General features: G+C 38.4%; 2 protein-coding genes across 4 annotated transcripts; both read right to left on the bottom strand.

Moving 5' to 3' along the window:
- Nucleotides 1–42,317: 42,317 nt before the first annotated feature.
- ZDHHC21 (zDHHC palmitoyltransferase 21) lies at nt 42,318–110,302 on the bottom strand. 3 transcript variants are annotated; one of them, XR_005068790.1, is made up of 10 exons: nt 109,863–110,302; nt 102,866–102,996; nt 96,445–96,643; nt 88,478–88,576; nt 79,244–79,355; nt 75,877–76,015; nt 59,341–59,457; nt 48,653–48,696; nt 43,772–48,112; nt 42,318–43,561 (listed from the first exon to the last, which is right to left on the bottom strand). XR_005068790.1 is itself a non-coding variant. In XM_037061950.1 (10 exons), exons 4-10 carry the CDS (start codon nt 96,596–96,598, stop codon nt 47,980–47,982), a joined length of 798 nt encoding a protein of 265 aa, XP_036917845.1. In that variant the 5' UTR covers nt 96,599–96,643; nt 102,866–102,996; nt 107,205–107,354; nt 109,863–110,302; the 3' UTR covers nt 45,006–47,979. The 3 variants fall into 3 exon arrangements, 2 of the variants coding, with proteins under 2 accessions (XP_036917845.1, XP_036917846.1); XM_037061950.1 differs by lacking the exon at nt 42,318–43,561 and adding an exon at nt 107,205–107,354 and having other exon boundaries at nt 45,006–48,112; XM_037061951.1 differs by lacking the exons at nt 42,318–43,561; nt 102,866–102,996; nt 109,863–110,302 and adding an exon at nt 99,610–99,705 and having other exon boundaries at nt 45,006–48,112.
- Nucleotides 110,303–130,085: 19,783 nt separating this feature from the next.
- CER1 (cerberus 1, DAN family BMP antagonist) lies at nt 130,086–133,964 on the bottom strand. Its single transcript, XM_037061889.1, has 2 exons — nt 132,990–133,964; nt 130,086–131,222 (listed from the first exon to the last, which is right to left on the bottom strand). Exons 1-2 carry the CDS (start codon nt 133,497–133,499, stop codon nt 130,908–130,910), a joined length of 825 nt encoding a protein of 274 aa, XP_036917784.1. The 5' UTR covers nt 133,500–133,964; the 3' UTR covers nt 130,086–130,907.
- Between the last annotated feature and the right edge of the window lie 10,215 nt (nt 133,965–144,179).

Raw genomic sequence — 144,179 nt, 5'->3', positions numbered from 1 at the left:
ATCATCACCTTGTCCTAAGTTGTGTAAAAGGACTCAACATACTATATGCAAAACACCTGGCACACAGTAGGCATTTAATAAATGCTGGTTGCTATTATTATAACTTAAAATAGTGGTCGTTCTTGAACGCTTGCTGGCTTTTCCAGGTGTAATATACTATTTCTTGATTACGATGTGTTGGCAGTTCTTTTTCTGACAATCCTGAAAAGAATGTCCTTTAATGTGGCTGCCCATTGGGGATTATATCTTTTCATAATCTTTGGAACACCACTCTCAGTCACCCTTCCATTTAATATAATATCCCCTTTGTCCTTGTAGAGGAGATGTCAGAAGGGAGGTGGGGGTTTGGCCATTTGAATTTTGAGACAGCGTTTTAGTGTCAGGACCATATTTCTTTTCCAACTCTAAAATCTAATTTCCTCAGAACTGTGTTTAACAGTTCTCCGTTTACAGCTCGAGTTCCTGGCGTCCCATCCGCTCACATATACTACATCACTTAGGTAATGCTTGGGAAGTACGTTGAAGGAAATGGGCCCAGAAGTGCTAAGTAGAATTACATGATATGAGTCGACAGTGGGGAGCCACACGAACAGATAAAATCTCCTGTCTGCACTACATTTCATTTTCTCTGGTAGATTTTATGGACCCTTCATGTGTTACACTGGAAATAAAGCAGGAAGTCACATTTTTATGAGTAATATGTATGTTGAATATTGAAAAAATAACACAGTGATGGAATGGAATATTTGCCTGCAGTTGGGTATAATAAAAATAGTCAGAAATTAAGGGTAAGTCACTTTCCATTATGTAATATTTTTAATAAATGACAAAAGAAGAAGATAGGAGAAGGTAGCCATGGGTGAAAACAGTTTTAGAAAACTTTCTTATTCAGGGAAAGTGGTTCTGAAGAATTTTAAGGGTTCTTGGATGATAGAGAGAGTTTACTTACGAATATCCATTTATTTATTCATTTGTTCATTAATCAAATAAACTTTTACTAAATACCTTCAGGGAGGCAAATGCTGGTGTAAAGAGCCTGGGACATGCCATACAGGAGGCAAGATAAATTGTGTCCTTGCAGAACATGGACAAGAGAAGTTCATGGAAAGTGTCCCTCAAGGAGGTGCTGTCTAAACTGGCATAAGGGTGAGTAAGTGTTCTCTATATGGAATGGGAAGGGAGGGATTTATTTCACAGCAGTGGCACAGCATTAACAAAAGCACAGAGGTGCCAAAGACATGACAGGGTGAGGGAATGACAAGGTTTAATAACCTGGAAGACATATGTTAAGTCTAGAGGTGAGACCAGAGAACAAAAAGCTACCTCTGCTTTTGCAGAACCTTACAGGCATCGCTAAATACACGCATACTTTGTCCCTTCTTCATAGCAACAACATACACTAATATATATGTAAAAATGGTGTGCTCTACTCAATTAAATTCAGCAAATATACCCATGGCAATCCTGAGGACACTGAGAGGAATATTAAAGGACCTCAGTGGTCTAACACTCACAACATAGTTGGCACACTGTTCTTGCACACACCTTGGTATTCACTTCACTTATTGTTACTCTGTCAGTTGGTAGCATAACTTGTAAATCAACTGTAAGATGAGGGGCAGCACAGTACAGATTCAGGCATGGGGTTCTAGAGTCAGACATCCTGAGATCAATTACTGAGTCCCATAAATACTAATTATGCATCTTTGGGCAAGCCAACGAGGTTTTCTCCTCTGTAAAATGGCAGTCCTAATATTTCAGTCTCACAGGGCTGTTGTGTAGCCCTGTACAACTGGGAAGTTGTAAGCACTGGAGAAATGTTAGCTCTTCTCACAGGCACACCCAATGTGCATCGCTGTTCCACTGGAAATGTTCCGTGTGGCTCCTCAGAGCATCATAAGCAGCCCCACAGGAAAAAACCATCACTGCCCATTGTTCCTCTTTTATGACTGCTCTGTACCCTGAACGATGAAAATGTATACATAACTTGCACATGTGTGCTCATTATCTTCTGGAGTGTGCCACTGTTATCTTCATCACCCCCCATATCTTGATGGAGAAGGCTACAGTTTACAAGTGCCCTCCAGCTCTATGTAGTTGGACATGAACCAGTTAGAGAGCAAACCCCAGACCATACAGCCCAAGAGTACATGCAGTACCTTGACAGAGGAAAGAAATTAATTTTTAACATAAAGTAACTGGATATTACATCTGGGGAAAGTGTTTTCTCTTCCCTCCAAATGTATTTTGCTTCTGAGTGCCTTCCCCCAATTTCATCACTATTCTCCCAAAATTAAAAGATCAGATGAGAAGACAGAGTGATTTGGGAAGATGAAGATGAAGAATATAAACAAAAGAGATGGGAAAACACTGGTAGTGTTTGGCCTTGGCTGTACTACTGGGGGGAACCCAAGGGCCAGCAAATCCAGTGAAGAGCTACAGAGTTCATCAGAGCACATATACCTGCCTCTGCACAGCTCATCCTCCACAGGGCAAAGGTTGGTGATAAGTGGTCACAGCCAATCCTTGCAGCTGACTGGCCTGGGAAAATCCCTCCTACGGATCTACCAATAGCGACCAAGGCTCAACTACAAGAGGAGGGTGTACTATGCCCACACAGAATGCACACATCAAGTACCCCACTTAGGTCATAGGGGAGGCTGTGCCACTGGACCCTACAAGACACCTACTACATTAAGTCATCCTCCCAAGACACAGAGTCAAAGCAGCTCTACCTAATACATAGAAACAAACACAGGGAGGCTGCTAAAATGAGAAGGCAAAAAAACATTGCCCAAATGAAAGAGTAGATCAAAACGCCAGAAAAGGAGCTAAATGAAATGGAGATAAGTGATCTATCAGATGCAGAGTTCAAAACACTGGTTACACGTATGCTCGAGGAACTCAGTGAGGACCCTAGCAGCATAAAAAAGACACAGCCACAAATGAAGGCTTCACTAATAGAAATAAATAATTTACAGGGAAACAACAGTAGAGTGGATGAAGCCTAGATTCAAATCAATGATATGGAACATAAGGAAGCAAAAAACAAGAAGAAAAAAGAATTTAAAAAATGAGGAAAATATAAACAACCTCTGGGACAACTTCAAGGGGCTCAACATTTGCATGATAGGGGTGCCAAAACTAGAAGAGAAAGAGCCAGAAATTGGAAATCTATTTGAAAAAATAATGAAAGAAAACTTCCCTAATTTGGTAAAGGAAATAGGCATGCAAGTCCAGGAAGCACAGAGTCCCAAACAAGATGGATGCAAAGAGACTTACTTGAAGACACATCATGACTAAAATGCCAAAGGTTAAAGATAAAGAGAGAATCTTAAAAGCAGCAAGAGAAAAGCAGAGTGTTACCTACAAAGGAGTTCCCATAAGACTGTCAGCTGATTTCTCAGATGAAACTCTGCAGGCCAGAAGGGACTCGCAAGAAGCATTCAAAGTCATTAAAAGCAAGGACCTACAACCTAGATCATTTCACCCAACAAAGCTATCATTTAGAACGGAAGGGCAGATAAAGAGCTTCCCAGACAAGAAAAAACAAAAGGAGTTCATCATCACCAAACCACTATTATATAAAATGTTAAAAGGACTTATTTAAGAAAAATAAAATGAACACTATAAATAATAAAATGGCAAAAAAAATCTATCAGCATTTGAATCTAACAAAACAAACTAAGCAAACAAGAACAGAGACAGAATCATGGATACAGAAAACATTTTGTTGGTTGCCAGATCGAAGGGATGTATGGGAGAATGGGTGAAGAGGTGAGGGGATTAAGAAGTACAAATAAAGCCCCAGCTTGTGTGGCTCAATGGAATGAGTGCCAGACTGTGAAGCAAAGGGTCACTAGTTGGATTCCCAGTCAGGGCACATGCCTAGGTCACAGGCCAGGTCCCCAGTAGGGTGTGCATGAGAGGCAACCACACATTGATGTTTCTCTCCCTCTCTTCCTCCCTCCCTTCCCCTCTCTCTAAAAATAAATAAATAACATGCTTTTTAAAAAGAACAAATAGGTAGTTACAGAATAGCCAGGGGGATGTAAAGTATAGTATAGGAAATGAAGTAGCCAAAGAACTTAGTAATGAATGGCCCATGGACATGAAAAATGGTGGGGAAATTGCCTGAGAGAGTGGGGACAAAGGGGGAAATCAGGACAACCATAATAGCATAATCAATAAAATATAATTTGTATGGTTGTTCAACTAAAGTTGTCTCCATTTCCCCACCACCACTTTCCCCCACCCCACCCACACCCACCTCCTACCCTCAATCCTATCCCCTTTGTTTTTTATTTTATTTTTNAGGCAACCACACATTGATGTTTCTCTCCCTCTCTTCCTCCCTCCCTTCCCCTCTCTCTAAAAATAAATAAATAACATGCTTTTTAAAAAGAACAAATAGGTAGTTACAGAATAGCCAGGGGGATGTAAAGTATAGTATAGGAAATGAAGTAGCCAAAGAACTTAGTAATGAATGGCCCATGGACATGAAAAATGGTGGGGAAATTGCCTGAGAGAGTGGGGGCAAAGGGGGAAATCAGGACAACCGTAATAGCATAATCAATAAAATATAATTTGTATGGTTGTTCAACTAAAGTTGTCTCCATTTCCCCACCACCACTTTCCCCGACCCCACCCACACCCACCTCCTACCCTCAATCCTATCCCCTTTGTTTTTTATTTTATTTTTAAATATAATTTTAAAAAAACCAGACAGATCAATTGATGTATGTGACTGTAGCAAGAGCAAAATTTAATGGCTGGCAATGAGTTTAGGACTGAATCACTGACTCGTATATAGAAAAGTAAACAAAAAATCACGGCAATTGCTGTGGCTGGTGTGGCTCAGTGGATTGAGCACCAGCCTGCAAACCAAATGGTCACAGGTTCAATCCCCAGTGAAGGCATGGGCCTGGTCCACAGTAGGGTACACGTGAGAAGCAGCCACACATTTATGTTTCTCTCCCTCTCTTTCTCCTTCCCTTCCCCTCTTTCTAAAAATAAATGACAAAATCTTTTTTAAAAAATCATGGCAATTATTAACTCCAGAGCAAATAAGAAGTTGTTCAAGAAAGAAAATGTACTCATAATATATAATATGTCTCAGTGGTGGGAAACTATTTGCCTAGTTACATTAAAATCTGCATCAAACTTGTAACTATAATGAAAGGATACAGAATATGTACATTTTTCAGTCAAGAAGGAAGAAGAAGGTAAAGAATGTTTTCTTTAAAAAAGTCAAAATAGCCTGGCTGGTGTAGCTCAGTGGATTGAGCATGGGCCTGTGAACCAGATGATCGCGGTTCGATTCCCAGTCAGGGCACATGCCTGGGTTGCAGGACAATTCCCGGCAGGGGCCAGTTCCCAGCAGGGGATGCACGAGAAGCAACCATACATTGATGTCTCTCTTCCTCTCTCCTTCCCTTCCCCTCTAAAAATAAATAAATAAAATATTTTTAAAAATAAAAATAAAATAAAAAAGTCAAAATAGGACACTTAGTTATTTTAAAATATAGAGACAAACACTAAATAAACAGCTAACAGAGTTAAAAATGGCCACTGTAGGGAAAAGCATGGGCAGCAGTTACTGTTTTTCAAAACAAACCTTGTAAAGTAAGATTTTTTTTCACTAGACAAACTATAGGCAGGTATCAATTTGATATGAATAAATATTAAGTATATTGAAATGCATGAACAGAATTGTGTTCAGTTTGAAGTGTCTGAATCAACAGTTGCAAGGACTGGTGAATGTTGGCTGAGCCCACTGTGCAGGGCTTCAGAAGGCAAGGAAGACACAACTTTTTAAGCAAAGGAAGGGCATGATCAGGTTGTACTCTGGAAAAAACCACATTTTTAAATATAAATATATATATATATATATATAGGGCCTTTGCTGTTACAATGTGGAAAACAGATATAGACAGTATGTAAATGAATAGGTCAGGGTGGGGTTCCAATAAAGCTTCATTTCCACAGACCATTTCCACTGGCACAACCTGATTGAAAATGAGCAAAGGATCTGAATACACATTCCTGCAAAAAAGACATACAGATGGCCAATAAGCACACGAAAAGCCTAACATTAGGAAAATATAAATCAAAACCATCATGAGATACCACCTCACAAACAGATTAGGGTGGCTGCTAAAAAAAATACAGAAAATAATAAGTGTTGGCAAGGATGTAGAGAAAGTGGAATCCTTGTGCACTGTTGGCGGGGTTGTAAAATGGTGCAGCCACTGTAAGAAACAGTATGGAGGTTCCTCAAAAAAATTAAACATAGAATTAACCTACAGTATAATCCAGCACTCCCACTTATGGGTAGATAACACAAAAGAATTGAAAGCAGTGTCTCAAAGAAATACCTGTACACACAAGTTTAGAGCAGCACTATGCACAATAAAAAAGTGGAAGCAACCCAAGTGTCCACTGATGGATGGATAAACAAAATGTGGTATGTGTACCTACAATGGAATATTATTTAGCCTTCAACAAGGAAGGAAATTCTGACACGTGCTACAACATGGTTCAAACTTTGAGGACATTATGCTGAGTGAAATAAGCAGTCAGGAAAAGACAAACACTGTATTATTCCACTTACTTGAGGTACCTACTGTAGTGAAATTCACAGAAACAAGAAAGTAGAAGGTGGTTACCAGGAACTAGGGGTGGGAGGAACGAAGAGTTGTTGTACAATGCGTGTACGGTTCGAGCTATGCAGGACGAACAGAGCTCTGCGTATCGCAAACAATGTGAATACACAGGTCTGGCAGAGGTAAGGCCTGCTTGAGTGTGGTTGGTAGGCCAATAATATGGGTGTAGTAATTTGCAGTTTTAATTTGAATACTTCACCTAAAATGTCATATGGTGTGCTTCAGTGTGATATTGTTATGGCAGAGAATTACATGCTTATGATTTTGTAATAAAAGATTTTGTAATAAAAGGACCGTTATTTGTGCCAGACGAAGTTGTACACTTAGAAATGGGAAAGATAGTAGATTTTATGTTACATGTATTTTACCATAATTCTTCAGAAATAAATTTAAAAAACAAATAAACAGGTCAATGGACAAACTTGTCCTTCAGGCCTTAGTGTGCCACCCCTGGTCTAGAGGTTCAGGAGGCAATGCTTCTTAGAGTAGAAATACGACATTCGCCTTGAGATCCGGTGAAGGCAGGGTGTCTCCTGGGCCCTGCTGCCTCTCCAGCACTGAGTCATGGCTGCCCAGTCCATGTTCACTGCATCGAACTGCAGCTTCTCTGAGGCAAACCCCCGGGAAGGACTGAGTCTGGAGTGAATTAAATGGAGAGGGACAGAAGAGACGGAGTAACAGACTTCATTCCTGTCGGGGGAAAGCTGGTTTCAGTAACAGCAAGGCTCTTCTCCAAAGTGAAAGTCGCCGTCGCCCACATTAAAAGTATCCTGTGTCCGAGGACTCTGTACCAGGCCTCTGAAAAGCCATCTTGTCTGTATCCTCCACAGAGCTGCTTTGTTTTCAGCATTTTTTAAAAAGGTGAACCTAAGAAAAATCTTTTGATAGGATTTCCAACTGTCCTGCTGTGTGGCAAATGTAAGGTTTCTTGGTTTAAAATAAGAGGACAGAATTACCTGTGACTTGCAGGCCCACATTACACCCATCCTCTTGGGAGCAGGTCACCTAAGGTGGTGACAGTGAGGTGAGGGGCTGGCTCGATCTTCTAATGCACAAACACGGGCAGCGACCATCCTTTGGGTAGGCATTCACGGCCCTCCACCTACGCCCAGGCTTCTGGATTCCCTCTGAACTCCATAGCTGCCCCATTCTTTAAAGGCCATCTCCCCCTGCAGTTTGGGAAAGATTCTACTAAGAAAGAGGGGGTGACATGGAGTCACCAAATTATTAAGGGGCATCACAGAAAGGCATTTCTGGAGGCTTATTAGCCTTCAGTTCTCAGCCTTCCCCTCAGAAAGCCAAAGCCCAGGCAGGAGCTGGGAAACTCTCAAGTCCATTGCCAGAGTCCAAACCTGCTCATATTTTACAAGGTTTAATGTTGAAAGTGAAGGTTTGCTTGTTGGCTCTCTAAAAATGGGAAAGGAAGAACGGGGACAAAAAATGTGGCTTTTCAGGGTAAAGACTTTTATCGAAAGCAGGTACATTGTACAACTCCAAGCCCAGAAACAAAGGAAGCCTTGTCTAGCTCCCTCCTCAGGTCGTTTGCATGCTGCCGTGGAAGTAAGAGGAGTCAGGGAAATGGCTTTTGTGCGCCCTGGGAAAGAAAGGGCAATTCATGAGAGCTGCAAACAGGGGGCTGCTCTGAGGTGTGCCTGCAGGCCTGGCGTGGCCAGCGGTCATGTTTCACCGTAAGGAGAGGAGGCCTGCTGGGAGCTGGAACCTGAGGGAGGCTAAGGTCTCCCCATGGCCAATCGACCCTTGACAGGTGAGACGAAGCTGCCTCCTTGAAAACGGAATCAGCGCAGCAGTCCAGGGGGCCCCTGTCCAGGACTAGTCTCAGTGGCGTGCCCAGCAGGAAGGCACAGGTGAGGAAAGACTGGTCACATTGCTTAACAGCCTGGTCTCTGAGGCAAACCCAGTGGAGCACAGCCTCCCCCAGTTCAGCCACTACCAAGGGCGGCCACTGAGGCAGTGCCAATGGTTGGTCTGAAATGAGCCGTGCTGAAAATTTTAAAGACACACTGTAATCTGAAGAAAGGTGTCTACCAAAAAAAAAAAAAAAAGAATGGAAACTGTCTCAATTTTTAAAGTAATGCTGAATTTTTTAATTGATGTGATAGGCTAAAATTTTGGATATATGGAGTTAAATGAAACACATTGATGGTATCTGCTTCTTTCTACTTTTAAAAATGCGACTGCTAGAAAATTTTGAACTCCATTTACGGCTTGCATTATAGCTCCTTTGGACTGAGCTACCTTGGAGAACGCAGTCAGAATAGCTCTCACATTCTCAGCTGATTTTCGGGCTGGTGTTGGTTAAAGGAGAGACTGAGAAGGAGGAGAAAATTCAAGTGAAGAATGTATTTATGGTCCTACAGCCTGTAGCTCCTGATCAGAGGTCACTAGTTCCTACAGCCCTATCCATCCTATTCCCTTCCCTGCCATTGAACAGCTGTGTCTGGTGCACCCTGTGGTCCTGCCACGCAGCCTGCCATGGAGAGGAACCTGCATTTGTCTGAGGAAGGGGTGTTTTTTCAGGCGTTAACTAAGCTCCCTTATGTGTGTGGTCAGTTGCAGGTTAGCTAGATGGCTGCTTTTGGGGACTGGCTGGCTATCACCTGGAACAGTAGGGAAGACTGGGTCACACGATCCTCCTCCTCCAGAAGGCTAGCTGAGCTTGTTCCCATGGCACCTGGGCAGGTTCCAAAGCAGCGAGTGGAAAAGTCAAGGCCCCGGTGGCTCAGCCAGAACTGCACGCCACCACTTCTGCCACATTCTGTTGACCAGCACCATTACCAGGCTGGCCCAGCTTCCAGGGGCTGAAGAACAGACTCTGCCTCTGATGGAGGAAGCTGCAAAGCCCCATTGCAAGGCTTGTGCGAGGGAGGGAAATCGTTTGGGTCATTTTTACAACCAATCTATCACAGGGGCCTTGTCTACTTCCCTTAGTTATACTGTCCATTATACTCTATGCACCAGCCAGAGAGTAATCCCCCTTCCCAAACAGGACGCAAGACCCTTTCAGAAATGCACGTTTTTGGACTTGCTATTTCTTTGACCTAAAATGTCTTTTTCATGCCCTCTCTCCTTCGCCCATAAATTACCCTTTAAAATGTAACTTACAACTCCATGTTAAGGAGGCCAACTGACGATGTCTCCTCCTCTGCTTCCTCATGAAACCCAGTAAGGAAGAGTGTTCTTTATAAAGATGCATAAACCTACAAGGGCAAAAAGAGAAGAAGAGGACAGGTGAGAAAGTATTTCAACAAACTTCAGGGTACAGAAAGCAGACACACAGTGATCAACTTAGCAGACCAGAGAAGGATTGTGTCAGAAGGTGTTGGGGAGCTAAGCAACAAAGGGCATCTTATCGCAGAACCCAGCACTCGGGAACCAGGGGGCTGGATGCCTGGGAGGGAGCGTGGGAGGAGCTGAAAACAGGATTGGTTGAATGTACGAGAAGCCATTCATCCCTTGATTTTCTCACCCTCTCCACAGCCAGGTGAACACCCTTCTCAACCAGGAGCCTGGAGGTTGAATCGTGAAGAGTCTGAGCCCGAGGAACTCTGGAGTTGGAAGGCCCAGGCACAGCTCATGGCAGAGCACCATTCTGAGAAGGGGCATTCAAGGGAAGCCTACACACAAGAAGGTGAGAAACTCCCAGCTGCCTGCCTGACTGGGCTCTAAGAAAGCTGGCAGCCAGATGTGCGCATCCCAAGCAATAAACTGCAGGATTCCTCTTTGGGAAATTGACCAACTCAAAAGACATAAAAAATATTGACATTTGTGAGCTGCCCAGTAAAATGTCAAGCTATCTGCCTGTTTCTCCCACAGGGAAGCCTCCAGCCACAGGAACCATCTGCCAAGGTCAAGAGACCTTTGAACAAAACCTCCACTATGACAAACAGCAACACAACCAGCATCATATCAAAGAGATGAGCAGTGAAGGTGAGGCAGGAAGAAAGCCAAGTCCACATTTCCATAGACATGAGCCAATACTTAATACTTACCTTTGAAAAAATAAGTGGCTAGACAAGGATATTATTTAGAAATAGATTTGTGGCAAAACTAAAACTAAAAAGTGCTGGAAATCATTTGCTCTCAGCGTGGGGCTCTAGGGAGGAGAGAGCAAGGCTTGGCTAATTTACATACTAAACACATATGCATGTATTACTTCATTAGAATAGAAAATTATTTTTAAATAAATAAAACCTACTTAAAATGCCATCTCTTATTGAAACACTTCTCCATATCCCCAAGAAGTCTTGCTCTACTTTATATTTTCATATGACTGTTGGTAGGACTGGCTTATTGAGCCATTCATGAAATAATACATTGTTGAGAACACATTCATGCCATTGACCATATTTTATCTGTGATGTATCTGCGTGCTTGTCTATCTTCCTTCTGGGCCATGCTTTCTGAGGTCAGTGCTAAATATTAATTCGATGCCGGGCAGTCATAAGCCATGCCCCACCTGTGAGGGATGGCAGTTGTGATTAAATCATAGCCAATTCATAACACAAACATTTCTCCCTTTATTTACTGTATTTTACTTCATTTATTATTAATTTATGTATTCATAATTACCATTGTTTCCAAAAAAGATTTTAGGAACAAGGGTAATTCCCCAAATTTAAGTTGACTTATAAAAACACATCCAATTATAAAAAAAGTAAATGAGGATAAATGTCAGGGCAGATGGAAGCCTGTTTTTAAGAGTCACACCATCATATTATTTAAAACAAGAAAGACAGAAGGCAGGATGGAGAGATTAGGAAGGAAGGAAGGAAGGAATGGAAAGGAAAGGAAAAAAGGAAACTTAAATAACTCAAATGACCAAAAAAATTTGCCCAACACTTCCTCATTCCCAGGTCCACCCTCTACTCCTGAAATCTCATGGCCATGTCTTCACTCAGGCTGTCTCCTTGGCTCATGAGTGTCCTATAAGACAAGGCCACTCAAAATGAAGCCTGTGGTTTGTGCCAGTCTGTGAACTGTTCCATTTCCAACCATGTTGAGAAAAAGTATAGTATTTTCTTTTTCAAGGCTGCATAATATTCTATATGTTCACATTTTCTTCATCCATTGGTCTGAACAGTTGAGCTGTTTCCATATATTAGCCACTGTGAATAATGATGCAATGAACCTAAGAAGGCAGGTATCTCCTTGAGGATCTGATTTAAACTCTCTGGGACACAAACCCAGGAATGAGATTGCTGGATCTTAGGATAGTGCTGTGTTTAATGCTGGCGGGTAATTCTCACACCCTCTTTCCCAGGGGCCACACCATTTTACCCTTCCAACAAATGCACAAGAAATGTAATTTCTGCACATTCCCCCCAACACTTATCTTTAGTTTAGCTGTTTTTTGGTTTTGTTTTCCGTTTTTTTTTTTTAAGTAGTAGGCATCGTAACAGGTCTGAGGGGATATCTCACTCTGGTATTGGTTTTCGTGTCCCTGGTAAGAGACGGTGAGCATCTTTTTATACACCTGTTGGCCATTTGGGTGTCTTTGTTTTCCAGCACAAAAGTTTAAATCCCTTTTCTGTGTTTCATTTTGTGTTGATTTCACAGCTTACCCCTATAAGGTAATGTTACTTTCCTGATTTTTGAGTTTGGATGAGCACCTCACTTTTGCCCTCCTATACTAAGATATCCAATTCCTGGTATCACTATAAGGAATGTATCCTCCAACATATGCCGCACGCATGGCATACGGTAGGCTTTAAATATATACCTTGTTTAAGGGATGACAATATCAGGCTTGTGTGCTATAACTTCCTCCCTCCGAGTCTGAGGCAGACACTGCTAAACAAAACCTATACTTTCCTACTGATGGAAACACACCAGAGGCTTCTGTTCCACCACCACCATTGCTGAGAAATGGAAATACGCATCTTATTTTTCATCCTCAGTACAAACCCTGCAACCCCTCGCATGATTTAGGCTAATTGTGGAGTGATAACCACAGTTCCATGAGTGAGCCTAGTGAGCAGGCATTAGATGGTCTGGAAAAGTAAGGATGTACTTCTCTTCAGATTTTAGGTGAAAGAGCCGTCACATGACTGAAAGAGAGACGAGTAAGCTTTCCGGATGGTGATGTAGTCTCTTTGTCTTTAAGGCACTAGAAGACATGTAAATAGATCCAATCAACAAACACATTTCTCTCAAGAGGGAAGACTTGGTGAACACCAGTCTCCCAGCAGCTTTGCTTGACAAGGTAAGAAATCTTTGTGCTGGTCCTTGGGACGAGGCGTGAAGAGCCAGCGGGTGTTTCCGATGTAAGTTAAATGAAAAAATACAAAATTATATTAGGCCGTGAGTATAGTTATATAATAAATATGCATAGAAAAAAGAAGACTAGATGGTAATACATCAAAATAAAGAGCATGTTCTCTCACAGGAATAAAAAAATTCCAAGAGGATTTTCTTGGATACAATAAGAAAATTAAGAAATATGACCAAAAGATTCATTTGAATACAAAGTAATTTAAATATCTAAAAAGATCGGCATTCCAGTCTAAAATTTATCTTACTGGGAATAAAGATTCATTTAATCAGGAAAAAAATATTGTGGTCTCCCTTAGAACACAGTTATTTTTTTTCTTTATTTTTTGGATCTTCTATCATGTGATTTGGTTTAAAAAAAACATTAAAAATCAATGAAGTGACTGTTTCACAGTGCACAATTTTGTAACTAAAAGGGATATTTAGGAATAGGGCAAACAGGGGCTGCTCACCTTGCCAGGACCCAATGGAGGAAGGGTGGGCGGTGAACAGGGAGCACTTTGTTGACTTCCGGTTCTTGGCTCTATACAGAGATGCGAACCTGTCAACATCATAAAAAACTGAGACTTCCACATCTCCCAAGAAAGAGTGGTCGTGGTGCCTCCAGGAGAGAACCGCATGCGGACTGACTCCCTCTGGGTGCCACTCCAGGTCTGGCACATGCATGCCTGTAAGTGTGTGTGTCATTCGAGGTCCCAGGAAAGTATGGATCCTCTGGAATCAGTCTCTCTGCTTAACCTGCTTTCATTCCAGAAGCGGATGATAGAGATCCCACCTCCATACAGCTTACAAACTGTAAGTCTGTGTATCTTCTCCAGATATTCCACTGTGTGCTCTGAGTGTTTTTGAAAGGACCCGTTTTAATCTACCATCACTGTAATGTGTTACGGAGACAGCAGCTTGCAAAATATAAAAAGGGAAAACCTTTTGTTGTAATCTGTTGGAAGAGATGAGCTGAATGCTTTGAAATGAAGCATTCAATAAGAAAATATTGAATACTGTGTCACTGTAAGGAAGCTGTATTGTTTATCTACAAGATAAGGACTGTGTGTAACCAGGTGCACTATTAACTATTTCCAGAAACTTAGTGTCTGGGTTGGAAATGACTTCAGCATTTTTTCTCCCAGATGCTGTAGTTTTCCCTCTAATTATTTGTGGAATGTTGTATGAAAGCCAAAGCTGTGATCTTAAGTTGCAGGTTGATTCCCATCCCATGGTATTGAATTTTTCTTGCGACCTCTTTAAAATAATTGCCTTACACATCTCCCTCATGTTGATTCCTAACACTTTTTAAAAAAACTTTTCCTCCAAATCTCCTGAAAATGCAGATTAATGTATTAAAATGACTTCTATACCCTTTGGCTTGCATGCGCTATGCTATTTCACACTGAAAAAATAAGATTAAATTCATCTTGTCCTTTGAATTTAATGAAAGACTTGAAAGAGTCAGCAGCCAATTCAGTCTACCTGGTCGGGCTCATGCACCACCAAGCCCTCCCTACTCACCACCACTCCAGAACAAAGCTTGCTCTTAAGACCTTTTCTCTGATCTCAACCTCCTAGACTGTCCCATTTCCTAATGTTAGCCATTTCTCCCCTAGAAACTCTTCTTGGTTTTCCCTCTATCTTTCTACTTACTGACTGACCTCTTTTAAGATCACCTCATCGCCTGCCTGCCCTCTAAAGGGAGGAATTTCCAAAGGTTATGGCCTCTCTCCTCTTTCATGCCTGTGCCCTGGATGGCCCAACCCATTGTCACCCTCATTTGAATGCCTCCTCAAAGTATGTGTTCAATTGCATCACTTTTCACTCAACTTGACGTATTTCAGCTTTCATAACTTGTCTGCACCTCAAAGTCACCCCATTCCAAACTGAGGTTATTATCTCTCTTCCTAAATTAACTCTTCTTTCTTAATTCCCTCTCTTCATGTATGACAATGTAATTCTTTTAGGAAACTGAGCTCACACCCAGAACGGCATTTGACACCTCACTCTCTGAGGTCCTCACTATCTAGACAGTTGTGAGGTTCTGCCAGCTGTATGTTGTAATGGTCTTTTGAATTGTCCTCTTCTACACTGTTGACACTGGTTCCGATCCTCCTACTGTCTCAAGAACCACTGCAATGGCCGCCTCCTCATCTCCCTGTCCCTGCCACAATGATCTTCCTTAAAGGGTAGTTTGGGTCATGACACACTCCTTGCTCACACACACTCAGAGGCCCCCGTGCTCCAACAATGCAGGGGCAAACTTCAAACTTGCCTTCAAGCACACATCGCTTTCTAGCCCAGTCTCCCACAGCACTCCATGTTCTCCTCACACTGTGGTGAATTTACATGAGTGTGTACCTGTTGCTTTCAGAGCTCTCTGTCTCCTCCTTTTACTCATTCTCTTACATTCCTCTGAAATATCCTTACATTTCTGTTTCCAGAAATCTTATTCATCCTGTTAGGCCCAGTTTACTTCCATTTCTATTTCCTCTCCTAGTCTGCCTCTGAGTACAGTTGTCTGGATACTCGGTTACTAGGCTGGTCTTTATTAGACTGATTAGAAACACGTCATCAGCAGAGAGGGGCTGGACTCCCAGTTTATCTGTGATAGCAAGGGCAGGTCCACACCTTTTTGAGCCTGGGCTTCCTCATTTATAACGTGCAGACAAGGACAGCAGTGATTAAGACTTTGGGCTCTGGAGAAAGGCAGAGGTGAACTTTGACCCTAGCATTGCAATATAGGTTGCAGCAGCCTCATCTGTAAAATATGGGTCTGAACAGGACCTACCAGCTATTTGAAAGATTAAGTGAGACAACAGGAAAACCTCTTAGTATGATGCCTGACACACGATAAGTGCTTACTATACATTGCTTATANAGCAAGGGCAGGTCCACACCTTTTTGAGCCTGGGCTTCCTCATTTATAACGTGCAGACAAGGACAGCAGTGATTAAGACTTTGGGCTCTGGAGAAAGGCAGAGGTGAACTTTGACCCTAGCATTGCAATATAGGTTGCAGCAGCCTCATCTGTAAAATATGGGTCTGAACAGGACCTACCAGCTATTTGAAAGATTAAGTGAGACAATAGGAAAACCTCTTGGTATGATGCCTGGCACACGGTAAGTGCTTACTATATATTGCTTATATGATTGTTATTAATTCCTTCATAATATTGTTGTGATAATTACGTGCAAGATAAAAGTACCGTATGTTTCGGACTGTAAGACACACTTCCCCCCCCCCAAATTTGCAAGAAATAATGGTTGTTAATGCTGCTGTCAAGTTCTGTTTACATTTACATTGGTGAAATATTATGTTATTTATGTTATTAAGTATTTTACCACATTTTTTGCTTCGAAATTTTTTTCTATTTTCCTCCTCTAAAACCTAGGTGCATCTTATGGTCTGGAAAATACGGTACTTCCTTAGTTAGCATCAAGGTGCCCACAAACACAGGTTATTTGCAAGCTCTGTGAAAGCAACATAGGCTACAAGACAGAAAGGGACTCTGGAATCTATGCTGCCAGACAGAATATAGATGTACGTGTAATTACAAGTCACAACACACTACATAAATCAGGTCAGATCTTGGTCTCCCTTTGCCTTTGTGCCTTCTGAGGTGGTGTGGCAAGTGAAAAGAATAGAGCCTTGGATTCTATAAAATGCTAGGACAATGGATTCTAGGTGTCTCAGTTTTATATTGTAAAATACAGCTAACTGCATCAATCACAGAAATGAAAAAGGCAATTATAAAGTTTTTATTTCGGTATTTAGTATAAAGTAGCTACTGAATACATATCAGGTTTCTTTCTCTTACTTCCTCCTTTTCCCCCAAGTGCTTCACACTTAGTATAAACTTACCAAATATTTTTTAAAGCTAATGGAACTTAAAAAATACAAGAGTATGTGGATAGAATGTGTGTGTTTGTTACAGGGGCATCGGTGCCCTGGGTGGTTAACAGTCTGACTCCCACAGAAGCCAAAAGGCTTTAGAGCTTTTTGAAAAACAGAATTTCCTTCTCGTTAGAACTGGCTTCTGGAAGAACGTGTTTAAGAGCGATATACAGCACAGTGAGGCTGAAAGGAAGCAGCTGGCCCTGAGGAGGAGGAGAGCTCCCGGATCTTTCTGTGCCTAGATCTTGTGATGGCTAGTTGTAAACAAGGCAGCCTCCTGCTTTCCCACAGGATTCAACAAGACGAGCCCCACAGCAACACGGCCATTCTTTATTTCTTTTAAATAAGTCTAGACTTACAACGTTTGGTTGAGACTACTAAGTGTTTCTATGGACTATTCCATGTCATCCTCAAACTGCCATGACGTAGATCCTGTGATTGTCCAGCCCCACAGGAGAGATTCTGGAAGCAAGGCACAGAGCGGGGATGTGTCCAAGTCACACAGCTAGTAAGTGGCAGAGCCGGGATTGGCATCTTTGTCTAGGGACCTTTCTTGAAACTGTTAGATACAAAGAACGCACTTTTAGAAAGCACTAAGGAGTGGTTCTCAGCCCCAGCTGCACGTCCCCTGCAGACGGATACAGGGATGTCGATTCCCAAGCTTCCCTCAAGACCTACTGAATCAAACTCCCCAGCAGCGTGGAGATCTGGAGGCATCCCTGGGAAATTTTTAAGGGTGGTTCTAACACGTGGCTTGCTGAGTCTGGGAAAGAAAGAGTCTGGGGTTATAAGACAGCATCGAAGGTGGCTCTTTACAGCCTCGTTTCCTGTCACGGGCACCACCCAGGACTGGCAATACAACGGGAACCTGGACCAGCTGTCACATACCGTGTTCTCTGAGGTGCAACTGTCGGGGACTCTGGAACATGTGCAAGACGAGTTACTGCCCACAGCGTGAAAGGCCACACCGGGCACTCTCACTGTGCCCACGTAGCCTCCCATGAGTGCTTAGGCCAGACATAAGGCGATGCCAGGTCCCCGAGAAATTCCCAGAATTCAGACACTGGCACCTGCCGATGCTGTAAGATGTGCTGCTGGGGCGGGCTGCCGCCAGGCGAGCCTCCACCTCCTCAACTGTATTTTTAGCTTAATAGTTGTGAATGCTTTTCTGCTGGTTGTGTTACAGAAACACACACACAGGGCCGAGGCGGGTAAGACATACAGTTACCGAAAGGACCCCCACTAGGTTCATTTGTCTGAAGCCTTAGGAAAGACGTCTCTCAGTGCCAGAGATTTGTGAAAAGGAAAGGAAATGTTTATTGAATGTTATACGGACTTAAAGTAGTGACCTAAAGTCTTTATTAAAATATCAAAGTCCTTTTTGGATACCCACAGACACCCATTGTGCTTCCTTTTCCCCCTGCCCTAATTTGGGGTACCGTATCTCAGGAAAAGAAGTTCGTGTTCAGGCATCCGTGGTTCAGGTTGCCGGCACCATCAGCTGTGTCACCATCCAGGCAGGATCTCTAATTTATCCAAAGCCACGTGGCACTTTCTTATGGCCTACTTTCCCCCTTCTTCCAGGCAAAGTCTCCCCTGCTTCCCAGGCCACGTGGCCAGAGGGAGCACCCCAAACCACGTGCTCCTCTTCTACCAAAGATTCAGGGGTCCCCACTATGGCCAAAATTGAATGGCACTCCTCTTCTCTCCACCAAAGTTTCGGGGAGGGTGGGATGGCCACTCTGCCAAAGCCAAGTGGCGGTTCTCTGCTAAAGCCACATGGTGATTCTCTCTGCCCAAGCTGCGGGGGTCCCCACTCTGGCCAACAGCGCGTGTCTCTCTCACATGGCTGCGGGGGTCTGCACTCTGGCAAAACTGCATGGATTTTTCCCTCACAGGGCTGTGGGGGTCCTCACTGTTTCAGAATTGCGTGGCTCTCCCTTCAATGGCTGCCAAGTCCCGGTTTAAATCCCTGTGCCAGTCCTCCTCTGCAGCCCCATTTCCAACTCCTCCCACAATCGGCTACACCTGCCAGCACTCCTGTATTCTTCCAGCTTTCTGGGCTGCCATAGTGGGTCTGGGCAGGCGTGGTCCCATGGTGGGGAGCCAATCATCTCCAAGCTCTCACGGAGGCACTGTCACCTGGGGGATCTGCCCCCAGTTACATCTGGCTTCCATCCCCCTTCCATCCCCCTGGCTCAGAGCAGGGCAGCCACTATTTAACATATCTATGCAACCAGTTACAGATTATAGATATGTTAAATGACCACACCAGAGGTTAGCTGCAAAACTGTTGTTGTACAAAACAGCTCTCAATGGCCCTGCTCCATGTGTCCCTTCCCCCAACTCATACCTGTGTTGGGAGCAGGTGGGGAGGGGGATGGATGAGGACATCTTATATGTCTTTCTAATATTTCCTAGACACCTTGAGTCCTGGACGCCATTCCAAATCCCCCTTTTGGCCCCCCCTCTTGGCTGTACCATGTTACAGTAGGTTTTTTCTTTTCTTTTTGTTTTGAGGGGCTGAGGAGCAGGATGGGCAAGGGCACGGATTACTGTATTGCTGCTGCTACCAAGAGGCAAAGTTGACCCTAACTGCCCACAGCTTCTGCCTTTTCTTCTTTTTATTCGCTTGATCTGTCTGGACCAATGCACAAGGAAAAAAGACAGACTGCAGGGCCCTCCAGAGCTGCGCTCTGTTTTAAAGCTGATAAAGGATGTGTTTCCCACAGCTTAGGAGAAAAATATATTACAAAGTGCCTGAGCGGTTAAACAAATGGTATTTGCAAACATGTGCTGTCCAGCGCTGCTGCCTGTGTTCAAACAAAGCCTCACAGCGTCTTTGGCAAACCCGGGTGAGAAAAGCTGGGTGCCATTTGCTAAATGAACTCATCCAGATTACAATTCTGTGGCCTGAGGGAATTCATTCAAATCCACAAGAGGAAATTAATTCCCAAAGAGGTAGTTATTCCCTAAGAGAGCCAAAGAAACTAGGACCTAGAGTAAAGTTGGCAGTGAGTCAATCAGTGTTTTGTTAACCTCTACAAGATCATATTTATTATTTATGTCTGAATCACAGAATCCTAAAACTAAAAAGACTCCCAAGGGGAAAACAAGCCCTCGGCCTGAGAAGGGTTCCTAACAGCACGGCCGCTTCCCCTGCAATTTCTCCCGTTGATATCCATGAACCTACCCCTGAAGATGGAAAATACACAGCATCACTAAGACTGAGCCAAACGTACAATCGGGGAAAATATAGCACTAGTAGTTTAAAATGTGGGCTCTGGGTCTGAATTTGGCTTCACTATTTAGTAGCTGAGTAACCTTAGTAGTCTCACCTGTAAAGTGGGGACCACGGGACACTTTCACAGGCTCGTTCTGAGGATTACGGAGGCTAATGCACTGTGCGTGCACACAGAGGTAAAGGTCCCAGCACCGCGTGTGCACACAGCAAGTAGTCAGTAAATATTCACTATTAGTAGCATAGGTTCTTGGTTAATATTGTTGTCATTGCAAAACACTATTGTCCCCCTTCATGCAAAAAGTAATGGCGCAAAATGTTTGAGGTTTACTGAGAGATGCTGTTTCAGTCTTCCTGACCCTTAGCTTTACACCCCAACTAATAGAAAGAAATGGCAAAGTGTGGCCTCTGGGTAAATATTCGGAAAAAGGGACTATACTGGGAGGAAACCTGGTGTTTCTTCTCCCTAGACCTAAAGGAGGGAGATCTTCAGAGAAATTCTAGCTACGTTTGGGGGTTCCCAACACTCCGTTTTCATTAACCAATGAATTAGTGACCATCTTTCCTCAGAAGGTGTCTGATGAGGCGCCAGGCCAGCTGAGTATCTAACGTGTCCCTTGGGCTTAGAGAAACGCATGGGAAAGAGATCGTGCAGTTGAACAGTGGCAGAAACGCACTCACATTTCCACTGTCTTCATGGCAAGGCTGCAGGGAGTTTCCACAGTTAGGAAACTGGGCAGGGTGGACACCATCTAGAGGCAGCCGGACTTTTTTGATTTCATCTGTATCTCAGCGAGGAGCTCCATCAACCTTGCAAAGCATTCCAGCTACAAGAGGCTGCTGGGACCGTCTCAGTGAAGCCTGATCCCTCCAATCAAGGGCTCTATGGAGAAAAGTGTCCTTTGTCTTTCCCACAGTCCTCCAAAGAGACTCTTGGAGAGTAAGCAAGGGGCAGTGACCACATGGAAGAATGACTAGGCAGCCAGAGCCAGAGAGGCATGAACAGACCACAGCAGAAGGACCGGCCTGTGTCAGTCCCTAGTTGCCACTAGAATCTGTGAATGGGAAGCAGCTCTGGGGTCCAACTCCAGCTGGATTTGGGGTATGGGTGGGTATAGAAAGAAAAGGCAAACTGTCATTAAGGGAATAACTACTTAGTGGTGGAAATGACTGTTAAGAGAGCACAATTTTTTAGCAAAACTTTTAGGTGTTTTTTTGTTTGTTTGTTTGTTTTTTGCTTTGATGTGTTCTAGAGACTTCACAGCCAACTCTGGCTCGGTTTCATAAAACAGAAATAGGCTGAGTAAAGGGTTCCACACGGTTCTATCATGAGTCCACTCCACCCACTAGGAATTGCTCTAGGAACACAATTTTCCCTGCAGTCCTCATCAGCATCATCTTGCGACCAAGCAGGCAATGAATTAAAAAGAAAAAAAGCCTGGCTTAGAAACTAGAGGGCAAACTGTGGTGCTGTCTAACACCTGCAGCCCACAACCACAAAGCACTGGGAAGGGGGGTCGGGGAAAGAGCCTTGGCAGAAATGCACTCTCGTCCTTGCACTTGTCCGTGCCTCCTCCACCTCCTCTGGGCTCAGAGCACTGGAGCAACACGTGCGAAAAGGAGCAGGTTATGAGAGCAGAAGTTCCCTAGCTCATGTCTCCTGGCAAGGAAGAATTGGAATGGAAACAATATATACTAATTTGTCTTTTAACTAAAGAAGATCATGTCAGTGAGCCAAGTGAGGACTCTGAGCAGTCAAAATAGAGATACATCTAAAGAATGAATTGTATTAAAAATGGAAAACTTTAAATGACTAAAAAGCCACTCTACTCAAGCATGATTAGCATGTGAAAAGAGGCTCATATTTAATGTTCACAACTCAACAAGTTTGAGGATTAGGATAAACCATCTTGAAGGCCATACACAAAGACATTTTGCCACTTGTGACAACATGGATGGACCAGAAAGATGTTATGCTAAGTGAAACAAGTCAGATAAAGAAACACAAATATTGTATGATCTCACTTATGCATGCAATCTAAAACAAAGTCATAAAAGCAGAGTGGAATGGGCGTTGTCAGGGACTGGGGCTGGGGGAAAGAGAGAGGACACTAAAATAGTACAAAGTTTCAGATCTGCAAGATACATAAGTTCTGGAGGTGATTTGTTCCTATGTCTAATGATACCGTATCTAGAAGGGTAGATCTTATGTTAACTACTTTTACCGCAAACACGCAAAATAATAATTGGTGGATGTGTTCATGGCCTTATTGGGGAAGATTTTAAATCTCTAAAAGGTAACACGGGTCCTCATAACAACTAAAAAACTGGACAAAAATGTATGAAACAATGGTTCGCAGACACTGGCTAATAGGCAATATAGGACTATGACCCTTAAAAAAGGGAAAGCGGATGAGGCAAGGCCTAAAAAGTCCCCTGAGATCTCTGCTTGCAATTGTGTTACAGAGCGCAGTCTAAGGAGAACAACCCCAAGCAGCACGTGGCTGTCTCGCTACATCAAGGAGACAAGAGATTGGAATTTGGGGAGGCAGAGAAGGCTAGCATTTGCTGATCACAGTACCACAGGGAAAAGTATCACACAGAACAAAAACTCCAGAAAACTTCATGGGGATTTCTGAGACTGTTGCAGAATATTGAGCCACACCTGTGCAAGGGGAGGCCCTGAAAAGCTGAGCAAAAAAAAAAAAACAACTGGGAAATTGTGAGTGGAACAAATGTTCAGAGTTCACACAGGATTGGAGATGTTGAAGTGGAAAACCCAGGCATTAGTACTATGATCAAATTAGCCTTATTAAAAGGGTGAAAAACAGCCCTGGCTGGCATGGCTCAGTAGATTGAGCACTGGCCTGCGAACCAAAGTGTCACTAGTTCAATTCCCAGTCAGGGCACATGCTTGGGTTGTGGGCCAGATCCCCAATAAGGGGGCGCATGAGAGGCAATCACACATTGATATTTCTCTCCCTCTTTTTCTCTCCCTCTCTCTCCTCCCTCCCCATCTGTCTAAAGATCTTTAAAAAATAAAAAGGTTAAAAAGAAGCCTCAAGGATCAAGACGACCTGAAAGTTATATAATGGCAAAATTGTGCATTGTTCAAGAATGTCAAATTCAAAAAGTCCAGCATCCAACCAAACATAACCAAACATAGAAAGAAGCAACCTCATAAGATGAAGAAAGTTAGTCAATAAAAATAGATGTAAAAATGACAGAAATGATAGAATTAGCAGACACAAGGCTTAAAACATAGTTGCTATAATAGTGAATAAGTAATTAAAGGGAACAGCTAATTAAACATAACCTCTAGAAATGAAAATTATAGCATCTAAAATGAAAATCTCACTGTATGGGACTAACAGATTACTATTAATAACAGTAGAACCACTGTATAAGAAAAGATACTGAACCTAAAACATCAAATTAACTATTCCTTCAAGAGAACAGAGACATCATAAACAAAGCAACAAACAACAAATGTTGGAGAGGTTGTGGGGAAAAAAGGACCCTGGTTCACTGTTGGTGGGAATGCAGACTGGTACAACCACTATAGAAAACAGTATGGAATTTTCTAAGAAAACTAAAAATGAATATGCCTTTGAACCCAGCAATTCCACTGTTAGGAGTATATCCTAAGAACCCTGAAACACCAATCCAAAAGAACCTATGCACCCCAATGTTCATAGCAGCACAATTTACAATAGCCAAGTGTTGGAAGCAACCTGGGTGCCCATCAGTAAATGACTGGAACCAAAGACTATGGTACATATACACAATGGAATTCTATGCAGCAGAAAGAAAGAAGGAGCTCCTACCCTTTGCAACAGCATGGATGGAACTGAAAAGCATTATGCTGAGTGTAATAAGCCAGGCAGTGAAAGACAAATACCATATGATCTCACCTTTAACAGGAAGCTAAACAACAAAACAAACCAAAGACGCTGAAATAGAGAACAGGCTGACAGTGACCAGAGGAAAGAGGGGAGATAAGTTCAGGGGAAATAGGGGAAGGATTCACAGGAACAAGTAATAAAGGACACATGGACAACAACTAAGGGGGTGGAAATGGGAGGGAGGTGGGGAGCACTGGGGGGGGGGGCGCGTGGGCTGGGATGGGAGTAAAACACAGAAAACTGTACTTGAACAATAATTAAATTTAAAAAATGATTTTAAAAAAGAGAACAGAGACAAAGAAAATAAAAGATTAAAAATATCAACAGAATCTCAGTAACCTATGGAACAATACCAAATGGTATAGCAAGTTGAAAGTAACGAGGTGGACCAAATATGTAAAGACACAACAGCCAAAGTCTTCAAAATTTGAAGAAAAGAATAAACCCATAGTCAAATATGTTCAATAACCCCAAGCTGGTAAACAGAAAGAAAACTACACCAAGGTACATTATAAGTAAACTGCCAAAAACCACAAAGGGACCATTCTAACAAACATAAAAATGATACACTGGGTACAAGGGTAAAAATAAAGAATGATAACAGACTTCTCACCAGAAAATATGCATGCCAGGAAACAATGGAATAAAAAGGCCTGAATCCAAAGGGGAAAACACCCACCGCCCAAGAAGTCAATTCAATAAAAATACCTTTTAATAATGATGTCGAAATAAAACTTTTTGCCAGACAAACAAAACCTGACTGAATTCATTACCAGCAGGCTTGAATTCTGGTAATTCAAGGAAATTGAAGGAAAGGAAATTCTCAGACAGAAGGGGAAAAGTGTGTATGGAAAACAAGGTCTACATAAGGCATGAAAAGTACCAGAAATTATATACAGATGGATAAATTTTAAAAATATTTTTCCATTTTGTTTGCTAGCTTATTTTGTTCATTAGCTTCTGCATGAGTGAAATCATATGGTATTTGTCTAACTCTGACTGGTTTATTTCCCTTGGCTTAATGTTCTCCATGCTGTCACAAAGGGCATGATTTTCTTCATTTTATGGCTAAGTAGTATTCCATTGTATAAATGTACTACAAAATGTTGTATGATTTTTATATTATGCATGAAGTGGAATAATAATATTTAAAAGTAGAGTGATAAATGGAACTGGCATCTTATAATTCTGAGGAAAACTATTAAAAAGTAAAAGAAGTACCTGGCTGGTGTAGCTCAGTGGATTGAGCGCGGGCCTGTAAAGCAAAGGGTCACTGGTTCGATTCCCAGTCAGGGCACATGCCTGGGTTGCAGGCCGGGTCCCCAGTAGGGGACATGTGAGAGGCAACCACACATTGATGTTTTTCTTCCATTCTTTCTCCTTCCCTTCCCCTCTCTCTAAAAATAAATAAAGAAAATATTTTTTTAAAAAGTAAAAGAAGTATAGTTTTCTTCATTTTTATGAACTATTTTTCTTCTTTTTTATGGCTGAGCAGTATTCCATTGTATAAACAGCTGTCAGAGGGGTAGTTGTGGGGCTGAGTGAGAAAGGTAAAGAGATTAAGAAAAACAAACAGAAAAGCTCATAGACACATTAGCAGCATGGTGATTACCAGAGGGAAAGGGACGGGCAGAGTGATAAAAGAGGATGTAAGGGTGATGTTGATGATAAAAGAAGACTCGGTTTGGGGTGGTAAACACACAATATAATATACAGGTGATATATCATCAAATTGTACACCTAAAGCTTATATAATTTTATTAACCAATGTCACCCCCTGCTGTGGACCGCTCTACCTGGTTCTAGGAATTGTAACTCTACCCCCTATAGCTAAGGACCTCTGGAATTCAAGCCACAGGAGACAAAGCTTGTCTCTGGTAGCAAATGCTGCCTCAGTTTCCTCCCTGCCCCCAAAGCATGGTAAGACCATGCTGGATGGGTAAAACCCCTCAGAGGAGGGGCAACCTAGGCCAGACACGACCACTTGGGAGGCCATCATGAAAGGACTCGGGGGGCTGCAACAAAGAGCAATGGACTCTCACCCCCTGGCTTTGACATAGCCCAAGTCCCCATGTCCCCTGGGAGAAGCACTTCCTGGCTCTAATCCCCTTAAGCCTGAATACCTGATGGGAAGAGGTGCAGCTCCTTGCCTTGCTAGAGCGTGTCCTGGGGGAAAATCTGGCATCACAAAGACTTCCTGATAAAACTGTGAAATCTGCTCTGCTAAGAGTGCTTTCATTCATATGTTAAGGGTTAAGCAGGAAACTCTAAAACCCTCTGCCTGACAGACTCGGACTCATACTAAGCCCTCAGATTTCTTTGAAATGTCATCTACTGTTTGATCCTTGCCATCCTGTATTCCTGTGTATTACAACCCAATAAAAGCCCCTGGAGGAGGGGGCTCAACGCCTTTTTCCCCTGAGAAACTGGCCACTGCTCAAGGCCTGTTTCCTCTGGGATAAAGGCCATCTCTCCTCCCCAAGCAGATCACATCATATCTCTGTCTTGTTTACTTTCATCTGTTGCGGCTGGGGGGACTTGCAAGGAAAGTCACCCCCACAACCCCCAGTAAATTTAATTTAAATATCAGAAAAAATAAAAATAAAATATTTTTTCTACTTTTGAACTTCTTTAAAAGTAGTAACAATGCACCCTAGCTGAATGGCTCAGTTACTTGGAGCATTGTCCCATACACCAAAAAGTAGAGGGTTCAATTCCCACTCAGGGCACATACCGAGGTTGCAGGTTCAATCCCAGGTCAGGGCATGCACAGGAGGCAACTGATCCATGTTTCTCTCTCACACTGATGTCTCTCTATCTTTCTTCTTGCTTTCCTCTCTCTCTAAAATCAATGAGCATATCCTTGGGAGGGTTAAAAAAAAGTAATAACAACGCAGTGTGAGGTTTATAATATATACTATAATAGATACATGAGAAAAATATCCAAAGGGAAAGAAGAGAAAAATGAAAGCAAAATGTTCTGTGATTTTTATATTATACATGAAGTAGAATAATAATATTTGAAAAAAGAGTGATAAATGAAACTAGCATCGTGTAATTCTGAGGAAAACCATTAAAGAAGTACAGTTAAACCATTATAGGAGATGGAGTTGAGTAGTGAGGATATCCTAAATCAATTCCCCCAAAACAGAACAAAGACAGAACAAATAATAAGTGTAAAGACAATAGATTCAAAGACAAGCACCATAATAATTACATCAAGTGTAAATATCCTAAATCAGCAGTTCTAAAACTGGTCAAATCAACACAGAACATCAAACTGTACTAATAATCACTGCATATTATTCATCATTACTAAATGTGTAGGAAAAAAGGTCAGTTTTACTTAAGAAAATCCTTCATGAAGCAATAAAGACTATTGATATTATTAATTTATGATGCTTCAGTATACCTCTTTTTAAAAATATTCCTGTTTGTATATCCCTGTAGTATATTTCTTTACATAAAATCTATTTTGTCCAACATCATTATAGCTATTCTAGCTCTTTTATGATTATTTCTTACATGGTATATCTTTTGTAATCCTTTATTTTCAATCTATTGATGTTTTGAACATAAATTTTGTCTCTATAGATAGCTGCATCTTGCTTCTGGATCCAGTCTTATGATCTGTACCTTTCGATTGGAGTTGTTATTCCATTTAAAATGCTGTTGATGCAGCTAAATTTACATGTGCCTTTTCACTGTTTGTTTTCTATGACTCGTTCTTTTTCTCCTCTGGTCCTTCCGTACTGTTTTCTTTTGTTTTAAATATTTTTTTTTAGTTTACCACTTTAATTCCACTACTGATTTTAAACTATATTTTATAGAATTATATGCTTAGTGGTTATTCCAGTGATTACAATACCGACTGTAACTCAACACAATCTATTATGAATTAATGCTAACTTACTCCAGTAAAATACAGAAACTTTATTTTAATACAGGTCTATTTCCTTTCTTCCTTTGTGTTATTTTATTATATATTATATAATTATATATAATGCATATATAATTATATATAACACAAAGGAGATAAATGGTTTATATACATAAAAACTGTACATATTATTATATATGTGCATATATATAATTTTATATGCATATATATATATCCATATATATATAATCTAGACCAAACATCATGGTATATAATCAGAAAGAGAGAGTGACTCTAAATCCATACTAACAATACAGCCGTAAAATAAATGAAACAAAAACTGANAACTTTATTTTAATACAGGTCTATTTCCTTTCTTCCTTTGTGTTATTTTATTATATATTATATAATTATATATAATGCATATATAATTATATATAACACAAAGGAGATAAATGGTTTATATACATAAAAATGTACATATAATTATATATGTGCATATATATAATTTTATATGCATATATATATATCCATATATATATCCATATATATATAATCTAGACCAAACATCACGGTATATAATCAGAAAGAGAGAGTTACTCTAAATCCATACTAACAATACAGCCGTAAAATAAATGAAACAAAAACTGAAATGGTTAGAAGGAGACACACACAATTCAACAATATCTGGAGATCTCAATACCCTGATCTCAGTAACCGTAGGAGAACTAGACAGAGACCTAGGAATGATATAGAAGACTTGAGCAAACACATCAACGAACTTGCCACAACTGACCTATTTATAGAACACTGCATCCCAAACCAGCAGAATATACCGTCTTTTCAAACGCATTGGGAACACTCTTCAAGAAATATCTTCTGCTCGGCCACAAATAAATCTCCATGAAGTGAAAGGCTAGACATCATGCAAAGTGTGTTTTCTAACCACAGCAACATTAAATTAGAAATCAGCAGTAGAAACAGGTTTGGGAAATTTCTATATTCTTGCAAATTAAACAACACACTTCTTAATAATCTATGTTCAGGAAATAAATCTCAAGGAAAATTAAAATATGTTGAAATGAGTAAAAACAGAACACAGCGTATCAAACTCAGGGGCACGGCTAACGCGGCGCAGAGAGAGACTCACTGTTCCGAAAGTCTCTGTTGGAAAAAGGTCAAGGTTTCAAATCAGTAATTTAAGCTTTCACCTCAAGAATCCAGAAAAAAGATAAGCAAATAACTCAAAACAAGCAGAAGAAAAGAAATAGAGGAAATAAGATATTTTGGTACGAGTCAATGAAATAGAAAACAGAGAAAAATCAATGAAAACAAAACATGTCTTCTAAAATTATTACAAAGTTGGCACAGTTTTAAGTAGGCTAAGAAAACAACAACAAAAAGCAAGGCAGGTTACCAAAATTTGGAATTAGAGAGGGGCCATCACTACTGACACTACAAAAATTAAAAGGGTTCTAAGGAAATATGTAAACCAGGGGTCCCCAGCGCCAGGCCACAGACCCAAAGGGGCCCGGAGGGAAGCTCACCTGAGCTCAGCTGTCCAGCCAGCTCCCTGGGGAAGCTCAGCCCCGCCTCCCGTCTCCTCCCAGCCTCACCCACAGGGGGCGAGCTTGAGTTCCCTGCCGGTCTGTCTTCCACAAAGCAGGTCCCTGGTGTCAAAAAGGTTGGGAACCACTGCTGTAAATAACCTTACGCTAACAAGTTGCATAAATTGAATGAAATGGACTCCAAGAAAGACATAAATTCCCAAACTTAAGAAGAAATATAAAATCCGAAAAGTGCTAATTTTTAATGAAATTAGTAATTATAAATCTTCCAGCAAAGAAAAGCGCAGGTCCAGTTAGCTTCACTAGTGAAACCTACTAAATATTTTTTAAAATAATACAAATCCTTAATAAATTTTAGGAAGTAGGATAGATAAAAAGTAGAGCAATTCATACCAGAGAATACTACTCAACAACAAAAAGAAACAAATTGATACAATGTGAATGAATCTCAGAAACATGTTGAGCAGAAGCCTGTCAAAAAAAGAGGACACACTATATAATTCCATTTAAGTGGAGATCTGGAAAAGGCGCATCTAATCTATAGTGAGAGAAAGCTGATCAGTGTCTCCCATAGTAGGCAGTAAGCTGCCCCACAGAACTTTTGGGGGCAACCGAGTATTCTATATCACGATGGTTTTGGTAGGTACAGAGGTACATATATTTGTAAGAACTAATTAAAATATACCCTTAAAATAGGTACATTTTGTTGTATGTAAAGTATACATCGATAAAATTTATTTTAAATGGAAGACAGAAAATAACAATCTGACTATAAAATTTTAACATATATGCATAAAATAAGTGGGAATAGGGAATAAAAACATAAAAATATATTTCAAATGGCTGAAGGTATTTAAAAACACCATTTTTTACATGAAGGTTACAACTAGAAAAATAAGGTGAATGCTTCTGAAATTCTTACCTATAATTAGTAGAATTCAATACATATTATGTACCTTAAGAACATAATAACATTATAAATCAGATGTGAAAAAATTAACTATGCAGAAATGTGTTGGTGATATGTTGTACATCTAAAAAAATTTAGTTTCTCACTACACACTTCTTACAAAAGTAAAATTTTATAGAAATACACAAGATATTGGAGTTTAGTAAATTAAGGTTACATTGGGGTTTATAAAGATGAATTCCAAATGGATCCAGCAACAAACAAAAAAGAACAAAACTATCAAAAGATTTTTGAAAAAAAAAAGGAGAGAAACTACATAATCTGGATTTAGGAAAGGCCTTTTTTTAAAACAAGATAAATCCCAAAGTCTTAAATAATTAAAATTTTAAAAGTACATTTTATTGATTATGCTATTACACTTGCCCCAATTTTCCCCCTTGGTTCCCCTCTGGGCCATACCCCCATCCCCTCCACTATTTCCCCCACTTAGTTCATGTCTATGGGTCATGCATATAAGTTCTTGGCTTCTCCTTTTCCCACACTGTTCTTAACCTCCCCTTGTCTATTTTGTACCTACCAGTTATGCTCCTTAATCCCTGCACTTTTTCTCCCATTCTTCCCCTTCCCTGTCCCAGCTGATAACCCTCCAAATGATCTCCACATCTATGATTATGTTCTTTTCTGGTTGTTTGCTTAGCTGGGAGGGAGAGGTTTAGATTCAGTTGTTGATAGTTGTGAATTTGTTGTCATTTTAATGTTCACAGGGTTTTTTAAATATATTTTATTGATTATGCCATTACAGTTTTCCCATTCCCCCCTTCACTCCCCTCCACCCTGCACACCCCTCCCCCACCATTGCCCTTTTTGTTCATGTCCATGTGTCACAAGTTCTTTAGCTTCTACATTTCCCACACTACTCTTGCCCTCCCCCTGTCTATTTTCTACCTACTGTCTATGCTACTTATTCTCTGTACCTTCTCCCCCCTTCTCCTCCTCTCACTCCCATTGCTAACCCTCCATGTGATCTCCATTTTTATGGTTCCACTCCCAATCTAGTTGTCCTCTTAGTTTGCTTTTGTTTTAGGTGTGATGGTTAATAACTGTGAGTTTGCTGTCCTTCCACTGTTCATATTTTTTATCTCCTTTTTCTTAGATAAGTCCATTTAACATTTCATATAATAAGGGCTTGGTGATGATGAACTCCTTGAACTTGACCTTATCTGAGAAGCACTTTATCTGTCCTTCCATTCTAAATGAAAGTTTTGCTGGATAAAGCAATCTTGGCTGTAGGTCTTTGGATTTCATGACTTGGAATACTTCTTTCCAGCCCCTTCTTGCCTGTAAGGTCTCTTTTGAGAAATCCGCTGACAGTCTGATGGGTACTCCTTTGTAGGTGACTGTCCCCTTATCCCTTGCTGCTTCTAGGATTCTCTCCTTCATTTTGGTCTTGGCTAATGTAATTATGATGTGCCTTGGTGTGTTCCTTCTTGGGTCCAACTTCTTTGGGACTCTCTGAGCTTCCTGGATTTCCTGGAAGTCTATTTCCTTTGCCAGACTGGGGAAGTTCTCCTTTATTATTTGTTCAAATACATTTTCCACTCGTGGCTGTTTCCTTCCCCCTTCTGGTACCCCTATTATTCGGATGTTGGAACGTTTAAAGATGTCCTGGAGGTTCCTTAAGCCTCTCCTCATTTTTTTTTTTTTTTTTGAATTCTTGTTTCTTCCTTCTTTTCTGTTTGGTTGTTTCTTTCTTCCTTCTGGTCCACTCCCTTGATTTGAGTCCCAGATTCCTTTCTATCACTATTGGTTTCCTGTGCATTTCCCTTCATTTCAATCAGTTTAGCCTTCATATGTTCCTCTAATTTGTGGTTAAAATCAACCAAGTCTGTGAGCATCCTGATCACCAGTATTTTGAACTGTGCATCTGAAAGACTGGCTATCTCTTGGTCACTTAGAATTATAGGCTCTGGGGCTTCGAGCTGTTCTTGAGTCATAATGTTTGGTCTGTTCACACCTGTTATGTATGAGAGGTGGAGCCTTAAGTGTTCACCAGGGCCGGGTGACCCAGTTGCTGGGTTGCGACATAGTATGTGGGGACAGGGTCAGAGAGGGAAAAAAATGGCGCTTTGCTCCGCTACGCTCTCTCTCAGATTTCTGTCCCTTCTGCAGCTTCCCACAAGCAAATTGGGCCCCTCTGGTGCTGGTTCCCAGGTATGTGGGCCTGTGTACTCTCCAGGACCCTGTGGGTCTCTCCAATGAACTTCCTGTGGGCCTGGGAGCCTCTCCCGGCCCCTTGACCCCCAAAAGTTCTTCCAATTGGTGCTTTCAGGCTCTAATTCCCGTCACTGGGGCCCTGGCCTGAGCGGTCTGTCTCACTGTTCGCTCCTTCACTTGGTTTATCTGCATTCGAATGTGTGACCATAGTCAGCCAGCCGCCCTGCGCCCTCACTGGGTTCACCTGTGGCCACCCCACGCCTGGGATCCACCAACTGCCTCCGCCTCTGCTCCTGGGTCAGTGGGACCAAACAATCTTTCCAGCCCAACCCCGCTCCACCGCTGACTCCTCCCCTCTTACCAGTCTGGCTGAGTGGTTCATTGTTGTCGGACTTCCATACAGTTCAATTTTCACTGTTTTAGCTGCGTTTTTGTTTCTAAAACTTAGCTGTCTTTAAATTTAGTTGTGGGAGGGGGCACAGTGTTTCCACCTACACCTCCATCTTGGCCGGAAGTCTAATGTTCACAGTTTTTATCTTAAAGGAGTATGATGAACTCCTTTAGCTTTACCTTGTCAGAGAAGCACTTTATCTGACCTCCCATTCTAAATGAAAGCTTTGCTGGATAGAGCAATCTTGGCTGTAGGTCTTTGGATTTCATGACTTGGAATACTTCTTTCCAGCCTCTTCTTGCCTGTAAGGTCTCTTTTGAGAAATCCGCTGACAGTCTGATGGGAACTCCTTTGTAGGTAACTGTCTCCTTTTCTCTTGCTGTGTTTAAGATTTTTTCTTTATCTTTAACCTTTGGCATTTTAATTATGATATGTCTTGGTGTGGTCCTCTTTGGGTGCAACTTGTTTGGGACTCTATGTGCTTCCTGGACTTGCATATTTCCCTCAACAAATTAGAGAAGTTTTTCTTTCATTATTTTTTTCACCTAAGTTTTCAATGTCTTGCTCTTCTCTCCTCCTTCTGGCACCATATGATTCAGATGTCAGTATGTTTGGAGGTATCCCAGAGGCACCTTATACTATCCTTGTCTTTTTAAATTATGTTTCTTCTTGCTGTTCTGGTTGAATGTTTCTTTCTTTCTTATGTTCCAAAATCATTGATCTGAATCCTGGCTTCATTCCCTCCATTGTTGGTTCCCTGTAGATTTCCCTTTATTTCATTTGGTGTAACCTTCATTTCTTCCTGGGTCTTTTTATTTTGTTGCACTGCTCAATGAGTTCTATGAGCACCCTAATCACCAGTGTTTTGAACTCTGCATCTGCTAGGTTGGTCATCTCCATTTTGTTTAGTTCTTTTTCTGGAGTTTTGTTCCGTGCTTTCACTTAGGCCATATTTCTTCGTCTCCTCAATTTGGCCACCTCCCTGTGTTTGTTTCTGTGTATTAGATAGAGCTTCTTCGACTCCCTGTCTTAGTAGTGTGGCCTATGGTGGAAAAGGCATCCATCAGTTGCATGGGGCAGAGCTTTAGGTAATTTCCAGCCACTTTGTGGCTCTTTGTCGGGAGACACCTGAGAGGGGCCAGTGCTGTGGTCTGGCTTCTGGAGGTTTTCCCAGCATCCACCCTGCACAACAGGTGCCATTCCAGATGTCGCCCTGGTGCAGAATCCTAAAGGGGGTGATTTTGCATATATTCTAAGCCCATACAGGCCCTTTCAATGGAGACTCCTAAGTATCCAGTCGTTCCTTCTCCCATCTCCACTCCCATTTGCTTTTTACAGCCAGAAGTTAATGGGGATTTATCTTCCTGGTGCTACAACCCTTTGCTGTGCTGCCCAGACTGGGCCTGGAATCACTTGCTCCCTCCCACCACGATGTTTGCCTACCACGCACGAATGCAGCCCGCCCACTCTGCTGCTGCCACTCCCCCACGCCACACTGCGTCTTTGTGCCTTCCCGCCCACCTCTGCCCCTCCTGCGGGTCTGGGTGAATGCGGTTTCTTTAAATTCTTTGTTGTCAGACTTCCATAAAACTCAGTTTTCTGATAGTTCTGGGTGTTACTTGTTTTGAGATCTAGTTGTCATTCTTTTTGTGGTTGTGTGAGGTGGCCAAATTGTTTACCTACACCTCCATCTTGACCAGAAGTCCTTAAAGAATAACTAAATTTTAAGATAACTTAATTCTTCCTTAAACACAGTGGTTGTCGTGAATTTTATTTTACATGGACATCCTCCACAATATCTCCCTTGCTCCATGCTTTTTTCTTGAAGTTGCCCTTAACATTCACCTCAAGGAGTGGATTCTCCAGGCTCTTTCAGGGAATCTGGGCTGGCTCGCAATTACAGCAGGTTTGAGACTTCTGAGGCCGGGTCATAGAAAGTGATCAAGATTCTGCCCGGTTCTCTTGGGTCTTTCTTTCCTGGAATCCCAGACACCCACATGGGGAGGCCCATGTAGGCGTTCTTGCTGACAGCCCCAGCTGAGGTCCCAGCTGACAGCCAGCATCAGCCATCAGACACGTGAGTGAACAAGGCTTTGGCTACTGGCAGTCTCTAGTAATCCACTCCTTCAGCCTTGCAGTATTTCCAGCTGAGGCCTCAGACACCATGGAACAGACAACAACTGGTGTGCCCTTTCTGACTTCCTGATCCATAAAATCTGTGGCCATAAAAAGATAGGGTTGGTTGTTTTATGTCACTAAGGTTGGGGTTATTTGTTACACAGTGATATTTACAAAAAAATCACCATAAAGAAAAATAAAAAACCTGGGCTAAAATTTAGAAACATACTGAATTTAAAAAGCATAATATCCAGAAACTATAGAATTAGTAACATTGAACAAAGAGAAATGAATGACCCAAACAACGTGAACAAGAAATTTAGAGAAGACAAAAAAAATGAACAGATGCTCACCTCTATTAGACTGACACACAGTTTTAAAATTAATAGTATCGAGACTGTGTGCAAATTAAAGAATTTTGAGGACAGCGTGGCATTTCCTATCAAAATTAAAATGTACAGGTCCTTTATCAACTTCACCTCTAGAAATCGATCTACACAAATACTAGCAAGTGGCCACAAGGATTTTTGTACAAGCGTGTTTACTATAGCAATATTACTAATAGAAAAAAATAATAAATCTATTTAATGTGTTGTTGTAGTGGCATGGTTAAGTAAATCACAGGCCACTGATATGACAACATCTACACAAAGTTAAAAAAAAGAATGGGGTAGACTATTATGTCTTGATACGGATGATCACCAAAATATATTAAGTTAAAAATGCAAATCACAGAAAAGTTGGTCGTTTCCCTAGAAAACCAAATGACTACACATGTCATATATAGAATAGTAGACACCAAATGAACGCCAGCAACTACCTTTGGGAGGGACAGTGGGAGTGGGGATTTTTCACATTTTATTCAAGATGCTAAGTGCCACGGAGGGAGAAAAAAAATCAGGGATTACTGTGAGGAGGCTTGTATAAATTAACCAGAAGTGTTTTTTCATGTGTAGACACAACAGAGTATAAAAACACGAATGTGATGATAAATCCCAATTTTGGAATAGTGTCCGATCCAGGGAGGGAAAAGAAGAGGATGCTACCAGGGTACGAACCCCATGAGGTGGGCGTCACTGAAGGCCCACTTGGAGGTGGCCTACTGCAGTGATCACTAACCTTATTAAAATTGTTTTCAAAAACAAAAAAAATGAACATGGAAAGTGAATAGCAAAAATTAGAGCACTTAGGTAAGTTATTATTATCTGTATTTTGGGTACTTTCTCCATGTTGAAAATATTTGAGATACTTTGAAACATTCAAGAACTCTCTAAAAATAGCAAGTGTAGATCACCCGTAAAACTTTGATAGGTTACGTCTAAGTGCAATTAAAATATGAACCTGTTCAATGGAATGAGGGTATCTGGCTTGCAGCTATACAATTGATAAAATTTACAGAATAAATTTCATTAATCTGATGCTCATCACTTATTCATCAATAATTACTCATCCCATAGTTCAACTATAAAACCCCCACATCATATTAGATCCTCAATCATTTGAGGATCAAGTTACAGCTAGGGAACACTTACGTTACTCCAAGAGAAATAAGCCAGTCAGAGAAAGATAAATACCGTACACTCTCACTCATAGGTAGGATTTAATAAACAAAACAAACTGACCAACAGAAGGAACCACAGGCATGGGTACACGGCTCACACCGACAGATCTCAGAGGAGAGGGGTGTGGGGGGACTGGAAGAGATTAGCCAAAGAACATATATGCAGATATGCAGAGCCCGTGGGCACAGATGACAATATGGTGAAGGTGGGCAGGTTGCTGAAGGGGGGAAAAGGGGGATACCTGTAATAGTGGCAACAATAACACAAAAAAAATTTTAAAGGACCATATTAAGAATTGTGAGGGATTTACAAATGTGTGTGCGCAGCACAGTAAATTCCTGTATTAAGGATGTTGTCCAGAGCATGCCACAAGTAACCTGCTACCACTGACACACTTGAAGTGCGTGTGCAAGTAGCGTCTGAATGTTTGGAAATATGTATCCCAAGTTCTCTATTTCCTGAATCAGCTTGGCTTTTGTATGTGCAAAACATTGTTATTTGGGGGTTTGATCTTTAAGCAGAGGCGCTCTTTTGTTTGGAAAAGAGGGCTAATTTGAAAAATACTAGGCAAGCCAGAGGACATATAAAGAATGTGCTGTGACTGATACAAATATTTTTTTTAGTGAGCTTAGATGTATTTTTTTCCAAACTAACACATCCTCTACCCTTCCTCAGTCCTGTTTGCTCAGCTGGATGTCCACAGGGTCCAATTCTCCCTCCAACTGCCCTTGCATGCTAATATAACTGTAGCTCACAGGGGTAATTGGTCAGCCTCGAGCAGAATCTGTATGCATCTGCTTATCTACAGTATCTGGCAGCTTCTCCTGTCATTTTGCAGTATTACAATATTACCATGTATTTTTAGGTTTTGTCTCTTTATAACAAAGCTAAATAGATATGAATCTTTGAGGATGCCATATTTTAAGTGTTTCAAAAGCCAGAATATACAAATGCAAATAATATATTTAATACTATCCTTGATGAGTCAGTAAAAATAATTAACTTCATTAAACCTTGAATTGGGGGTTATTTTTAACATCGACAACACGGGCAGTACACAGAGCATTTCACCTGCATTCCAACATAGGATTGCTTATTTTTGAGGATAAGCACTGGTGCGACTGAATTGCAAGCTGAACTAGATGTTTTTCCTGGAACCCCATTTTTTACTTGAAAGAATAGCTGACAAACTATGCTTTTTTCACATGTGGGTGTATTTTCTCAAAAATGAGTGAAGTGAATGTGTCACTTAAAGGAAAACCACTGGCAATATGTGCTTACCGCTGATAATATTCAAGTCTTTCAGTGAAAAATTAGAATTCTGAAAAATGTAATGTCATTATGAGTTTAACAGCTCTCCAGTACTTACTTTTCTAGCAGGAAGTGGTAATATTAATTTTTAAAATTTAATTTAATCTAATTTATAGAATGAAATGTGTCAACACTGGGAAGACCTGGATTACTTCAGTATTTCCAAATGACCAATGAATGAAGTCACAAGGTCATGTATGGGTTAAGAGAAGTTTCCAAAGTAAAAAAGGGACTAATAGATTTTAATGTAACAGAGTATGAAACATTTCTTGGTATTGTTTCTGGTCCAAAATTGCAACCAAACTTTGAAAACACATCACATGTTGGGTCTTTGTGTTGTATCACAGAAGTGCAGTCACTTGAAAAGACTATTAAAACATTCCTTTTTGCCCTGGTTGGCATGGCTCACTTGGTTGGTAGCTCAATTGGTTGGAGCATCGTCCCATGAACTGAAAGGTCGCAGGTGTGATTCCTGATCAGGGCACATGCCTATGTTGCAGGTTTGGTGCCTGATCGCAGTGTGTACGAGGCGCAACGAATCTATGTTTCTCTCTCACATTGATGTTTCTGCCCCTCCCTCTCTTCCTCTTTCTAAAATCAGTAAGCATGCCCTTGTGTGAGGATATATATATATATATATATATATATATATATATATATATATATATAAAATTCCTTTTTTTCCAAGTGAAGATGATCCCCAACTTAAGATTTTGCATCTTTAAGATGCTGCAAAAATAAGACACATTCAGTAGAAACTAGCCAGACTAAACTATGATATTTGGTAGTTTACATGAATTACATGCATTTTCATTTACAGTATTTTCAACATATGATGGGTTTATTGGGACACAGCCCCATCATTAAGTCAAGGAGCTACTGTAGTGTATTTGCACAACACTGGATTTCTCCAGCGAGTTCAACCAGAAAAACAACACAATGGATTGAACGCAAAAGCAGTGTAAGAATGCAACTTTCTTTTATGAAGGCAGATATTAAAGATCTGCAAACAATGTAAAATCATGGGTCTCTAAATAAAACTACGGTGTCAACATGTGATGGGTTTATTATTATGTTCAAATAAACTAATCAATAAGCATTTACAATACATCTGTTTTAACTTAAAATAAAGTCAATATTGATGAAGACAGCCTACATAAACAAAAATTCTTTGGAGACTGAAATAATTTTTATGTGTAAAAAAGTCCTGAGACCAAAAACCATGAGAATCATAATTTATCATCACTAAGAAATCATAATTAGTGTAAATGCTGCTTAGAATCAAAGGAAACTGGAAAATGAACAAGTTTTAAAGTTTTTAAAGGGTTGAAATTTTGTCAGAAATGCAACCATATGCTTTGATTTACCAATGCAACAAAGTTTATACTTGTATATGCAACTCTACCAGGTCATTTAATTTTTGCATTAATCCAGAATACTTATCAACATTACTTTTATGGCAATAAAAACTTAAGAAAAAAGTTTGAAAACAGAGTCAAGCCCTATCTTTCATCCTCAGGGCAGTTTTGCTCTTTCATTGTTTCTCAACACAATGATTTCTCTTTTCAGATGACATTGCTGATGAATTAATACTAATTAATATGCACTTTGCGACAACTCTCATGTACAAGTTCCAACTCTGGAATGTGTCAGAAAAAGATGTCCAGAACCATTTAGAATATAACTCCATTACAGCAAAGGCTTTAAGTAATTCAGTATTTCTACATCTAAAATGATACCTAGACATATAATTAAACTCTATGCATTTTATTTTATGTACATTACTCCCCCCAAAACAAGTATTTCCATAAAATAGTGTCTGACACAATAAATGTTAAATAAATTGTGTACTAAATCTAGCCTTTTGGGTAACCTCTAAGACAAATACACCTCACTCAGAATATTGAGTTTGTCGACTTTAACCCAAGTACATAAACCTAATTCTTCCCGACAGAATAACATCCTAAGGCTATAATTCTGAATGCAACCAAATTGCATAAAACTAAAAAATATAAAAACTTGGCCTATTACACTGATAGTGCTAAAACCTAGAATTTTATTTTTAATAAAGAAAGGGGAAAAAGACAGTCCTTTGTTTTCAAAAAATATTTATTTAAAAATAAGATTTCTAAAAATACATTACATAATACATTTCAAGAGAAGTAAAAATTCCATGATTTAAATTAAAAACAATCTGCAAAGAAAAACAGAAATATTACATGAATAAAACGAAATCACTAAAATAAATTAAAAAACATTATCCTCAAGGTAGACACATAGCTTGTTTTTCATTTTAAGAACCAGTGTAGATACTTCAGTTAAACAAGTATTAGCTCAGATACGTGGCTCACACTTGTGCATTTTTCCCTCCCTCTTCTCAATCTAGTTTATTTCTCAATTACTATAACCCATATTACCATTAGCAGTACAAATGTTACTGAAGATTTTCTTTAAATGTTCTTAGGGGAATGAATAGACAAGGAAAAATAGACAGTGCAGTGGAACAGCACTCACATGTAAACATATGCACTGAATGAAATAATTAGCTAATTTAAAAATAAGATATATGGCACTTGGAACATACCACTATTAAAATAAAAGTCCTTTGTTTTAGGGATATATAATATTAGACAAAATCTGAGGTTGATACAAAATTTTAGGAGTCTGTAAATATCACAGACTTCGCCTATTCATTACACTCGTTAGTCAGATTTTTAAAGACTCATTGCAGGGACATGAAGCTCACACAGCACAATACCTGTGCTCAGTCGGCCCAAGGCCCAATCCTTCCCCCTCAGAATTGCAGCTCACTTGTCCAAGTATCTCTGTGGTGGAAATTCTTCCTACTATATCACTTACTTGCTTTATTCTACCAATGCTAAAGTAGAAATTTCTCTTCATTATTCATCTCTGGTAGACAGAGTAGTAGAGAACTCTACTATTCAGTAACTTGAACAAATATTGCATTCAGCCACATTAATTTAAATAATACATAAACAAGCCAAATAACTCAGAACTGATACTGTGGCAACAATATGCAGAGAATACATTGCTGATGATTAGAGACACAATGTTGCTTCTTCCCATTTTGTTTTCAAATTTTGCTTTTACCTCTAACATGTATATCTTTATTTCTGTGTATCATTTACATGATCCTAAGTCATATTTAACATAAGCTTTAGACTTGATTCCTTTTTTCCATTCAGAATTCAATGCAAAACCATGTATCATGTATACATTCAATGAGAGAATTTTTGAGTGAAAATGATGCAAAACACTCTGAAACAGGACTTTTCCTATACATATACACTGTTACCTTCTTGCCAGGATTTTAAAGCATTTCAGCCACAGTTTGAAGGACACTCAATGAGTGTTTTTAAAATTTATGAGAAAACCAGAATAGTAAACATAGCAATATTACATTTGGACAATTACAAGTACCTCTAAAGGGTTTTTTCTCCCATTTGTTTGTAAAGTGAATCACTAAACAGAAGTTTTTAAAATACTCAACTTTTTATATGAAGTGAGTAACAACATACAGACCTTTTTTGGTCGAGTTCAATTTTCTATTACAGTTTTGTTTAAATCAAGGTGCATTTGCATTTCTTCTTGGGAAATGTTTACATATGTATATGTATATTTTTAAAGTGTTCTTTATCTTTGTTTTCAAAACAATTATCATCCTTTAATGGCGTTAAGGATTATTCACACACAGAGACGCAGAACCCCTCACTTGTGAGCAGAAAGGGCCCTGACCTCTCCGTTTCAACATTCATGAAAAGGGCCCAATAAGCTATTCAGTTCATTTACAGAAATAAAAGCATACTTTTTACTAGCTCTCATGTATTCCTGCAGAAATAAAGCACAACCAAAATACCTTGTGGGAAGATTATCTTTTGCAACTTAATTTAAACTACTTTTTAAAGTAGCCAATCTATACAAAAATACCAAATGAAAAAACATACTAATCTGCCTAATTCAGAAAAAAAGTTCAAATGAGAGACATTTAAAACCAATTGAGGCAGTCGTGTGTAAAAACTAAGATTCAATCATCAAAATTGTTCTTAGTAATATTAAGTTCTATCTTATAAACATAAGGATGTGAGATGAAAACTCTCAGTCAACCAAAAAGAAAACGACCTCTTTGGTACAGGAAATAAAAACGTCACTCAAGGCTAATGAGTAGCACCAGGATGTTTTAGTTGTCGAGGCTGGAGGACACTGACTTCAGGCACCAGTAGGTTGAACTGTCACCCAATGAACACTGGCAAGAACGCAGAGCTTGTGACATGCAGCCAACCTCTCCCTGTAGTTAACAATCAATGCAACTAAACCCTGTATTTAGTGAAAAAGGCGAGCAAAGCCACAACAAGAAACACGACTTTTTATCCACACTACTGTTTACATACAAAACTATCAGTACTGAGAACAGACTGTTGAACAACTGTGGCAGGCACTGCATTCCACATCACAGGTATTCACAATACTAACTGGTATGGAGACGACCTTCGAGGTACCAAGAACTCCAAAACAGCACAATTTTAAAGTGAAAATCACCCCTTACATACAAACTTATCACAAGACTTGTGAAAAGGGCCCCGGTTTTTTAAAACTTTGGGCAACCTCTGCATTTCTCCTCAGCACTAACTAGCTGCACCTTTCTTGACAATTCCTGTTACCACACACTATGCAATTATAATATTTAACATTTAAAATAATTTCTCAAAGGCCTCTGACCAGCTGAAGAGAATCAGCAATATAAATTCCATAGATAACTCAAACTAAAATGCTCTCGTGCATTAAGAACTCTGAGTAAAATGTTATCAGCAAGAGACAAGGCTAATGATTGTAGCTGGGGATTTTCCTGACGTCACAGAAATTTTCTAGTCTACCCTGTTGCTGACATGCTGATTCCCCACGCTCTCTGTCTAGCCTTCTCACCGTCTTAGTAAGTTCCCCTAATTCCTTTCTGCAATTTTGGCTACTCACTGCTCACTTGTCCTGTATGTCCTCTATGGTGGACTAGGGGAAAAGGACATGATAGTAAAAAAATATAATGATAGTGAAAAATATCAGCAATACCCAGAACTTAAGAATTTTAAATACCATTGTTATTTCTATTTCAAATTAGCATTAGCAGTCATATTACAACATCTAATGAACAGACAAAAACACAGTAAATTTTGTTGTTAAAAATTGCACAATAATAATGAAAGGGGATGTGTGAAGAAAGTCACTTTCCTGAAGTCAAACCCTCATCATCCTGCAGGCGGCAGAAGTGCTAAATACACAGAATAACAACATTGGTTCAAAATATGTTAAGCAAACTGACTCTCACATTCTACTGTAGATTATTCTAGAATTCAATAGAGAATGGCTAAATTCAGAACATGACATTTGTTATTTAGATATAAATTCAGAGGGTGCTTCTTAAAATAGAAGGTAACAAGTGTGAACATTAAATAATAAACTAATTCATTTGTTAACTATAGGTTAACAATACTAGAAGGTAGAACATAGCAAATATGCATGACTTACTAACTACATTTGCCAATACTTACATTTTTGAAAGCCACAGTGGTAGAACTGGGTAAAAAAACTTCTATTTGTATCTGTTAGTAAACTAGGNGGGTGCTTCTTAAAATAGAAGGTAACAAGTGTGAACATTAAATAATAAACTAATTCATTTGTTAACTATAGGTTAACAATACTAGAAGGTAGAACATAGCAAATATGCATGACTTACTAACTACATTTGCCAATACTTACATTTTTGAAAGCCACAGTGGTAGAACTGGGTAAAAAAAACTTCTATTTGTATCTGTTAGTAAACTAGGTAATGTAAGTATAAATTTATCAAATAAATTCTCTATAGATCTATATATATTAGAGGTCATGTATAAAACTTATGTAATGAAGCAGCAATAGTAGAGGTGACTTGAGCTTGGCGATCTACTCCTCCATGAAGTGTAGGGGAAGTATAGAGACCGGAGAAGAATGTAGGGGAGGCTAGCAGCTTTGTTAGTATTAATGCCATTGTAAACCAGGGCTGAACACACTGATTTTACAGCAATTCATTTGAGAAACTCAAACTGCCCCATGACCTAGCACATAAAACACTGTGGCCGTACTCTAAATTACTGCACACTTCCTGACTAAAGTGTTGTCCTAACTTGTCTTCATGATTAGCACTCAGAATTATTAACCCCTTTCAAGTAAAACATATTTTCAACTAACTGTTCGTATGGAAGTGACTTGAAAACGCCTGATGACGAATAGTTATAATTAGCTACCATCCTTAGAAAAAAATACCTCTAAATATTAGCAAAAATTTACTAATGTTCATTCTCACAGAAGTTTTATCTCTACTTTTATACTGAATTTTATGTAGCTTGTGTTCTCTACTCCTATTTACTATTAAAAGTAAACTATGCTTTCTTCTGTTACAGACATTAATACATTAAAAATTTAAATATAGCTATCTCTTATGTTAACCACAAGTATTTTTAATACAACCCTTAAGCAAAATAGTATTTTTCTTATAATGGAACATTAGTTAACTTAATATTTTTAAACTGTTAGTCTTGGTTACATAGTACCAAAAGCATATTAGCTGAATGCCTACTGCCTGGGGGACTGTGAAGTCAGTCAATTTTTGCCTACACTCTTGAACCCTTCAAATTTTTTGTTTAAAGAAAAAAATAACAACAAATATAATTGTTCAAGAGGTGTAACATACAATGTCTAGGTAAAAATCATTTCCAGAGGCCAAATTAATAACTTTGCTGATGTAAAACGTCCCTTAAAATATATTTTGCTTATTAAAATGGAATAAAATGTTTATGAGAAACTACTTTATCCAACATACAGATTATATCAGTTACCTCATGACTCATAATTATTTTCTAACACTCAACACATTATTAGTTATTTTCATGGTTATACAGAATACATAATAAATTGGCAACTAAAGCTACAGCTATGACTCTAAGTAGGAAAATTTGAAAAGAATGGGAAATATAAAAAGAATCATTAATCTTCTATTATTTTAGTGTAATAGAATCAGCAAAAAAAAAATTATTCCGAAACTGAGGTTAAAAACACTAAATGTACTTTTTAGATAGTAAGACCCATTAGATACTTGCTTGCTGATGTAACTAAAATTATTCCTGTGTTTTCTAATAAATAGTAATTTTAAAGTACTGTCTTTGCTAATTCTAAGGACTTCATTTGCGAGAAGAACTCACGGGCACAGCAGTGTGGTGACTGCTAGGGGAGAGGGAGGGAGGCGGTGGAGGCGGAAGAAGGTGTAGCACGGACAAATGTTAACGAAAAAAACACAACAAAAATAAATAAAAATAAAGTAAAATTCATAAAATGGTTTACATTTGTTTACCCTAATCTGATCTTAATGTGTAAATGACAGTAAAAAATATAATATACATAAATAAAACAAAGTAGTCATCATTTGTATGAACTAGATGTGGTATCATAAACACGAACCATTAATTTTCATAAAATGTAACAGTTTTGTACATACACTCCCCCTAACAGAGAGCGCCCCTCTGACAGGTTCTGATTTTGGCTACACAATTTACTTGTGGGGCAGGAAGTCTCTAGAGCCACTATAATTACACCAACTGCCAAAAGAGGGCGCAGCGAGAACACTAGAGTTTATGCGCTCCCAGGGAAGAACTAACTGCCCCTTGGTTTTTTCTCGTCTAACAAGGATTAACAAAACCCAGTTAAGCATGCTAATTTGGGGATATATACATATATCCCTTAATATAGAGTCTTATATAAATATATTCATATATTGATATGTACCATTTTTGCCATTCAAACAAAATAAATATATGCCTTGCCTAGTGTAGGAGTGTGTATTGCAGTACCTGAGGAATCGGGCACAGAGGGATCAGGCTAGTGAGGGAACAGAGAAAAGAGGAAGGAGCATGTACTCTAGAAATGGTAAATCTAAGAAAAACAAAAACCTCGTAGGGTGAGAACAGGACACCTCTGGTTCTCATTACTGAGACAGAAGTTGGCTCTGAGCACCTCCCATGTACATTTCAAAGTCGCTCCTGCTACCACATGAAGTATAACTGTGCCTATAAAGTTATTTAAGGGATCTTCACTTCCTTTTCCTGTTTCCTCAAGGTCCTCATTTGAAAGGAATGTATACAGCTAGGCAGGGCATTCAATGGATATCTATCTGTATATCACCTATACATTACTTCCTTAGTTCTGCCACCAAGCCAAATTTGGTCAACATGTTATTAGCTTGCACAAAATCCAACCCATTTCCATGATGTGAACATACTAATGTGGTTCATTAAGCTCTATAAATACATTTCTCATATTAAATTTACTATGCATCTTATCAGCACCAATACATATTTTAATCTGCCATGTCTAAACTTTTAGGTAATAAAACAGTATAATCAGAAGATGTAAGACCTGGCACTTATATCTCTGAGAACAGCTTATTCCATTATTTTAGAAGACATTTACAATTTCTGAAAGAAGTAACCACAGTAGAGTTAACCCGCTGACAATGGTAGCTGTTGCTTAGTATCTATTCTCAGGTATGATTCCCTACTATTAAATTTAAGTAAAAAAAAAACAACCTACTGATATGCTGCAAGTAAGGAGACTCCTTCAATCTTCTCTTCAAGGGAAAGACTGAGTACACAAATTTTCAAAAAAGATACATGGACTTTGCAATATTCTAATGGAAAAAATGTTACAGCTGAATTTTTTTCAAAGCACACTAAAGGTCTTTTCAAACAAATGTCCTACACTTTCCAAGAGACCATCACTCCAAGCAGTTTAAATCTGTACAAGGCTAATAATAAATGTAGATTATTATTTTATTTTAGGGTCATTTCCTAACATTAGCTACAAAAAGGTCTTTCAATCCAAATTATAGTTAGCTAACTAAAATTTAATTTCATTTTGGGTAAGTTAGGTATACAAAAGTTATTTACTTATTTTTACTAGTAATTTCCTATAAATAGAATTTCAGGAATAATTGGCCAATATTTATCATATGGAAACCTTCAATGTGTAATTTTAGATCTCCTAGTAGGTACTGTTAAGTAAAAGTACAAAGTATATGCATTTTTCTAAAGAACAACATTCTTCTTTATACTGTACAGTACACACTATCTGGTTCCACCAGCATTTTAAGAACACACACTCTGGCATAACTGCACCACAAAAAGGTACCTGTGGGATTACTGCATATTCGCTGTCCTTTTGCTCTGCTTAGGGTAAAACAGGAATACATGCCCACTTAGTCAAAATTTTCTACTCGAAGCAAATCTATTAACAACAATGAAAATTACAACACTATAGGGGAAAGAAATAGGAAAACGAACATGAAAAAAATTAATTTTTCCTTTAAAATAAGGTAGGTAGTTGGTACTTTAGTGGAGTTTTGGTTTTTGGTGAAGAGAAGAAAACATCAGAAAGCTACTTTTAAGAAAACACTGCCGTTTTGCTGTTGTTCAATCCTACGCTGCACTTAATAAAATCTTGCAGCATATGTAAAAAAAAGTACTAACATGTTTTAAGCCGTATTTTGAAAAAGAAAATTTACATGTAAGGTGTAAAACCTTTTGTAAAACCTGAAGAATTAAATTCAGATTTGGTTAGTACTGTTTAAGAGTGAAAAATTTAAATGAACATCTGAAGATTCCCATAAATTAAAACTCTATAATATTGTTGGTTCTAAAAGAAATTATGTACAATTATTTCAATCCAATCACTGCCTTTTGAGCTTAATAACAAAAGCATTTTCAGAAATCCCTGTGGAAAGCTAATTTGAAAGTAAACATGCTTTAAAACTTAAATATAGACCTTGTATTAGTCCCACAACAGGATCAAGATCACTATTAAAATAAAGCCTGGGGCACATTATGATGCCTAAGATTGGTGGGTGGATTTTAATTGACTTGAAGACTGTCATCGTTCTATTATCAGGAAACCTGTAACGCATTTCCAGCGTGGAGGACCCATCTGTGCCCACCATCCATCTGTTTAGACGTGATTGGCAAAGTGGTAGGGAACTCGCAGTGGCTGTCTCTGCCTGAAAGGAATAAACCACAGGATCTTCCAACGAGTGCCAAAAACTTCTGAGAAGGTCTGCTGCCACGGCTTTCGGGGCCTCGATCTACAGAAGACAGCATTATTAGTGAAAGACAGCACTCCCATGGTGCACTTCAGTCAACTAAAACAATACACGTTGGCTGGGGATCCATTACTGGACTCTGATGAATTGGGCCCCAGCATCACAAACACAGCTTTTCTTTCATTACGGCATGCAGCTGAGTTTTAACTCTGGAGAGCAGACATTGTATCCGTGTCGTCAATCAACCTAGAGCAACTTCTGAAGCGGAGGAGAATCTCAGGATTAACAGAATGTGTGTCAACAACACAGTAGCAAATCTCTTTTGATGTACTTTCAGGACAAATAATTGAACTAACTTTAGTTAGACCAGAAACAAGAATGATCAGTCCTTATTTTCTATGAAAACTAACATAGCCAGAAGACCCCACTGTAAGAGAGGGTTATGACTGTCTAGCTCAGGCCTTAGACAAGGCAGGAAGAAACAGGCATCATTATCTTTCCACTACATGCACACGTTATTTTTCAAATGTGGCCAGTTATTTTCGTTTTTAAGAACACTACAAACTTTACTTTTATACTTACATTTCTTCACAACAGTTTGACATCTTTTCAATAGATGTTGTATCCTATTAAAAATTAAAAATATATACTCAGACATAAAGTTATTGAAGCTTTATTCTATAGTAATTTTATAATGTTTTAAAGTCATACCCAGAGAATATATTGAAGATTTAAACAGTTAATATACGAGTACTAAGATTTCTAAATTATCTATAGACACTGCCAAAATTCCAATGGAGAAAACAAAATCAACATCACATTGTACCCCCCAACATTATTCAATTATAAAACCTAATTAAAATTGTAGGAGTCTCACTTCATTCACGTTACTTTTCGTTATACTTGCTTCCTTGACAACTCTTTTAAAATACATAGTATCTACCACATTCTGCCATGTATAATGCACACACGAGTATAATGCACACCCACGTTTTTGGCCCAAACAAAAGACAACCTTTGTTTTAAGTTTTTAATTCAATCTTTTATTTACTTATATTCAGAAACAAAACAAATTATCATATTCCAGAGCATTATTTTGCATGTGAATATCATTACTGCTTTCTAGAGTTATGCTTTTATTGCATAAGCATAAATAAAAGAATTAAACACACTTATACAGATAGGGAATTAGCACAACCCATGTATAATACACATCCTTATTTTTCCCTCAAAAATTTGGGCAAAAAAGTGCACATTTTACATGGCAAAATACAGTGTTTTTAATTCAACTGTCAGTGAATATGGCTTAAAAAAATACCAAAAATGACAAATGAAAGATACTACTGAATAAAAACCTTCCAAGAGCTAAAAAGAGCTTCTAGCTCCGGATTTCTGTAAACAATCACTGTTTAACAAGCCAACCCATGCATTTGCCTACTACAACACCTAGTACTCTGAAAAGTCAACTGAACTTGACTTTTGTCAAGTTTGAAGAATACTAGAATTAGTATTCTTTGGTAAAAATACATGCACAAAAAACTGTTTCCTTCATTTCAACAGAAAAATCAGTCTCTTCGCAGTAATACAATTTCTAATGTCTTTTTCTATAAGGCTCGGACAAATGCATAAGAAAAATAATTCAACCAAAAAAGGTTGACTTGCCAGTTTAGTTCATGTTACCAGAACATCTATCATTAGACTGAGAAACTGTCATGATAAATAATATCTAAATAATCAAAATGAATGACATAATCTCAGGTTAGATATACAAGCTCGGTCCAGAAGGTATCCAGCCATGTAACACCAAAAACAGAAACATTTGCTGAACATACAAGAAACAGTGTACACAGGACAATGATGCCTCAGTCCCCTTCAAAGTAGGCACCTTAGGCCCCTACACAGTTCTCTCAGTTGCCATCAGCTACCCCCTTTTATTTTCCTGATTCTCATTGATGGTCTGAAATCTCTTCCCTTTCAAAGGTGATCTGAGTTTTGAGAAAAGCCAGAAGTCACAGGGCACCAAATGTGGGCTGCAGTGGGCTGAGTCACCTCAATGATCTGATGTTTCACCAAAAAACTCTGCATGAGACGTGATACATGAGTGGGTGCATCGTCGTAATGAAGCTGCCAGTCACAAGTCGCCCATAGCTGTGGCCTTCTGAATCATCCGATAGTTTCCATGGAGGAAGAGGCAAGCTTAGTGCAAAATGTGATGCAGATTCCCTGTTCTGCTCAGTCATTTTGAATGTGACAGCCACACAGTACACATGCTCACTCAATGGCATCTACTGCCCCTACTAACTAGTACAGTGAAGTTGTCATTGTTCACACATGTACATTCCAGTCCCCTCTCCTTGGCTGTGTGATTACACTGGTGTCATGCAAACCGTTGTCACTATATTAACAATGGCTGGACTTTTTCCAGGCAGACCTCATGTATTTATATTTTAAATACACTTTAGAGTGTATAAAATATCTTTTTAGTTATTTTTTAATCCTCAAGATATGTTTATTGATTTCAGAGAGAACAGGTGGGCGGGGAGAGAGAGAAACATCTATTTGCCCTGACCAGGGATTGAACCTGCAACCTTGGTGTACTGGGATGACACTCTAACCAATTGAGCAACCCAGCCAGAGCCTATCTTCTTTTAAATATACCAAAAAATTTTCTCCTCTTATCCTTCACTAGCTTGCTCTTATATACCAAGTGGACTATACTATTACTAAGTAGTACTATTCATGCAAATACTTGTGGTTTCAGCTCCAATCCCAAGAACTTCTCTGGTTGTAAAACTTTCCTCTAATGAAAATAATAAAAAGCACTTTCACTTTAAACGACTCTTTATAAAAGTTGTATCAATAACTATAATATTAATTTCTTACATATGAACAGCTGAATAAGTAAAGTTAGCCAACATATGAAAAAAATCAATCTTTTTTTTTGAGGTGTTAGGAGCCAATGACAGAGTTTTCTTTCCAGGTTGCCTAGGAATTTGAAACAAGACTGTAGATTTGCAATGTATTCTATATTAATCAGTTTTCCTATTACGATTTGAAATTCATAGTAACTGATGACAATTTTATTTATAATTAACCCTTCTTGGTTCTGTTGCATAATTTCCTCAAAATAATGTTTTCCTCTGCAAAAACAGTCTGCAAATACATGACAAGATTGATTAGAGACTTAGAGGAAAGCTGAGCCCCTGTTTTCATCTGTACAGAAAGTGAGTGAAGTAGTTTTAATGGTGTCTTGGAAATGCTGAGTGACAGGTTGTCCCAAAACAAATGAGACAACTCACACAAAAAGATGTGACAGAAGTCAAGTGCTATTTAGATATCTAAATGGCATATATAAATGGCAAAAATTACAGTTGTGAATAATACTTAAACGCCAGGAATTATTTCAGGATTGAAAAAGCAATTACAAGGTCAGCCTACTGTGACTAGCTAATATTACAGGAAATTTTTACTATGGTGAAATTTACAACTTGATTATAACTTTGAGGAACTTATTTGTGGCAATAAAAGAATCAATTTGAAAGACTTCCCATGAGAAAACTTATATTTCCAAGTGCTTTTGACATCTTTCTGGAATCTGGGTCAACAAAAAAGGAGACTATTACCGATTAAGTCATCATAAGTAGATGGTCATTCTATCAGAGGGCATGACGTCTTCTATGACTATGAACACAGTCTGTGAGGGTAAACATTAAGGCTATTTTTTTCTCTAGTAACAGCAGATGCTAACCTGAAACTCAAGCTACCTTGAATACTGTTGTACAAAAAAGTATAATATTTGTATGGGATCAACCAAACACATCACATAGTTTTTGAACTGACATTTATACAACACACTCGGAGCAATACAACATCACATTTATAAGCACAACAGAAACAGCAAACTAGAAGAGGAAGAAGCTACGACTGGCTGGAACACTGAAACTGTAAGTTATTTTCAACTGCCAACTTAGGTTTAATACACTTTTTGTGTTTTATAAAAGCATGAAAATGTAGAATATTTTAGACTAAGAGTAATTAAAATACATTTTGGTGCACATAATTCTATTCGATACCTTTAGTGACCATTACAAAATGACAAATAAGATAACTGCTACCTTTAAAGAGTATACATATAATTTATTAATTCTTAATTTTATATGAAATTCAGCCACGCATATTCACTCTTCAAGAAAAACACAAACCAAGTTTTCATTTTATGTTGCCTACAATCAGAATACCGTATTTCCAAAGAAACATTTGTCTTGATTACAGTCTAGTGATCAAAGCAGCGAAGACTTTCTTCAGCAGGCATAGATATATAACTAAGAGATATATGAGAATGCTTTTGCATTTTAAAACTGAAAGTTTATTTTCTAAAAAATAAGAATAAACTAGAAAAAGCAAGACTTACAGAAATACAAGCTTACCTATTTTATCAACCAACACTTTGTACTTCTGCTGATGGCTGACCTTACCCTAAGAAACGATCTTTCAGATTCAGCTTAAGAAAATAGGATTGATTTTTTAAAAAAGTTGTAACTTAACTAACAAGATTATACCTAAAACAGAAAAAAAGTTCTTAGCAAAAAAGAAGGGGGAGGTAGTCATTGCCTCCTAGAAATATTGGGAGGGTTGAGGAGCAAAGAGGAAGAATTTATCAGCAGACGTTTCCTGGTTAATAGACCTGAGAATTTAGTCCTCTTGGAATAGATATTTGATGATACGAGCCATCCAACTAACTTCCTGCTCTGAGTTCATTCTCATCAACCAACACTTCGCCATATCTTTTGTGATGGGGAGAAAGGATGGGAAGAGTCCTTTGACACACCTGACATAAGGGACTAAAGTGTCAACCTGGTTTCCATGACTATCACTTTCAAGTCTGGAAGTAAAGGTCATTGATTCTCGACCTAATTAACTCTGGAAGATTTTCAATTAGCAATAATCTCACCTTCAATAAACCTGATTGGCTACATTACTGCCACTGTGCAAAGCTTGGGCCAAACTGAAGACCTGATGTAAGTTAAAAACATTCTCTCAGAAAGACTCCTCGAAGACAAGTCAATCTAACCTCACTGACTGCCTGCACTCTTTATTCTTTATTGTGGATCTTCTCCATGTTCCTAATTCTGTTGCACATATCTAATTCAATGACTGCTTATTTCATTTGGAGTTAAAAAAACTATTCAAAAAAATTTTCACAACTAGAGATTATATACCTGTTTTATCTATTACTAACTTCTATTAATTCTAAGACAGACCTTTTCTTGCCTTCCTAGCACCTCTGCTCAGCACATGGTCAGCATGAAGCTCATTTAACTTTGCATCTTCCACAGCACCTAGCAGCATAGTTTGCTCAACGTGAGTGCTCAGTATACATCCACGGCACTAAACTAACTGAATGTAGAAACAGCACGATTCCTTAATTTACTCCTACAGTTCAAAAAGAAAAAAATCCTGTTACTATCAGCTATTTCTCCTCTGAAGCCAGAACTCGCTACATTCTTATATGAAATAAGTGGTTCTTAAAGCTCATCTCCAACAAAGGACCAGCTACATCTTTTATTAGAGATCTGAAATTCACATGAGGATTTAATCAATCATGGAACCACTGTGAGAGGGCAGGAGATTTTACATTATACAGGCACTGAAAATCTCTTTTCAAAATAGTTCCCACACATCAAGCCACTTTCAGGAGATAAAACCTTAGGAAAATTACTAAAACTTTGTATCTTAACTTTCAAATTATAATACTTACCTCAAAGATTTTTTTGAGGGATTAAATGGGCTAATATAAATTAGAGCCCTTAAGAAACTCAATAATTGGCAGACCTTGTTCTTACTTATATTGCCTACTAAAGACTTTCCGAAAGACTCAGAGATAAAATATTTCAATTACATAAGTATGTAACTTTCAAAAACTGTGTTTAAATGAAAATGTGCATTTTATAATAAAAGTTAAAATGACCAGGATTCTGGGAGATTACACACATAAAATTTAATATCCAAGAAGGGGCTTATAATCTAGTTGAAAAATCAAGTACTAAGTACATAAAACCAAGGTTCATTTACTCACTATTCATCTATCAAAAATTTAATACTAGGTACTCATTACGACACCATCCTTAGCATCCAGGAACCTCAGTCTAGTGAAAGCAGGCAAGTATACAGGCACTGATTATACAGAAGTAGAGAGGATGCCAGAGAGGACAGTTATTCACAGTAATGTATTGTGTAAATAAGCCTTACACTAAATATTGGAAACAACTGAAAAATTATGCTTGCAACCAACACTCAATGTTAACTACTCTTACATTTTTTTTTATACAGAATTATACCTTCAGTAATGTTTTTGGTTAACAGTAGAAGTAAGATGAACGAATGTGCCCTTTGGCTCGACATGGGCTATAACTAATATATTGATGAAATGTAACAGAGAAAAGCATATAAATCATTGGGGAAAAAGATCTACAAGTTAACTATAAATGGGTCACTATTTTCCCCAATCCTAAAATGTTTTAAAGTCAGATCAAAAATTGATGAGGAGAAAACTGAAAGTAAAAAGAAACTTGTAAATGTTTAGCTTCCATTTAATAACTCAAGAAATGAGTAATGCTTTAAGAAAATTAAAGTGCATTATTCCCCTGTACTATTATACAAAATAGATGTAAATTGTTTTTCGTATTTGCAATGGTGGTTTGGAGTTGAATGCTACTAATCCACCACATTGATTCAGTAGGATACTTGCAAATTTTAATTATAAGGATTAATAATCTCAGCACTACATTTATGGGTACTTTTAAAAGGCAGGTAAATCCGCTAATTATCTCATAATGAGAATGATATTTAATAGAGAGTCTCATTTAAACTAACTTAACATTATGAACATAAGATACTTTTCATTGCATAACATAACCAAGTTAAAAACAAGTCACTCCTGCATTTATACTCCTTTCTGTATTTATGTAGGTAACCATGAGCCAATATTAGGGAGGGGGCATTTTCCCCTTTTATTTTGAAAAACTCTGCTTTAAGCTACTTTTAGTAATTCAAGCAGCATCCACAACAGTACCTGTGAGACCAAATGCAAAAGCTCAATTTTTGCTTTGAGAATTTAAAGCCTTTTACAAAACTGCTAGTAAATATATCTGTTCCACCCTACCATGAACCTCACCACAACTGAGAAAAACACTGAGCTCCAGAGACACCATCAAAAGCTTAAGCTATTACATAAACTCCATGGTGCCCAGAAAACAAAAATGCTTGTATACAAAATTCAGATAAACTGTCAGAGCAGTGTCACGGCACACAATAGCTCACTGTCAGAGCCGCACCAGAAGGCGCTGTACCAGCTGTTGCAGCACTTCGTGATTAACTCTCGCCAAGCCCAGGGACTGAAAACATGACCAACACAATCACCCGGCACTATCAGTATTGCTGGTTGTCAGAACGGACATTATTCTTGGCTGTGTGTGAACTACTGCTCAATAAGAAATCCTGACATCAATTACATTAATAGCAACATCACTATCCACTTTACTCAGAAACAGGAAAAAATGCTGAACAGTCTAATAAGGAATAATTAGAATAATCTGTTTCCTAAATAAAGAATGCTTTAAAGCTGATTGCTTTGAAAACACTTTAATATTAATTTTAGTAAAAATACACAAACACACACGTTTAAATCCTGTTTGAAATTAAATCTAGAAATAATCAAACGTAATCCTTTAAAATTGGGTTTAAGATTAGTCTAGTCCACAGAAACATCTGGTTGTATTGACTTTTAACCTCAGAAATGAGATTAGGAATCCACTATTTGTAAATTTAAGTAATTTCTAATTATTTTATCTGAGTCAGATAATCTGTTCATGCTAGGTCTAAAATGACATCAGATTATCATTTCTGATTATCCTTCTACTATCAATAAGAAGATGGTAATTTTCCTCTTACACAGAAATGATTTATTTATTCCAAGAAAAAATAATAGGAACAAATCTGCTAAATATTGATATGCTGTTTCCTCAAAACTTCAATCTAACCCCTCCACACACACACACACAAAAGATAGCATTTGGTGTTTGTATGTTGTCTAATAGGCCTATATTCAAACTGTGTAATTATATACTTTACATAATGAAATGATATATTCCTACCAGTGTTTTCCCAAAATGCCTCCTGCTCTTTGAGTACAGGAGTATGGGAAAGAGGAAGACTTCATTAGAAAGATTAAATTTACTGTGTTGCCTTCCCTCCCTTTCTTTCTTATGCTACCTGACAAACATCACTTCTTTCACTGTAAAGAGAGATCAACAGATTCAGATTATGACAAGAACATGTCCAGAACATGTCTAGGTTTGAATTTCCTGTAGGTAGTCTTAACTTTTTATAAAAATGAAAACAGCAAGCATGTTTTAGAAAAAAAGCAAAATCTACCTTTTTATTTAAATTAAAATATTAAACATTATTGCATATAAATGCTAATAATTTATTAGATTTAAAATTAAATACTGAATGCACAACAATTTTAAGTAATTAAGACTTAAAGAACCTTAAATCAATGTGAGGAGAAATGTATTCTGAAAAACCTTAGAAAGTTTTTAATCCAAAAATATGATGCTTCCCTATGAAAGCCCATGAAAATGGAACTGCAACTTATTATAATTTTTGAGAGAAACTGGATTCAAGAGGAAGTACATTGACTACGGATTGGACTAACAAATATAATACAGTCTTTGTCTTTCTGGCTCTTAATACTTGCATTGTTTCTCTAATGTTTCACAAATGTGTAATTTCTACATACATCAGACCTCTCTACTACAGAGTATTCTGAGAGGGTACTATATGCATACAGAAAAGATGAAACTTTGGGAGACAGCATTATTTAACAAATGTGGTATCCACTCAGTTTTAGAAATAACACAATGTTAGAACCAATCTCTCTACCTTAAGACAATGAAATGTTCCACAGTTACAACAAAATAGAACATTGTACAATCTGAAAATGCACGTTAACACACTGGCAGCAGAATCATCAGAACAGAACCTGACGTTGTACAGCAGTCCCCCATCACCCACATGGTATACGGTCCGAGACCACCAATGGGTGACTAAAGCTTTGGATAGTACCGAACCCTACACTCAGTTTGTTCTCACACACCCAAGCACTTTGCAGCTACTCTGTGGCATGTCTGAATTGCCAGCATCACTCCCCTCGCATTTTGGGACCATTACTGAGTAAAATAAGGGTTCCCTGAACCCTGGGACACCATGACTGTTGATCTGATAACCATGAAGAAAGGTTACTAAATGATGGACTGGTGGGCAGTGTACGCAGCGTGGGGATGCTGGACAACGAAGATTCAAGGCCCACGTGGAACAGAAAGAAGCAAGAAGGTGCAAGATTTCATGAAACTCAGAATTTAAAACTTAAGAATTGTCTACTTCTAAAATTTTCCATTTGATACAGTATTTTCAGATCATGGTTGACCATAGGTAACTGAAACCACAGAAAGCAAAACCTCAGATTAGGGGGGACTAATCTTTTAAAACCAACAAATATGATAAATTTAACTTTATATCCAACTCAAAGGTAAATGCTAAAAGTTTGGAGGCGGAATTCTTAATAGATCTTGAAGCCTTGGTTGCCACACCCCACTCACTAGGGCTGCTGGGTGAAAAGGAAACTACTACCCTCAGCTCTAAACCCACAATGGCCGGCCCTCTCTAGTAACTTCTCCTCGTAGCGGCAAAGCTACCAAATGCCATTTCCAGTCATTATTCAGAAGAAATCTGAGAAATCCCAATCCAGGGGATATACATGTAAGCCAATGATTTTAGTAAATTCAAAGGTGAAAATTCAAAATATGCAAGGCATAATTGGGCAATTTTGACATGACTTATGAACAGATTATGAAGTAATTGTGAATCATATATTCTAAATACAAGTCTCTTATCAGATATATATATAGTCTGCAAATATTTTCTCCCATTCTGTGAACTGTCTTCTCACTTTCTTGATAGTGTCCTTTGAATCACAAAAGTTTATAGTTTTGATTAAGTCCAGTTTATCAATTGTTTTCTTTGGTCATTTGCACTTCTGGTATCATATTTAAGATATCAATGCCTAACCCAAGATTTATCCTATGTTTCCTTCTAAGAGTTTTATAATAATTATAATTTTTAGACCTTACATTTAGGCCTATGAATAACTTTTGAGTTAATATCATATTCATGGTAGGAGGTAGGGGTCTCAGGTCATTCTTCTGCGTGTGGGTAGGGTATCTAGTTGTCCAGCAGCATTTCTTGAAAAGACTTTTCCTTCCCCCACTGAAATTGTCTTGGCACCCTTGAAAATAATTGTCCGTGAAGTATGTCTACACTTTTGGACCCTCAATTCCATTTCATTTATCACCATGTGCACCCTTATGCCAGCACCACACTTTTTGGATTACCATTGCCTTACAGTAAATTTTGATGCATTTTTTCTTACTATACATTTCTTTCACTGAATATATTCTTACAATCACTTAAGTTTTCATACACAATACATATATTATACATAATATAACGATCTTCAACTTACATGTTTAGTTACATACAAGTAACAGTCTCTACAAAATAAATTTGTAGCAAAAGAACTGTGCGTTTTAAATTTTGATAGACACTGAAAATTTGCCCTTCAAAAAAGGCAAATTTACCAGTTTACACCCCCACCAATAATATATAAGGTCTATTTCCCCTAAGTCTTCTGTAACTCCGTGTGTTATCAAACTTTCAAATCATTACTCAACATTTGCCTTACTTTTAGATCTTTCCTGTTGTATGTGCTAAACCCCATTTAGCTAGTAACGTACATTCAAAAAAAAGATTTAATTACAAAGAAAATGTTTCTATCAGCAACTCCATTTTTTTGAATTTACCTTATATGATAGCTTAAAGAAGAAAAAGAGATGTTCAAAGTAATTTTATTTATAATATAGAAAGTAATTGGACATTAGATCCTGATCCACAGGAAAAGGTCAACTATGAAGTCTACAGGTATATAAAACTATTTATGTTAATTTTTAAAGGCAGGATACAAAATTGTATATACACTCTATACACTGGTCATAACTACCTGAAAAATTACAAAGGCTTATAAAAGTGGGAATAAATAACTATGGATAATTTTCTCCTCTAATTTCTAAATTTTCTGTAACTTCTTAGAATTAAGTTCATACTTAGGAAATACATTCAATAAATATAACACTTCACATTAAAAATATACTTACTGTGATAATGCCAATTAGTTGAGTATAAAAGAGTCCCGTTATTCCAACTAACATAGTAATGCCCATAAAGGCAGCTAGTCTCATTATGGCCAATTCATGTCTAACAAGGAAGAGGTCCTATAAGAATTAGAAGAAGAAAAGTCTTAAAAGCAGTTTAAAAAGTAACTTACATATTTGCAATAATAATCAAGAATTCAACCATAACATTTTCCCTTATTATCTTAAAAGAAATACTCTCACCTTCTTTTGAGTTTATTTCATTTAATCAATATATAGTTTTAAATTTCAAAAATAATTTTTAATTCATACCAGCAAGCTGAAAAATAGAATTTTACTAATTTATCATGTCAAAAACCTCAAGCCAAAGGTTACATATTGGCCATGCTTGCTTTCTATTTATAGCAAAAAAACCTCCAAAAAATCTAAACAGATGGTGTAGATTCACTGGTTCCACAAAAGTAACTTTTATTACTGCACTGCTAAAACCCTTTAAGTTCAAGTGATCAAGATACCTAGAGATTATGTAACTGAGTCAAAATGAGGGGGGAAAGTAAATAAAATGACAGGATCATGTATATGGACAGCTCTCTGCAAGCTCACTTCATTCATTCACACATTCACTTAACCCAGCCACCACTTCAGGCACTATGCTACGGAGGAGAAATGTAACATGATAATGATACAGTCCATGCCCTCAAGACGCATGCAGTTTATTTAGTGAGGGTCCAGCTTTGCAAAACACAGTGTGGTGCATGCTACAACAGGGACTCATGCCCAGAGAACTGCAGAAACATAAATGCCTNACAGATGGTGTAGATTCACTGGTTCCACAAAAGTAACTTTTATTACTGCACTGCTAAAACCCTTTAAGTTCAAGTGATCAAGATATCTAGAGATTATGTAACTGAGTCAAAATGAGGGGGGAAAGTAAATAAAATGACAGGATCATGTATATGGACAGCTCTCTGCAAGCTCACTTCATTCATTCACCCATTCACTTAACCCAGCCACCACTTCAGGCACTATGCTACAGAGGAGAAATGTAACACGATAATGATACAGTCCATGCCCTCAAGAAGCATGCAGTTTATTTAGTGAGGGTCCAGCTTTGCAAAACACAGTGTGGTATATGCTACAACAGGGACTCATGCCCAGAGAACTGCAGAAACATAAATGCCTAGATGGGAAGGAGAAACAGAAATGCTGTGCATGGTTCAGGACATACACATGAGGATCTTAAAAGTTAACCCAAAAAACTGTGGTGGAAGGACAGGAAAACAAGGGGAAGCATTTCATTCACCCTCACTGTTACTAACCAGACCAGAGGAGTGAGAGAGAATGAGAGAACAAGGACTTCCCCCAGAAACCTGCTTTGCTAAACTTTGTTTTAAAACAGCTACAGTGGAAAAAAGTAAGAAATAAATGGGAAGGATCCCCAAACCGTAACTACCCACATGCTTTTATAATTTTGATTCGGGTTATGGCTTAAAGGTATTCTCGTAGCAATACCAAAAGCAGGAAGGTCACTGAACATAATGGACTTGCTTGAAACAGAAGAACTGATGTTTTCTCTGTGTATCACAGTGATCACCCATCAGGCTCAAGCAAAAATCTGACTCCACACCCAAATCACTCAATTCACTAGCCTGGGAAACCTTAAAATCCACCAAGACACGGAAAGTGGTGCATGTCAAATATCAGGCAGTCACTGCAAAAGCACAGTAAAGCCTAATGCAGAATCTTTACAACATGTAAAGATGGGAAAAGATGGGGCTACAAATGATTTTTAAAATTACATACAAGTTCTGCTGTCTGGAACACAAATTTGTTCCAATTAAGCAATAATTTGAGCATTGCAAGCATTCTGTATTTACTTATGCATAATTTTATCTGTGAAAAACCCTAGATGAACACAAAAAACTGCAGCCAGCTAAATCAAGCCGTATTGGAATACATAAACACATGCATACCCCCAAACATGTACCAGCGACTTCAATTTATCATGAGCCACACTCATCTACATCTCGTTTCACAACTTATCCTCCACTTTCAGACGGGCCCCCCTTCCAGCACTTTACAGTAACTCACACACTGTAACCCTCCTCGCACCCACTTCCACAAGAAAACTTCAGCTAACTTTTAAGGTAAAGTGCCATGATCATTACAGATTTTATGCATTTCTTAACAATTTAACATGCATAAAACTGTGGTGCTACTTTCATTAAGTTCTTAACTTTTTAACTGCCACTGAAAACTTTTTGAGTGTTGTGCCTCCATTTTCCCATAAGCCCTTTGCTTTTCACTGCATGACTTTGCATACTGGGGCAAATTTTAGTAATACAGAAATTGTGTTACAGTAACAAAAATACAAAATATGGTCAAATAAAATGCATCCTCTCTTCTCCCAGTGAAAAGAGTGAAAAAAAATTTGTTTTGTCAACTCAAGTTTATAAATGTTAGGGGTGAAGACTAAAATATCTACACATAATATCACCTTTATTCACTTAAGTTATACATTTACAGTTAAAGGAATTTGTAAAAAATGATGCTTTCATTTAAATTGAAATTGCTTTTTAACACTCTTGTATTTTCAATAAAAGCTGTACTCCAAGTTCACACCTCCATAACCACAGCTTGAGTCATTCAGCACAGCACAACACCTTTACTTATAGCTTAGATTTTTTTAAACGTAGCACTTTTTTAACCCAAAGACTGGCTTGGGAAATTTTATCCCCAAATCACAAAACCCCATTTACTAGTTAAGAGCCTTACTACATAAACAGTGTTGTGGCTGAACTGTATCTCCAGAAAACCCCTCTCAAACTGTCATTATAACTGGAGATAACGGCCTTTAAAGAGATGGCTGAATTCAAATGAGGCCCCAGGTGAGCACTAACCCAATCTAACTGGGGTCCTGGCAAGGACGGGAAATCAAAACCTGCGGACATCCTGATGTTGGACTTCTGGCCTCCAGAACTCTGAGAAAATGAATTTTTGTTGCTTACGCCTCCCCATCTCTGGTATTTTGTTATGGCAGCCCTAGCAAACTAACATAATAATAGTTTGTTTTTGTTTCTTCTCATTTTTTTAATAAGAAATGAGTTTATATTCAGATAAATGTGTAAAACATGGGTTTAGTCTAGAGAAAAGTGAGACCGCCCTCTCAAGAATGAGAACATTTAAAGCCACAGAACTTTTCCTCCCTCACCGCATTCTCTCCCTCATCCCTACCCTAAACGTAAAGATTACTGCTCCATTCTTCATACACGTGTATTTCAGTTACATACTACAAACATCTTTTCTAATCTGAACCTACCTTTTCACTGTCTTTATGGCGTCTTTTAAAGACCTCAAGTTTCTAATTTTAATGCAGTCCAATTTATCGATCTTTCCCTTTAGTGTTTTTTATTTCCCATTCAACATATCTTTCCCAACCCGGAGGTAATAAAGACATTCTCTTATGTTATCTTCTAAAACAGGGATGTCAAACTCATTTTCACCAGGGGCCACATCAGCCTCGCAGTTGCCTTCAAAGGGCCGAATGTAATTTTAGGACTGTATAAATGTAACTACTCTTTAACTAGGGGCAAGGAGCTCTGCATTAGGCCCTTTGAAGGCAACCTTGAGGCTGATGTGGCCCCTGGTGAAAATGAACTTGACAGCCCTATTCTGAAGCCTTTAAAACCTTTATAGTTTTTTTTGCCTTTCACATTTAGGTCATTAGTTCACCTGAAATTGATGTATGCACTTTTGAGCAGTGAACTACAGGAATCTGAATTTATTTTTACTGTATGGATATTCAATGGTTCGAGGATGGATTATTTAAAGAGCTGTCCTTTCCTCAGTGATCAGAGGTCAAGTATCCATACACGCCTGAGTCTGATATGGGCTCTTCCTTCTGTTCTCCTGGTTTATTCGTTTATCCCTGTACCAATGACAAACGCCTTAGTGACAGTGGCTTTGTAGTAAGACTCTACACCTAGTTAGCCAAGTCATCCCACCAAGTTGGTTTTCAAGAATGTCTTGGTTATTCTAAATAATTTGTATTTCCATAAAATTTTTTAAATTAGATTTTCAAGTTACAACACACCCTCAGACATGCACACAAAAATAACATTCTCTATATTAAGCTTCACAATTTCCCCCTCAAGCTATTATACTTTTCTGCCAAAATTATTTCAGGAACTTCCTCTTTCCTGATTCTATTAGAAATAGTTTTGCTATTAATTTCTATTGTATAAAGCACTGTTTGTCAGCATATAGAAACAGAATTTTTAAATACTGTTTCATAGTTACACTTCTTAAACTTTCTAAAAAATCTAAAAACATCTATGGATAAATCCTTCACACAACTATATTATCTAAGAGCAATGAGAGTTTTATTTCTTTCAGAAGTTATGCCATTTTTTGTTTCTCTCCCCTCCTCCCCGCGACTGACTCAACCCCCCTGTTGAGAACAACCCCGACAGGAGGTGCCAGGAGCACCCAGAGCTTGTCCCCCAGCTTGGAGGGGTGTTTTGTGGGGTTTTAAAAAACTTTTTGTCTTATCAAAGCAGTTTTCTAGGTCTAGTTTGCTACAACGTAACTATCATGAATAGATGATGAATCCTATCTGTCTTCATACATTAGTACATAGTTTTCACACATACAATTTTTCCCTAATAAGTTTATGTAATAAAATATACTGACTGCTTTTTCAACGTAAAAACCTTTCATTCCTAAAAGAAATTCAACTTCTTCAGGCTGGTTACATATAACCAGATTCAGTTTCCTAACATTTTGTCTGAGTTGTTTATCCATGTTCATAATCAGACTAGTCTATAATTTTCTTTCTTTTTTTTATTACCCTTGATAGGTTATGCATCAAGTATATGCTATACACATAAAATGAGTTTCGGACAATTTTCCTTTTTACTCTTTTAAAGAGTTTGTAGCCCTGGCTGGTGTGCCTTGGTGGATTGAGCATGGGTCTGTGAACCAAAGGGTTGCCGGTTCCATTCCCAGTCAGAGCACAGGCCTGGGTTATGGGCCAGGTCTCCAGCTGGGGGCCTGCAGGAAGCAACCACACATCAATGTTTCTTTCCCTCTTTTTCTCTCTCCCTTCCCCTTTCTCTAAAAATAAATAAACAAAATCTTTAAAAAATAAAAAACACTGTAATTATTGTTACTATTACATTTGATAGAGCTAGAACTCATGGATAAATCTATGGATACTAATAATCTTTGCATAAAATGTTTGAACAACTCATTATTATAACACTACCTATGTTTCCAATTTCTTCTTGAAGGAATTTTCTTCATAAAGCTGTACTACACTTATGATCAGGAAAGCCAGCAATGTAAAGATGTCAACTAGCCAAACTGGTGTATAGAATACAATCGCAATAAAAATTCCCCACTAGTGGAGTACATATTCTACAGGTGGAAGTTTTTTTTTGGTTTTACTATGTTTTGATTTGCAGAAATCGCTAAGTAAGCTGCTTCTAAATTTCATAGGAACAAACACAAAGCACAGCATTCCACTCCTATAAAAAACAAACACACACACCAGGCCCTACTGCCTGCATTCTCAATGGGGCAGCACCGCCCCCAGGAGGGAGAAACTTGCTTCTTAATGAGAAAAGCAAACTTAGCTATCACAGTGGTTTGTGATCACATACAAATCAGTCCTCCCTGACAAAATCTTATTCCTCAGCACTCAACTTCATAGAGGGGAGGGGAGAAAATGTTTCAAAAGTCTCCTTAGTGGAGCAATGACAACGCAAAAAGCAAAGTTAAAAACACTCCTCTACTGGATAACAAGATATTTATAAAACTACAGTTATGACAGTGTGATCTAACCACAAGGATAAACAAACACACCAATGAACTATAAAAGAACCAGAAGTAGATACATGTCTGTATGGATCTTGGCTGATGGAAAAGATGGCATGTCAGAGTTGAAAGAGTATCTTCTCCATGAATGGTGCTAAGTCAATCAGATACCTATCTATGCAAAAATTAAACCCTGAATCCTACCTCGTAAGAACCATAAAAATCAATTCAGGGTGGGAATATGAAAAATATAATACTTGGAAGACAATATAAGAGAATTATATTGATAACATGGGGATAAAAAGACTTCTTAAATTGAACCAAATTCAAAAAGGAAGAGAAAAACAAGTTGGAGTACATTAAAAATAAAAACTCTTCATCAAAAAAATACAATTAAGAGTGAAAAGGTAAGCCACAGAGTAAAAGATATTTACAACATATATAAACAGGAAAAGACATAAATGTAAAACATCCTACAAGTAAAATGCACTTTTTCATTCCTCTTAAATGCTAGTAAAAATTGAATGAAATGTTAAAAATCACTACTCATACCTAACAGCTATCACTGAGTATTTAGTGTTAAATGTTCATACCAATACAAATGAAACTTTCTTTCTAGGGGAACAAATTTCACTGGCACCTGACTGCCATGTGCATGAGTAAGGGTAAAATTTTTGTTTTTTTCTTTGTCTGACTTTCCATTATTTCAGCAACAAAAACTCTAGAAAAGTTAGAGCAATTCAATAAGAAAACAAGACAGCGTATTTCCTTGCTATATTTACCATTTAATATAGTGCTACAGTGCTTGGTAAAAGCTGAGTGAAACAATAAAATTTCTACCAGGGTAATGCCATTTAAAATCAAAGTGTCTGAGACATTCTTATAGAGAAACTGCTTAATCTTTTATGCCAAGTGCTATAATATTCATAAATCATTAACCAAATAAAATAAATTTCATGAGGACATATATTCAGCAGATCTGGTATTACATGGCAAGGTCAACAATTGTTATAAGGTTTCTGTGTTCCATTTGTCACGAAAAGCACAGGAATATATTGATACAAAGAACTGGCAATTGTTTGAAAAACAGGGTGTTTTTTAAACAGGTTTTTCCCCTGCTACAAATATAAACTAATTATATATCTGACACTTCCTTCCAAGGAAGAAAGGAAGGAAGGAAATTTTACCAAGGGACAATCTCCACTGGCATTTCAGAATACATGAACAAAAATGCCAACTTAACTTAGTACTGGCATTAAAAATAATTTTCATTTCATATTTATCTTAAATCCACACTATTCTTGGCTATTCCTGACTACTCTTGCAAAAAAAAACACAAAATACTACACACATTTCAGCAATTATAGCCATTCTAAAGTGACCACAATGAATGAATGGCCTTATGTAGCTATAAAAACAATAGGTTATTGAGTAAAGCCTCAAATATTTTTATAAATTGCAATAAAAAATAGAAGTATTCAAGATACTTTAAGATTAATTATATAAAATATTAAGATGAATTACAAAGAGATTTACCAATATGCAAGCTACCTGCAACCAGGTCTTATTGCTGTTTTTACTCTGTGTTAGCCCAAAAACGAGGCATATAATTCTGTGGCATGGTTGTATCTGACATCAAATCCCTAGCAACATTATTAGATATGAGCTAATTGGAATAACAACAATGTACCTTCATAGCTGAAAAGTTGGCTGGACTGCTAAACATTATTTATTTTCCTCTTCTGATTATTGGCAGCATGTCTTTATTCAAATTCTCTCTTCCTCCCCTCCTTCTGTCACTCTCCCCACAGCAATAATGCAGTCAGTATATTAGTTTTTGACTGTCACATAAAAGTAAGTATAAAAGAATCTATTAGAAATTATCTGAATCTATTTCATTTAAAAACAACTGAACAGATGTAACTTTAGAAATAAAGTGGTATGTCATAAATGGTTAGTTGCATACTCTCCTCACTAGGAGCCACAATTAAAAAAAAAATCCTCTTATTTTCTCAGGTAGAGAGGCAGTACTGCCTACAACATGTGACTGCCAGCAGGTGTATATATTTTTAAATATTTTAATATACTAAAACGCCTTTGCAAGATGCATTTTGATAATCTTTACACTAATCTACTAAAAATGGTCACCTTAATAAAAAATGAGAACAACAAAGTATGAATTTGACAATCAAGAGCTTTAATGAGCTTTATCTGAAGAGCAGATTTGGTGATGCTTGAGCATTTTTAATGTTTTTTTTTTAATGAACATTGTCACAACAGGTGGACTAGCAGCCTGGTGGTACCACTGAAGAAACAGTGACTTAGAGAATAACAGGAACTGTCTGGAACCACACCTCTGCCCAGTGGCCCTCTTTGAATCCCAATCATCTCATCTGTACAATGGCAACCTACTACTTATCCTCTACGTTTTTCACTCTTCAAAGGCTTACTAATCCAGAATAATATAAAGTAAAAGTTATGAAATATATGACTAATGAAATATTCATGAAACAACAAATGAAGATTGTTAGAAAGTATATTCTTTAAGTATAGTGATACCTTCCTTCACATTTAATTAAAAAGCTACAAATTTCTAATATTGGTTTTGGCAAACAACTGGCATATATTAAAATGAACTATATTATTATAATTTTACAATATGCCAGAAGACCAGGCATTTGCTTACAAACATTTAAAATAACTGTGTGAAAAATAATCAAATATGGACCTTGGTCAAAGAAAATTAATTTCTTTAATATACACCTCTTTTATTCACTAAAAATGACAAAACACTCTATATAAATGACAGGCTTTTATAATTTTAAAAATTATTTTCTCCTCAATAATGAAACCAAGACATTATTTTCAAGAGGAGGGGTTTAAGTAAAATTTAACATTATATTGGCATTACACATGAAAATGATGGTCAAACTAATTTGACATTTATCATCTGAAAAACTTTCCAATTGTCTCAAAGTATAAAATTTTTATTGGGTCTAGATTCTGTGATTCTAACTATAAATAAATTATTCCATTTATTTAGACATCTATTCCTTAAAAGTTTCTGAAACTTTTGTAGATATGAATTTTTCTTACTCTTGAGAGTATTGAGATTTTTAAAAGTTACTATTTACAAAGAAAATAGTAATACCAATTCTTCTTAGGTTTATAGGCCTCTTTTAGTATAAGACAAAATGCACATCAATATTTGCAACTTAAAAATAAGTCCTTACTTTCGGCAATGACTCATAATGAATACATTCCTTATCTCCTGACTCTTACTATCTTCTCCCATTATGAAAGGGGATATGAAGTATCTCCTCAAAACTTCACAGAGTAAAAACATACAAATCCCTAAAAATACAAGAGAGGCAGCTATTGTAAAAGTAAGTATTACAAAGAAATCTAAAAAGCATTAAGTTACTCTGAAACACAGTGGGCAACTGCAAAGCAATTAAACAATTCAGCACAGAAGGAATGCTCCTGAAAAGAAAAAGCTAAGAGGAAAGAGACATAGAAGAAAATCAGGGTCCCAAACCCTTCACTTCCCGGAGTCTGTGAACAGACTGCTTTCTTTCAACTTTCTCTTTCCCATTAGCCCAATTAAAATGTTTTCTACTAAAAACCAACCAATCAACCAGTTTTCTACTAAATACGGGTTAAGTGCCATTACAACAAAGTTTAAAGGGCAATTCATTTTTTCTTTTGTTTAATGAATAAATGCTTTCATCTTAAAACAAAACAAAACAAAAACTTGAGTTGTTAACACTTTCTTTCCCCACCTAGAGAATAAGCACTCAGGTTTAGAATGGAAAGATGCACTAGCAAAGATACTCTGCTGCCATCTATCTACCTGAAAGGGTATAAAGAAAATGCAGACCAAAGCTTTCCCTTGCCCTGGCTGACAGAAGAACATAGGGTCAAAGTCAATGGCATACTTTAATCATACTATTACTGCCACAAGAAAGATGCACAGTAGTAATTAATACAATCTCCGAAAATAATGAGGTCCATTGGAGATCTTTATGCCATAACCCAAATAATGAAAAGAGTAACAAGGAGAATGAGAGAGATTTCTGACGCTATGCCAGCTTTACAAACAAAAGAGCTGCATACAGGTTTTTGGTTGTTTTGGAGAAAAATGAGAGAGACACCGGCAAGGACTCGGAAAAAAAAATAATAGAGCAGGACTGTTTAAAGAATATTCCAGTATAAAAATTTATTCTTTTAAATGTCAACGGTGACTTTAATACTGTAAGTACTGATATTTTCTACCTTTATAATAAATACAATAAATGTCATCATCAAAAGAACTGCTATCGTAAGCCCAATGTTCTATTATGTAACCTTAAAAATATTTGCTCTACAATATTACAAAACAGATCTGACCTTAAAACCAGTTATTCTAATTACTGTCTCAAGGCTTTTCTTGTCCAGCAATGACATCCTTCACCTCTCCATCTGGTTAATCTCTACCTAACTATAAAGTCCATCACAAGTCTCATTCCCTATAGCGCAGATCTCAAACCTACGACTACAGAAGTATTGTTCTGCACAACTCCACAGGATACTGTTCACCCAGGCTTTGCCTGTGTTGCATGCTGGAGTTGTGAAGTTGAGCATGCTGATTAGAACCATTGGGGAAGAAATTTTTAAACAAAATGTCCTTGCCAATGATACCTATGAGTAAAGAGATTATGAGAGTAACCCTCCCAACAAGAACACTACCAAAAGCCAGATAAAAATCTAATTAATTGATAAATAAACTGCCTGACTCAAGATACTGGAAAGTAGCCAAACTAGCTGGGACTTAAAGGGCCAAGATCTCAGAGAGCAGAAATGCATTAAGATGATTCCCACATTCTGCACTGCTTTTTACCTGAAGGACTTAGTAATTCACAAGCAGTACCTATGAAAGATGAGTAAGAAAGGAGGCTCGGAGCTTTCCGCAATATCAAAGAGATGGGAAAACAGCAACAGGACACAACCTATAGCAAACACCTAAGTTTTTCAGCTGAGAATCCTGAAGGGCTACATTATAAGAGAAAAGGCAAACCGAAACTAGTCTTTCACAAAGACAAAGCCCGACAATCATAAATCCTTACAACATTTCAATATGACAGAGATACCGGCAAGGACTCAGAGAAAAAAATATAGGGCAAGACTGTTGGAAGAATGTTCCAGCATAAAAATTTATTTTTTAAATGTTAGTGGTGACTTTTATACTGAAATTACTGCTATTTTCTACCTTTATAAAAATGTCATCAAAAGAACTGCTATGGTAAGCACAATGTTCTATTATTTAACCTTAGAAATATTTGCTATATGGTATTACAGGATAGATCTGACCTTAAAATCAGGTATTCCAATTACTGTCTCAAGACAATAAATGCCATCACCAAAAGAACTGCTGTATTCAAACCAGTGTTCTGTAAATATTTGTTATATATACACTGCTGACTGAATCAAGATAACTTTCTCCCATTGCATGTCCAAAAAATGAGGAATAACTTGAAAAAGAAAACCAGCCAAAAGTTAGAACAAAGAAAGTGACAAAGAGCAGAAATAAAGGAAAGGGCGACTAAAAAGATGAGAAAAAAATCAAGGAAACTAAAAGTTGTTTTTGAAAAGATAAACAAAATGGACAAACATTTAATTACTCAAAATCAGAAATGAAAATGAGGCCTTTCATCCAACTAAAAAGCCTCTGCATAGCAAAAGAAAGCAACAGCAAAATAAAAAGACAACCTACGACATGGGGAGGGGGGAAGTACTAGTAAATCATTTGTCTGATAATTGGTTAATGTCCAAAACATACAAAGTGCTACAATGCAACAGCAAAAAACGTTTTTAATTAAAAAAGGGGCAAAGACACTGAATAATCATTTTCCCAAAGAAGTCATACAGTTGGCCAACAAGTACATGAAAATGTGCTCAGTGTCAGTAATCACCAGGCAAGTGCAAACAAAGTCACAAGATATTACCCCACACCTGTTAAAATGGCCATCATCAAAAAAACAAGAGATAAGTGTAGCCAAAATATGGAAGCAACCTAGGTGTCCACCAACAGATGGATACGTAAGAAAGATGTGGTAATATATATACACAATGGAATATTATTAAGCCATCAGAACATTTGTAACAACACGGATGTATCTTGATGACATTATACTAATTGAAATTTTCCAGACAAAAACATATACTTCATAGTACCACATATACGTGGAATTTATTTTTAAAAATGTTTTAAGTTCAAACTCATAGGAAAGAAAGGAAAGTGGTCGCCAGCGGCTAGGGTTGTGGGAAGCAGGGAGAGGTTGTTAAAAGGTAGTACAATCTCTAGCTATAAGATGAATAAGGCCTGAAAACCTAGTATCAGACATGATGACCACAGTTCATAACACTGTATTGTATAATTGAAATTAGCTACGAGAGTAGAATTTAAATGTACTAAAAAAAAACAGATAAATTTGTAAGGTGATGGATATGTTAATTAACTAGGTGAGGGAATCCTTTCACAGTGTGTATGTATATCAAATCTCCATAAGGTACAATTTATTTACATTTTTATATGTCAATTATACCTCAATAAAGCTAAAATAAAATAATTAACTAACTAACTGAATCATAAAAGCAGCCAAAGACAAGACACATTATTTCAATGAAGTAACAGTAAGACTCACAACTAACTTTACAACAGAAATGATGAAAACCATGGGACAATGGAGTAACATCCTTAATAACTCTACCCTATAATTCTATGCCAAGCAAATAGATTCTTCACAAATTAAAAACAAATAAAAATATTCTCAGGTGAACCCAAACTAGGAAAATTTGATCTAGTAAATATGTATCAAGAGGCAGGAAAAAAAATTCCTAGAAGGAAGTTTAGACATTTATGAAGGCATGAAGACCTAGGAAAAGCATCTATATTTAATAACTCTAAATGAAAACTGACTTCATATAACATATGCATTATAACACATAATATATAAACAATAATAATAATGTCTTATCATGTCTTTCAGCTCTACATTTATTTTATACCTCACAATACCAAAAATGATGATGATAGGGAGGTGTTCTGTGGCCACTGCATGTGACATCTGAGCAACGACCAAAATACTAATCTCATTAACATCAAAAAATCAAGGAAGAATGTCTTCATCTCTGGAAAACCATTAAAAGAAAAGCAAAAAAATAAAAGCCATCAGAATGAGATAAATTGGATTTTTTAAAACTGAAAATTCCAAAGCAGGCAAAAAAAGAAGAAAAGTAGAAAAAAGGAACAGATGGGTCAGAAAGAAAATAGTAAGATGATAGAATTAGTATCGGTTATACTAAATAAACATGTACCAAGTATTCTAATCAGAAGACAAAGATTCTCGTGCTGGATTTTTTAAAATGAAATAGTTGGTGTCTACAAGACACAAACATAAGACATAGCAACTGACAAAGGCTAAAAGTAAAAAGAGAGAGTAAAAAGAGAGAAAATACTAACCAAAAGAAAGTTAATATAGCAAACTAGTAACAGAAAAATACTTTAGTAAAAAATTCATTACTACAAATAAAGAAGTATTTATAATGATACAAGAGTCAATCCGTTAAATCCAGAAAGATACTAGAATTCTAACATTGTATGCAGCTAGTAATACAGTTTCAAATTATCAATATCTAAATCAATAAAATGACTAGAGTTTATTTCAATGAATGAGCAGTGCCTAGTGAACATTTGGTTTGCTTCGGATTCTTGGAATACCTGGAGATACATAAATTATAAAAGACTGCATTCTCTCCAGGTTTAGTTATGATTCTGGTCCTAGAATTTAGTTTTACTCCAGTAAACTCAAGCAGGTAAGAAACACCAATAACAAACATTCTCTTTTCATGAATATAAGAGTCACAAAATTGCCTTTTTGACAAGTTCTCAACGTACTTGACTTGATAATACATAAGTCACTTCATTCATTCAGAGAATCTACCATAAATGAGATTAAAACACACTAGATCCCTCAACACGACCTTAAATGTCATAACATAACCTCTCTGGGTCTCAGAAGTTCCCTTTCTCAACACACGAAGGGAACCGGGACAGCACCCCACTCAATCCAATGGGACAGATATCTCCGACTTGGGCTGAGAGAGCAGTTCCTGCCCAGCACCACGAGAAGAACCCTGTCAGTCCCCAGACCCATTTATAAATTCATAACTTACTGCTAACTATTTATGGAACTTATTTACAACCAATATGAGCAAGCTAATTATTTGATTTTTATGCAGTAACCCAACTGAATATTTTTATGATTTTTAAAAAATTTAAAATCACCTGTATTGCTTCTACAATTGACTGCTGTAAGGAAAATCTGCTTTAAATTTTTAAAACTCAACTTATACATATTTTTATTATTGTCCTCCTAGATTGTAATCTCTTAATGAAGTTTTACTATGCTGCTATTATTCTGTCAACATCCAAAATGCATATAAATATAATCTACATTTTTAAGTATTCAAATATTATCACCTATCATCAGTATTTTCACTTAAAAAATCAATTGGTAGTAATAATTTTTCCAGAATCTCTACCTTTTATTGGAGAGGAACCTTTATTTAGTAATTTCAAATGTCTAATCCTTCAGTCGAATGTTACCACTGTATTGTTGACTATTGAGATGTCTCTAGTATGTATGTAATAAACCTCCCACTAATACTGTTAATCTGTCTGTAAAATTTTCATTAAAAAGGCCAAAGAAAAAGTGTTCCTTCCATCTGATAGCTTTTATTAAAATCAAATATAACACAGACCGAATGTCTATTATACACCAGATACCTTTACATGTGTTACCTCATATAATCTCATGATTATTCACATTTTCAGAAGAAGACACTGCAATTCAAGAAGACTAAATGATGTGTCAAAGGTTATACATATAACAAGAAAAGCCAGGCTCTGAACGTAGGTATGTCGAAATACAAAGCCGCTCCACTACTAAACTCAATATAATGATCCAGACAGTTAGTATTTTAGGCTTTTCGGCCCATATGTCTCTGTCGTATACTCAACTTTGCTGTTGTAGCACAAAAGCAACTGTGGACGACAGGTGAACAAATGAGAGAGTACCTGAGCTTCAGTAAAACTTCATTAACACAAATAGATGGAGGGTCTAATTTAACCCAAGGCCCACAGTTTGCCAATTCCTCCAAAATAACACAATGCAGTCCCTCCTAGAGAACCTCTATTAGCTTTTCATTAACATCACTAAATTTTTTCTCTCCCAGTGTTTAAAAAATTATGACCTTTATCTTACTGGGGAATTTTATTTTAATACTTTTCTTATTAGGCTCAATTATTTGAAACAGGTTACTCTTGAGGAATATGTATAGTATTTTATATAATCTAAGTATAGTACAAATAATATCAAAATTACTCTACAAATAAAACAAAACATTCCTAAAATTACAGTACTATCACGCACAAAATACCAAGTGAAAATGTTAAACCCTGATGTTTGAACTTCTACATATTAAAGTTTTTCAGTTACTGGTAACTAATTTTAATTGATTAATCTACATTTAATAAGCATAATCACAGCCCAGAAACAGCAAATATCCTCTTTAATTATACAAAATGACCATGTGTACAAAAAGATATAAATACATAGAACTTAAAGACCTCTCTCTCTCCTTTATTCTAAAATTTAACTATATGTACACCACTGAACTTGTTTTTAATATGAGACTTACATAATATATATAAGAAAGAAAAATTCCCCTTTTCCATCAGGATTTCTTTCTTCCCTGTCTCCTCCCCTTGTTTTCTCATATGCACATTTGCACACCTGTGCATTCTTTGTTTTTCACTGTCTCTCTGACACACACACACACACACACACACAGAGTATTTTAAAAACACAATCGAAGCCCAAATAACATACAATATCAGGCTCAAAAAAACCCAGCTCTACAGAGAAAACACACAAAGTAAGTCAGAAAACACAAGATCAAGTTCAGATCCCAGCTCTACAACTAACACCAGCGGAATTATCACTCCTTAGTTTTGTGTCTTCAGTACCTACTTATTTGAAGTGTTAGTCTGTTTCCTCATCTATAAAAATGGGGAAAAACTGTACCCACTTCAAGTAGTTGTTACGAGCATTAGAGAATTAAAAGGACGTGCTCACAGCACAGTGTTAATATGCAGTCAAGGACTTAAAATTCCCAGGTGCCCCTATCTGGGCAGGTATTACTAACACCTGCTGTAGTTCTGCTACAAAACAGGAAAGGCACTGCCCTGCCCGAAGTGGCACAGACGCCAGCTTTCGGAAGCATCTTACATACTGCTACTGTTAAAAGTGGGCAGGGAAGTCCTCTTCCCCATCCATTTCAAGTTCCTTTGGAAAACTTGAAAATATTAAGTATATTTTTATTCCTGAAAAGAAATAAGTTAACATTTTCACTCCTGTCGATATTTTAAACCAAAACATACATACCAAATGATCTATTATGTTACTTTTTAAAGAAAGTCATTCAACATTAATAATCATAAATGGATTTGGTGAAAAGGAAATGTCTGATTAGGGTCTACTTTCTCAATCCCAAATTTTAAAATCTATTACTTTGGGGGTACACGTTTGTCGCTTTTCACCCTTCTGCACTTAAAGGAACCGCACGTTCATGGCTGTATGCCATGGCAGCTCTAACATAGTGGACATAGACATTTCTTACCAAGTTACGCTTTTTTAGTGGAAGAAAGTAATAATAGTGGCAGAAAGAAAACATCAGTGCGTAGCAAGTAAGAAGTTCAGTGTAGAAACACAACTGCAGAAAGAGCCAATGATTATCTTCACCAACACAATTGTTAATCCTGAAGAAAAATAAAAAACACAATTTTAAACTTTTGTAAGATGTTAATTTCAGAATTGGTAAACTAAAAATAAACATAAAGAACTTCTTATATGCTTAACTTCATGAAGATAGGCTGAAGTCACTCAAAACTGAAAGCGAACGGTGCATGAAAAAAGATATAAACATGCCATCTCACATTTGTAAGGCACTTTCTATTCATACTTTACAAAAAGAAGCCCATGATACCCCCTCAGCTCACAACCACCCAGCCAGGCAGGAAGAGCAGATGCAGTCTCCTCCTTGTTCCACCGATGTGGAAACAGGAACAAAGGAGTTAACCCCACCAGAGATGGACGAAGTTAAGACACTTGCGGAGTACGTACGATTAGTCAGTGGCTAAGCAACCAGAACCCCCTTCCATATATTGCTCTTCCATTACAGCATTCTGGCTTTGAGAGCAATTTGAATGAAAATAAAATAACTTAAACCTGCCAATATGACATAACTGCTAAGCATTCACAATTTTTCTTATTTTAAAAGCTATCCTTGGTTGCTAAAAATAAACATATCCACAACTATTTACAAATTCTTAGTGCACGCTTCTAGCAATACAACAGTGAAGAACCATAACTAGGAATAATGATTAATGCTATAATCCCAAACTTCTCAAAGCTAACACAAGCTGAATGTTTTATTGTTCCAAAATTTATTGTACCTAAAATTTCAAAATATTTTACAATTCCAGTAGAAAACCCTAGTTCAAAACTGTAAGCTACCCTGAACAAATGTTTTTATTTCAATATAGTATTATACTGCCACTGTTTGAAGAAAAGTTCTATAATAGGCTCAATTTCTAATTTAAATTCTCTTTTTAAATCAGATATAGAACTGAACAGAAAACCTTGCTGAGGCATTTCTTAGACTTAAGACCTCATGCTTTACTAACAAGAATATTTCCTGTGTTTTGTTATTCACAAGCAGGGCTGCCAGAAAAGTGTGTTTACATATATGCTAAAACATACTCTCCAACAGATACTGCTTAACAGATGGCCTGTCCTTGTCCTATCCTTCTTGTCCCCCTAAATTTGAGAAAAAACTGCTATGATCATGGCAGTCTCCTTAACCAGAGGGCTTTAAGAAACACTAAGGTACTCAATCTACGTACGTTAGAGTTCTTTCGGTAACAAACTACATAGAAAGAGTGATCACAACCAGAAATAGAGAAAATCTTAGGCTGATCTGAGAAGTGACCTCCAAATCTAAAGCTCTCAGGCAATTATAACAATGCAGCTTCTGAAAATAACAAAATTTCTCCTTGTTTCCAATTTACACTGTATAATTTCCCTCACTGAATATCTCAACAGTGCTCTAGATTAGGGAATTCAATCATGAAAACCCCTAAATCTATTTAGCCCCCTGGTCTCCCCACCTTTCCTATCCTCCAACTCATTCTACTTCCTCTCTTCTTCCCACCAATATTCTGAATAGTTGACTAAACTGGAAACAAGAGGCCTAGACTCATCCCAGTCTTAGACTGTAGGCTACGTAGAACTTTATTTTCTCACTGAGTTAATCTTCATTCCCTAAAAGTAAGTAAATAACATCACAAAGCTCTATGGTACCAAAACATTTCCTAACTCATTGGTTATGTTTTAAGCTTAAACTATTGCATACTTTTAAAAGGAAGTATCACTATCCAACTGTATATGAACATTTATTATATTTTTAGTTAATCAGAGCATTGCTCTAAAAAGTGTATAAAATTGAGTTTTTCAGTGTGACTGCCACTTAGCAGTTTACCAGCTTTTATTAATCTATTCCTATCGTAATTGTAAACAGATCAACTGAGGTGTAGAAAACACTTGAGAATTAATCTGTTTAAACTCAAGGCACATTTTTAAAGACCAATTACGTGTTATACACTATACAATCCTATTGATGAAATATATATACAGTAACAGTGCTTTTGTCTCAAGTGCTTTTACTTTTTCTTAGTCTCAGGAAACTACCCCCTATTTAAGTAATCAGTTCACAGTTAAACCCAAATTTCCACTAAAATCTTGCAAATAACTTGTGCCACTGAAGGAAGTTATCAAAGAATAAGGGAAACTCTAAATCGATCAGCATTATTAGCAAAGCTAATCTCTTCCCTAGAGTCAACTTTAGATACCTGCAGCTGTAAGTTTAACAAGCCCATTATATAGTTAACTTTGAATACACGCACGTGTGTACAAACATACAGATGTATATACACAGATTTATAAATGCTACACTATACCACTTTAAATATTTATACAGATTCCACTTTAGAAGAACAAAATTAAATATAATATCTGTTCACAGATTTTTGTGAAAGCTTTGAAATGAAATACAACACAGAATTCTCATAGCATTTGTTTGAAAAATTCTATTTCTCAACTAAACATTTTCTTTAAATATTACGAGAGTGCCCCCTATTGTCCAAAAATGTTGGCAGATTAGTAGAATCAGCTACCACTTACCAGCTACCCAGCATGTGTGTATGTTAATACCTAAAATACTTACTAGTGAAAAGGCTTAAAGGGGAAGAAATGAGGTATTTCAAGGCACCTGAAATGTGTTAAAAAATGGGAAAGGAAATACAAACAATGGAATGTACATGGTTCATTACAGTTACAAACAAGAGCTACTATTTAAGTACTTTCTAAGTCTTAGCCACTGTATAAAAAGCTTTATATATATATATATACCATCTCGTTTAATATAATTACCTTAGTTATAACGTACATGTTTGTGATGCACATTAATTCTTTGCTTTCTAATCAAATATCTCCTTGTCAGAAAAGACAGAATCTCTCTGAAAAAATGACTTTTGGAGCTCACAGACAAGGGTATGCTTATTAAAAGATGCTTTTATACTACATCACCTTAATATAACTTTTGTTTAAATCTGCTAAGTACTGTGATTTACTTTGTGTTTTATTCTTTAATCCTCACCCAAGGATATACTTACTGATTTTTATAGGGAGAGGAAGGGGAGCGAGAGAGAGAGAGAGAAACATCTACAGGAGAGAGAAATACTGATCGGCTGCCTGCCACACACACCCCAACTGAGAACTGCACCCCCTAGCTAGGTGTGTGCCCTGAAAGGGAGTCGACCCGCAACACTTCATGGTACAGGACGACGTTCCAACCAACTGAGACACCTGGCCAGGGCAGGATATATTTTAACTAGGCTTTTTCTAAAAGTAAATTATTCATTTCTTACCACGGACAGTGATGATCCATTCTCCTAACACAGTGGCCGCAGCGGCTGCAGTGATGGGAACGCTTTGGTCTCATCAAATTACACTTGTTACATAATTCCCAGAACTCCCTTTCTAGAGAAAGAAATTGAAATCCATTTAATGAAGGCAAATGAATAATGTTGAAATTTGGCAACAATCGTTGGGAAGATTTTATAGAAAGCCTTCAATATATATGTCTAAGAACCTTTTCTTCTAGTCTCTAGTGTAAGTGGGTTTCCCCTAAATGTTGCTGCTCTATTGTAGCTAGCTCTGATTCTGGATGTTTAAAATTTTAAACACTACAAAAATAAAGACACTACCAATAGTCAAACTAAGGGATAGATATAAGCAGTGTATTGGGGCTTTGGACATATTGCTCTAAGTACGATTTAATGACAAAACCCTAATGCAAAACCAAATTATTATATTAAAACTGAACTTTTATTAAACTAATTAATTTACAGAAATTATCTAAATGATCTGACAAAGGAATAATGCTGAGCTCTAGTTTCAAAATCAAAATCAATCGTACAATCTTGACAGAGAAACAGATGCCATTCCTACCCCTAAACAACTTTATTTTTTGTAAATTACTGGGTTCCCAGGAAAAGTTTATTGGAGATATTGGAAAAGAACTTCAGATGGGTTTAGGAGCGATCAGAATAGTTTCAGAAGTGAAAAGTTATAAGAAAATTAGTTGATGGAAGTAAAAAAGATCTTTACAAAACTGTTCTACCACTAAGAACAATTTCCCAGCCTACAGTGAAAGATCATACAAATAAGTTTTGTGCTAAAAACTTGAGTTTAACTGATAATAAAGAGAAAAGTCATGTTTTTATTATAAATTATTCTAGTCAGATCCATAAAAATTATATGGGAAAGCAATCTACCAAAGCAACTGCTTTATGACACAGAATACATCTTTTTAATATTTGTTAAAATAAAATTTTACTTCTACAAAATTCTTTTTTTTTTTTAAATTTTATTTATTTATCTTTAGAGGGGAAAGGAAGGAGAGAGAGAGAGAGAGAAATATCAATGTTTGGTTGCCTCTGGTGTGTCCCCTGCCAGGAACTGGCCCGTAACCCAGGCATGTGCCCTGACTGGGAATCGAACCGCGATCCTGTGGTTCACAGGCCCGCGCTCAATCCACTGAGCTACACCAGCCAGGGCCACTTCTACAAAATTCTTAAACTTTCCATCACTTATGTGTAAACTATACTCAAACATCATTAAAAGTCTGGGCTTAAGTAAATCCACCTAACTCCACATCTAATGAACATTAATATGTGCAAAGGATGGCCCTCACACAAAGCACGAGGTCACTAAATACTTGCTAAGGTATAAAAAGTTCACGTTTTTTATAAATACAAGAATCTAAACATAAGTAAAGAAATAACAGCAGGTAGTGTTCAATTCTCTAAAATGAAATATTATTTTAATTTCATTTTTTAAATTTAGTGGCCAGGAGTAAAGTCAACATGTTGAAATTTTATAAAGTATTGAAAACATTCTGCTATAGATGTCTCTGAAGAAACCAATAAAGTACAAATAAAACCTCTATCAAAATGTTTATTCCAATAATATGAAAGTTGAGAAATTAAGTTTTACATTAAAAAATCTCATTTTAAAATACTTTACTTTTATTGTTCATCACGGACACCACTTCCCCTTTTGCCCCCATATCACACCATCTTGTTTTATTATATTTTTAAATATATATTTTATTGATTACGCTATTACACTTATCCCAACTTTTTTTACCCTTTGCCCCCCTCCACCTGGTGCCCCCGTTCCTTCCAGCAATCCCCCCCCCTTAGTTCATGTCCATGGGTCATGCATATAAACTCTTTGGCTACTCCATTTCCTGTACTGTTCTTAACAGACCACTGTCTACTTTGTACCTACAAATTTATACTTCTTAGTTCTTGCACCTTTCTCCCTATTCCCCCACTTTCCCCTCCTAACCGGTAACCCTCCAAAGGATTTCTATATCATGATTCTGTTTCTGTTCCGCTTGTTTGCTTAGTTATTTGGATTCAATTATTAGTTGTGAATTTATTCCCATTTTAATGTTCATTGTTTTGATGTTCTTTTTCTTATATAATTCCCTTTAGCATTTCATATACCAGTAATAATGGCTTGGTGGTGATGAATTCCTTTAGCTTTACCTGGTCTGGGAAGCACTTTATCTGCCCTTCCATTCTAAATGATAGCTTTGCTGGATAGAGTAATCTTGGATGCAGGTCCTTGCCTTTCATGACTTTGAATACTTCTTGCCAGCCCCTTCTAGCCTGAAAAGTTTCTTTCAAGAAAATCAGCTGACAGTTTTATGGGAACTCCTTTCTAGGTAATTGCCTCCTTTTCTCTTGCTGCTTTTATGATTCTCTATCTTTAACCTTTGGCATTTTAATTGTGATGTGTCTTGGTGTGGTCCTCTTTGGGTCCATCTTATTCGGGACTCTCTGTGCTTCCTGGGCCTATATGTCTATTTCCTTCACCAAATTAGGGAAGTTTTCTTTCATTATTTTGAATAAGTTTTCAATTTCTTGCTCTTCCTCTTCTCCTTCTGATATGCCTGATTTGGATGTTGGTACGTTTAAAGATGACCCAGAGGTTCCTAAGCCTATCCTCATTTTTTAAAATTCTTTTTTCTTCCTGCCGTTCTCACTGAATGCTTTTTCCTTCCATGTGTTCCAAATTGTTGATTTGATTCTCAGCTTAATCTCTCCACTCTTGGTTCCCTATAAACTTTCATTTCATTTAATGCAACCTTTATTTCTGCCTGTGTCTTTTTTATGCTTTTGAAGTATACAATGAGTTCCTGAAACATCCTGATAATAAGTGTTTTGAACTGTGTATCTGATAGGCTGCCGATCTCCATTTCTTTTAGTCCATTTTCTGGAGTTTTGTTCTGTTCTTTCATTTGCACCATATTTCTTTGTCTCCTCATTTTAGTAGCCCCCCTGTGTTTATTTCTGGTATTAGGTAGAGCTGCCTTCACTCCATCTTAGTAGTGTGGCCTACTGTAGAAAGGTGCACCTGTTACATTGTATAGGGCAGAGACTTGGGTAATCACCAGAGCAGGGCAACCCATGTCACTGTTCTGCTGCTGTGTGGGGGAGGACTTGCAGAGGGGACAGTGCCGGTGCCTGGCCTGGGAGGAAGCTGCATCTTGGCACTAACTTCATTTCCTCCCCATATGCCACTGGAGCTTTTCCAGCTATTGCCTTGGTGCTGAATCCCAGAGGGGGTGGGTCCACATGAGTCCTAAGTCCATTACAGGCCTTAAGTCTCTTGAGAATACTGCAATTTTTCCACTACCCCAACCCCCACTTATTTTTACAGCCAGAAGTTATGGGGACTTATCTTCCTGGCACTGGAACCCTATGGTGGATGGTCTGGACTGGGACTGAGACTGGGACGCCTGGCTCCCAAGGCATCCCTCCCGTTCTTTATCCACCGCACATGGATGTGGGACCACTTGTTCCTGTCTCCACACCTCTCCGTGCCTCCACCCATCTGGATGAATGTGGCTTCTTTCAGTCCTTGGCTGTCCGACTTCCACATAGCTCGATTTTCTGACAATTCTGGGTGATATTTGTTTTGTGGTCTAGTTGTATTTTTTGCTATAGTTGTATGTGGAGGTGAAGCATGTTTAGCTACAACTCCATCTTGACTGGAAGTCCTAAAATAAAATACTTTCATTTCTTACTTACAGTTCTTTTAAAGAAAATATATCAAGTGAGAAAGCAACAGTATAAAATTTTAATTTAGATAAACTAGTATTATTTATTTATCTATTTATTTTTACAGACAGAGGAGGGGAGGAAGAAAGAGGGGGAGAGAAACACTGATGTCAGAGACCTGGCCTGCAACCCAAGCATGTGACCTGACTTGGAATTGAACTGGCAGCATTTTGCTTTGCCAGACAACACCCAATCCACTCAGCCACACCAGTCAGAGCTCAACTAGTATTTGTTAACTGTAAGTGAAATGGAAACTCTTTTCAGATGTAGAAAAATACAATGTCAGAAGCATACCACTTTTTTCCCACTTAACTCGGAAACCCCAAACATCCCACTATTAAAACTTAGAATTCATATACTGCAAGAAATACAGGCAAAAAGGAGATTCTCCTCAATAAGCCAAATTTCATTAAAAGACAACATAAAAACTTTACAGTTTTAAAACAGTCCCTAAAACATATAGTATACTCATTATTAGCAATTTTAGCATGTAATATTCTAGAGACTAAAATTCTTTATTTCATACTTAACATGTTATATCCTCAGAAAAGAAGAGAGTATGGGGCTAAAGTCAGAAGAAGTCTAATTCTGTGGTCTACACCACAGGCTGGCAAACTACAAAAAAATCCACGCCACTACCCATTTTTGTGTGACCTATGACCAAAGAATGGTTTGGATAATTTTAAATGAGTGATTATACTCATGAAATCAAATTTCAATGTCCATAAAGTTTTGTTTGAACACAGATATGCACATTCATTTACGTACTGTCTGTGGTTGCTCCTGCACTAAAACAGCAGAGCTAAGGAACTGCTGAGGCCATATGGTCCATAAATCTGAAAATATTTTGTTATCTGTCCCTTCCAAACATAGTTTACTGCTCTATGGTCTGGACCATAAATTTATTTTAAAATAGAACTTCAGCCATTCTTCTAGCTAAATTTAAGATACTATTCAAGTACCTAAAATGAGAAATACCCATGAAAGCTCATTTCCATACACCTGGATACACATACACACATGCTTATGTATTGTAAAAATCACTATTGTGAAAGTCTAGAAATTTAATTCTGCTTGAACAGAAAAAAAAATCCAGCCATCTTAACCTATCCTACATATCTATAAACCATTTCTTTTTCTTCACCCTTTAATTCCTTCTTCAGGGTTTACTCATGCCTAGACAGGAGCATGGTGACTGACACACCTTAATGTCTGATAACTACCTATGAGACTTTTGTACTAGCCATCTAATAGCTGTTGTATAAAATAGATGCTTATGGGAAAGAAAATCCAATTGCTAATTTATGGTAGCTATAAAAAAAATTTAAAACTCACAGAAATATTTTTAAAGGAAAAAAATCAAAACATGAAACTAAGCAAAGGAAAACAAGCAAACCATAAATGAGACTGTTTAATGTAAGTTAACGGCATCACACTGTTTAACATGGATCCTTGTTAACGTTGTAAATGCATGAATAAATATAAAGCAAGGTTTTGCTTTGTTGATGCCTCAGAAAAGAAGGAATCACCTTCTATCTGAGTTTTTAAAAAAACTTGCATATTCAAGGTCCTTTCTCATTATTGCATTTAAAATCACAAAGTAATGTTTTAGGGAAAAATGTAACTTGACACTACCAAAATCAATACAATGTCTGGGTCTTAATAGAGGTTCCCTGACAGAACTGGTTGTCAATGTAGGAAATAAATGTCAGTAAGTCTCCCACAGATTGCTTTTAAAAAGCAATATAAGAGAGAGGTAAAACGCAAAACTATGAGTGAATACGCGACCCTCAGCATTAATAGTGCATGCATCTCTACAACTTGGGTCAATTTTCAAGGGAAAGCAACAAATTTAAAACATGATATATTTCTTAAAACTTAAAAAATAAGATTTTGCTGCATAGTAGTATGTCCAAAAAGTAACTTCTCAAAAAACTAAAAATGGAACTGCCTTTTGACCCACCAATTCTACTGCTTGGATTATACTCTAACAACCCTGAAACACCAATTCAAAAGAACCTATGCACCCCAATGTTCATAGCAGCACAATTTACAATAGCCAAGTGCTAGAAATAGCCTAAGTGCCCATCAGTAAATGAGTGGATCAAAAAATTGTAATACATTTACACAATGGAATACTATGCAGCAGAAAGAAGGAACTCCTACCCTTTGCAACAGCATGGATGGAACTGGAGAGTGTTATGCTAAGTGAAATAAGCCAAGTGGAGAAAGCCAAATACCATATGATCTCACCTATAAGTGGAACCTAATTAACAAAACAAGCAAGCAAGCAAAATATAACCAGAGAAGTGGAAATAAAGAACAAACTGACAGTAATCAGAGGGGAGGGAAGAGGGGTGTATTGGGGGAAAGAAGGGGAAGGATCAAGTCAAGGAATAGGTATAAAGGACCCAAGGACAAAGATGACAGTGGGTGGGGGGTGGGTAGAGCAGGGGAGAGTAATGGGGGGGGGGGGAATGGCTATAATTATAACTGAACAACAATAAAAAAAATTAAGTAGCTCTAATGACAAAAAACACTGAAGTCAAAATTAAGAATGAACTTGATGTAAAAATGTTCTAAGACTGTGGTGATGGTGGCACAACTCTATGAATATACTAAAAGCCACTGAAGTGCACAGTTTAAAGAGGTAAATTATATGGCATATGAATTATAATCAATGAAGCTGTTTAAAAATTTTAAGAGATTGAATAAAATCATTTCATAAAATTTGAAACTGACAAAAGTAATATTTCTATCTTTTGGACATGGGTGAATAATTTGAATAACAGACATTTAATTATTTCATTTAACTATTTCCTCCACATGCCCAAAAGTTTATAAAATCAAATTCTAGGGACCTTTGCATGGGAAAATGGCAAATTCTCTTATATTCAAATTGTCTCATATATGGGGAGTCACATACTTCATCTGTTTTAAAAAACAGGCATTACAAAATATTACAGAGTAATTAAATTTAAAAATTGGTTGAAATCATAAAGTGATTAGGATTTCATTTTCCTTTTCTAAAGAACTGAACTGTATCAGACTCCTCAACTTCAAAACAATGCTGAATAAATGTCACTACTCTACAGCCCCAACTTTTTAGTCATGCTATATTTTCACGGTTAAATCTCTGTATTTACTACTTAAAACCGTATTTACAAAATAATCAGGTAACCAACACTAAAAACACTTCATGACTTCTAATCTTCCCCACAATCAAATCAAAGTTGAAAACTGAGCTAAAATTATTCATCTATATACACAGCCATGGTAAAAGCTGGTGGAGACAAGGATCTGGGCCTCAGATCAGTTCTGTAACAAGCTGCTATGTGACCCATAATGGTTAATCTATGCTCCTTATTACCCAGCTACCCCACACCATTACTGTAAGAACCGTACAACATGAGATACCACAAGACTTAGTAAACATTAAAATGTAATAAACTAACATATTTTTTCAATTGGGCAAAACGGAAGTCTAGTAGTCCAAATGTCAGCTGGAAGCTGATACAATACAGACATCCAAAGTCAGCAACATGGTGTCCTCCACTGCCACAGTCCATAAGCTAAAGGTAACACAGTGGTTTCACATAAACTCAATTGGGCCCACAAATATAATCTGTTCAGTACTCATTTAAAAACAATGTTTTCAAATTTTGAAGTAGTTGCCAATATAGTTTTAAAAATACAAAATTTCTCATAAAAACTGAGATTCCCTATTTTGACTTCAGAAATGGTACATTTAAGAATACTGGGCCTACATGACAATTTCTCTGTAGCTGAGGAACAGCTTCTCCCCTCACATAAGATGTGAGATTTTCTCCCCCCACCACCCATACATGGCCTCAAGTGCCTAAGAAAAAAGAGAGAGAGAGAGAGACAGAAAGTGATGTGAAATTTTCAATAGGAAACCTTCACCGGCCCCATTCCCTGATCTGCCACACCTGACACACATAAGTATGTGAGCGTCAGACCACTGCAAAGTAAAGATTTTATTAGAAATGGGTCCTAGGTTAGGAACAGCCTGCCACTCTGATCTTCTGGAAACACTGGGTTTTAAAGCTGAAGTAGACAATCCCTTTATCTGTACTTTAAGCCTTTGGTCCAGGCTAGTTGAGAAGAGGGTTTCACACAAACTGCAGAGCACCACCCTCTCTGCCCAAACACACACGTGTGGGAGCGGGCACGCACACAGACACACACACTGCTAAGTAACGGTGATACTGTTTCTCTAAGTTAATAAAAACTAACTATCCAACATAGTTGTCAGACATTTCTATAGCTGTGTACACATCAGTGTCACATCATTCCCATTTAATCATTAAAACCTGCAATGCCAAGTAAGCAAGCCTGGAAACGACAGGTCTCAAAATCCAACAACCAGGGATTCAAGGAAGGCTCTATAATGACTTGCCACTTAATAGAACTTTGAAAGGAATCACTGGTTCCCAAAGTTTGCTGCACACTGAATCATCTGTGATCTTTGAAAAATATTAATGCCTGGCTCCCACCCCCACACAGTCTGGTTTAATTAATATGAAATGTGATCTGGACATTAACAGTTTTAAAAGCCACCCAGGTGATTCCAATGTGCAGCAAGTTTGGAAACCACTGAATTACTCTAAAAAGTATTCTGGTTCTATAATGTACAACAAAGACATAAATTTCTTAACAGAACAAAGTTCAGAGAGTTCTCAAAGCTTACAAAACAAATGGTCAAAAAGTAAAACTCACTAAAAGGGGTAAATGAGGTTTACTATATCCAGCACGTAACAAAACAAGCAATACATTTCAATTCATTTTTGTGATATGAATGGTTACCATGTAATAAAGTGATTGAAAGTTACCTTCCAGTGACACTAGACTAAAGGCTTTCAAAGTGTTAGAATTTAGACAAACACAGGCAATGTTATGATAATACTGCATACTTTACTATAGGCAACATTATATTTATATCATGAGGTAAATGGCACCATCAAAAAATTCTTATTAAATAAAAATGTAATTTCTCAAATAATTATATGCCACTCAACAAATATTTACCCAGTATTTACTAAGTGACATAGAAGAGACTGTTCCAGACACTAAGGATCCAGCACTGAACAAATGGAAACAAAACCACAAACCTGCCCCCTCACAGAGGTTACACAGATGTACAGTGGGAGGAGAGACACACAAACACACAAACTGAAAAGGAGAGCAGGGGAGCAAGGGTATGAGGAATCAGCTGGGATTTGCGATTTTAAATAGAGAGGTCTGCAAAGGTAACATCTGAGAACAAAACCTGGAAGTTGTATTAGCATATATAACTAATATACATATATAATTAATATGCATATACAACATATTAGCTATATATGCTAATACAACTAAAGGCAATAAATACATTAATGCAATACATTAATAAATACATTAATAATTCTGGCATACTAAAACTGATAAATCTGAAGCAGACCATACCTCCATGTGGGATCTTAGGGTTCTCAGGGAGTCTTCCTGGATCAGTTATTGAGGCCCTTATCAAGGCAACCAGACAAAATATGGCAATGCCATAGAATACTAGAAGAAAAGTGAAGGGGAGAGGGGAAGGGAGAAAATTAGTCACTTACTCTTTAAAACATTTTACCAGTAAGCATATTTTAAAGTTTAAATGTATATTTTAATTACTACCATCCAGATAAATACAAAGGGGACCCAAATAACCCGGTATTTGTAAAAAATTGTACTTACTCTTTTGTGATTTAGTAGTTATCGTATTATTTTTTCCATTACCATTTAGTCCCCTAATACCCACTCCCCTCCCCAGAAATCATACACTGTTGCCCACGTCCAGGAGTTCTTTTCCTTTCTTCTCAGTCCCTCCACCCGCTTTCTTCACCTCCCCAACAAGCTGCCATCCTGCTCTGAGTCTGTATTTTCCTTGTTAGTTCAGTTTGTTCATTAGCTTCTCCATATGGGTGAAATCATAGGGTATTTGTCTTTCTCTGACTGGCTTATTTCACTTAGCATGTTTTCCAGGTCCAGCCATACTATGCAAAGGGTAAAATTTTCTTCTTACAGCCAAGTAGAATTCCATTGTGTGAATGTCCCATAGTTACTTTATCTACTCATTCACTGATGGACACTTGGGCTGCTTCCATGTCTTGGCAATTGTTAAGCAACACTGCAATGAAAATATGGGTGGCTATGTTCTTTTGAATTAGTGTTTTGGGTTCCTTTGAATATATTCCCAGAAATGGGATCATTGGGTCAAAAGGCAGGACCAATTTTAGTTTTTTGAGGTATCTCCATACCACTTTCCAGAGAGGCTGCAGCAGTCTGCATTCCCACCAACAGTGCAAAAGTGTTCCCCTTTTTCCACACCCTTGCCAGCACTTGGTGGTGTTGATTTATTGATGACAGTTCTTCTGATTTCCTCTGATTACTGATGTTGAGCATCTCTTCATATGTCTATCCGCCATCCTTGTCTTCTTTGGATAAGTATCCATTTGCCCACTTTTTAATTGGGTTGTTTTTTTGGTGTTGAGTTTCATAAGTTCTTCATAAATTTTGGATAGTAAGCCCTTATCAAATGTATAGGTGAATATATTCTCCCATTCTGTGGGTTTTCTATTTTATTAACGGTTTCCTTTGCTGTGCAAAAACATTTTAGTTTGATATATCCACATCTGTTTTTCTTTTCTTTCCCTTGCCTGGGAAAGAAAGCCTGATAAAATATTGCTAGCAGCAATGTCCAAGATTTTGCTGCCTATGTTTCCTTCCAGAATCTCCATGGCTCCAGTTCTAACATTTAAGTCTTTACTCCATTTTGAATTTATGATCTTGTGTGGTGTAAGAAGGTGATGTAGTTTTATTTTTCTACACAAAATGTCAATTTTCCCACTGACATTTATTGAATAAACTATCTTTAGTCCATTGTATGTACTTGCTACCTCTGTCAAAAATTAATTGACTATCAAGGTGTGTTTTTTTTCTGGGTTCTCTATTCTGTTCCATTGATCCTGTGTCTGTTTTTGATGCCAGAACCATGCTGTTTTGATTACTGTGGCCTGATAGTATAGTTTGATATTAGCATGATTCCTCCAACTTTGTTGTTCTTTCTCAGGATAGTCATTGCTATGTGGGGCCTTTTGTGGTTGCAGATACATTTTTGAAGTATTTGTTCCAGTCCAGTGAAATATGTCATTAGAATCTTGATAGGAACTGTGCTGAATCTATAGATTGTTTTGGGTAGTGTGGATGTTTTAATGATGTTAATTATTCCTATCCATGAACATGGTAAGTGCTCCCACTTAACATATTTGTACCTTCTTCAATTTTTCTTCAGTGTCTTATAATTTTCTGAGTACAAGTGTTTTACATCCTTGGTTAGGTTTATCCCCAGGTATTTCATTCTTTTTGAAGCAACTGTGAATGGCACTGTTTTCTTAATTTCTCTTTCTACCTGTTTCTTATTGGCACATAAAAAGGCAACTAATTTCAGGATATTAATTTTGTATCCTGCTCCTCTGCTGAATTCATGTATCAGTTCTAATAATTTATTGGTAGAGTCTTTGGGGTTCTCTACATACAGTATCATGTCATCAGCAAATAAAGACAGTTTGACTTCTTCCTTTCCAATCTGGAAGCTTTTCATTTTTCCTTCTTGTCTGAATGCTGTGACTAGGACTTCCAGTACTATGTTGACTGAATAAAAGAGGGAAAGCAGACATCCCTGTCTTATTTTGAACCTAAGGGGACTGCCTGTAGTTTCTGACTGTTGAGTATGATGCTGGCAATGGGTTTCTCATATATGGCCTTTATTATGCTTATGTATGTTCCCTCTATTCCCACTTTGCTGAGAGTTATTATAAATGGGTACTATATTCTATCAAATGCTTTTTTGCATTTATTGATATGATCATGCAGTTTTTATCCTTTATTTTGTTTATGTGGTGAATCGCATTGATTTGCAAATGTTGTACCAACCTTGATCCCACTTGATCATGGTGTACGATCTTTCTGATGCATTGTTGTACTCAGTTTGCTAATATTTTGTGGAGAAATTTAGCATCAATGTTTATCACGAATATTGCCCTATAATTTTCTTTCATTGTAGTGTCTTTATCTCATTTTGGAATTAGGATAATGCTGGCCTTGTAAAATGAGTTGGGAGCCTTCCCTCCTCTTGAATTGTATGAAATACTTTGAGAAGAGGTGTTAGTTCTTCTCAGAATGTTTGGTAAAATTCCCTTGTGAAACCATCCAGTTCAGGGCTTTTGTTTGTTGGGATTTTTAAAATTACTGCTTCACTTTCACCAGGAGTAACCTGCCTATTCAGATTCTCTGATTCTTCCTGATTTAGTTTTGGAAGACTGTATGTTTCCAGGAATTTATCTATTTCATCCAGGTTGCCCAGTTTGTTGACATATAGTTCTTTATAAAATTTTCTTACAATCCTTTGTAATTTTTTGGTGTCAGTTATTATTTCTCCTCTTTCATTTCTGATTTTACTTATCTGGGTCCTCACTCTTTTTTCTTGATGAGTATGGTTAAAGGTTTGTCAATCTTGTTTATCTTTCAAAGAACCACATGTTGGATTTACTGATGTTTTGCATCATTGTTTTAGACTCTATTTCATTTATTTCTGCTCTGATCATTACTGCCTTCCTAGTACTCACTTCTGGCTTTGTTTTCCATTTTCAGGTTACTTTAAATTACTAATGTAATTTTTTCCCCTGGCAATGCTCTGACCACTGTAGTTCCAGCCAAAATGGGAATAATGACTCTTCCCGAAACACTCTGCAATGTGCTAAGTTTCAAGTTCAACCTTTTCCTTACCAAATAGACTACCATGACTTGTCGTTACTCTAGCCATTAGATGTCCATCATGAATCTCCCCCCCCCCCGAAAGCTTTACCTAAAACTCAACCACTTCTTTTTAAGTGTAAAGTTAGATTGGTTTTTTTTTTTGAGCTTTTTCTTATTTTTTGAGATAGGCCGGTAATGCTGTGAATTTTCCCTCTATGGGAATTGCTATATGTGCCCCACAGATTTTGGAATATTGTGTCTTCATTTTCCTCTGTTAAGGTATCTTTTGATTTCTTGCTTGATTTCACTGTTGACCTATTTGTTGTTTAGTAACATGTTATTTATCTTCCATGTCTTTGCATGTTTTTCAGTATTCTTGTGTTTGATTTCTAATTTCATACCATTGTGCTCAGAGAAGATGCCTGATATGATTTCAAACTTCCTAAACTTATTGAGACTTGTTTTGTATCCTAACATGTGGTCTGTCCTAGAAAACACTCTCTGTGCATTTGAAGAGTATATCTATTCATCTGCTTTGGGTGAAAGGCTCTGAAAATATTAAATTAAATCCATTTGATCCAGTGTGTTGTTTCAGGCTGCTGGCTCCTTGTTGATTTTGTCTGGAAGATTTATGGGGTTTTGAGGTCAATGCGGTGTTAACATCCCTGACTATGACAGTATTTCTGTGGAACTCTCCCTTTATGTCCAACTAGATTTGCTTCACATATTTGGGTGCTCCTATGTTGGGTGTGTAAATGTTTAGTAGGGTTATATTCTGTTGCTGAATTGTTCGTCTATCATTATGTAGTGTCCTTCTTTGTCTCTTACTATAGCCTTGATTTTAAAGTCTATTCTGTCGATGTAAGTACTGCTACCCCAGCTATTTTTTATTCTCAAGATATTTGTGTGAAATATCTTTTTCCATCCCTTTACTGATAGTCTGTGTGTTTCTTTCCATATGAGATGAGTCTCTTGGTGGTAGCATACATGTGGGTCTTGTTTTCTTATCCATTCATCTACCCTCTGTCTTTTAGTTGGAGCATTGAAGCCATTTACATTTAAGGTTGTTATTGATAGATACATATTTAGTGCCATTTTATGTTAGACTATTTTCCTCTGTTCTTTTTTTCTTTCTCTTTCTCTTCTGCTTCTTAAAGCAAGCCCTTTAACATTTGTTGCAGTACTGATTTGGTGTTAACAAACTCCTTTAGCTTTTTCTTGTCTGGGAAACTCCTCATTTCCCCTTCGACTTTAAGTGATAGCCTTGCTGGGTAAAGTAACTTTGATTATAGATCCTTGATGTTCATCACCTTGAATATTTCACGCCACTCCCCTCTGGTCTGATATGTTTCTGTTGAGAAATCAGATGACTGACAGTCTAATTGGTGTTCCCTTGTATGTAACTACCTGCTTTTCTCTACAGCTTTTAAGGTTCTCTTGTCTTTAAACCTTGTCATTTTAACTATGATACGTCTTGGGATAGGCCTCTTTGGGTCCAACTTGTTTGGGACTCTCTGAGTTTCCAGACTTGTGTATCTTTTTCCTTCACCAGATTAGGTACGTTTTCTGTCATTTCTTCAAATAGGTTTTTGATCCCTTACGTACTCTCTTCTCCTTCTGATATTCCCATGATGCAGACATTGTTCCGTTTCAGGTTGTCCAAAATACTTCTTCTCTTTTTAAATCCTTTTTTCTGCTCTGCCTGGATGTTTTTCCTACATTGTGCTCCAAATCACTGGTTCAATCCTCTGCTTCATGTAACCTACTTTTTATTCCTTCCTGTGTATTACTTTGTGGTTTCTATGTCTTTTTTCATGCTGTTGAGTATTCTTATACTCATTAAACTCTCTATCTGATAAATTGTTTGCCTCCATTTTATCTAGTTCTTATTCTGGAGAATTCTCTAGTTCTTTCGTTTGGGTCTGTGTCTTTATATTTGTTTCTATGTATGAGGTAGATCTCCACAGACTCTGATATAGGCCTTTGTCATATGCCACTTGTGACTGGCCCTGGTCAAACTGTTTGGGGCTATCAGTGATCCACCACATGTGGCTCCCTTTGCTGGGCCTCTTTGTGTGCAGAAAGAACCAGGTTTCACATTAATGCCAGTCTTTATCACCAATGGGACTGGGGGGAAGGTCAGCAAAAATCTAGAGCTCCCAAAGATTCCCCTTAGTTGTTAAACTAATCAATGATATAGCTTCAACTTGTAGCCAGCAGTCTGGCTTAAGCTCCACAGGGTGGGACTACTGCTCCCACTCAGGCTGATGCTACTTGGCAGGAGTGCCCTGCATGAGAAAGATGGCTCCTGCAGTATAGGGAATGACTCAGCACAGGGATCCTGTCAGCTGTTCCTTCAGTTCTTTCCCCAGAACCACCAACCCCCAACTCTCCACTAGCATCTCTAGTCCACCCTGTCTTCCCTTGCCAGAGCCCAGGGTAAGTGACTACAAACAATATTTTGAGTGCTGGCCCTTTAAAAGGCTCTCTGCATCTCCAGCCATTTCTCCCTGTTAGACAGAATCCCTGCAGCTTTTCACAGCTGGATGTTATCTGGGTCCCTTTCCCAGCTCTGGTGCTGCAAGCTGGGGAGCCCAGCTTGGGGTTTAAACCCCACACTTTTCAGGTGAAACCCTTCTGCTGCTGAAATATCCCTCTGGGACTTCAGCTGCCACCCATGGGAGCCCAGCCAGCCCTCTCACACCTCCTCCGCACTCCCTACCAGTCACATTGTGGTGAAGTGGTTTCTTCTGTCTGTCCTTGGTTGTAAGGCTTCTTTCTAGCCAGTGTTCAGTTGGTTATTCGGGATGATTTCTGTACAAGTTAGTTGTAATACCAGATTGGTCCTGGGAGGAGCTTAGTGTATCTGCCACTTCCTCCTCCACCATCTTGGGTCCTATGAGTTCCACAGGTGCCTGCCACCTCTCTCACAGGCTGGCATGCCCTTTGGCCACTGTCTTTTCTTCAGCTCTCACTTGAAGGTAGGAGTCATTGTGTATTTATTCTTACATGTTTAAACTTTGGTCTCCTTCAAAGCACTCTCCATTTGATTCAATACACCTACTGAGACAATTTTTTACTGCTTAGGTTTTTGAACTTGTCTATTTTGATGCCTTTTAGTGCTTTTTGCTGTTTTTCATTTCACCTCTTCTACATCAGCAAAATGTTTCCCTTTGAGGACTTCTTTCATTCAGGGAAACAACAAAAAAAGTCACTCAGGGCAAGATTGGGAAAATAGGAAGGGTAGGGCATGGATGTCATGCTGTTTTTGGTCAAACTCAGCATGGTGTGGTTAGGTACACTCATAAACCACTCATCATGAAATGGATAAACATGTTGAAAGAGTCTCAAAAAAATTCACTGAATCCCAGTACAACTTCTCACAACAATGCCAGCTGGTACACTGATACAGGTGGGTTCCTAGAACACTCACCTATTAGGGGAAGCTTGTAGTACAAGGGTCTCACCCTCCAGAAAATAATTCCAGGTTTTTTGGGGTGCTCCCTTATAATTTTCAAAAGATGGGAAAATTAAATAATTCATTTCATTCATCCAACAATATTGCCAAGATGACTATCTTAAATTTACCACTTTTAAAAGTTACTTTGAATAACTGATAAACTTGTTATAAATCAGGTTCTTTATTTACAGAGATTCCCTATCCATAATTATATAAATGAATTCCCTTTTAATTACTACATGTACTATATTTGAATTAAAGCAGCATTTTTAAACATATCCTACAATTAAACTTTTTCATTAACTCTAACTGGCTATCTTCAAAATTATTTTGAGTTAGTGATGTTAAATTATTCCTTTCAACAGATCTTAAGATAGTTAATTTGCAGATAAAGAATCTAGAAGCTTTTTACAAGTTTTAAAATGCAAAACTAGACAAAGTAACAGTAAGAGAAGATAGATTCATTCATCAAAATTCTAGCTTTTACGTGAATAAAAATAAGCATTCTGTTGGGGGGAGGCGTAAAAGGACACTACCTCTGTAACAGGAAACTTAATTCTTAAGTGCTAACTCCAGGGCTTACTACATGGTATTGTTCAGTGTTACCATTTGTACCTCAGAGATCACATTTCCCACAGCTCTTGCAAGGTCAATATGACATAATGTACATGGAAGCTGTAAATGCCATGTACATGTAAAATATGTCACTTCAAAATTAATCATAAGCAAGCCATTACTGATGAACTACAGCAGAAAATATTATGCAGCAGCTCAAAGTGTTGTAAGGAACATAATAATAATATCTAAATCATAAAAATCTCACTTTTCATTAATGTATACCATCTTCATTCTTAAAACCCCTACATTTGCAATAAGTACATAACAGAAATATCAAAAATACACACCCAAGTTATCACTACTGTACCAGTTTTTCTTTTAAATAAAATGATCTTTATACATTTTCCAGAGTTAGATACAGAGATAATCACATTTACCTAAACCTGCCAAGTAGTATATAAAGGACATCATATTTTAAAACTTGCATAATTTAGAAATAACTTAGTGGTAATAGCACTCATATTAAAAGAAAGGTTATCACAGTAATGCTATATTCCAAAAACATTTACAATGAGGAAAAACTTTAATTATATAAAGAAATAAAGACCTAGAAACTTACTTATTATTAGTATGCCTGGAATATGTCCTTCTTCATAGTGAGGAAAGAGGACAATTTTTGGAATTATGACGATATTGTATAACCAGACAAAGACAATCACACCCATGCAGCACCAACCATGCGGGTCAACAACAAAGTGAATCCGGAGACCCATTTCGCAGTCCTACAACTGCCTGCCGACCCCCAAGGAAGGATGATCCTAAGGAGAGGGAATGAAGAAAAAGTTATTTATATTAAAAATACTATTTGACTAAAGTAAAACTACCTTAGTGGCAACTATAAAATGATACGTATTGTATTTTCTTTGTATATTTATAAAGATTTTATTCATGTATTTTTAGAGAGAGGGGAAGGGAGACTGAAAGGGAGAGAAACATCGACATGTGAGAGAAACGTGGACTGGCTGCCTCTCGCCGGCCCCCAACTGAAGACCTGGCCTGCAACCCAGGCCTGTGCCCTGACCAGGAGTTAAACCTGTGACCTTTTGGTTTGCAGGCCTGTGCTCAGTCCACTGAGCCACACCAGCCAGGGCATCTTTGAATATTTTTGACAAAATAAAACATTTTAGAAAATAAAGGGGAGTTTCAGGATATTCAAATTCCACCATAAACTTCTAACTTTAAACTACTAAACTAAATGTTTAGTAGTTTAAATCATAAGACTAAATGATGATCATCCAAGTCAAAACAGTAGTAATTTTGTGGTGGGAGGGGTATTTATTTACTGTCAAGAAACACAATGGAACCTTTGTGGGGCTAGAAATGTTCTCCCTCTTCACATGGTTAGAGCTTTCTGGATATATACATAAGTAAAAATTCACTGAGATGTACAACTAGATTTGTGCAATTTAGTTTCTTTTAAACAATAGTAGAATGCTTTAACATTATTTTTGAAAAATCATAATAAAAAGTGAAAAGTAATTAAAAATTGCCAAAAAGATTTAAATTCATGGAATAAAGTCCAAGTAATTTTACTATCAACTCAGGAAGACTCCTGTTTAAATGGGGCTTTTTTCAGTTGTTAACAAAGTGCTAACTGGCCTCCCAACGAACCACTTACAGTTAAGATACTTCTATACCTGTGATACCAAACAGGTAACTTTAAAGCCAAAAAAGTAACTTTAAAGAAGTCCATACTTTAGTAGACATAACTTATAAGCTTAAACAATAAATTACTTATAAGGTCTAGGGGATATTCCACTTTTATGCAAAATACAATGGAAATAATACAATGACAAACTAGGCCAATGTTTCTGAAACCTGTAAGCAAACCAGAATCAAGTGAGGAGTCTTCTAAGAATGCTATTTCCAGATCCCACTGCAGACCTATCGAATCATAATTATTTTTAGAGTAAAGTTCAAACACCCACAAAATGTTTGAAATGATCCCCAACTGTGTGACACAGCTGAGTGGGATCCGAAAATCAGTAATCCAGGAGCATCAGCAGTGAGCTGAACTCAGGTTCAACAAATATTCATTGAGTCTCCACTACAGAGTGGTCACCTGCAAAGCACTGTAGGTACAGTGATAAATAAGACATGGTCTTTGCTTAAAGAAACTATCTAATAGGGAAAAGAGTCATTAAGAGGTTTAATATAATACGGTAAATTCCAGAGATGTAGACAAGTTGTTATCAGAGGCACAAAACACAAGGCTAGTTAAATCAGGGTAAGGCTTCCTATAGCAGTTGAAACCTGAGATTAGTCTTAAAAGATGAGTGAAAGTTACCCAAGCAAAGTGACAATCTTGCAAACAGAGGAAAAAGCAAGAGGTACACAAGAGTAAAAATTGTAGGAGGTATCACAAATTACCACCACAAACCACAAATCTTCAGTGGAGAGTGAATGGAGAAGGGGCTGTGCCACGAAGTACACAGAGATGCCGTGTTACAAAGCTCAGACTGCATTCCGAGGCATTGGAAAGCCACTGAAGTTGCGAGTTAACCTAAGATTTATACCTTAAAGGAATTACTGAAGCTCTGGTGAGGAAGGTGAAAGGATCAGTTAGTGTAAAAGACAAAAGCCAAAATTAGTTTTGGAGAAGAGTCAACTAAAGAAATGGTTAGAATCAAACCAGTACTTTTACTAATTGACTGGATATTAGGGGTCACAGAGGAAAGAGTCAAGGACGATCCCCAGATTTTCAGTTTGTATCCCAAACTACTTCATTCTAAGAATAATTTATCATTAGCTGAAGAGCCTCAGGGTACTACCTCTTAGAAGCCTTGACAGTGTTCTTTAAAGCTACAAGGCTAACAGAACAAGGAAAGAAAAGATTAAGGATTACTTAATTTTAAAAGAATAACCCTATGTCATCATCCCCAAAACCTAAAAATGTTAGGGCCACAGAAAATAAGACAGGAACTCAAATGCACCACCACTCAACCGCTTATATTTATTAGAGAGGGTCTAAATTAATCCTTACCTATGAAGTCTAAAACATGAATAGACCCTAGGTCTTTTAAAAAAGTAAAAGTTGAACTTTATTACCTTTTAATTAGAAAATTCAAATACCTATCACTACCATTTAAGCAAGACAAGTCACAGAGGATAAAATATGCTATTTAACTTGCGAGATACTATTTTAAAAACTAAAGGAGCTCAAATAAAAATGATAAGCTATCTACATAGCTAAAAAGAGAAACATTAAAAAGAATGTTTATATTTACAGTCTTGCCAACCATCAAGTGCTAAAAGAAATGACAGAAGGCTCTGTCTCTCGACATATTCAATATTATTAGCTTCATGTACTTTCTTTTAATGTTTCAGTTCCATTCAGGACTAAACAGATTGTACATTACAGTAATTATACAGAACAGAGTAATTTCATTACTTATTTCTAAATTTATTAGTATTAGAAACAGGAGAGCAAACAAGCCAAGAAAACAAGTAGCAGAATTATTAATTACTCATTCACATTTCAAACTTTATTTTTATTCTCCTCTATCAGAGATTAAATTTTCCTTATCACTAAAAGAGAGAGATTCCTCACAACAGAAAACATTAGACAGTAAAAAGTAAGGTTAAAATGTATCTAATTTTTCCTGGATATAAACATATATAAACAACAAACTCTAAAAGAACATGGATCCGCAAGGAAAAATGAGCAAAGAATAGGAAAATAAAACAGTAAGCAAATAAGATGTGGAATACTAAAAAAAAATACCTGATTAGTGAAAATTAGTGCCACATAACCCTTACGATTAGACTGCAGAAAAGACAACAGTGGTCTTCCAAGAGCTCCAAAGCAGATTACCACCAGAAACCAGAGCTGCAGGATCACTCCACTGGGTTAACATCCACCAGGCGTGGCTTATAGCTGAACAGAAACTATTACACACCCTGAGCAACATCCGAACTCAACACAATGCTGCGACTCTGTCTGAAGGGTGGCATTTGTAAAATACTTTCATTAGCTGGAGATTCCAACATATTAATTTGCATATTAAGTGGTGAGCTCATAACTCAAACTTTGATGTAACTAGTGGACATACTGGTACTGCAACATTTTTTAAGATTGATATCTGGTAACTAACTATACTTGAGTGCTATGACTAACTTCATTAATGATGTAAATTACTACTGCACAAACTTTTTTAAAAAGGAAATTATAATTCAACTCTAATAAACTGAACTACATAAATATTTACAACATTCAAACTATTCTGGCAGGAAATTACCTCTCCTTTTTGCCTTTTCAGGCAGGTAAATTTCACTTCACATTTTCCTCAGGAGGAACACTCAAGTCGCTATAAAAAGAAAGTGACATAAAACTATAATATCAGAATGCAGATTTTAGAAAATGACAAAAGCCAAAATGATTGACAAGAAATCTAGTAAAACATGTATCTCTAAGAGTACACTTTTATCAGACTTCTCCACCTCAGCCACTGGTCTTATTACTGTTCCATGAGTATGAAAAATATACCCCATCTCCCATTTCTCAGCTCTGAAATGTTCTTACCATTTTGCTTATTCTAAATTCAAATTATACTTCAAGGTCAATGTAAATCTCACTCTCCACATAAAAATTTTCCTGGCACCTCAGTTCACAGTGATTTCTCTTTCTCTTCTAAATTCCAAATAAAAAGCAAAGCTAGTAGAAGGAAATAGCAAGTGGTTTTATAATCTTGGAATCAGGTAAGCCTTCACAAACGGAACCCATAAGCCAAGTTTGACCATACAAAGAAAAAAGTTCTGAAGCCCTGGACACACCAAAAACAAAGTTAAAAGACAAAAACCATCCCTCAAAAATAATAACACATAATTAATAAGAAGCATGCCAAGTAAATACTTAGAGAGACAATTTATAGAAGAAAAAATCCACGGGTTGTCAATAACTAGGCATATTTTTTACCCTTTGTATTGACAAAATTTGGAAAGACATAATATCCAGTGTTGAAAGGACAGACTGAAAAGGATACACTGGCGTGCATATAAACAGATACAATCATTTGGAGAGCAATTTGATAGTATCTATTAAAATACCAAATTCTTTAACCCAGCAGTTTTATTTCTAGTAATACCTAAAAAATACTCATTATACTGTACATATATATATATATACATACACGCATACATACACACACATGTTGTATATAGCATGTTTTTTCCCTCCCCCGAGGACATTTTTCCATTGGTTTCAGAGAGAGGAAGGAGAAAGAGAAACATTGATGTGAGAGAGAAACACTGATTGGTCACCTCCTGTACGAGCCCAGACCAGAGATCGCACGTGCTCGGATGGGGAACTGAAGCCACAACCTAGGGATATGTCCTGATTGGGGACCAACCCGGCAACCGTTTGGTTATGATGCTCCAAAGGCGGTGAGTCACACCGGCCAGGGCATACAGCACTTCTGTAGTCACAAATATACAGCACAACCGAAATGCCCATGTAGAGGGAGAGGAATGATTAAACAAATTATAATATCCATAGTGTGAACTATTTCCAAGTCACTGCAATTTTAGAATAAAAGAGTGCGGGGAGGAGGTAGATCAGATTTGCATATACCTACCCACATACAGTACTGAGAGAGAAAAGAGTTACACAGGCAAATCTACTGGGGAAGGAGGCTGGGGGCCTGAAGAGTGGTTTCCTGCAAGGAGAGGTGGAAAAAGACATACTAGAAACGGGCAGAAGGGAACCTCTAGGGTGCTGATAAAGATCTCTATCCTGATACCGGTTTGAGATATGCAGGTTATGAACCGTCAAAACTCAGCCAACATACACTTAAGATTGTTGCATTTCCTGATATGTAAATTTACATTTTCAAAAACCCTATAAGCCAATATTGAACTCTAATTAATAATATGTATGCTGAAGTATTGGAGAAAGATGGGAAGAAATGATATTGGCTCTGTTAGAAAAAAAGTGTAAGTAATTTCTGTGTATGAATAGGAAAAAAAGTGTGAAAGAGAACACACGTCCAGAACTCTTAACAGTGGTTATCACTGGGCTGAGCAAAGAAAGAGCAAAGAGAAAGAAGGCTTTCACATTTTATGTATGTATTAATGTGTTCTTTAAGTTTATTAGTAAACATATGTACTTCTAAATTGTTTATAGCCAACTGAAAAATAAAGACAGCCTAGGGGGTCTGATTAGACATTACAACCTTACCCCAAAAATTTTTAATTTAAGCCTCTCTTTATCACTATATGTTATCCTTATTTTAAATACTTTTAAAGTGGCCCTGGCTGGTATAGCTCAGTGGATTGAGCGCTGGTCTGCGAACCAGAGGATCGCGGTTCGATTCCCAGTCAGGGCACATGCCTGGGTTGCAAGCCGGTTCCCTGCAGGCCAACTCCCAGCAGGGGACGCACAAAAGGCAACCATACATTGATGTTTCTCTCCCTCTCTCCTTCCCTTCTAAAGATAAATAAATAAAATAAAATCTTTAAAAATAGATAAATACTTTTAAAGTTAATATTTTAAAAAACACTATGCAGAAGCATCAGCTATAAATCCATGTGAGATTTACAATCCAGAAGATGTTTCTGAAACTTGTATTACTTACAGATTATATTTCTCTATTAAAAAAATGCCTTACTTAAGAAAATATTTAGTTAAGCCCTGGCTGGTGTGGCTCAGTGGATTGAGTGCTGGCCTGTGAACCAAAGGGTCACTGGTTCAATCCCCAGTCCAGGGCATATGCCTGGGTTACAGGCCAGGTCCCCAGTAGGGGGCGTGTGAGAAACAACCGCACACTGATGTTTCTCTCCCTCTCTCTCCCCTCCTCCTTCTCTCTAAAAACAAATAAATAAAATATTTTTTAAAAAGGAAATGTTTAAAATTTAATATGAATTTTAGTACCTATAATTTTTGCAAATAAATAATTATTAAATACATTTAAGCATAAGAATTAAGGATACTGTACCACATAATTCAACAACTTATTCCCATGTAAAATTAAACACAGACTCACCACTTGCAAATTCACTGCGATATGTCGTGATTTTTCTGGTACTTGCATTTAGATGTTTGGTCTCGATTCATTCTCTTTTTACTGCATTTCAACAAATGGATTTCTCTTCAATGACAGTTTCCCATAAGACTCTATTAATGGTTTAACAAATAATTATCTCTCACAAAGATGAAAATCATAAGCAGCTAAATAATCTACATAAAAATGTCAATTATGAAGTTATAAATTCAGAAATAAGATGACTCAACTCCACCTTATTCTGTGCTTATCCCACACCACCCCTAAAAAATGTGCATTTGATTACCATTATACATGAAAAGTTCTCTCTTTTGAAACCACTCAGTTCCCATAAAACAAATCAGCATTACGCATCCAGCATTTGGGCTTCGTCAAACTTCCTGACCACATATCACAAAATGGCAATCAATTCTGAGATCACCAATGGGACAAAATGCAATGTAATGTCTATCATAATGTAAGGCTAAAACTATCTAATCATAATTTATAAACATAAAACTAAGAGTTTAAAATAGAAGCAAGTTTTAAAGTATAAGGAAAAAAGTTATACTTCTGTAATAAAACCATTAAAAAAGCGACCACAAAAGTTAGTTTCTACAGCTCAAGCTTAAAGGCTTAATATTGGGAAGAGTTCCAGAAAGCATACACTGATTCAATATTCCATTAATTTAATCAACAGCTATTGACTCTGTATATGTGCTTTGGTGCTAGATATAATACCAGAGAGGGACCCTAACCTCAGTGGAGAAAGACTAGTAAACACATAAGAATAACACCATGTAAGACAAGGTAAGAGAGAGGGCAAGGGGGAAAGAAAGCATCTCATTACAGGTAGGATATTGTTTCATGGACCTTTATTCACTTAAGTGAAAATTTATGTGTATACTACATTGCAATACAAAATGTATTTACTATGGTAATCTGCCATCAGGAAAAGATTTCAGGAGAGGGTGAAATCTGCGAATTAGGTAAATGAAGAATGGAGGTTCTTGTGAATGAGGAGCGAATAAGCAAAGGTATAAAAGCAGGCAAAAAATCCAATTAAGCTGAAATGGCACAAGTCACTGCATGTGGAAAGATGAGACAAATTATGTCTATCCTCACCACAATCCACTCTAAAAAGTATTTTCAGAATGTTACTAGTACACACAAATATATGAGCTTTATAAGTATACACTACATGTATGAAATATATAACTGAAAAGGTTTAATGAAATATTTACCCCTACTGTATACAATACACTCTGATCCTATTTCATGACCCACAAGTAGAGAATGATCTAAAAGTGAAAAAACACTGTTAAACCATGCTCATGAGTTTGGATTTCACCCTAAACACAGTCGGAACCACTGAAGAATTTTAGACATAAAATGCCACGACGAAACTTGCATTTTGGATAAAAGGGCAGCACTTTCAAGAATGGACTTAGGTGGCTGATAAGGCTCCAAGACTGACTAAATGAAATTAGACAGGCTCACTGGTCACCCACATGAGACACGAGGGCATACAGTAAGCGCCCCCAAGTGGTAGCTTGTGAGAGGAGTGGGGAGGGGTGGGAGTGAGGATGGAACACTTAAGATAGAAGGCAGGTTGGAAAAGAAAAATTAAGAACATTTTTTTACTTATGAGTAAAATTCATAGAAGTTGGTGAACAACTGGAAGCAAAGAGCACATGCTAGGATGGTTCCCAAGCTTTGGCCTAGGGACTAGGGGAAGGGTGGTGCCATTCTCCAAGACAGGAATTAAAGGACAAGTTATGCGTTTGGTAAGTATCCTGCTTACTGAAACAATGAGAAACTGTTACATATCAAGGATGTAAAAAATGCATCAAAATAATTATCATTATATTTCCATTCCCCTTAGAGACTTGTTTTAAACTATTTTCTCCCACAGTCAATTTCTCTGCGGTCCATGATTGTTAAATTGTTAAATGTAATTTAGTTCTACCCTAACTTTCTAAGCTAATTTAAAGTGGTCTCCAGGACATCTTTAAACGTTCCAACATCCGGATTATAGGGGTACCAGAAGGGGGAAAGAAACAGCCACAAGTGGAAAACTTATTGGAACAAATAATAAAGGAGAACTTCCCCAGTCTGGCAAAGGAAATAGACTTCCAGGAAATCCAGGAAGCTCAGAGAGTCCCAAAGAAGTTGGACCCAAGAAGGAACACACCAAGGCACATCATAATTACATTAGCCAAGATTAAAATGAAGGAGAGAATCCTAGAAGCATCAAGGAATAAGGGGACAGTCACCTACAAAGGAGTACCCATCAGACTGTCAGTGGATTTCTCAAAAGAGACCTTATAGGCAAGAAGGGGCTGGAAAGAAGTATTCCAAGGCATGAAATCCAAAGACCTACAGCCAAGATTGCTCTATCCAGCAAAGCTTTCATTTAGAATGGAAGGGCAGATAAAGTGCTTCTCAGATAAGGTCAAATTCAAGGAGTTCATCATCACCAAGCCCTTATTATATGAAATGCTAAAGGGACTTACATAAGAAAAAGAAGATGAAAAATATGAACAGTGAAAGGACAGCAAACTCACAGTTATTCACAACCACACCTAAAACAAAAGCAAACCAAGAGGGCAGCTAGATCAGGAGTGGAACCACAGAAATGAAGAACACATGGAGGGTTAGCAACAGGAGAGTGGGAGGAGGAGAAGGGGGGAGAAGGCACAGAAAATAGCATAGATGGTAGGTAGAAAATAGATGGGGGGAGGGCAAGAATAGTGTGGGAAATATAGAATCTAAAGAACTTGAGGCACGTGGTTATAAACTAAGGGGGGAGAATGGTGGGGGGGGGAGTGTGCGGGTGGAGGGGAATGAAGGGGGGCAATAGAACAACTGTAATGGTATAATCAATAAAATATAAAAAAATAAAAAATAAAAAAAATAAAGTGGTCTCCTTGGCTGTACCTTTGTTTCTTAAAGACGAAATATGGAATGAACGAGTAAAGGAACTGTGGCTCTAATGGGAAAGAAATGAATTCATCATCTTCTAGAAGAAACCTCAAGCAGAATTAAATAAGTACATCAAAATATTCTGAAACATGGCCAAGGTCAATAATGCCATGAAGACTATGACTCTACAATGGCTTTCCAGTGTTTCAGCACAGCAGTTTCTGTTGGTTATGGTATCAGGTAATAGCACAGGTCAACCATCCATGAGTCAAACCCCCGGCACTCCCTGGCTTCAAATCAAGAAAGAAATCCTACTTTACGCTTACAGGTATTACAGCTTCACTGCAGCCCTAATGTACAAAATGAGATGAAAATTTCAGCTAGCTCAACAACATCACAACCATTGTGGAATCAAATCTCCTCTATGTGGTATAAAAGCAATGTTAGCCCTAACAACCTAGGAAATTTTAGGATAACAAAGAATATCTCAAACTTTCATATCTATAAAATGTTAACTAAATATTCTTTTATTTTACTTATTTATTTATTTATTATTTTTAGACAGCGGGGAATGGAAGGAAAGCGAGTGGGAGGGAAACATCAATGTGTGGTTGCCTCTCATGTGTCCCCTACTGGGGACCTGGCCTGCAACTCAGGCATGTGCCCTGACTGGGAATGGAACCAGCAACCCTTTGGTTCACAGGCCAGCACTCAATCCACTGAGTCACACCAGCCAGGGCTGTTAACTAAATATTCTTAACATTGCTGTGTCTAAAAGAATATAATCAACAACTTATAGGGCACACCAAAAAAAGGAAAACAGTTTTCCCCATAGGGTCAAAAGAAAATTCTTAAAATATGGATGAATATATAAAACATAAACCTGTAATTCAGCTCGAAGTTCTAAAAACAAAGTCATAACTATATACCTTTAAATATATATTTACACAGCTATTTCACTTCTGATTTTATCTACTCTGAAAACTGGTCAAATTTAATAATTCTATCTAAAATATCATTAATAATTAGCCAACGAGGTATTTGATTTCTTGACTATCACATCAATATTCAGTGTATTTCAGCAGAGTAGGAAATCAGTTTAGTAGAGATGCCAAAAAGAGAGCCACATTCAAATTATGACACAGCTTCTTCAATTTCTTTTCAAGCTTCAGTTTAACCATCTGTAAAATGCTGATAAAAAATATTAATTCATCAGGCTGTCATGCTTAAACGGGAAAATGCCTAGCAAATAAGCACCTCCCAAAATGGTAACTTTACAGGAGGATGCAAGAGGGGAAAGGAAGGGAAACTTAAAGATGAGTTCTACTTCTAGTCTTATAAACTCCAAAACGAAAAATGATTCCAGGTCCCCATCATGATAGTGGTGCCACAATTTAATCATACCCCAGTTACCTACTTTCTCTAACACTGAAGTCCGAGAACTACCCATCACAGATGAGAAACCTCAGATGGCACAGCCCTTCAGCTAATACCATACATACTGTAAGCATGTTGGGAGGATGACATGAAGTCTCTTCAAGCAGAAATCCCAAAATAGAGAAGTAATCTAAAACAGAGAGAACCGAATTGAAGCCAGCAAACTAAATCTCTTTCAGGTAAAAACAGAGGCCTGGTGAGTTATGGAATGAAGCATGAAGAAAAAATCATGACCTGATTTAAGGAGCTAATGAGGAATGCATAACTGAAGTAAGGAATTCTAGTTCAACTGCTGAGTTCTGAACCAGGAAGAGTTGGTGAAAATGCGAGCAGTGCTACTTCATGTCTATGAAGATGGGCTTTATAAACTAGAATAACCCAACTTACCTAGGACTCTCAACCAGAAAATCACTGTTCTGACAATAAGAGTGACAGGCGTTTTTCTATTCTTGCTTTTCACCTATATTTTTTACTGATTCAAAGTAGTTCAAACATTTTCAACTTGAGCAGCATTAATGCACTGCTTGTTCTACTAAATGCTAAAATGCCATTTATATTTAGTGCACTTTAAAAGTTGAATCTGAGCTCCAATAGTTTACTAAATAAAAAGTCTTCATTCTTTAAAAGTAAAACTGGGCTTAGGGAACAACTTTCTGGTAATAAAACCAGCTTTTCCTCTGCCTTCCCTGCTGTCCCTGGTAGTACTGATACCACCACTATGTGGCCTTCTGAGTTGGAAAAGATTTTGACTCACACTCAATTATAAAGCCAGAAAAAAGCTCCACAGAGACATTGGGCTTTTCAATTCATTTCTTCACTAATACATGGCACTATTTTATCCACACTGGTTTCAAAAGTTCTGAATCAGTCCTCATGAATCAAAGAAATGAGGCAGTGGGCAAACAAGTAAAAATCTTACGATTCACTGATTATCTTGTTTTAGAACCTACCTGTTAAGCTAATGGTTATGTGTTGCATTTTTAAATGCTCGTTACTTTTATTAAACAAACAACCTAGAGATAGGGAATATAACACAATTACCACCATCTGGTCTATTTCATATACTCCAACTACAACTTCTAAAGTATGTTATTAAGCTTAACAGAAATCACAGCAGTTTGAAGGGTCCTAATATAATCCTATTGCTTTACATTTAAAATGAGGAATTCTGGAAAAGCACAATACTACACAAACCACTCTTCCAAAAGTATGCAATTATACATTTTTCACTTGCATTTTGATACAATTTTACTAACATTTCCTCAAGTAAATGTTTTAAATGCACCTTTAACAAGTTAAAGGGTCTTAAATTATTTACAAACATACATACGCCAAGTAAGCATGGAAAAGCCAATAAGCCTTACTCAAAGAATTCAGCCTGACTCCCTGGCATAGATGAGAAAACATCACAGGTCACTGGCCTACCCATGACCCCGCAGCTGGACTGTGACAGCAATGGCACTAAAATTCAGAAAACCAAATCTCATCTCATTCCTTCTTTCTGGTTGATTTCTCATCTCATCTCGTCTTCAGAAACCTTTTTGACATTAAGACATAATTAAGCAAAAGAAAGTACCTCCCTGGCTTTATAACTAAGCAAAAGAAAGCTCCTCCCTGGGTTTTATCTTTAAAATAAAATAAATCAAGCCCTGGCTAATGTAGCTCAGTGGACTGAGCACAAGCCTGCGAACCAAAGGATGGCGGTTCGATTCCCAGTCAGGGCACATGCCTGGGTTGCAGGTCGGTTCCCTGCAGGCCATTTCCCAGCAGGGGACGCACAAAAGGCAACCATACATTGATGTTTCTCTCCCTCTCTCCTTCCCCTCTAAAGATAAATAAATTAATAAAATCCTTTAAAAAATAAAATAAATGAAATCTAAAAGCTGGAAGGCTTTAAAAAGATATTACATAAAAAGCATTTTAGTCCAGAGACGGCATATGATACTACCTTATCATCATCACCATTACTATTATTACCACCACAAGGAAAGTTGTGAATTTAAGTACACATATTAGCATATGAGGCTGCGATTCATTTGACCCGTTTTTAACTTTTGCTTAATTATCCTTAGTCCTCTTCACTTTAGACTGTAACTTTACACTATGATTTATTACCCACCCACAATGACCTTGATTTTTTTCCTCTTGTACTTTGATGGACTACTATATTGCAATATTTTCAAGTAATAACTAGTCAGGTTCTCTCAGTCCTAGAAATACAGACATCCTCCACTGACTCACACTGGCTCATAAAACGTGACCCAAATATAGCTTGAGAAAGACCACAACTTCGAATGGACTCTCCAGTTAAAATCCAGTGACCTGTTATAGTGAATGGTAACAAGTGTAAACTGCTGCCATTTATGAGCCAGTTTCTCAAAACCACTGTAGGATCTAAGAGAGGGAGGCAGAAGGTCAATAAAGGAGTAAACTATTTCCTCCTTCTGATCCTATGCAGGCTCACCCCAACGATGTGGAAATGAATGAAAAGCTATGGTAGCATAAATCCGAGATGCCTGCGAGCAGGTCTCGGATCCGGGGTACAGAGAGGTAAACACTAGTTCACAGGCGAGAAACTCAGGGCCCAGACTTAAATTTAAAAAAAGAAGAAGAAAAGAGAGAAAAAGAAAAACCTTACCCAAACCACCTCGACTAGAGCAGGAACTCTCCCACCACTAGTTACTGGGAGGAGCAGCTGGCAGGCAGTCGCAGCTCTGGCTGAAGATGCTCTGAGGAAGGCCAGGCCAGGGCACCCGGAATACCCGAGGTTCGGCGGGTGCGAGAGACAGGTGCAGGGAGGGGGCGGGGTGGGAGCGCGGCCCGGTGAGGGCGGCGGGGCGCGGAGGAGCTGCGGGCGGGGCCCAGGGAAGGGTGGCCTCGTCGCCCCCGCGCCTGCACACACTCACCGAAGCCGGCTGGCTCTCTTTGCGGCCGCCAGCCGCTCCTCCAGCTCCTCCTCCTCCAGTACCTCCGCCGCCCCGGCAGGGCCCTGCTCCTTTTCCGCTTCCGGGATCCCGAACTCCAGACCGGCGGAGTGAGTATCCGCCCGCGCCTTGGAGAGACCTGCTACCACCGGCGCCTTTCCGCTTTGCGCCCGAGAGCCGAGATGGGAGCCGCCGAGGGCCGAAAGACCAGAAATTGCGGCGCAGGATGGAGGAGGCGCGCCTGGCGGGACTTCCCATCACCCAAGTACTCGTCCCTGAAGCACCCGGGCGCCTGGGCCCACCCCCACTTCCAACCCATGTCACCCTTCCAGCTCAGCCTGGGCCGACCACTTCTTTGTCCCCTGACCCTCACCAGCTCCTTCTCTTTCGGGACAGGCAAGGAGCCTTCCTTAAAGGATTGCATTTACCCTCTTTCTTTAAGGGGAATTGCTCAACCCGCCTGTTTCGTTCTAAATGTCCTGTGGTATCTTGCTTCACAGTGCAGTCGGCAGCACCAGCATCCTGTGGGAACGTGTAAGAAATGCACAGTCTTAGGCCTGCTTACTCAGTACCAGCATTTAACACCGTCTCCAGATGATTACTACATGTGCTCCTTAAAGATTGAAAAGCACTGGATTCTAGTTAGTGGTCTTGCCCACTTCAGACTCTCTATGGGGCAAAAGCCAATGTTACCCCATCCAGCCCAAGATTTTTCCTTCCTCTCAACAACCTAAACTCAGACCCAAATACGTTTCATGGTATTTCGAAAGACATCCAAAAAAGTTGCCAGCTTTCCCATCCTGCAACCTAGGAAAAATAAATGGACCCACCATAGCAAATAATACACCTCCCAGTGTGAATTGGTATCTTATCAAACACCAGTGAGATACTAAAACCTCCCTCCCATCTCCTCCCTCACCTCAACTGAACAGTAGTTTGGGAAGGTTAAAATGATTGCCATAACCTGGAGGTCAACCTTTGTGCCTGCATGCCACAGAAGATAATGTGTTGATGGAAGAAGCATGACCTGCTGCATAAAATCTAACTCCTTAGACTATGTCATTGAAAGCCCTTCACAAAGTGGTCCCCACCACCATCGCCAGTTCTAGCTGTAACTACTAACTTGGTTCACTTACCCATCCAGAAGGCCCTCCATCTTCCACTCTGATGATCTTAATTCTATACAAACTTTCTAGTTAGCTCAAATCCTGCCACCCCAAAGTTCTCTCTCACCACTGCACCTATACACATTGTAGCTTATTCTGGTCCCTTATGTTATTTTGTCTTGCTAAGTATTTTAAAATGTGTTTTGTCCTAGTTTCTGAATTCATTCAGTTACAAACACCTGAGGACCTTAGAGATCTAGTCAGTGGTTATCAAAGTGTGGCCCCCACACCAGCAATATTGACATCACCTATGAACTTGTGAGAAGTTCCATATTCTCCAGCTCCACCCCAGATCTACTGTATTAGAAACATGAGGGTGAATCCCAGTTATCTGCATTTTAATAAGGCTTCCAAGTGACACTCAAGGCTTTCTAGTGGACACTCAAGTTTTAGAATTACTAACCTAGTGTATAGTCTCTAGGAACTAGAGACTACCTCCAAAGGAACTCAGTGGTTGGGATTTATGCAAGTTGGAACTCAATGCTTGTCTATATGCAAGTTGTACTGCCTTTCAGGTTAAGAAATAAAGTGCTCAGTTCATACATAACTACTTAGAAGGCCAAGACAATTATTTTTGAAAGAATTATCTTTGGTTTTCACAATGCATTTTATGTAGTAGGATGTTTGTAACTTGGTTTGTTCGAAAAGAAAGAAATAATACAGATAATTAAGTCACTTTGGGGGAAGAGGATTATGTTGAGTTTTACCTCCTACAGTCAGATAACTGAGTTGCATAATGTTAATCTCATAGCATATCCTTGTGATACATAGTAATCTGTGGCAAATAACCTCATCAAGTGCCCAAAAGAGAATTAGTGGGCAGGCACATGAATGCACATAACAATTGAAAGTGCACATATTTTTCAAGCTTTTTCTTATGAGTTAATTTGTTTCTTTTCAGCCAAATCAATACCACAGAGAGTTTTCTTCAAAAGGCATGTAAAGAGAGAAGTAGCAGGAAAAACATTCTCAAAATCACAAGCCTTTTAAGCATGGGAAGTTAAGTATTGTCAAGGACCTATCTCTATCTATTCTTTATATTGAAGGTCAAGTTATCTAGTTCTATCATTCATGATAAACATGACTATTTGTTTTGCAACCCATATGCTTAGAGAGATGTGGCACCATGTAATCTTTCGGGGAGTTTTTCTATTTACTATAAGGATGGAGAGAAGATGTGTGTCATGCACTATTTTTTTCCTTCCACAAGCCTAGTCTACTTCATGGTGCCTGTGACTGATGGAACATGATTATTAATCAAACTAACATTCATCTGAGAATTGAAAAAATAGACAAAGACAAGTGGCATGGCCGCCACTGCCAACCTGGCTTCTCAACAAAGGCATAGTCAGGGCATTTATATGGACAAGCTCAGCCAACTCCTGTGCTTCTGTGCCATGACTGGAAAGGGCTGGATTTTACTGCAATTTCCAAAAGTGAGTGCAAGTAAAGTCCAGAGTTTGATCAGTACTGGCTAATAGCCCTTGGCAGCTTTGGGCGGATGGTGTTCTCCACCTGCCCATCTGGGTATCATGTCCTAAGCACCCACATTTGATGCGCATTCATGATGTCTTGGTTGCTTACAGTCATCTTCCTCGTCTATTTGAGTGGCAGAGTGCCCATTCCACAGCAGTCTGATGTTCTAACAGTAGTCTTTAACCTCTTTTGGGTTACACATTTCTTTTAACATACGTGGAAACTTGTGGGCCCTCTTCTTGACAAAGTATACACACATACACACTGACACACAATTATGTAAATTTGTACATACATATTTATATATGAAGTTTCACAAAGCATTCCACCTTCCCACATCTTCAGAGGACCACAATGAAGTCGTGAACATCAGGTTAAGAACTTGTCCTACGACACAGAAAGTAGGTAAAACAAACTTTTTTTTCAAAAACAAGGATAACTCTCAAAAACTACTGTGTGCATGGGAGACAGAACACAAGTGATGCCAAACAGTTACCAGCAAAGCGCTATGGGAGTGCAAAAGAAGCAGCTGGTAGTGTCAGCAGGGTGATTCCAGATAACTTCCTAAAGAAAAGTTCTCGAGTCAGAAAAGTGATAATAGGATTTTGATAAGGTCAAAGGATTCCCTCCAGGATGAGGGAAAGTGTAAGCAAAGGCACGCTGCATGAAAGTACAATGGTCCATCTAGTGTGGTTCAAATGCAAATTACACGGAAAGATAGAGAGGGGAAGGGGAAGGTAGAACAGAATCAAATCATGATGAGCTGCAAATACAATGCGATTTTCAGTGACGAGCCGTTAAGCTTTTGGAGGAGAGTAATCTAATCTGGAAAGACTATTAGTGAGGGCAACATTAAAAGGCACAGTGGCAGAAACTTGGAAATGTTTCTAATGTCCTAAATTGGAACCTATTAGTAAAGCCACATGGCTTTGCCTCAGCTTTTTAGGGTTGCTTGATATTTGCTCTAGAGATTTCTCTTTTTTAAAGATTTTATTTATTTATTTTTATAGAGAGGGGAAGGGAGGAAGAAAGAGAGTAAGCGAAACATCAATGTATGAGAGAAACATTGATCAAATGCTTCTTGCAAGTGCCCCAACGGGGAGACTGGGCCCACAACCCAGGCATGTGCCCTGACTGGAAATCAAACCAGCTACCTTTTGCTTTGCAGGATGACAAATGACCAAATGAGCAACACCAGTCAGGGCTCTAGAGATTTCTATTAACTTAAACGAAAAGGAGCCTGAGATGTTCACAGTTGGTTAAGTACCAGTGGTAAAATGTATCCTGGTGAATGATCAAGTGAGTTTAGAGTCCAGGATTTTAAAGAGTTAAAATCTGTTTGGAGTGCAAAGAATAACAATCAGCTTGGACTGAAAAGAGAAAAGAAGCCCTGCCACTAATTTTGGGCTGGGAGAGCAGGCACAGATAAAGCCAGCTGCAAAGTTAATAGCAAACACCATTTCTGCCAAGGTCATACAGCAGTTGTATAACGCATTACCATAAGGACCTCTCTTTGGCTGATTACTGACCATTGATGCCCTGGACCACTTGCTATTTTCATGTATTACTAGGGAATCTCAATTTCTCAGCCACCTTCACCTCATGACAGCACCCAATTCCTAGTTAATTCCCTCTTTCTTAATCCCACTCAAAACAGCTAATCCAAACCAGATCCCTCCTTCTCTTAGATTATCTTCAAAATGAAGATAAATTACAGAAGATGCCTTGTTCCTCCTTCTTTGCTGGTGGCACTCCTCTGAAGTGCCTTCCCTCCTTGCAAGGCAATAAATTTTATTTTGTCAAGCTCCATTCTTGTTCCTGGTGGTCCTCGGCTCATTAAGTTTTAACAACCCATTTGATAATGAAAGCTGCCCATAGTCAGCATTCAAAGTCAAGGTTCTTCAGGAAAAGAGGTCTCCTTTTCTGTGTCAGTGGCACGGTATAGTCGCTGCCATTCCCAGCCACAAAATCCATCAGCTTCACTCTTCCGAAATACAAGGAAGTTTACTTTGGACAGGTCACCCTAACCCTTCAACCTTTGGAGAAATTTGGATCACGTTACAAGGCAGAGTGCTTTTAAAAAACTATTTTTTTGTAGCAACTTCATGGCATAAATATCCTCCAGAAAAATATAGATAACCAAAGACAGATAACTTAAAAAACAAGACTTTACCCTTTGAGAGAAAACTGTAATTCTTTTATGTTCTATTCAGAACTCACTGGCCTATTGAATTTCAAAAGTAATACACATATACATTTATCATAATAGGTTCTCACCAGTTAAATACCCTGATATCTCAATGGTAACACTAAATGTGGAGTCAAATTCTTTTGTGAAACAGAGATTTCCAGTTATGATGTCAAAATGCCTTGTAAAAGCCGTCTGTTAGCAGATCCGTACAGTTGTCAGCACTCAAATTTGTATTCCTGAAGGGCTAATAATCCACTTGTGAAAAGTACATAAGATCTTTAGCAATAAAAAGATCTTTAATTTTTTAAATAAATACTTACCTAGCCTTAAGAAAACTATTTTTGTGAGCAGTAATTTTAGAAAACAATGGTAAGTAAGTGGAATTAACAGAGTTCCAAGAAAAAAGTAAAATGGGTCTAGCACCAGGGAAATTTCTGCCCTGGTTAATATAAGGAACACATTAAAAATAGGGCCATTTTGATGATAGCAAACTCTTTTGATAAGTGAGATTGTCATTGAAAGATTTTATTGTAATGAAAATGGTAAAAAGAAATGTGGGAACCCTGGGTTTGTTGCCAAGACAAGACTTAAAAATAGAGAAAAGGATGACAAGTTAAAATTGGGAACTTAAAGTATGAAGCAAAGAACTACTAGATACAAGAGTCAAAATAAGATTATCTTTGGTATAAAAAAAAAGGAAGGAAAAAAGACACCAAAATAAACTCAAGGTGTATAAAAGACTTAAGTAGAAGTCATGACACTATAGAGGAAAATGTAGAGGAAAACGTTTCCCTAGAGGAAAACGTAGGCAGTAAAGTGTCAGATACCCCACATAGCAATAATCTTCACTGATATATCTTCTAGGGCAAGGAATATAAAGGAAAGAATAAACAAGTTGGACTACATCAAATTAAAAAGCATCTCGATAGCTGAAGAAAACATCTGCAAAATAAAAAGGGAACCAACTATATGGGAAAACATATTTGTCAATGATACCTCAAACAAGGGTTTGATCTCCAAAATATATAAAGAACTCATATGGCTCAACACTAGGAAGACAAGCAATCCAACTAAAAAAATGTGCAAAGGACCTGAACAGACACTTCTCCAAGGAGGACATACAGATGGCCCATAGACATATGAAAGAATGCTCAACAACACTAGCCAACAGAGAGATGCAAATTAAAACCACAGTGAGATAACACTTCGCACCAGTCAGAATGGCCATCATTAACAAGTCAGCAAACAACAAGTGTTGGAGAGGATGTGGGAAAAGAGGAACCCTAGTGCACTGTTGGTGGGAATGTGGACTGGTGCAGCCAATATGTAAAAAAAATATGGAATCTCCTCAAAAAACTAAAGATGGAACTGCCTTTTGATCTAGGGATCCCACTACTAGGATTATATCCTAAGGATCATGAAACACCAATTCAAAAGAACCTGTGCACCTCAATGTTCATAGCAGCATTATTTACAATAGCCAAATGCTGGAAGCAACCTAGGTGCCCATCAGTAAATGAGTGGATCCAAAAACTATGGTACATTTACACAATGGAATACTATGCAGGACTTCCACCAAGATGGAGGCATAGGTGGAAACACTGTGCCTTCTCCCACAACCAAGTTTGAATACAACAAAGGTTTGGAGAACAAAGACACAGCCAAAAAACAGAAAATTGAATTATACGGAAGTATGACTACATCTAACCGTTCCACGGGGATGGTAAGAGGGGCGGAGCCAGCAGCAGAGCAGGGTCGGGCAGGACAGATCCCCAGACCTAGGCGCGCAAGTGGCCCGGACCCAGGGTGTGGGGCAGACTGACCTCGGTCACACATTTGCGCACAGTGAGACAGACCACGCAGGCCCCAGGGGGCGAGGGCTGACGGTGGTGGCACACTGGTGTGCAGTGGGACGAAACACGCAGGCCCCGGTGATGGTAGCAGCTGCCGCACCTGTGGGGGCCAAAGCAGGAGACCGCAGACGGGACGCCATTGCTCCTCTCTGACCCCGCCCCCACATACAGCGTCACAACCCAGTGACTGAGTTGCTCTGCTCTGGTGAACACCTAGGGCTCCGATCCTGCTATGTAACAGGCACGGACAGCCCAAAAGATGGCGCAAGAAGAACTCAAAGTCCCAGAGCCAGTAACTCTCAGCGACCGAGAAATTGCCAGCCTCTCTGAAGCACAATTCAAGACACTGTTTATCAGGATGCTCACAGAACTGGTTGATTATAGTCACAAATTAGAGGAACATATGAAGGCTAAACTAACTGAAATGAAGGGAGATGTCCAGGAAACCAATAGCGATGGAAAGGAAAATGGGACTCAAATCAATGGAATGGACCAGAAGGAAGAACAAAACATCCCACCAGAAAGGAAGGAAGAAATGAGAATTCAGAAAAATGAGGAGAGGCTTAGGAACCTCCAGGACATCTTTAAACATTCCAACATCCAGATTATAGGGGTACCAGAAGGGGGAAAGAAACAGCCACGAGTGGAAAATGTATTTGAACAAATAATAAAGGAGAACTTCCCCAGTCTGGCAAAGGAAATAGACTTCCAGGAAATCCAGGAAGCTCAGAGAGTCCCAAAGAAGTTGGACCCAAGAAGGAACACACCAAGGCACATCATAATTACATTAGCCAAGACTAAAATGAAGGAGAGAATCCTAGAAGCAGCAAGAGATAAGGGGACAGTCACCTACAAAGGAGTACCCATCAGACTGTCAGTGGATTTCTCAAAAGAGACCTTACAGGCAAGAAGGGGCTGGAAAGAAGTATTCCAAGTCAAAGACTTGGAAATCCAAAGACCTACAGCCAAGATTGCTTTATCCAGCAAAACTTTCATTTAGAATGAAAGGACAGATAAAGTGCTTCTCAGATAAGGTCAAGTTCAAGGAGTTCATCATCTCCAAGCCCTTATTATATGAAATGCTAAAGGGACTTATATAAGAAAAAGAAGATGAAAACTATGAACAGTGAAAGGACAGCAATCTCACAGTTATTCACAACCACACCTAAAACAAAAGGAAACCTAGAGGACAGCTAGATCAGGAGTGGAACCATAGAAATGAAGAACGCATGAAGGGTTAGTAACAGGGGAGTGGGAGGAGGAGAAGGGGGGAGAAGGTACAGAAAATAGCATAGATGGTAGGTAGAAAATAGATAAGGAGGAGGGCAAGAATAGTGGGGGAAATATAGAATCTAAAGAACTTGAGATGTGTGGTTATAAACTAAGGGGGGTAAGAATGGTGGGAAAGGGAGTGTGTGGGTGGAGGGGAATGAAGGGGGGAATAGAACAACTGTAATGGTATAATCAATAAAATATATTTTTAAAAAATAAATAAATAAAGTTTTTAATGATAAAAAAGAATACTATGCAGAAGAAAGACAGAAAGAAAGAAAGAAAGAAAGAAAGAAAGAAAGAAAGAAAGAAAGAAAGAGCTCATACCATTCGAGAGAACATGGATGGAACTGGAAAGTATTGTGCTAAGTGAAATAAGGCAATCAATGAAAGACAAATACCATATGAACTCACCTATAAGTGGAACCTAATGTATAAAACAAACAAATGAGCAAAAATAAAACCAGAGACATGGAAATAAAGAACACATTGATGGTGATCAGAGGGGAGGGGGAAAAGAAAACAGGGGAAAGAGGGGGAAGTATCTAGTCAAGGACCTTGTATGAAGGACCCATGCTAATGGAAAATGGTGTGGGGATTTACTGAGGGAGTAGAGTGGGGGGTGGGGCAAGAGAAAACAACAGGGGGAAAATTGCGGCAACTGTAACTGAACAACAAAAGAAGAAAAAAAGGAGGGAAAGAAGAAAGAAAAGAAGGGAAAGCAAAAAGATGAAATAAAGGAAGAAAGATAGGAGAGAGAGAAAGAAAAAGGAAGGGAGGAAAGAAGGGAGGAAGGAAAAGAAAAGCCAGAAGCTAAGTGGGAAATTTTGAAGGGGGGCATAGGGAAGCCGAGATTTAAATTTTAATGGCTTCCATCTCCATGTAGACAAAATAACAGGAGACACTGAGCTCTCAGAAAGGGAGAGGAAAGAGAGTAGTGTCTGGCACCAGGAAAGGAGATGAAGAAGCTGAGAAAGCTCACATGGCTCATGTGGAGATAATGTTGACTGGGGAATAAAATAATCTGAGTCCTTCAAAGAAAACCCAAGTTTCAAAGGTAATAACAAACAGTACTTCCTGCTATAACATATGGCTCTAAAACACTTTGGAGAATTACCTTTTGTTGATTTCCAGATATACTGACTCACCAGGCCTGCTTTGGATTCATGGCATCTACGTCTAATAGATGAAAAATCTAGGCCACTGGATATTTTATTTTTTTGACACCCTGCAGTGCCACAGCAGGAAGCTTTAGCCCTAACTGGTAAAAATGTGGGTCACATGGGTGCAACAATAGGGACTGATATTTGAGAAAATTCTGCAGGCAATGCAGGCTCAGAGTGTCATGATGCCAAACAGCATGGGGCAAGGAAACACATATTTGAGGAATTCAGTGGAACCCATGGTGAAAGACCAACTACTCAGAATGCATTGACCACATTTTGGGTTTAATGAATACCTGTGGCTGCTTTGGATAGTGGCCAAACTCATTGACATGCACATACCACACACGCGTGCGTGCACGTGCACGTAATTTCTGCTAATATCTCTGTTCTTTGCTCTCTCAGTCAGGGAGTAACTGTCACTGGAACTGCATTACAAAAAAAAAAAAAAAAAAAAAAACCATCAGTCTCAAGCTCCTACCTGTTCTACCAAGTGATCTTACTCACTCCCTTTTCCTATTCCACCTTTGCGGTGTGGAAAGGACCTGGACATATGATGTGACTGAACTATATAGGCAATAAAATGGGGTCTCTATTAGGTTTAAAAAAAAATCCTACACCCAGGAGTGATCCCCACACCTGGATTTGTGAAAACCAGCATTCTGAGAGACTATTTTTGAAGCAATCTAATCACAGTTGTGCTGTCGTGGACCAAATGCCACAGGAATTACCAGATATCATCATGAAGTCTTTTATGGGCACACTGTAAATATTAAAAGAGCATGTTAAAATTACACCATGTGCTGCAGCAGCTGAGGCTGTTTTACAGAGACAGCATCAGAGAGTGGGCAGGAATGTCACACTACAACTCCCATGATCCCTGTTTCTCACAGCTCCCAGACGCATGACTCTGGGACCCAGTTTTAACTCTTTAATCACAGCAGGGAATCACTCAACTGATTATTTCCACTGAAGCTCATCATATCCCTTAAACCAAGTGTGTAGTTAAATCTGTAAAAAGTTGACTCACCAATCAACTTTCTACTGTAAAAACAAAAGTGGAAGGATTTTCTGTGAAGTTCCCTGGGCAGAAAGAACATTTCACCTTTCCTGTAGTTAAAATGTGGATGTGGGAGTGCATCCGAAGAGCTGTACGACTGGTCTGGCTTCCTCAGACTCTGTGGAATGGCCATTATGCAAGATTTGTCTGCCCTGATTTGTGAAATCTACCCACAGCTAACTCAGGACTTACTTGGACTGTCCCAGGAGTCTCTCTTGCTCCCCAAAGATCTCATTTATTAGTCCACCATAATGCCTGAAACTTCCACCTCAGAAACTTAAACACAGGACTTCCGCCAAGATGGAGGCATAGGTGGAAACACTGTGCCTTCTCCTACAACCAAGTTTGAATACAACAAAGGTTTGGAGAACAAAGACACAGCCAAAAAACAGAAAATTGAATTATACGGAAGTACGACTACAACTAATCCTTCCACGGGACGGTAAGAGGGGTGGAGCCAGCAGCAGAGCTGGGTTGAGCAGGAAAGATCCCCAGACCTAGGCGCGCAAGTGGCCCGGACCCAGGGTGTGGGGCAGACTGACCTCGGTCACACATTTGCGCACAGTGAGACGGACCACGCAGGCCCCAGGGGGCGAGGGCTGACGGTGGTGGCACACTCGTGTGCAATGGGATGAAACATGCGGGCCCCAATGACGGTGGCAGCTGCCACACCTGTGGGGGCCGAAGCAGGAGACCGCAGACGGTACGCCATTGTTCCTCTCTGACCCCGCCCCCACATACAGCGTCACAACCCAGTGACTGAGTTGCCCTGCTCTGGTGAACACCTAGGGCTCCGATCCTGCTATGTAACAGGCACGAACAGCCCAAAAGATGGCGCAAGAAGAACTCAAAGTCCCAGAGCCAGTAACTCTCAGCGACCGAGAAATTGCCAGCCTCTCTGAAGCACAATTCAAGACACTGTTTATCAGGATGCTCACAGAACTGGTTGATTATAGTCACAAATTAGAGGAACATATGAAGGCTAAACTAATTGAAATGAAGGGAGATGTCCAGGAAACCAATAGCGATGGAAAGGAAACTGGGACTCAAATCAATGGAATGGACCAGAAGGAAGAACAAAACATCCAACCAGAAAGGAATGAAGAAATGAGAATTCAAAAAAATGAGGAGAGGCTTAGGAACCTCCAGGACATCTTTAAACGTTCCAACATCCGGATTATAGGGGTACCAGAAGGGGGAAAGAAACAGCCACGAGTGGAAAACTTATTTGAACAAATAATAAAGGAGAACTTCCCCAGTCTGGCAAAGGAAATAGACTTCCAGGAAATCCAGGAAGCTCAGAGAGTGCCAAAGAAGTTGGACCCAAGAAGGAACACACCAAGGCACATCATAATTACATTAGCCAAGACTAAAATGAAGGAGAGAATCCTAGAAGCAGCAAGGGATAAGGGGACAGTCACCTACAAAGGAGTACCCATCAGACTGTCAGCGGATTTCTCAAAAGAGACCTTACAGGCAAGAAGGGGCTGGAAAGAAGTATTCCAAGGCATGAAATCCAAAGACCTACAGCCAAGATTGCTTTATCCAGCAAAACTTTCATTTAGAATGGAACGGCAGATAAAGTGCTTCTCAGATAAGGTCAAGTTCAAGGAGTTCATCATCACCAAGCCCTTATTCTATGAAATGCTAAAGGGACTTATATAAGAAAAAGAAGATGAGAATATGAACAGTGAAAGGACAGCAAACTCACAGTTATTAACAACCACACCTGAAACAAAAGCAAACCAAGAGGACAGCTAGATCAGGAGTGGAACCATAGAAATGAAGAACGCATGGAGGGTTAGCAACAGGGGAGTGGGAGGAAGAGAAGAGGGGAGAAGGCACAGAAAATAGCATAGATGGTAGGTAGAAAATAGATAGGGGGGAGGGCGAGAATAGTGTGGGAAATATAGAATCTAAAGAACTTGAGACACGTGGTAATAAACTAAGGGGGGGAGAATGGTGGGGGAGGGAGTGTGCGGGTGGAGGGGAATGAAGGGGGGAATAGAACAACTGTAATGGTATAATCAATAAAATATATTAAAAAATAAAAGAAGTTAAAAAGTAAAAAAAAGAAGAAACTTAAAGACAAAGAACTAGATTTAGAAGATACCTGATAAAATGCAAATGACTAGATGATATTTTGGATATGTTGTTAATTTTCTTAAGAGTAATAGTGATGTCATTATCCTTATTATATAGAAGGCTATCCTCATTCTCGTGCTGGAGTCTCAAGGGGGAAGTGTCATGATATCTAATTTACATTCAAATGGTTCAACAATCTAAAAATATGTGGTGAATACACATATACACATTCATAAACCTGAGAAATAAAGAAAATATGGCAAAATGTCAGCAATTGTTGAATTAAGGTGGCAACTATAGAAATATTCTTGGTACTATTTTTCAGTCTTTTTGTGTTTTTAAAAATTTTCATAATGAGAAAGTAGAAAAATGCAGATAGCTGAGCATACCAATAAGTCAATTGCCCTGGATGTGGAACCAAGAAAGCATTGCTGTGAGCACCCCAAGGAGGTTGAAGGCCCACTAATATCTGAGCATTATTGATCTACAGTACCAAATGCTGGTGGAGGAGTAAGGGCAATAGGTTTGTAATAAAAAGAGCAACTTCTTTGGGGGAGAAAAATCAACTCAGTTTAACACCTGTATTTCCTCTGGGGAAAAAATGCAATTTAATTAACTGGGTAGGAGTAATGTTACTTAGAAATCACACAGAAATGAAACTTGAAAAATTTAGTAGGGAGTTTTGGTGGAGAACAGCAAGAAGACCAAAAAGGACTGGGAGAACAGCACAACGTTTTCCTTCTAGAAGAAATCTGAGCAAATGTTCAGAATTCCTGTGACCAGAGGTCTTCAGTGATTCTCACTTCCTCATTATCTGTCCTGGAGGCAGAATCACCTGTGAAGCTTTAAAACTGTATTGGCTGTCGCCTACTGTCCCTATCCCTGTCTCTGCCCTTTGGAACAGTATTTCTGTATTTTAAAAGTGCATAGGTGGTTCTAGGTTGTGGAGCAGTCGTCCGTACAATGAAATCCAAAACCTTCAGCCAGGCACATTACATCTCCTCAAGGGCTGGAACCTGTCACAGCATCTTGGAACCCCAGTAGGTCAGCACAATGCCTGATGTTTAACAAGCTCTAAATAGATATCAGTTGAATGAACACAATTGATGGGCCAGATAGGTAAGTGGACAGGAAACAGAAGCTCTGGGCAGCTGTAGATAATTGAATTTCCTGAAATGATGGTGAGAGAGACAAAGAGAGTGCAAGGGAAAGATCATAGGCAGAAAGGAGGAAAAGTAGAGGCCAAAGGAAACTCCACCTGCCTTGCAGTTTTTCTTAGAGCTCTGCCTGGACTCACAACCTCCCTTTCAGACAAGAGGGAGAATAGGGGCATAGGCTCACATTTGGGAGCCCCTTCAATTATAAGCTCACCGTGATTTCTCTCTTATGTTCAAAGACACTACAAAATCCCACGGATCCCAGGCCCCCTGAAAGGGGCATCCGTTTAGTGTCTCAGTTGACCTGGTATAAGGTGTGAACCTGTCTATCCATTTATATTTTCACCTATTTCTTGCCTGAGATTTAGAGAGGATGCTGGTTCCCTTTTGGTGACAGAATTATGACTTACAAAAAAAGTGCTTACTGGAAATTCCTGTTCTTTGGATATTGGACAGAAATAGGTGTGTTTCCCTTAGCTGGTAGACAAGAGGAAGTTGTGACAACTTCTTTGAAAAATATTAACGCAAGTCCCCACCCACAGGTGGGTAACTGGTGATTGTTTCCTTTGGAGGAAAGGAGGAGGAACAAAACAGAATAAGAGGGAGGCACGCAATAAAATGAAAATTTGAGCTCCCTCCCGGAAGTGTGGGTGGATAAGTAGGACCTGGCACTGGAAAACTAGTATTACAGGAATGTCTGTTCCTTTGCTTAGGGTGTTATTACTCACCCATGTCACCACCACACACTCCTGCATGTGAACCTCAGATTGCACAAGGCGAGGAGGACCCACTGATGAGTATTTTAAGTCCATCCTTTGTTCCTAAAATGGAAACCTGACTTTCCTGAGTTCCAGTTGCAAGAGATGTGTGCGCATGATTTCCAACATTTCTTCCAGCGCTGCTGGCATCCATGCTTTCCCTCCATCCTCACTTATCACACAGATACTAGAATGTTTGACTCATGGACATCTTTGAGAAGTTCATGAAAATTCTGCACCTTCTCCCCTGAAATATGCCCAAAGACAGAACATTTGTGCACATTTCAGGGGGTTCATGAGCCCCTTGGAAGCAACTATTAGAAACCTATACCATCCTAACCTGCTCAGAAACCTTCAAATATTTCCCACTGCCTAACAAATAAATTTTTTATTGATTTGAGAGAGAGAGAGAGAGAGAAAAGGAAAAAGAGAGAGAGAGAAAAAAAGATCAATTTGTCGTTCTACTTATTTACTCATTCTTGTATGTGTCCTGACTGGGGATAGAACCCACAACCTTGGCATGTTGGGATGACCCTCTATCCAACTGAGCTACCTGGCCAGGGCCCAGATACATTCTTAAAACCTGTTGGCTGCCATTCAAAATTCTCCACATTAGTTACACCATCTTCTTTCCAAGAACTGCTCCTAAATTTCATTGATTTAGTTTACATGTTTTAAGTATTTATCTCTTATAAAACACAACAATTATACATTTTATGCATCATGTTTATGGATACATGTAAATAAATATTCTATAAATATATCTTTATAATATATTAAATAACATTTTACATATTTAATAATATTAAAATAATATGCTGTATTATACATAAAACATTAAGTTAGAGGCAAAGGGATAACAAAAATGTTTAATATACAGGACTTGCTGTTAAGGAGTTTATATAATCTAGAAACAAAGGTAAAATAGGTAAATAAGTAATGATAGCAAAAGTTAGAATGCTGTGGTAGACACCCTGCTTGCTTACTCAATAGCTATGTTCTCTTTACACCTTGTTGGCAAAGATTTTGTTCCATTGTTTAATTTTCCTCAATGCAATTGACTTTACTCAGCTATTTAAAAGGGTCCCAGTGGGAAAGAATCCATTCTTTCTACTACGGACATGGATGTGTGAACAGTGAGATGTGATACCTGGAACTACAGCAGCCATATTGTGACTGAGGGGAGTTTTAGCTGGTGGAGGACACACAGAGGGACAGGGAAGAAAGGTGGAAGAAACCCAAGTCACAGACGGAATGGTAGAACTTCTGACTTGACCAATAAGTGGATTGACCGCCTTCCAGACTTCTTGTCAGTGAAATAATAAATCCCTTTATAACAATACACTGAGTTGTGTTTCCTGGTATTTGAGTAGAAAGCATCCTCACTGACATAAGTGCCTTAAGACAGGAGTGGTTAATGGGCTGTGGAGATAAGAGAAGGAACAGACTAGAGATGAATTAGGTGCTTAACCCTGGTTACACACAAATATATGTATGTATGTATATGTAAATACATATTATATGCATATATATGTGTATATACTGTATTTTTCAGACTATAAGATACACTCCTTCCCTCCCCTGCAAATTTGGGAGGACTAATGGTTCTTAATGCTGCTGTTGAGTTCTATTTACATTTACGTTGGTGAAATAGTATATTATTTGTGTTATTAAATATTTTACCACACTTTTTGCTTCAAAAATGTTTTTTCCTATTTTCCTCCTCTAAAACCTAGGTGTGTTTTATGGTCCAAAAATGTGGTAAGTATATTTGTTTGTATATATTTTCATCTTTGCTAACTTGAAGCACTGCAGTATCGTAATAAAGATGTGGCATGTTGGAGTCATTCAGTTTCTGCTACGTCCTAGCAGTAGTACTTTGGGTAGTTTATTTAATTTACATGATCCTCAGCATCCTCCTCTATAAAACACTCACAGTACTCTCCACCTCATAGGATTTCACGAGGGTGAAATGAAATGATCTGTATAAAGTTCTTGGCACAGTGCCTCAACAGGTATACTTTCAGCATAGGACATCTGTTGACATTGTTTCTTTTATGCAGACAAAAAGTATTTCTTGAATACCTACAATGTGCTGGACACTTTCCTAGGCATTGGTTACAATGGTGGAAGAAACCCAGTATAATTCCTGCTCTTATGGAGGTTACAATTTGACTAACAACAATACAAATAAAGGCATGATTACAACCTGAGATGAGTGCTGTGGAGTGAAGGTGTACAGCATCATGAAATCATCTGATACACAAATCTGGCCTTTTCTGAGGGTTCAGGAAAGCTTCACTGGGAAAGTGATGTTTGAGGCCGGGTTGGGCTGTGATGGGGGAATCATCATTCTAGCGTTACAGAAACAAATACATTTAGTTACTTGTTCTTGGACTGTAAATTCTTAAAATCAATAATTATACTCAGGTCATCATATATTCACTGATTTATATACTTCGTGTCCAGCATAGCAACCAGGCTCATCACAATTATAAACAGTCGGCAACTAAATAAATGAAGCTCTCTTACTCTCACTCCACTTGCCAAAAAAAAAAAGGTTTAAAATGTCTATTTCTATGAGATGAGGAATATAAATCACTTGAACACATAGTAAGGGCTCAATAATTTGTCGCTGTTACTATCATTGCTATCATTATTGATCTATAATTTCTGTCTATTATCTGTGCTACTGTAGTGTAAACTCTGTGGTGGTAGGGAATGCGTCCTTTCACCTTTGATTATCCCAGAGTTCTCAGCACTGTGTCTTGTACATTAGAAATTCTCCATAAAAATTGAGATGGTACAGGACATTCTTAACTGAGAATTAGGTTGACAGGTTAAAGAGACTACATACATTAAAAAATAAATTTCAAAGCTAATTTAATCATTCTCTGTAGGAAATACTTAATGCCAAATCTTTAGAATAGAGATAAAAAATACATTAAAAAACAAAAACATATAAGAACAAGCCAAAATCCTGTGTGAGGAGAAAATAACTGCAGAAAATTCAAATATAATATTATGCATGTAATTAAAAACTTATTGCATTTGTAGCCATCTGATATTTTTCTTTTATAGTTGATTGACTAATGAATCGATTGATTTTCAAATTGCTCGTCCCCCCCCACTAGGAGCAGGATCTTGTCTGACTTGTTCTTGTGCTATATTCACAGTCCCTAGAGCTGTGTCTTGCTCACAGCTAGTAAACAAGTAAATACCTGCTGAATAAAGGAACACATACACACAATATATGCATATACAGGCATACTGTATATTATTTATGGACATGTATGCACCTTTGCAAAAAGACACTGGAATTATAAACAGGAGTCTTTGAGTTGGGGGTATTGAGGGATGAGGGGTTTGGGGGATGGGAACTCATCATGGTGATTAGAGGGGACTTTACTTACACGTGAAATGGTTTCTTTCTTTTAAAAAATAGATAAGAAACACAAGATGAGAAAATATTAACTATTCTGGTGGTGAGAAGTTATGTTATTTGAGAGTTATGTTATTCTTTGCCTTTTCCTGTTTTTTAAATCTCTTAAAACATTTTTCTAAAGTCTGATTGGAGAAGAGTGAATTAACTCCTGGAAATTCTACAGGATCTAAAGCTTTCCGATGTGATCTCAGTTATACGTGGCCATCCCAATTGTTGTAAAGTAATCATGATCAGCCTTATTTTAATTGAGAGAAAAGTGAGACAGAGATTGATGCGGGGGCTTGCAGGGACCACCTCTCAAGTCCCGACAATGCTTGCTTGACTGAGGACCAGACCCAAATATGCCTTCTCTTTCAGGGGATAACGTCGATGTCCTTCAAATATGAGAGCCAGACAGAAGTAACATGAAATTAGCTTTGAGGCCTATAGTCAGGAGACCTAAAAGAGTTAAATCTAAATTGATGGACAATGAATGAGCAAATATTTTAACACAAATAGAAAAGATACTCAAGATGACCTTAAGCAAGCTACATAAACTTTTTTTTATTCTTCACCTGAGGATATCCATTGATTTTAGAGAGAGGAATGGAGAGAGAGAGAAAAAATAATAGGGAGAGAGGGAGGGAAAGAGAGACTAAGACAAAGACGTTGATTGGTTACCGACTGGGGGTCAAACCCACAACCAAGGTCCGTGCCCTGACCAGGAATTGAATCTGTGACCTTTTTTGGTATATGGAATGAGGCTCCAACCAACTGAGCCACAAGGCCAGGGCTGCTTAGACAAGTGTAAAACTTATTTTTCTCACCTACCTATCAAATAGGGTACTTACCCAACTTATAAGTTTTGGCAGTAATGTATATATATTTCTGTATTATATAAATTATATAATTTATTTGAAAAATCCAGCACAGTTGGTTGGGCATCAACCCCCAGGACAAAAGGTCACCAGCTAGATTCCCAGTCAGGGCACATGGCTGGGTTGCAGGTTGGGTCCCTGGTCAGGGTACATATGAGAAGCAATGGATCGGTGTATCTCTCACATTATTGTTTCTCTCCCTCTCTTTCTTCCTCCCTCCCCCTCTCTCGAAAATTTGATTATTTTAACTAAATAAAAGACCTAACACAATATCTCGGATTTAATAGATGTTCAATATTTGTGTGTTTCCTCTTGTTTTCTCATGTTCTCACGTGTTATGTTGAACCATTGGAAATGCCTTTTTTGTAAGTAAATGTGGTTGAATGTGGGCAGTTTTGTGAGTTTCGCGTATTCCTGTATGAATGTAAACTCTGATACCACTATCAGCTACTTCCTCTCGAATTCACATGTGAGGGAAGGGCAAGCCAGAGTTTAAATAGAACTGATGACTGTTTGGGGCTTGAAGGTCTGTTTGCCTGGACAGATCAAAGGGATCTACAAGTGTGAAAGGCAGAGAGGGTAGTCCGATTGGCAGAGATAGGTTTACATAATGAGAGTTCGGCAACTGCAAACCAGACAGCTGCTCAATAGCTTCTGGCACGAAAATATATTGACCAGCTGGGATATCATTTATGCTTAACAGTTCTATCCTTATGACACTATCTTGGTCAATTAGGTTGCCTTTGACCACTGAAGGGTATAATACTTTCTGACGTAAAGGCTACATGTGTATCTGTGCAGTGCATATTCCATTACACTGATGTTACGGAATATACACTAAATATAAATGCATTCGCTTCTCCAGATCATCAGGACAGTGTGATTAAAGAGAACTAGAATTAAAATATGCACTGGTATTTTTTTTTTGGAGAATAATCATTAGGAAAAACATTTTATGTATATAGTGAAAACAAAGGGATCCAAATAATTAAAATAATTTCTAAGGTGGGTTTTTAAAGAATGATTATAGAAAAATACAGCTATAGAAAGCCAGTTTTGCATAATATGTGCATAGAAATAAATACAGAAGGACAAATGCAGTCACAGAAGAGAGTGATTAAAGGGCAGAAAGGTGTTTGGGGAAACACTTGGACTCTTGTCATTGGACTCTGAAGCTATTTCCAAAACATTTCCAGCTAGGAAATCTTCAGATAGTGTATTTAAACTATGAACAGACAAAACAAATAAGGACAAAATATAAGATAATTGAAAGTCATGACATTTCCCAGAATGCTTCATGTGTTAAAATTTAATACATTAAAATATTAAGAATATTTGCGGAACTTGCAACTGTAGCATTTGCAGAAAAAAATTGTAATTCAAATGCAGTAGCAAAAAAAAAAGTCATCCAAACACAGAACTTTTAACATCTAATCCAAAATGTATGTGGATGAAGGATTTCACTAGTAAATTGCTTCAATTTTAAAACATTTGCTGTTTATTTCATTTGATGCCTACTGGAATTCTTTGGCTATTTCATTAGCATTTCTGGATTGACCTTTATACCTGGATTGACCTATTTTTTCTTTGCCATAATATAGGCACCTATTTGGCTACCAGTGATTGCTTCTCATCCCCTGTAAAGCCCTAAAACTAACATCAATGATCCTCTTCAAAGCCAGAGAACTTTATATGGGGAGTATCAGAAATAAAGAGGCAACCCAACAAGTTACTACTTACATCTATAGAACTACTTAATCATCTGATAGAACTCAAATAAAACACTGCCTGAGATGCAAAGGCAGCTATAAATATGAGGAATCCTTCTACCAACTTAATGTATATATATATTTGCTGGTGCTTTGACAGGTTATTAAAGAAGCCCATTTTTATGGTCTAGCTTATTTCTTTTCCTCCTTCAGATGGACAGCTTTTCTCCAACCTTGGAGACAATGGATCATGAAATATCAGCAGTGGGAAGGACTTCAGCCGTCATCTAGTTCAAGTCCTTCATTTACAGATGAACAGCTTGCAGTGGAGAAAACGTCCGCAACTTGGTAATAGTTGATGGCCAGCAAGCAGCAGAGTCAAAACTAGATACCAAACGTGTAACCGATAACTAGATGAATGCTATTTCCTCTCAATTATTCTATCTCACTACTTTTTAAAACACCTTTCCCTTAAAGTATTATGTACCCACTGAACATTTCTAGACTGAATAATCAGTAACTTTACTACCATGGTTTTGCTTTTCAAGGTAATAGTGGGACAGCTTTTTAAGTTGAAAATCCCGGGATAAAGGGATCAGGGGCATGAAATTCAGCCTGGGGGCCTGCCTGGAGGAGGTGTTCATGCTCGTGGTGATCCGTCTTCACCTTGCACTGGCACTCCTCTACCAGCATCACCACCTTGACCACACGGGCAAGGTCTGAGCAGTTCAGCTGCAAGTGCACTGTGGTGAACTTGGCAGGCGAGCAGTGGAAGCAGAAGTGGGGGTGCTGTGCAGCGCCAGGACCGCGAGCAGACCCACATTTCCCAAAGCAAAGGTTGTTCTGTACAACTACTTCCTCACAGGCTTCGTGGGTGATCGACTAAAAGGCAAACATATCTCTATTAAGTTATCTTGTTTCATTTCATTAACACACATGACACAGAAGCTACAGGCTCTAAGTCTGTGGTTAATTTAGACTAAAATTTGAAAACCTTTCCAATTTTGGATATTTTTGCAATATTCAAGTAATGGTATCTATAAGGGCAAAAATGCCACCTCAACTAAACATTTCTTTTACTGAGTAAATTAATAAGTTAGCCTTTAAGAAATTCCTAAGTTGATACAAAAATATTTTACTCCAGTTTTTATTTTTTAATTACTAAACTTTAAGAAATTTTGTCTAATGGGATATTATCCATTGAAAAACATCCGAGGGCTAGCTTCTTATGAAAGTAATGCGCCTTGCCTTTCTATTCCTCGCAGAATATTGTGCATAATAGATTCTCAATATAGGTTTGTTCAATTTCTCATAGAATAGATTGGAATACAATGAGTGTAATTCTACTCTACTTTGTAGGGCCTGAAGTACATTTAAATCTATGAAGGTGCTGGGAGCAAAGCTGCAACACACATGCCCGCAATCATCATGTATGACACTGCCTCTGCCCCCCCCCATCACCCGTGCCCCCAGCGTTATGTGGCCTTCAAAATATGCAAGTCAAACATCTTAATTTTAATTTAATTAGCAATAGAATTCAAAATGTAAGTTTCAAAGGAAATTTGATTACACAATTCTTAAGAGCAAGTTTCTAACTGCACTGGGCCAATGAAGCAGTCATCGTTAATTGGTAGTTTACTAGCTATTGCTACACATCCTTGCCTTTTTAGGCAGAATACTTAATGGCCTTGCATATCCAATTGTCTTATAATACCACCTGCCTAATGGGGTAGCATTATTGGACTGTAAATTTTACTTTACCCGGCACTGCTTTTGTTTCAGTATCTTGAGGTCGAAGGACCTGATGCAATTTCTCAATTTAAATTTAACATTTGGAGTCTGGGGGTTGCCAGAGCTGGCTGGAGGAAGTAGGTGGCAGAATGCCCCTTTGTCTTAATAGTATGGGACCAATTGTGATGACCACAAATCAACCAATACAAGAGGAATCAGGAGATTGTTGTTACTAAGGGGAGAAAATGTGATTTTACATCAAGATTATTTTTTAAAACCTTATGGAAAAACAAGTTAAATCAACTTTGCTATGGTAATACTAAAAATATTGTATTAAGAATATTTGCAGAGGTTGTTATGCCCAACAACCTCAACATACTTTATAGACCTATGAAGTATTTACATGTGGAATACAAGGATTAAGACCATCATACACTGGCATAAGGATGGGGGGGAGTCCAGTGTACCCTGCATTACCTACGAAGGGAGTGGACCTGCCCATCCACATCCTAACAGAGATCGAGCTAGAGAAAGTTCTGCTAATAGGTCTAAATGACCAGTTTCGTAACTGAGGACAAGTCTATCTCTCTGCATAAACCCTCCTACCCTGCCCTTGTAAAAATAAGTAAATAAAATCACATAAAACAAAGCTCTGTGCCATCAGCATAAATGATTACTAATATGGGCTGTACAATCATACTAGCCCTGCAGCATTTCCAAGCAATAATGGAAAGTTCAGAAGGAAACCTACAAAGTATAATCATACTTTACCAAATCCTACAATGAATGGCCAAGCACCAAGTCCGGGCGTTAGGCCTAAGACCAGGGCTCCTGGCAGCCTCTTCCCTCCTTGACACCTGTCCCAGCTGTCTACCCACTCCCTGCACACCCCGATCCCCTCTCCACCTGGACAGATACCTGGCTGAAAGGCACTGTCCTACAGGTCTCCTGATGCACCTCGTGGCTTTTGATAGGCAGGATGACCCCCGGAGAAGCCGGGCTCATTCTGAACATGAAGTGGTGCCAGAATTTCTTGGCTTCTTCCTGAAGTGGAGACTTCTTTATCTGCATCCCATCCTCTGACTGAGTGAGGGTCTGGGTCCCAGGTGGGAAGTGCTCACTGATCGGGTCCTGGGTTGGGTGCAGTTCTCTCTCGGGCTTCTTCCAGAGCCTGCCAAACCTGAAGAGCATCTTCTTCTCTCTGTCCCCCTGGCCTTCTGCTACAGGGCTGGCACCTATCAGGTGCGGCACCGCAACAAACAGGTCTGGCTTCTCCTCAGCCTCCTCAGGGTTGCCCGTGGGAAGCTCTCTGCGATTTCCTTCTAGGAGCATGAGGGAAACAGAGCGCTGGCTCTGGAGGGCCCCTGGGTGCCCTGCAGCCTTCCCCAGAGCCAAGAGCACCAGCAGCTGAAGTGAGAGGAGAGGCATGTCGTCAGGGCCCAGCTTCCTTCAGATTCACAGATGGTGCAGCGCAAAGAAGCTTTCTCCCCCCAGGACTGTGAACCAGGAGATCAGATCCTATATATAGATACCTGTCTTGTGGGAGGGGAAGGCAGGTGGTCAGTAGTTAGGCAGTGTAAACACATTTGTTTGCCTGAATTATGTAGTGCTAATGGTATCCTGCCTTTCCTTTGGTTTTGTGTATTTTGGAAGAGCCCAGTGAAAGCCTGGGACCCAGGGGGTCATTAGCTGACTGTTTTATCACTTGAGATTTGAAGAGCAGTATTTGCAAAAACAACACATTCTTTGCCTGGATTTCCCATCGCTGTTAGAAGAAGGACCGGAGTCAGCTAGCATTTGCAGAGCATCTTCTTTGTGCTGGGATAAAATAGACAAAACATGTTTTTAATAGAGAGCATGCCAGATAAAAATTAAAGGCATACATTTGGGGGAAATCCAGTCCTTTAGGCTCTAAATGCACACACGCACACCCCCAATTCACCTACAAGCAGCTGAAGAAGAACATCAAAGTTGTAGGGAAGGGAAAGGAAGAAGTAGAAAGATGCATCCGTTGCTGAGCAGAGGACTCACCCTCTTGATGTTGTGTGGAAACAAAGTAAAGGGAAACACACAATTTTCGAGTTAATCCCCACTCTTTAGGAATCAAATACACGGTGCTAAATTCACACCTGGTCAGTCATCAGATAAACTCCTTCCATTGTTCACAAATGTCTCAACAAGATACTAAGTAATAAACTGACAGTTCCTCAGGCTTCACTGGGGATGGGGATATGTCTCTCTCAAGCTTCCCCACTGATTTTTTTTTTTTTTTTACTTTATCTAAACAAAGAGCCAGACTTGAGAACTTGGATTCTAAGCACCAGGTTTGATAGCTTTGGGCATGAAGCTGGCTGATCAATTCTTTACAGAATCCACATCATCTTCCTTACTCTCCAGGCGTTGATGGCCAGGACAAATAAAGGAAAATTTGTTAGATGACTATCTCTCAGAAACACTGTAGAGCAGGCCAGGATATGAGAAAGAACATATCCAAGAACTGAAACACCAGAATTGAGCCCAATTTACCCTCCACACCATTTCAGCAGTGTTTCCATTGGGAAGTGAGCTAACACTTGCCTATATTTCTGCCCTTTTAATGTAATCGCCATAGTCCTTGGTTTCTGTCACACGCCCCGGCCTGGATCACCCTTCCTCCCACCCCAGTTCTGACTACTGATTAAGTTTTCATTTTATGAAGATATAATTGCACTGGATTCTTTTTCAGACTTGTGTTCTTTTTAATAGTCATCCCCGATTCTGTGAGATAAAGCCTCAAATATGTCCCTTTACTTAAAATGATGAACTATTTTTTAAATTTAATTCTTGTTCAAGTACAGTTTTCTGTCTTATTTTTCCAGCCCTTGATGAATTATTTTTAAATGAACCATCATTTTTTTTCAGAATTCTACCAGAAGAAATACATTTTACTTGTACCAAATACCATAGATTACCACTAAGATACAGTTAATCCACGCTAAGTGAGCATTAGTATTTGCCATTTCTTTTCAAGTTTTTTTTTAATTGCCTGCTCTTTGATTTCTTAATTCATCTCAGCTAGCCAATGCAATAGACATTCCAGAGCTGGCCACTCTTCCCAAAGTGTAAACATGTCATGGAAGCCAACTAGGACAGGTTTCCTAATTCCTTTTAGACTTTACTTTAATGCCTGAAGTTCCATTGCCATCAATCACAGGACCACACATTTCCCCCAAGTGAAGACTGTCCCAGAGATTCCACTCAGGGTCTCAGGTCACTTGGCTCTGAACGTGGGATACAATTGAAATAATTCTGTTGAGTTAAAATTTGTAGGAGGCTCTGTTTGTGGGTCAGGCACCCTAGACACTAGAAGATGATACAAAATGACAATTGCTGGTGTGCTCGGTACCAGAGGCCACGGCAGAGGACAGGCCGGGGCTTACCTGTGCCCAGTCTGCTCAGTCCTCCTCATGGGACAACCTTGTGCCTGCACTTGAGGGCCAGATCTCATCATTCACGCATTCATTCCCATTTACACCTCATGCCCAGCATGACCTGAACGCTCTCGTTTCACCCTGACCTGTTTTCCTAAGCGCTAAGATGTCTTCAGGACCAGGTGGAGCTCCCAGCTGCCTGAGAGAGGCCAGTGGGGCGCTACCTGTTCAGCCCCTCTTACAGGCTCTCGGAAGGGAGCCGGGGAGCAGCCTTGTGCTTTCTGAGGAGAACCAGAGAGGCTGATTTTTCCTGAAAACCCCAGGCCCAAATCAACAAAAGGTGAGAGGCAGCGTTAGGGGTAGAAGGTGGGCACTGGAGTTAAACCGAGAGACAGAAAGGGAATCGGGGTTGACGGACTTGTGAAAGAAATCCGTTTGGGGTGCATGCCATTGCCTCATAACTACCTCGCTTTTCAAACTACAGAGTAGCAATGGTGACAAGAGACTTTAGATTATTTAAAAAGAGCCCCAAAGAAGGCAGAATCTTTCTTCTCTTTTCCAAAAGACAAAGAAGAAGGCAAATTAGACTAAGTGGCTCCCCCTTGAACCTTTTATTATAATTAAGTTTACTGAATTACTCAAAATATAGAACTCCCTGCCCTCCGCTGCCCTTCCTGCCACTTTCTGTGGCGAGAACAGATCAGAAAGGGCTCATTCCCCAAACCTGCTCCACTCCTTGGATGCGTGGGTGTGTTCATTCCTGCAGCAGGTATCTGAGTGCCAACTCTGTGCGAGGGCCTGGGGGGAGGACCATGACGGTGTCCTCATCCGGGCCTCGTGGAGTCCGCAGTCCGCAGTGGGAGAGACCAGTTTATTCAAAGTGAGTTAGTTACACAAGGAACAGCTAGGCAGACCCCGTTCCTGTACTGGTCAGGGGCACTCAGACCCAAATCTCACAGGCTCAATGAACAGTAACACTGTATTTCTGCTCATTGTATTCACTAACAGTTTAAGTGTAATAGATGTGCAATCATTTTCTTTTATTTTTGATTAGGTATTTAATATCCGTAGTAACAAAATTCAAATAATACAAAAAAAATTGTGCAATGAGAGATAACTCTTCCTCTGATCTCCCAAGCTACCCCTCCTGCCGTGGAGACAATCACTGTTATTAACTTCTTTACGTGCAATGTTTTCAAATTTTCACCTACTATAGGCCGAATTATGCCTTTCCAAAATTCACGGTGGAATCTTAACCCCTAGTCCCTCAGAGTGTGACCATACTTGAAGACAGGGCCTTTAAAGAGTTAATTAAGTTAAAATGTGGTCATTAGGGTGGGCCTATTCCAATAAAAATGATGTCCTCATAAGAAAAGAAGTTTAAGACAAAGAGCAGAAGAAAGACCATGTGAAAGTATAGGAAGAGGATGGCTATCTCTGAGCTAAGGAGAGAGCCCTCAGAAAGAAGCAACCTCACCAACACCTTGATCTTGACCTCCCACCTCCAGAGTTGTGGGAATGTGAATTTCTGTTGTTTAGGCCACCCAGCCAGCGGTGCCTTGTTATGGCAGCCCTAGCAAACTAATTACATCACACTAAGAGAAGGATACATAGCTGATAAAAGGGGGAAAATATCAAACAGCGTAGCATGCCACAAATTTTTTCCATTTTCATATTTGGGCACTGATCCCTGAGTTACCTTTAGCATCTGATTATCCTGTTTGCAGACTCAGCCATTTTATGGCTCTCTGTTACACACACAACACTCAAAACATTCCCTGTTACACACACAACTCATGGGCTATACCTAAATGTGACTGACCAGCTACTTCCCAAGATTGTGAGAGGGCTCCTGCAACTCTGAAGAGTAGGCCGTAGCAGCTGAGATGACTTTGCCACGTGCCCCGCCATCCCCCAGTCCCGTCATCCCCCACTGCCCACCGGCCAGGGTGCCCTCACTGATGCTTAGCCCCTGTCATGCTCCCTCTTCCCGTCTTTAACATTCATCCTGTTTGTGCTTCATTCTGCAGAAAGCTGCTCTCGGAGAGAGCACCGTAAGTTGAAGCAACTCTGAACTTGAAGCCAGAAGAACTTTATCTGATTCCTAACTCTGCCTTACAGCTTATAAACTACATGATCTCAGGTACTTAACTTTATGCCCCTAAACCTTGACAGGGACGATACCACCTCCCCTACCTTCCTCATCTGGCTCATCGCCTTTCTTTTCACTCCTGACCCATCTACCCCTCTGGAGGACTTCAGTGTCCACACGGATGGCTCTGATTGATAACACGCCATCAGTATTACGTGATGCTGCATTCAATGCTCTGCCTAAATCTGATGACCCCACCTGAGCAGGCCTCCCCACCCCCACTGTTTTGACCCTGCTGTCACCAGGAATTGCTCCAGCTCAAAACTGAGACATCCACGTTCCACTCTCTGGTGACAACATTCTGTTGTCTCAGTGCTCTCACGCTGTGGCCCCCAAGCATCTGTTTTCTGCTCTTTTCTATCCTTATAATAGTACTACCACATTCGTGGTTAAATAATTATTGGTGTGCACATTTGTTTAACATTTGTCGGCTCACTGGATTCAAAGTCCATGAATGTAGGGGCTATGTCTTTCTTTTTTTAAAGAATTTATGTACTCTCCAGAGAGAGGAGAAGGAAAGGAAAAAGAGAGGAAGACTGATTGGTTGCCTCTTGGAGGTGTCCTGATTGGGGATGGAACCCACAACCCAGGCATGTGCCCTGGCTGGGAATTGAACTGGTGACCTCAACCAACTGGCCACACTGGTCAGGGCAGGGACTATGTCTTACTTATTCACCATTTCAGGCCCTAGAAGAATTATTTTCATGTGGTAGATGCTTCAAAATAGTGGTTTAAAAATGAATGAATAAATGTATGAGTGAATGAATGAATGAATGAAAAATGTCTGTAAGTTCTCTGCCTCCCTTCCTTCCCTATCCGGGCTGTATTCACGGTCCATTACTTCAAACTTTTGCAACATTCCTAACTCTCTTGCCCTCTTTTCCTTCTCCTGCACCCGTCTAGTAAAACTTCAACCCTGGAAACACCCACCTGTGCACATTTCCTGGGTCACACCTGGGCTATGGGGTGCTGGCAGAGATGATGACAAAATGACAAAAATCAATTCTATATAAATGAACCATCTCCAGTTTTACTGAACCTTCAATTCTGCCCAGAAATCTTTCTTATTGCTCTACTCAACTCTCTTTATCTCCCATAAAGATCATTTTAAAACTTCTCTAATTATCTCAAAACTTTGACTGATCTGCCTCTTTCGTAATTTTTTTGAATTTACCTGAGAAGAATTTTATTTTTACAATTATTTTTTAATATTTTTACTGTTATTCTATGTAACCTCAGCCCTCTTCCACAGGGAAAGACAGAAGCCATCGGATAGGACAATTTCCTCCCACTTGACCATCAAAACATAGCAATGAACTTCTCCCTTGCACTCCACCCTGGGAATTCCATCCTGTCCAGCCCGCTTTGCAGAACAGTCTCCTCCTTTAGAGTCAAACCCCTTCACTCACTGGCTGTCCCCATCAGCCTGGATAGAAGGTCTGCTTGATTTGAATCTTTTAAAAATGTCTTTGATGACATGATAGTATACATGGAAAATCCTATAGCCTCTACCCAAAAACTGCTCGAACTAATAAATGAATTTGGCAAAACAGCGGGATACAAAGTCAATATCCAGAAATCAAAGGCATTTCTGTATACTAACAATGAATCAGCAGAAGCAGAAATCAAGAAAAAAATCCCATTCGATATAGCAAAAAGAAAAATAAAATATCTGGGAATAAATCTAACCAAGGAGGTTAAAGACCTGTATGCAGAAAATTACACAACACTGAAGACAGAAATCAAGGAAGACACAAACAAATGGAGACGTATACCGTGTTCATGGATTGGAAGAATTAACATCATCAAAATGTCCATACTACCCAAAGCAATTTACAGATTCAATGCAATACCTATTAAAGTACCAATGGCATATTTCACAGACATAGAACAAACACTTCAAAAATTTATATGGAACCATAAAAGACCCCGAATAGCAGCTGCAATGTTAAGAAAGAAGAACAAAGTAGGAGGGATCACAATACCTGATATCAAACTGTATTACAAGGCCACTGTAATCAAAACAGCCTGGTACTGGCATAAAAACAGGCACATAGACCAATGGAACAGAATAGAGAGCCCAGAAATAAACCCAAATCTCTACAGTCAATTAATATTCGACAAAGGGGGCAGTATCATAAAATGGGGTAAAGATAGCCTCTTCAACAAATGGTGTTGGGAGAACTGGACAGCTACATGCAAAAAAATGAAACTCGAGCACCAACTTACATCATACACCAAAATAAATTCAAGGTGGATAAAAGACTTAAATATAAGCCATGACACCATTAAAGTCCTAGAGGAGAACATTGGCAGGAAAATCTCAGATATTTCACGCAGCAACATTTTTACTGATATGTCCCCTAGAGCAAGGACTATAAAGGAAAGAATAAACAAATGGGATCTCATCAAAATAAAAAGCTTCTGCGCAGCTAAAGAAAACAGCATTAAAATAAAAAGACAACCAACTGTATGGGAAAACATATTTGCCAATGATACCTCAGACAAAGGTTTAATCTCCAAAATATACAAAGAACTCACACGACTTCACTCTAAGAAGACAACTAACCCAATTAAAAAATGGGGAAAGGACTTGAACAGACACTTCTGCAAGGAGGACATACAGAGGATCCAGAGACACATGAAAAGATGCTCAATATCACTAGCTATCAGAGAGATGCAAATTAAAACTACAATGAGATACCACTTTACACCGGTGAGAATGGCTATCATAAACAAAGCAATAAACAACAAATGTTGGAGAGGGTGTGGGGAAAAGGGGACTCTGGTCCACTGTTGGTGGGATTGCAGACTGGTACAACCATTATGGAAAACAGTATGGAATTTTCTCAGAAAACTAAAATTGGACTTGCCTTTTGACCCAGCAATTCCACTGCTGGGATTGTATCCTAAGAACCCTAAAACACCAATCCCAAAGAACCTATGCACCCCAATGTTCATAGCAGCACAATTTACAATAGCCAAGAGTTGGAAGCAACCTAGGTGCCCGTCAGTAAATGAATGGATCAAAAAACTATGGTACATATACACAATGGAATTTTATGCTGCAGAAAGAAAGAAGGAGCTCCTACCTTTTGCAACATCATGGATGGAACTGGAAAGCATTATGCTGAGTGAAGTAAGCCAGGTGTTGAAGGACAAATACCATATGATCTCACCTTTAACAGGAAGCTAAACAACAAAACAAACAAGCAAGCAAAATATAACCAAAGACACTGAAATAGAGAACAGGGGGACAGTGACCAGAGGGGAGAGGGGAGGGAATTTCAGGAGAAATAGGGGAGGGATTTAGAGGAGCATATATAAAGGATACATGGACAACAACTGAGAAGGGTGGAGATGGGAGGGAGGGGGGAGCACGGGGGGTGGAATGGGATGGGAGCAATAGAAAACTGTACTTGAAAAATAATTAAAAAATTGGAAAAAAATAAAATAAAAATAAATAAAAATGTCTTTTGATTTCATAAAAGCTTTCCAGTTCTGTGCTTCCATGTCATCCTTTGCCATGCCACAGACAAACTTTGGAAAGAACTGTCCAAACCCAACCCACTGACACAGCAACCCACTGAAGCCTAGCTTTTCGCTCCAGGACACCTTTACGTCTTTTCTCCCAGGATCACCTGCAGCTTCTTGTAGCGTTGGAACTTCCTGCAACATTTAACTCATTTATCATGAATTTGGTCCTAAATAGAATGGAGAAAGACAACGTGGTCAGAATGGGTGAAAGAACTATGAGAATCCTGAAGTCTTGAGCTACAAAAGCAGTCCTGCCATCCAGCCAGCTCCTGGGATAATACCCATGACACCAGGGTTTATCTTGTAAAGGAAGTTCCTTATTTGTGCTGCCATTTAGTGAGTGACTTCTCCGAGCTGGCTTCACGTGGGCACACGTGTGTCTTCCTAACCAGGGAGAGAAGGCCCCGTGGAGGCGACATCTGTGCAGGAGGCTGCAGTGTCGGCAACTTTGAGGACAGGGATTTTGTTCAGTGCGTTTTTCTGTTTATTTCCCATTCCGGGCCCCTCACTCTACACTTAGGAGGTTAGTGAGTATTTGTTTTAACACACCAAATCCAATAAAAATGTGAACAGAAACTTCTGACACAGTTCTTGGGTGTATTTTACTCTCTAAAAGGTAACTCTTTGTCCTGGAGAACATATCCTTAAGTCTCGGTGAATAGACCCTATTTTAAAATGAAATTTCCATTGAATCTGGGAAGACTCAGAATGCGCCTTTATTTCCCAGCTTGGCCACAGTCTCAGACAAGGTTTTTGAACTTGGTTGTACCAGCCACCATTCCCAGGAAGTCTTTCCTGAAGGAGAACAACACTCCTAGTAAAGGTAAGTCATGCCAGAGGACTCTATGCGTGTTAATTAACTTTATACAGGTTGTAAATTGTTTTCCTCCAGTTGGAAGGCGGGGGAGGTGTATCACCAACAAGAATGAGCGTAGGGGGCATCTGTCTGAATCTGCTTCCCCACTGGCCACCTGGCCAGTTTCTGCTTATACAATGCAGGCAGCTGGGGGAACCATATTGTTCCTATAAGCTCGTCACACATGAACAAATGATTAAAAACACATGGAAAACAGTTCCACAGCTAAGCTAAAATTCAGATGGGAATGGAAAATCAACTTGCAAAGCTTTCAACTGACTCGAGGCCAAATGTAGGACAGAATGTGAGGAGCAGCTGCCAGAAGACAGGAAAGCTGGGGAGAAAGGCAAGCCGTGGATCGGAAACCTAAAACAATGACACCTTGTATTGACAACCCTTCTAAGGCTCTCCAGGAGTAGCTACCAAAATCAACTCTAGAAATATTAAGACCATTTCATGAAAAATTTTAGACAGATTTATATTTTCTACCCTCTATAAATAAAGGTTGGCTTGAGTATCTTGGCAACACCTATGCAGAAACATAATGTTAAGTATCTGTAACATAAATATTAAAATATTACACATTTTCCCCTCCAAGGTGTGGGGATCAAGTAACAAGGTGGCAGGAGACAAACTGTGAAAATCATGACAATAAAATGCAAAAGCAAAGCAGAACTTTCCAGTAAGGCTTGCCTTCTGCTGTATACCTGACCCTGTGCCCAAGATTTTCACGAAGCTCAGCTGGCCCTGGTCATATTTTCAAAAGTTCAACTCTTGATTCAAATCTGAAACCCTAAGCAGCCTATTGTTTGCGGCTAGGCACTAAAATGACCCCAGGCTTCTAGTGAGTAGGAAAGCTGTAGGCAGGAGGGTGACTTACTGGGAGCAAGTCTCTGCTGCCTGTTTCTGGTCTCTATCTTCTAGCTTGAATCCTTCCTGATGCCCACACACCCTGAACCACCTTTCTCTCCTTGTAGCATCATTTAAGTCTCATTTGGGGGCATGATGAATGCTCAGCATATACAACAAGTGTGTTCCTCACATCCTGAATGCAAAAGGAAATTATGAAAATATGGCTCCATGGAGAAACCATTCTTAGAAAATATCTCCATGTTCTTAGCAATGAACAATCCTTTAGCAAAGTAAATAATCCTTTCCGTCCTGTGAAAAAACTCTCCCCTAACTTTTCTCTCTTTATAAGGAGGCCATAGATATAAACTTTGTCATCCCTGTCCCAGTTTGTAGATCTATCACAGATCATGTTTGAAAGCAAGGCAACTGGAGTTTTAAAAAGCTTCCTCAGTCACCTAGATTTCTCCAAAAACTGGAAACATTTCTATGTTCCACGCAAATATTTTAACACGTGGGAAAGTTCTCGCTTGTCATATGGAACCTAAAATCCCAACTGTCCCACTCTCAGCTGCTCCTTCCCAGTTTGCCAGTGAGGACAAACACTGTTTGAAGTTGTCACCCTCTTCCAAGCACTTTGCATCTCTCTCTCCCTCTCTCCCTCTTTCTCTCTCTCATGAACACACACTTTACAGCTCTTGAAAAGGTATTTTTATTGAGTGCCTACTATGTCCTGGGCATGTTCTTTATAGTTTCATATTTAATTTTTACAACAATATTTCCAGGAAGTTATTGGTATCCATATTTTATGGATGAGAAACTCAAGTTTAGAAAATTTAGGGTACATAGCCAGTAAGTGGTAGAAACAAGATATAAACCTACCTCTTGTTCTTCCCTATCAGTCTGCCTATTGCAACATAGCTATTAAAATGGTGAACCTACATTATTTTATATTCTGCTATTTTACATTAGCATTATGTGATAGAATTATTATTTTAATGGCAGCAATAGAATATTTCATTAAGCATTCTTTGTTCTTCGAATATTTCCATTACGTAATTTTGCTCCACCTTTTTACTCCCCTGAAACAAAGATGTCTTCATGCATATAGCTTTCATTTTCTTTTGAAAATTATTTTGTTTCTCTTTCCTTAAACAGCTTTATGAAGTATAAAATTAACATATAGTAAACATGTATTTAAAGTGTGCAGCTTGGAAGCCCTGGCTGGTGTAGCTCAGTGGATTGAGCACAGGCCTGCGAACCATAGGATCGGGGTTTGATTCCCAGTCAGGGCACAAGTCTAG

Source organism: Sturnira hondurensis, unplaced genomic scaffold (genome assembly GCF_014824575.4).
Source record: "Sturnira hondurensis isolate 20B ecotype Veracruz unplaced genomic scaffold, ASM1482457v3 Scaffold0013559, whole genome shotgun sequence".
NCBI lineage: Eukaryota > Metazoa > Chordata > Mammalia > Chiroptera > Phyllostomidae > Sturnira > Sturnira hondurensis.
Note: the sequence above shows the minus strand (reverse complement) of the source record. Positions and strands in the feature narration are given on the sequence as shown.

Excerpts from the sequence above, each read along its gene's own strand:
- ZDHHC21 (XM_037061950.1), bottom strand. The coding sequence starts at position 96,598 with ATGGGTCTCCGGATTCACTTTGTTGTTGACCCGCATGGTTGGTGCTGC. Across the intron at positions 48,697-59,340 it reads AACTAATTGGCATTATCACA|GATACAACATCTATTGAAAA; the intron begins GTAAGTATATTT and ends AATTTTTAATAG. Across the intron at positions 48,113-48,652 it reads TCAAACTGTTGTGAAGAAAT|ATCGAGGCCCCGAAAGCCGT; the intron begins GTAAGTATAAAA and ends TGTCTTCTGTAG.
- CER1 (XM_037061889.1), bottom strand. The coding sequence starts at position 133,499 with ATGCCTCTCCTCTCACTTCAGCTGCTGGTGCTCTTGGCTCTGGGGAAG. Across the intron at positions 131,223-132,989 it reads GGACAGTGCCTTTCAGCCAG|TCGATCACCCACGAAGCCTG; the intron begins GTATCTGTCCAG and ends TTTGCCTTTTAG.